The sequence below is a fragment of the Solanum dulcamara genome, chromosome 9, assembly GCF_947179165.1.
Source record: "Solanum dulcamara chromosome 9, daSolDulc1.2, whole genome shotgun sequence".
Lineage (NCBI taxonomy): Eukaryota > Viridiplantae > Streptophyta > Magnoliopsida > Solanales > Solanaceae > Solanum > Solanum dulcamara.
This window is the reverse complement of record NC_077245.1, coordinates 56976160-57120338: the sequence shown is the minus strand read 5'-3', so window position 1 is coordinate 57120338 and position 144179 is coordinate 56976160. Positions and strand designations below refer to the sequence as shown.

At 36.5% G+C, this 144179-nt stretch overlaps 1 protein-coding gene and 1 non-coding gene across 2 annotated transcripts; both read left to right on the top strand.

Moving 5' to 3' along the window:
- The first annotated feature begins 50460 nt into the window (after window positions 1–50460).
- Window positions 50461–50567, top strand: LOC129904832 (small nucleolar RNA R71). Its single transcript, XR_008770503.1, has one exon. It is a non-coding gene; the product is annotated as a small nucleolar RNA R71 (small nucleolar RNA).
- Window positions 50568–68199: 17632 nt separating this feature from the next.
- On the top strand, window positions 68200–117882 carry LOC129903248 (D-lactate dehydrogenase [cytochrome], mitochondrial). Its single transcript, XM_055978756.1, has 18 exons — window positions 68200–68561; window positions 69047–69146; window positions 69397–69497; window positions 70222–70270; window positions 77785–77877; window positions 78861–78975; window positions 79852–79912; window positions 90927–90963; window positions 91033–91094; window positions 96653–96749; window positions 103829–103903; window positions 107342–107450; window positions 109291–109400; window positions 111672–111734; window positions 113010–113089; window positions 113200–113330; window positions 116924–116967; window positions 117557–117882. Exons 1-18 carry the CDS (start codon window positions 68293–68295, stop codon window positions 117674–117676), a joined length of 1716 nt encoding a protein of 571 aa, XP_055834731.1. The 5' UTR covers window positions 68200–68292; the 3' UTR covers window positions 117677–117882.
- Window positions 117883–144179: the final 26297 nt, after the last annotated feature.

Sequence of the window (144179 nt, the reverse complement as noted above, 5' to 3'; positions counted from 1 at the left end):
GGAATTGCTGAAGGACTATGATGTCGACATTTTATACCACCCAGGGTAAGAAAATATGGTGGCGGATGCACTCAGCTATAATTCAATGGTAGCTTAGCAAAGGTACAACCAGAATGGAAGGAGATAATCCGTGAGATCTTCTAGCTCGCTAGCCTCTAAGTCTGCTTAGCTGGTTCAGACGATGGTGGGGTTTCTATTTGGGGAGTTGCTGAATCCTCGATTATGGAAGAAGTAAATCAATGCCAATGCAAAAGCCCTGTTCTGACACGGTATAGGGAAATATCTCTTTAGAAGGAAAAGTTTCCATTTGAAATCATGCCGGATAGGGTACTACGATATAAAGGTAGAGTCTGTGTATCAGAAGTTGCAGGGCTGCGGCAATAAGTGTTTGGGGAGGCACATCATGCTCGTTATTCTATTCATCCAGGGTCAACCAAGATGTATCACGACCTCAGATGTTTGTACTGGTGGGATGGTATAAAAAGGGATATAGTAGAGTTCGTAGCCCAATGCCCGAACTGCCAATAAGTTAAAGTTGAACATCAAAAACCGGGTGGGCTACTACAGGAGATGGAAATTCCAACTTGGAAATGGGAAGCGATTAACATGGAATTCATTACGGGTTTACCTCATACTCTCCGGAAGCAGGATTCCATATGGGTTATTGTGGATAGGCTAACAAAATTAGCCCACTTTCTTCCAGTTAGGACCACATACTCAGCTGAGGACTCTACAAAACTATACATCAAATAAATAGTACGACTTCACGGAGTTCCCACATCTATTATTTTAGATAGGGGATCTCAGTTCACATTCCACTTTTGGAAGTCATTCCAAGAAGGCTTGGGAACACAGGTAAGCCTTAGCACGGCATTTCATCCTCAAACTAATGGGCAGCCGAGTGTACTATTCAAACGCTAGAGGATATGTTTCAGGCCTGCATAATGGACTTCAAAGGTAACTACAATGATCATGTACCACTTATTGAGTTTGCTTATAATAACAGTTATCACTCATGCATCCAAATGGCATCGTATGAGGCTTTATACGGCAGGAAGTGCAGGTCACCCATTGGTTGGTTTGATTTTAGCAAAATGCAACTAATAGGCCCAGACATGGTCCAATAAGAATTAGAAAAGGTAAAGCTTATTCGGGAAAGATTATTAGCTGCCCAAAGTCGATAAAAGTCATATGCAGAAAACCAATGTCGGGCTTAGGAATTTCAAGTGAATGAGTGGATATTCTTGAAAGTGTCACCTATGAAAGGAGTGATGAGGTTCGGCAATAAAGGAAAACTGAGTCTGAGATATATTAGCCCTTAACAGATCCTTCACCAAATAGGAAAGGTTGCCTACAAGCTAGACTTACTAGCAGATCTGGAAGCATTACATCCAATCTTCCATGTATCAATGTTTCACAAGTGTATGGGTGACCCATCTCGAGTATATCCCATAGATGATATCCAGGTAATAAAGGAGTTAGCCTATGAAGAGCAACTGATCGCCATCCTGGATCGACAGATTAGAAGACTACGAACTAAGGACGTAGCTTCTGTCAAGGTGCTATGGCTGAATAGGAATCGTGAAGAAATGACCTGGGAAGCTGAAGAAGACATGAAACACAAGTATCTGTATCTGTTCCCAATATCTACAAGTAACCCCAACTCCTGAAACTTGTATATTAATTACTTGGATGAAAATATGTGTTATCGCAATAGAAAGGAGCCTCCCTACAATCTGTATAAAATCTTAATGGAAGTTTTATGTAACATTCGGGGATGAATGTTCTAAAGGGGGAAGGATGTTACACCCCACACTCTTAAACTTGGAATGTCTCTTAAATTCCATAGAAATTATCATGTGTACCGGATAAGCTACGACACTATCAAATGACTCTAAGAAAGGGAGAATATGATACCCCATAGTAGAGAAGGTTGGAACTAGAGTCATAAGAATCTGGAAGGAATTGGAGGCCAAGTAATGAGTTGTAGGACTCTATTTACCTACGTAAGCTACTAACTTAGAAGTCTTACATAACTAAGCTACTTGAGGATATACCGAGCTTACGTAGTACAGATTACATAGGCTCTTAAAATAAGATGAGATTACAAACCCGCGAGGAAGAGAAGAGAAGGACATGTAGAAGCAACTCAAGTAATAAGGTGACCCACCTACTAGGAGTCAAGTAGGTGACCCACCTTCTTGGGGGCTGGGGTGGACCCTACTGCCATGTGGCAGCCCCTCCTTGATTACATGATACGATGGCCCAATAGGGGATGGACATATGTCACCCTTAGGGGATAACATGTGTCACCTCCTAGGACCACCTATATATATGTAATAAGTGACTATTAACTTCTTTACATGTTCAAAAAAATCATCCAAGGCAAGAGAAGAACAAACCCTAACTTAAAGAGAAGAGTGACGGCTTAGGGAGAAAAAAAGGGTAAGTCCCAATTTCATTCCGTAAATTAATTATATAGCATAAATCATGATAATATGGAGTTATTATTAGTATAAAATCAATGCTTTGTGAAACACAAAACGGATAGCAAGCAGCCATGGTGTTTAAATCGCGCTAGAGAAGTTCCAAGGCTCAATTTTGGCGCGTTTTGGCCAATTTTGGGTAAGGTAAGGTATTACCTTCCAATTTAAAGTTTATAGTGTTGTTATAGTGTGTATTAAACACCTTTTATTCTGATGTAAGTGTTATAACGTCGTGGAAATGCTCAAAGTTTGAAATAAACTAAATTGGAATCGTTATAGTTAAATTGTAGTCGAAATAAAGCGTTGTGTGTGGGGGAGCTACTGCTGGTCGTGTGGTGGTTTGTTAAGGTGCTGGAACATTTTTGAAATGAGGTGTGGGTTCTTATGGTTGCAGCCACCTGACCCTCCGTCTCGTGTAATTAAAGGTTTTACAAAACTGAAACTAGAAACCCTCTTTTTGTATCGTAGTTTCGAGCGAGTCGTTTGGAGTTTATGTTGTAAATTGTTGATGTGAGTTGCTTAAAAATATGCTGCACATTATTATTGTTGGTTTTCTGTATGTATTATGAGTGTAATTGGAAATTCGGATAGGGCACATTATAGGGGAGCTGCTGCCCGATTTTTGTTAACATTTTAACTAGTTAAGGAACTAGTCAAGAAGGCGAATGACGGATTGAGTTCTATGAATTCTCATGTGTAGACTAGGGTGATGGAAAACCAAGGGTTTTTAATATTCATGTTTTTTTATGTTACCTAGGTTCATAGGACTGCGAGATGAATGAGATAAAGAGTAACCCGTAAGAGATATGTAAAGCCTATCTTTTCTCTTATGTTGGCATATTGTACATGTAAGTAAAAAATGATGCGATTGCTAAAGTGATTCCACTCTAAGTGTCTCATAGTTACTTTTGGAGGTTGAACTCCATAGTAGCTAAACTACTTTCCTTGAACCTCCTATACGTTAAGAAAGTATTGAATGTACAAACTCCTAGTCTTAAAGACTATAGGATGATAAGTGCTTCCGATTTCATAGGTGGCTAGTATTAGTTTAGTATATGCCTAGGACCCCCGAGATTCTATTTGATATAGCCCCTAATGGAACTTATAGGGCACTTGACAGGACTACATTACTAATCGGGTCCTCAGACAATAGCTTAATCTTCTTGTACGGTCGAGTCTCCGATAATGTTTTGAATTGCATATAGTTACTCACTACTCTACTCGTGTATACTATAACCCTTATTTCACCAAGTCCCGAGCCGGGTAAGTTATCATGCAAATTTCACTGCATTATCCACCGAGACCCTTACTAAAGGGTCGGGTACGCTATACGAGGATATGATAATGCAATGACATGAACAACTCACTGAGTCCCTCACTAGAGGGACGGGTATGTATGTATATGTATATGATGATGTGGTGTGATAAGGAGATGATGGAGCCGGACCTAAAATGATCCTACAGAGATGATTCACTGAGCCCCTAAAAGGGCTAGCTATATTGTATGATGTGAGCATGCATGCTTTTGTAATTCACAGAGTACAGGTACAATGGTTTTTTTATATGATATATTTATCCCCTGCTTTCCTGTTTCAGATATGCTTCCAGTTATACCATGTTATACTTTACATACTCAGTACATATGTCGTACTGACCCCCTTTTTGTTAGGGGGCTACGTTTCATACCCGCAGGTACAGGTACATAGTTTGGGGATCCGTCAGCGTAGGAGTCTCACTTAATAGTCCAGAAGTGCTCCTTTATGCTGGAGCCTAGATTTTGGTACTAAACCCTAATGTATATTTTTTTATTCACGGGTATGGTGGGGGCCTTATCCCACTTTATGTTACTATTGTTTTTACTCTTAGAGGTCTATGGATATGTATGTGGGATATATATAGGTTGTATATGAGATATATATGGGTTATATATGAGATGTATATGGGTGGTATATGAGATGCATATGGGTTGTATATAGGTTGCATATGTGTGTATGAAAAGCTGTGCTTACATGAACTATGTTTTAGGGTATTCCCTTGTCATGACAGCTTTGTCGGCTCATAGGTGTACCTATTATAGGACAACCCTATATGTTCTGATAACCTCATCGGCTTATATATCTTCTTACTGGTTATTACACTATGATTCAAGTAGGAGACAGATTTATTATGGTTGGTAGGGGTACACACAAGTGTCTAGTTTGGGCACCCATCACGGCCTACGAGGTTGGGTCATGACAAATCCTTCAACTCCCGATGAGTCTGTAGAGCATAGAATCTATTTAGAAGCTGACCGCCAATAAAAGTAGTACCATGTTGAGATGGTTGGCCTGTAGTAGTCTAAGCCTGAGTCTAGGATCAACTACCTCCACTTTTAGGCACACTCAAAGGACAATCTTTCACTTTGTATCCCTTTTTACCATAACTAAAAAGCACCCAAACCTGCCAAACATTCTCTAAGATGCTTCTTCCCTTACTTCTTACATAGGGAAATAGGTTGATCACTCAAAGCACCTCCTTGAGTATTAGGGTTGGACACCCTATCTTTTTTGAAATTTGGAGCTGGATTATTAGAAGAATTTTGGCAGAAGAACTTTGAGTGAAATTGAGAACAACCACCATTACCCGACCTACCATAAGAAAACTCACTCCCAATATTTTGAGCCCTTTTGGGATCTTTATCTCTCTCTTTCAACTTATTCTCCTCAATTTTCTTATCATGTGTCATAAGACTTAGATGTCCATCTCCTTGATTAGCATGGCGATTCTACATTTTTGACCATTAAGACTGGCATACTCAAGCTGAACTGGCTCATACGAGCTCTTGGATCAACAACCATGAAAGGAGCATATTTTTACATCATAGGGATCTTTAGGGAACATTCTCTCACACTCATGTTACCTTGCCTCAAATTGATGAATTCTTACAGCTTAGCTTCCTTCAACTCCAATGGAAAGAAGTGCTCAAGAAAAGCACTTTTGAACTCTTCCCAATCAACGTGACCCATATATCTCTCCCTTTCACTCTTTCATTGATCAAACCAAACTTTTGTAAGACCCCAGAAACTTAGAAAGTCCTAAACCAAGGATCAAAGGAGGAAATCTTAGAAATTTACAGAAACCAGCACCAAGGGTTGACCACAGAAGCTATCACGGGCCGTGGTGAGAACCATGGACTATAGTGAGGAACCGTGGTAGAGATTCATAGGTTCAGACTTGTAGAGTGAAGACCATAAAAAAGGACCATAGACCATGGTGAGAACCACGGGCCGTGAAGAACTCCGTTGTGACTTCTCCCCAAAACCCTCAAGAAATATCCCAAGGCAAGGGCCACGGGAGAACACCACGGATCCTAGAGCTTTTCACGGACCATGAAGAAGGTTCAAAGACTTCTCTACAACACTTTCCAAAATATTTTTCCAATTTGTTTACCACGGGACCCCACCATGGTCCGTAATGGGCATAACGGACCATGATTTTCCCCTGTGAAGTTAAGTTCCTGCCAATTTTAAAAAGGGGTATTATAGTCTTTCACTATGTTTTAAATCAAAATAGAGTAGTTTTGAGGGAGGAATTCTTCAATCTAAAGACCCTAAACCCTTCGAATGCCTTATTCTTCACACTTAGACTTAAGGCTATCAAATTATCTCTTCCTAAACTCTCTCAAGAACCTCAAGGCAAGGCAAGGGTTTCCAAATTTAAGGCATCCAAGTCTCTTTTTTATCTCAAGTGTTCTTAGGGATTTTGTTTCCCACAAGGTATGTGAATTTTCATCCATGGGTCCTTTCACCCATGGAGCATTCCAATTCAAACTGATGAAATCTTATGGGCTTTTACATGATGACTTTAAATGCATAGATTATGATATATTTGAAGTTTGTTTAGATATATTGATGGATATATACTCTTGAGTATTGAAGGCTATCACTTTGGTGAGTTCCCATGTTCCGGAAACGACACTTCTATCATATCTAGCTTATGTCATGTTTAGATATTTAAATTATGTTTGGTATTTTTGACTTAATCTTGAGGGCGAGCTAGAAATATGTCTTAGCCCCCGCCAAGTCTTAATGTAGAAGGTATTGTTGGACATAGTAAAGGATGTTATGTTGTCTTTGACTCTTATTAATGTGAAGCTCCTTAGTCCTTATATCCCTAACATTTCATCTTGTTTTTTATCATTATCAATAAAATGCTTAATGAATGCTAAGAGGCTTGGGTGAGGTACCTTTAGGTGTCTTATTTATCATATCACGTCTAGGACCTAGGCTTGGGTCGTGACAACTTGTGCCACTCCCTTAAGTTGATATGCCACAAAGTATTCCTTCTCCAACTAACTAAAGCCCATGATGTCTATAATCTTGCCAATACCCTCAACAAACTCTTATGGATCCTTATCAACCTTAGAACTATAAAACTTAGAATAGTTCATATGAGTAAATTCACAAACTCGGCTAGCTATTGTACCCACATCTGGGTTCAAAGGATCAATAACTTCCCTATTAGTTTTATTGGCCACAACTTTGGTAAGTACTTGGAATATGGACCAAAACTTCATATGCGAGACTTCCTCATCAAAGGGTCATTTGGAGTTTGTTCCTTCTCCTAAACATTTCTTCTTACGAGAGATCTTCGTGGAGGCATTATTCTATAATCGTAAAGAAAAGTACTAGAGGGAAAAGCCTTAGATTTTAACTCTATCGCATAGCATGAGAATGATGAAAGAAGTGAAGTTTCCTTAATGCCTAATAGCCTCCTATTCATAGATGTGACATGCTTCAGACTTATAAACTAGACTATACTTGAAGTAGCATGTTAGACTCCCTAGGACACCTCAAACCTTGTGTTTTAATACAAAGTTTTTCACCGTACAAGCTAGGCCTTAGGCGTGGCATGGCGATTAGAATCCCGAATGACTCTAACAAAGCCTCTTAGTAAACATCGCAGTTGTAATGACATCCATGGTTATTTCTGTGCTTTTGTATGTTTTTACCATTTTATCCCTTCATGTATCTTCTTTATAGCTCTTATGTAATATTGGAATTGATGGTAATCTTCTTGAGGTTCTTAGATGAGCTTCGTGCGAGTTTTCCCTTTTTAGAGGTTTAAAGTGAAAAAAGTTGACTTTACTGAATATTTCATCATTCAATCATTTTATGGAAATTTTGATAGTTTCATCTGCTTCAGAAGGTCCATTTTGTTATAGAAGGAAGGTTGGTTTGGGTTTTGGAGCCTTCATTTTGAGTTTGTGTGATTTTTTATTTTGACTTTAAAGTTTTGGCAAAGTTTGACTTCAGTCATCATTTTGAGTGAATGCGCTTAAATAAAAATTTTGTCCACACGGTTAGCTTTGGAATGCCAAGTTTGGTGTAGAATGACCTTTGGTTTTGTTCCTGAGGTGCTCGAAATGAGTTGTAGGATGTTTGTGCATTTTAAGTGTTTTCTTTGAAAAGTGTTGACTTTGGTAAACATTTCAATGAGAAGACCTCTGTTGGTCATTTTGTTGATTCCATTGGGTCTAGAATGCTATTTCTAGTTGGGTAGCATAGTCCGTTTGAATTTTGCAGAGTTCCTTCAAAGTTTAGCACTAGTTGAACTGCTGGTGCAGGTCCTCTTTTTCTTTGTGTTCACGAGCCAAGGACTATGATTGAGAAGAAGAGGCTCCTTGATGATCACAATCACAGGGATGAGTGTCGTTATCACAAAGGGCAATTTGATCATTATTCGCAATCTAGAACAGCAATTTTACCATTTCCAATGATCTTTAGGACCCATTTTTGGCCATTTCTTTCTCATTTTCAACTTATCAAAACTCAATTTTTGAGAGAAATTCTTAGCCATTTTCACTAATTCTTGTTTCATTATGTTAGAAACTCTTACAAGAACATCCCAAACCTTTTCTCATACTAAAAGCCTTGTAAGTCTTGCATATTTCATTGAATTATTTCATTTTGACTCTCTTAGGGATTAAAATTGGTGGGGTTGTTCTGAGCCCTATCGGTGCTGGAATGTGCTCATTTTTGGGGAATACATTCATTGAGATGTTTGGGACCTTGTGACCAAATTTTGATCCAGTTTTGATTCTATTTTATAATTATAGTGCTATGGGTATCATTGGCTTTATTTTGATGTTTGTTTTTGATAATTTGATAGAGTGGCATCGTTCAGAAGCGGCCCAAAAAGGAAAATCTATGGTTTGTGGTTCGTGTGTGATTTAGGCCTTAAGGTAGGTTATGGCTCCTTCTTGATAGACTTGGTTAAGCTATAATTGATATATTATGAGTAGTATTTTATGATTAGGTTGGTTTGAGGTATTATTATACTTTTTGAGTAAATTAGGAAGTGATGGCCATCATTGGTAGCTAGTTTGAATTTCAGTCGTTAAAGAATTAGATTAGGTTCTTTCGTGGCTTATCGCTTAGAATCTTTAAAACTTTCTTCTATGTGATTTGAACTTAAAATGCCGTTTGTTTGACTTGTTTGGTTCGGTTGCCCTTTTTGTCATGATTTTGGCTTATGCTTATGTCCTTTTTGCTTATGATATTTAAATGTTGGTTTGAGGTTGTGCTTTCGGTACCTGGATTTGAATGATATATAATTTTGACATGCTAATTACATTGATGTTCTTTGCCGATGTTTAACAATCATTATATGGAAAAATAAATGATGATACAATTATTTTAGTTAATGGATATGTATAAGGAATTGAAGAAAATACTAGTGATATCAGGATTATGGCATTTCCTAATTTTGATGAGCTTGAGGAATGATTCCAGGCGGTCCTTTTTTTGACTTTGGGTTACACTATTATATTCACCATTGATAAGCTCGAGGTGAGAATTTTGATTGGCCCGTTGATGTTTATTCTGGGTTATTACTTCGATATTGACGAGCTTGATGGTTATTCCGGGCACTTCATAATATTTTTGGGATTTCTACAAATTTGCTTTGTTGTTTATATATGTTCTTCCAGTCTCCTATGAGTTGAGAAAATTGTTGTGGTTACTTGTTGCAACTGGGATTATTTGTCTTTCTTTGTTCTTCCCATACCGTGATACACCAATAGTTGTAGGTTTTACTCTTGTGTAATTATCTATATCATCGTGCTTCATATATGTATATTTATTCTTTCTAAGCTTGATCGACCTATGATGCAACTGGGATTATTTATCTATTTTTGTTCTTCCCACCCCTAGCGCGAGCCTGATCATCCGTACTTGTACCAGATCAAAATTATGGTGAGTTCCTGACGTTCAGAAACTTACTATCTCCCTCTTTTGTACTGACTTATACTTGTACTTTTGGATAGTTAGTCTTTTTTGGTCACTTTCAGGCCTTTTTATATAGTTTGTATCATATTTACATCTTTGTAACTTGGTCCGACCTTTCCTTGTTATATTCTTCTTGCTTTCTTCTTCTTATATTATTTTTTATTTATTTAAATTTGAGGTTGACTTCCACTCAGTTGGGTTTGGCTTGCCTACTTAGGGGTTACAGTAGGCACAATTATGGGCTGGATTCGAGTCATGAAAACATACATAAGGTAAGTATAGACACTAATCAAATCACAATGCCGAAGATAAGTCTCAAAATATAATCACATAAAAAGGGAAAACAAGCTAAACTCTCAAATACGGGACAACATCCCATAGACTCTATGATAATCTAGCATGCCTCTATTATTACGGATGGGGATTAGGAAAAGTTCCTAGTTAACCAACAGAAGAAAAAAGTCATAGTATATATAGAGAAATCATAAATGTCTCATCCTCAAAACCTGAGGACTCACCAACTATAAGAAGTAGTAACTCAAGATTTAGCCATGAGAAGGATGTGCATGATGATCGTCGGACCCTATATTATGATACAATGTAGGTAAAATGTATGTATTAGTACATGCAATGTACTAAGTATGTGAGAAGCATACATGAACAATGATAATTGGACATTGCCAATATGAACATGTGATGCATTCCAATAACTTGAAAGCATGAGGTAAGCTTGAAAATACTTGAAACATTTAATAAGTTTAATGCATCATAAATCATCATAAGATCTTATAAACATAGCATATACATATATGGGATATTAACTGTAACTGACATGTAAGATCATATGATCTATAACATGGAATCTGATGTAACTCCCACACTGAGAAGAGAGAGGCTACTTACCAAGGTAGACTCTGTATCATAAACATAACATGAGATATATGTGGATCAACTAGATGAGACATAAAGGCACCTACTATGGCATGTAGTTTTGGAGCTAAGGGTTGCTACTAGAGTTCCCTCATGGATTCCCACCACAAAGTTTGCTCAGTGCTATTAATCCCAATGGAATACATAAAACATAGTCATTAGAAATCTAAATCAACAAATCCAACATCATAAAAATACATCATAAGAATAGCTCCTTGAAATCCATTATCATAACTTGAACTTGTGGATGCTTACCTTTCGAAGCATCCAAACTATGACCTCTTGTATATTGTGAGAAAACCTTTCACAATTCATGGTTTTATACTTGAATCATCATACATAAATTTTCTAAATCATACATGAGAATTCATAAAATTTATGATCATAATTCTATAGTTCATACTTGAATTTCATAGCATAATGCAAGAGCCTTTGTAAAATACATTGAAAACATGTAATTGAATTGAAATTATGCATGAATTGATCATTGAAATTCAATAAAATCATAATTGAAGTGAAACAATGCAAATGATTAAAACTCTAGAATTTAGGAGAAATTCATGAATAGGAGAAGTGAGAAAATTTAAGACCTAGGAATCTTAACTTTTAGCATCATATGATCCTTTATGAACCCCTTCATGGCCCATACTGCTTTTCACAAGTCATGGAGAGTGACTGTGAAAGACCACCAATTAAAGGGAAAAGCTATAGGAGGGACCACAGAAGGCCTCACGGCCTGTGGTGTAAACCACAAGTCATAGTGTGGTCTAGGAAGCCCAACTCCTTAAGCTCGTATTGAGGATACCTACCATGGATAGCACCATGGGTCATGGTGGATGCCACGCACCCTAGTGTCCTCCATAAAGGTCACCCATCAAAACCCCAACTTTTCAAAGTTCAAGTCCAACACCACGATCACCACCACGGGATGTGGTGAGGTACACAAACCATGGTGGGTCCCCCATCACAGTGCAGTTTTAGTTTAAGTTGAGTGTAGTTTGGTCATTCCCTTTATTTTTATTAGTGAATTTGGATGATTTTTGGTAGTTTATTCTAACCTATTAACTACCCTAAGCCCTCCTAACCCTCTCAATCTGACCCTAACACTCTAAATCAAAATATTCTCTCTAAAAATATTATCTCCAAGTCTCCTTCTTCGTCAAGACAATTCTGAGGATGTCTTCAAAGTCAAGTTCTAATTCTGTGAAATTTAGAGCTTCTAAAGGTGAAGGTATGTGTTAATATATCCTTGGTCCCTTTCTCCCATGGAATCTCAAAGTTTTCTCTCTAAATCTCTTAATATTTTCTTCTAAAATCCCTAATTCAATGATGTTGCATCGGGTCTTCTTATTCGTGATATATATTATGATTAATGATTAACTTACGCATAATTCACATTAAATTACATGATTTCAATATGAATTTCAAAATCATATGCTATATGCTAGTTTCAAGCATGAGTTATGAGTTATTAGCATGATTTTCAAGTTATTTTAGTGAAATTTTTATAAATGATGTTAAAAGATGCTTTAAGCAAAGAAGTTATGAATGATGTTTTAAAGATATGAATGATGTTTCGAAGATGCTTTAATCAAAATTTATAGTGTAATAAGGAAAATTCTTGCATAATCATGCTAAAAAGGTGATAAGGACAATTCTCACTAACTCATGGATTCTATGAATCAAGCAAGTTAATGAACTATTTTTATGATTTTACTATGTGGAGTTAATAGATGAGTTATTCTTATGTTATCATTATAAATATGGCTTAGTATCTATTATAACCTTTCCTAATGATGTTAATTACTATGTCTTCATGAAAGTTCTAGTAGAATAAAGACTTAGCACCAAGAGGACTTTAAGGTGGGGTTTGGTATGGTAGCCATTTTAGCTACCTAAGGAAATCCTAGTAGAAACCTTTAGTCCCAAACTACATTGACCACATAGGTTCAAAGATGCCAATATGGAGAAGCTAGTGGATCCATATATAGCAAAGTTAAAGAGAGTGACATGACAGAGTATATCTTGGCAAGGTAGCCTCCCATTTCTCTATGTGAGGATCATCGAATTCTATGTAATATCTCGCATGGTATTAAGTATCGGTTAAGGTCTTATCCCACACCAGTTAAAGAAAAAGGTATGAGTTCTCAATATGATGTTATTTTGAAACACGGACCAATAGTTATAATGTATTCAAAGTTTTCATAGTTTTATTCATGTTTTAACATACTGGTCTTTCATCACATGTTTCATATTGATTATGTCCTATGTTTATTGTTCATACATACTTTTCACATACTTAGAATATCCCATGTACTAACACATACTTTGTGCCTATATTGAATAATAATGTAAGGTCTGACAATTACGCTCATCCTCCTGTTCATGGATAGAGCTTATTACATTGTATTTTTGGTGAGTCCTCATATTTTGAGGATGTGAAACTTTAATTTATCATGATTTTATGATATTCTTTCATCAATTATATTGAGTGATCTAAAAGCTTGTCTTATGCCCCCATCTAGTTAGTAGAGGTATATTAAATATTTCAAGTCTATGCTGTCTTTCATTCTGTGTTTTGAGACTTATGCTTCCTATTGAGACTATGATTTTGCGTCTATGCTTTAGCTTATTTTCTTATTTACCTTATGTATGCTCATGACTGATATGCTAAGAGGCTTGATTGGGGTCCTCCAGAATTCTAATCGTCACGTTTCACCTAGGGCCGAACTTAGGTCGTGACAAACTTGTTATCAGAGCACAAGGTTCAAGTTTCTTAGGAGTATAAAATGTCATGTCAAGTAGAGTCTTGTTCATCAGTTTGAAGCACACCACATCTATGAATAGGAGGCTATGAGACATTTTAGAAAATAAATCATCTCTTTCATGATCTCATCATGCTATAGAGTTGAACTCTAAGGATTCCTCCTTTAACACTTTCTTTTTGCAATTACAGAAACATGCCTCTACAAAGATACCCTATCATAAGGAATGTTAAGGAGGATCAACAAACATCAAATGACCCCTTGAATAAACAAGTGCCTCATGTAGAGTTCTGAGCTATTTTCCAAGTTATTACTAAAACTATGGTGGCTCAAGTGAATCGTGAGTTAGTAGATCTCGTGAACCCAAATATGTGTACGATGGCTAGCAAATTTTATGATTTCACTCGAATAAACCCTCTCGAATTTCATGGTTCTAAGATGGATGAGGATTTATAAGATTTTATGGAGGCTATTGGCAAGATCATTGACATCATGGGTGTTAGTCCGGGGGAAAAAAGTGGACCTAGTGGCGTATCAACTCAAGAGGGTTGATCAAGTATGGTATGACCAATGGAACAGTGGGAGAGGTAGAGATGATGGTCCTGTTGAGTAGGAGGGAATTTAAGGATTCTTTTCTTGACCAATTCTTTCCACTAGAATTGAGGAAGGCTAAGGTGAAAGAGCTCATCACTTTGCGCCAGGGTACCAAGAGTGTGAGGGATTATGCCCTAAAGTTCACTAAATTCACCAAATATGCTACTTTCATGGTTGCGAATCTAAGGGCTTGTATGAGCAAATTTGTTTCGGCCATATCTGATTTAGTGGTCAAATAATGTAGAACTGCCATACTTATCAAGGAGATTAATATCTCAAAGCTATGACATTCTAAATAAATTGAGGAGGAAAAGTTGAAGAAAATGTCTAAGAGGGAGTCCAAGAGGGATTGAACCAATGATGGTAAATTCCCTCATGGAAAGTCTGGTAATGGTGGCCATCCTCAATTTCTCCAAAGGTATTCCTGACAAGCTTCATCTAACATTCCAACTCCAAAATTTGATAAGGATAAGGTTCCTAATACTAAGGCACAAGTAGGATCTCCGAGTGGTCAAGTTGTTCCCTCATGCAAGAAGTGTGGGTAAAAACATAAGGAAGAGTGCTTAGCGAGATTGGATGTATGCTACAAATGTGAAAAGTTGGGTCATTATGTAAAAGAGTGTAGGAGTGGTGCTAGACCCCAAACTCAAATTCAAACTATCGATCGTCCGGATTAGTGTGTTACTACTTTGGGTGGCGGTCAGCACCAAAATAGACGTTATACCCTTTAGACTCATTAGGAGTTAGATAATTGCCCCAATGTTATGACATGTATGTTGAAAGTCTTCGACTTTGGTTTTGGTGCATTGTTAGATCTGGGTGCTATCTATCATTTATTACTCCCTATCTTGCTATGATATTTATTATTAGTCTCAAGGTCTAGTTAGAGCATCTTTCGATCTATGCTCCTGTTAGTGATTTAGTTGTGGCTAAAAGACTCTATAGAAATTGTCCAATTTCAATTTTTCATAAAATTACCTTAGTCGATATTGTAGAACTTGATATAACCAATTTTGATGTTATTCTCAAGCTGGCTTGGCTTCATACATGTTATGCCTCTATATGTGGTAGAACCCATGTGGTTAGGTTTCAGTTTCCAAATGAGCAAGTACTAAAATTTAAAGGTAGGAATTTCGTGTTTAAGGGACAATTCATCTCATGCCTTAAATCTCAAAAAATGATTTTCAAAGGTTATATCTATAATCTAGTCTGGGTTAGAGATACTAACTACGAAGCTCATATTCTTGAGTCAGTTTTAGTTGTTAGTGATTTTCTAGAAGTTTTCCCTTATGACCTCCCAGGCATTCCTCCCGAAAGAAAAATAGACTATTTTATTGATCTTCTCACTAATATACTACCTATCTCTATTCCTCCTTATTAAATGGCCCTAACAAAGTTGACAGAGTTAAAGGATCAGTTGAATGATTTTTTGGATAAGAGTTTTATTAGACTGAGTATCTCTCCATGGGTTCTCTGGTTCTCTTTCTTACGAAGAAAGATAGTTCTCTTCATATGTGTATTGACTATCGATAATTGAAAAAGGTCACAATTAAGAATAAGTATCATATTTGAAGAATTGATGACTTGTTCGATCTGCTTTAAGGAGAAAGCTACTTTTTAAAGATTGATCTCAACTCCTAGTAAGGAAATGTGATATTCTGAAGATGGCTTTTACAACTCGGTATGGTCAATTTAAAATCTTGGTTATGTCTTTTGGACTAACAAATGCTCCTACATATTTTATGAATTTGATGAAGCGGGTATTGAAGCAATGCTTATATATGTTCGTGATTGTGTTGATTGATGATATTTTGATCTATTCTCAGAGTAAGAAAGAGCATGTCAATCATTAGAGGATTGTCTTATAAATTCTCAAGGACCGTCAATTATTTGCTAAGTTTATCAAGTTTCAATTTTGGTTGAGGTCAGGCTTTCCTTCTCCATATTGTCTCCAGTGAAGGTATTATGGTTGATCCTAAAAAAAACCAAAGAGGTTAAGAATTGGCTAGGTCATTTTCTCCTTCTGATATTCAAAGTATTTTTGGCTTAGCCAGTTATTATAGACAGTTTGTGGAAGGTTTATCTTCCATTCCATTGTCCTTTACTACTTTTACTCAAAAGAAGGTAAAGTTCCAATGGTCCAAGGCATTTGAGAAGAGTTTTCAAGAGTTGAAGGATAGGCTTACTTTCGCGCTGATGTTGACTTCGCCGGAAGGTTCTGATGGTTTTGTTCTCTATTATGATGCTTCATGAGTTGTTCTTGGTTATGTACTAATGCAGAATGGTAAAGTGATAGCCTATACTTCTAGGCAACTCAAGGTTCATAAAAAGAACTTCCCAACCTATGACTTAGAGTAAGTAGCTGTGGTATTTGCTTTGAAGTTGTAGAGATACTATTTGTATTGTATCCATGTATATGTATTCACCGATTAGAAGATTTTGCAATATGTGTTCACTCAAAAAGATTTGAATATTCGACAAAGAAGATGACTTGAATTATTGAAGGATTATGACATAAGTGTGTTATACCATCCAAAGTAGGTAAATATGGTTGACAACATTCTTAGTAGACCGTCCATGAATAGTGTTTTCCATGTTTAGGATCAGATGAAAGTGCTAGTTTGGGATATTCATAATTAGCCCGTTTGGTGTTCGATTGATTGATTCCATGAATGGTGGTGTTATTGTGCAAAATGGCTCTAAATCATCTCTTGTTGTGGATGTTAAGGAAAAACAAGAGAGTGATCCTACATTGGTTGAGCTGAGGAAGGTGGTTACCAAAAAATCAATTGAGGCTTTCTTGGGGGGAGATGGTGTTTTTAGATATCAAGTCTGATTATGTGTTTCTGATGTTGATGTCTTGAGGGAAATGATATTGTTCGAGGCTCATGGTTCACAGTATTCTATTTATCCTGGTTCCACCAAGATGTATCTTGATTTAAGGGATATTGCATAGTTTGTGGCTAAATGTCCAAATTGTCAACAAGTGCAAGTTGAGCATCAAAAACAGGATGTTTGGCTTGAGACATTTATATTCCTACTTGGAAATGGAAAGCCTTGAATAAGGACTTTATTATAGGTTGTCTCGTACTCATAGAAAACATGATTCAATTTGATTAATTATTGACTAAATGACTAAGTCAACTTATTTTCTTCATGTTAAGACTTCATATTCAGTTGAAGATTATATAAGATTGTATATTCGAGAGTTGGTTAAGATTCATGGTGTATGGTCTATCAAAACGCTTTCCATAATAGGTACATGAGAATTGTCTGGATTCTTCTGACTGAGGTATTCAATTTGCATCTCAGTTTTGGAGATCTTTCTAAAAGGATCTTGGTACTCAAGTGAAGCTTCATACAAATTTTCACCCACAAAAAAATGGTTAGGTCAAATAATGAAGTTATGATAATGATTAATTATTATCTAAGAAATTTATTATGGTATAATAAGTATAATTCTCACACAATCATGTTTATGATGGTGATAACGACAATTCTCACCGGAGTTATGAATTCCTACGAATCACTAAAGCTAATGAGCTACTCCTAATATATTTTATACAGATGGATTGATAGGTAGTTACTATCTTTCCCTATAATATTTATGATCATGTTTTAATGAGTTATGTTGGGATATTGACTAAGCACCGAGAGGACTTCTAGGTGGGGTTCGGTCTGGTAACGCAGTTAATTACCCAAGGGAATCCTAATAGCTACCTAAAGTCCCAAACTACATTTCCCACATAGGTTTTCTTCATGGCTTAGCTAGTGGATCAACATATAGCACAGTTGACTTAAGTTGAGTACCATGATAAAGTATGCCCTGGCAAGGTATCCTCCCCCTTCTCTATGTGGAGTTACATTGAATTCCATGTTATAGCTCGCATGGTCTTAAGATGCCGTTTAAAGGTCTTATCCCATACAATTTGAATATTAAATATATGAGATTTACTATGAACTTTTATGATGCACTGACCATAAGATTTCATACGTTTTCAATTGCTTTTAAGCTTTGTTCATGTTCATTATGTTGGTCATGCATTTTATGTCATATTGATCATATTCTATTACTTGGTAATGCATAACTCACACACTTAGCACCTTCTATGTACTAATAAATATTTTACCTACATTGTCTCATAATGTAGAAGAGGACGATGACCATCCTATTCATGGCTAGAGTGCTTAGTTTCTCCAAGAATTTGGTGAGTCCTTATATCATAGAGGACATGACTTTTCTTCATATTGCTATTTTGACTTTCTCCTTATGATTCAGGTGAGCTAGGATCTTTTCCTAATCCCCCATCAAATATAGGACTTAGAGGCATGTTTAGACGCTATGTGATGTATTCTGGTTGGACATCAATTGAGTTTCTTGTCCTTAGACTTACCCTTGTGAGTTGTTAGTTCCGCTTATTTTAATATTTTTCTTTATGTTATATATGCAATGTATGCTAATATGGTTTGGTTGGGATCCCTCTTAATCTCCGATCTCCATGTCACGTCTAGGCCCTAGGCTTGGGTCATGACAAAAAGTCCTATAGGCTCGTAAACTTCCTAGCTAATAGAAAATCCAATCTAAGATCGTACATTTTACCTAATCCTTTTCTGGATTATTTTATACCTCACCTTACTCAGATTTTCATCTGATACTGGACTGGCCTAAAAATTTCAAGCCACAACTCCAAAAGTTTTTCTTACTCAAAATCTTTCCCTGCGAGTTTATCAATAACGTTGAAGAGGTTGTTACAATATACACATGGACATCAAAATTCAAGTTCAGGTTTTAGTACATGTTAAAATTAATGCCACCATTAAAGTTGAAGCTCTCGTGGAGATAGTTGAAGATGAAGATGAAGAAAGTTGAACGCTCAAATAAAAATGTTGATGATGATTTTGACTTTAATGTTATAGATCGTGGATTGGACTTGAATGTGTTTTCATATGAAGGAGAAGAAGCATTTTAGGGTGAAGAACTACAAAAAATATTTTAGACAATGTTAAAAATATTTTTTATCAAATTTTGTTAAGATTAATTACTCATCATTACTGATTGATGCAAGGAATAGAACCTTTAAGGTGTGTTGGTTTTTAAAAAATTATAAATTTACTTTTTGTTAGTGTATTCAAAGGTCTTTGAACAAGTAATTTTAATAGATGTTTATTACAAGTGTATATTTTTCACTTTATATTTGATCAAGTATTTTCATGAGATATTTATAAAGCTGAAATTATTGCGATAAAAAATTAAAAATATTGTTATTATCGTAGTCATATTATTTAAAGTATAAATTAAAGATTTCTTTTCACATTCATCATTCACCAATATTCAATCAACATTCTCATACAAATATATGAATTCACAGCTAACTTACCATCATCATCGATAAACTAGAAATTAATTTTTCCCTAAATGATTGAGTACTTCATGTACCAATTTTATTTCAGTTGAGCAGGAAGCTTACCCTTCTTTTTTAATACAACTTTTTTGATATGAGAAATTTTATACTTATGAAAACCTCTTGTTCACATAATTTATACCACGCATGATTGCAATGTTCAAAAAATACGATTGGACATTACTGTCAAAAATCGTCATATGCCTTCACAACAACATTGGTAGCTCAATAAAAGATTTTGACTCTCCCTTATATTGTAAGGACTGAACAGCACTAAATAATCCAATATTATAATATTTAGATGTGGAAAATTCTTTACTATCTTGACTAATATATGTTCTTGCATTATCCTGCTGAATGAAAATTGGTTAACTTGAGTCTCTTCTTAGACATTTTTTTTAATGGAAGTACCAAATTTTTCAATTAAATATGACTTTATAAGATATCTATTTGTCAAAGTTGTTGGTTCTATCTCTGGTAAGGTTGCGACTCTATTGACACCCGCTGTTTTAGCTGGATCTTTTGTGACAAAAAAAATATTTTTTTAGAGAACTTCTGCATCAAACCTCGGTTGAGCTAAGACAACTAAAAGAATGACCTTTCCAATATAATTTTTCCTTTTGCAACTACGTAATGACTCTTCTTCATCCTGAAGCAAATGACCTTTCGGAAATTGGAAAGCCAAAGCAAGGAGAAAAGTTGCAGCAAACTGCTGGTGTAGGTTCTTATGAGTCAACCTAAGAACCGTACGATGTTTTGTGGGGCATAGGAAAAAATTCGTAGGAAGACTTAAAAACTTGAAAATTGAGTCTTCTGAGACGAGAAAATTTAATGGGCCATAGACACATTGACAAGCCATGAAAACGACCCGTAGATAGGGTTCTAAATAAGGGAAATTTAACTAAATGTAACCCAATCTACGAGGGATTCCTATGGATCGTATGACTTCCTATGACCCATAAGAAGGACTCGTAGGAGAGGTTCAAAGACTCGGGTTTTTCACATTTTGGAAAAGTTACTAGGACGAGCAGGGTTTACAATCTGTAGGCCCTTCGACCGACCATAGATGGGGTTGTAAGTTGGGTCTTGAAGCTTGGGAATTTGACTATGTGTTAGGGTGGTTGATGAGTTGCCTTGATGACTTGTAGGACCATTGACAATCCATAGACCTAGTTCGTAAGTACTAGGTGCAGATTCCAGTGGATAATATTTTGGGTATATGAGTTCTATGACTGGAGTTAACGACCCATCAACATACCTACCACCCATAGGTCCATTCCCATAGATCCCTCAGGACATAATTAATGAAGAGCATTTTGATCTTTTTCTATTATTTTATCAATGTACCTGGACATTTTTGGGGTATTATAAACCTATAACTACCTATATCCTTCAAATTCCTATCATTCACTCTTATTTTCTCAAAATCACTCTACGTCGTCAAGGAATTATCTTCCAAAAGGATCTTCTTCTTCATCAAGCTAGGGTTCTAAGGTTCAAGATTCTTCTTTAAGATTCTAGTTTGATCTTCATCAAGGTACGTGGAAATTCATCCATGAGTCCCAAAGTTCTCCTCTCTTTTCTATCAATTTCAATTCTCCATATTCTAGGATATGATCAAATTTCATGTGGGTCAGCTCTATTATAATTTATTTCAATTTCAATAGTCTATTCATGTATGATTTGAGTTACATTACATGTTTTCAATAAGCTTTTAAATGATCCATGTATTATGGTATGAATATTATGTTTCAATCTATGAATTTATGATCAAAGAATTATGAATGATTTATGTATGATTATGAAAGTTATATATTATGATTCAAGTACGATTTCTATTATAATAATGTGAATTGTGAAAGATTTTTTCACAATATGCAAGTTATGATGATTTGCATGCTTAGAAAGGTAAGCATCCATAAGTTCAAGTTATGATCATGATTTTCAAGGAGCTATTCTTATGTTATATTTTCATGATGTTGGATTGGTTGATTTACCTGTCCTAATAACTGTGTTTTATGTATTCCATTGGGATTAACTTAACACCGAGCAAACTTTATGGTGGGGATCCATGAGGGAACCCTATTAACAACCATTAGTTCCTAAACTACGTATCACCGTAGGTTTTCCTTTATGGCTTAGATGGTAGATCCACATTTAACTCATAATTATTTTATGTTTATGATACGGAGTCTACCTTGAAGTAGCCTTTCTCTTCTCGGTGTGGAAATTACATCAGATTTCATGTTATAGCTCACATGGTCTTACATGTCGGTTAAAGTTAATAGCCCACGTATGTATATGTTATGTTCTATAAACTTTTATGATAATTGTTTATGATACATTGACCGCATGTTTACGATCTTCAAATGTTTTCAAGTTTTATTTATATTTTTAACCTATTGGTCATGCATCCCATGCTCCTAACACATACTTTTGCCTACATTGTATCCTAATGTAGGGTTGGACGATCATCACGCACACTCTACTCATGGCTAGATTTTGAGCTTACTTCCTATTGTTGATGAGTCCTCATGATTCGAGGACAAGACATTTCTATTTTTACGTTGTTTCTTATGACATTATTTTTTAAGTCGGTGAGCTAGGAACATGGTCTATGCCCATCCATAATAGTAGTAGAAGCATGTTAGAGTGTTATGGAGTCTATATTGTCATAATTTCCTTTCGAGTTTGATTTTCATACATCGAGACATTTATGTTTAGACTTTATTTCCATTTTTATAATGATTCTTATTATGTCTTAAATACCTTATGTATGCTCATGATTGATATGCTAAGAGGCTTGGTTGGAGTCCCTCGGTATTCTAATCGTCGTGTCACACATAGGGTCTAGATTGACTCATGACAAAACGTGAATCATATAGTATGCTGCTAGCATCAATAATTGATAGGTAAAGTCGCAATTGAGATTTTTTGTTTTTTCTGATAAATGTGATTTTATTACATTTGAATATCTTTGTGTAAATTTGATCTTTAAAGGCCTATACAAAGTTGTCTTCTTCATATTTAATGCACAAGATAGAGATAAAAGAGTCGTTCATATCTTAAAAGAAACCTCACGACAACTAATACGATCTAACTCAATTCTCTTGGGACAACAATTTTTAGTCCTACGAGATACATCATCACACGTAAAACACATTCTGGTCATTTTTAAATGTGGTGCAATATTTTCCATGAAATTGAAAATTATGATATCACTTTTGCAATACTCCTTTTTAAAAATGCTCATCATCAATTTTTTATAGCAGCATTTCGTACACCGCTTTACGTGTAGAATTACTTAAAAAAATTTGTTGCCTTCATGATTGTGATACTGTATCATTTGCATTGTCATCATCAACGTTTACATTTGTCTTTAATTTAAAAAGGAAAAAAATAGAGACATGATAAGTTGTAATAAATAAAAATTTTAAATTAATGATTAGATAAATTCACTGACGGTTATCATTATTTGTGTTGATATTTTCTCTTCATGTGATGCATGTATTTCTTTTTCCAATATTTCTATATTGTCTTTGATAATTGACTCAATGTTTAAATTCAATAAAAAATATCATCAAAACTGTTTCAACGATTACATCCATTGAAACATCATTCAGATCATGAACAAAATTCATAACAATATTGAAATCAAGCAGTTGTTACATAATACCATTATCATTATCAGGTTCACGAGGACACATTTTAATTTATTGAAATAATAAATTTTGATGATTTTATTTTATATCCAATTTTCTTATAAGCTAGCCATGTATTCTTTTATAATAATAATTTTGGTGGAAAAATTCGAATTCTTATATAGGATGAAAGAATTTTTTTATTTTAAATAAATTTGAAAGTACAAAATTTTCATTCATAAAGAGATTGACAAAAAAATTTCATTGAGCAATGTAGAAAATTTTAGTTCTATTGAGAAGTTATTATATAGCAAAACTCATCAATCAATAATATTTAATGTGAATTTAATAGTTCATTGAAAAATATTTATGTAGATTAATAGATAAGCTCTTATAATTATTTTTTAAAAGTTGTGAAACTCCCTTGGTCGGAAAACAAGAAATTACACAAGGTGTCCCGCAAATGCAGTGGTCATAATTTTTTTGACCCCCATAAGAGAAGTCTTTAAAAAAAATGATCTTCCTTCCACTTTAAGTAGTGTAAAATTACATCGTTACCCCTCTATATCTCAAATATTTTAAAAACCTCTCCATGCTCAATTGTTGTAAGACTGCAGAATTTAGAAACTCGGAAAAAAGGATCAAAAGATGAAATTACTAAAAACCTACAATTTTGGCACAGGGGGATGACCACAAAGGCCATTACGTGCCGTTGTGAGCACCACACCTCGTGGTGAGCCACCGTTGTGGTGACCCTGAGGTTCATACCTACAAGATGAGGTCCGCAATAAGGCACCACAGACCGTGGTGATCACCTTAGGCCGTGAAGCCCTCAGTGTTGACCCCTCCCCTGAGGCCTCAAAACATGACACCAAGTCTAGGACCACGGTTGGCCACCACGGGCCGTATATCTCTTCACAGACCATGGTGGGTTCTGTGGTGGTCACTCCTACAGACCCACCTATAGGACCTGCACTACGCCAATGTTTTACGGGCTGTAATACACTCCACGGACCGTGAAGGGTTCCGTGGAGGAAGTTCTAAAACTCTTCCCTGCAACTCCCAAAATCCAAGTCCAATTCAATCATCACGGACACCACCACGGGCCGTAGTGAGAATCACGATCCGTGATGGGTCCTCCATGGTGAGTTCTAGTTCTAGCTTAATGAGGGGTAATTCGATCTTTTCCCTTCTCTTTCATTAATGTATGTGGATATTTTTGGGACTAGATTCATTACGAAAATACCCTAAATACCCCTAAACCTATTTTTTCCCACATTAATTCTCAATCAACTTTAAGACTGTCTCTCAATGTTCATTGAAGGTTTCATCTTTTTTATCAAGCTTTGCTAGTTTTTCTTTAAGAACAAGTCTCTTTTCTCAATTTTAAGGTCAAATTCAATCAAGGTATGTTGGGATTGATCCATGGGTTTCTTTCACCCATGGAGTCCCAAGGTTTGTACTCAAAATTTCATGAATTTCTATTGGGGTTACAACCATAATTTAATGAATTGAATTGAGTTATTTAAATTATGATTTAAATCATTATAGTTGATTATTATAAGTATGTTCTTACATAAATTATATGATTTTAAGTTGAATTATAATTTCCCATGCATGAAGCCTATTTTCAATGATGATATTATGGAGTATGATTATGAATCCAATGATTTCAAGGTATTATCATGACTTTCATTCAAATTGGTTATGTATATGAGATTTACTCTAAATTCAAAGTATGAATTATGATCATTATTTACAAGTATGTTCAAGATATAAATTTCATGCAAGTTATGAAGTAAGGTGACTTAGGGCCCTATGTGGTGACTTAGGACCTAATGACATAAATTATGCAAGTATGATTTGTAATGATGAAAGGACAATACTCACATTACAATTATGTTATGAAATGAGCTATTCTATGAATTATGAAGTTTATGAAAAAGTCATGATATATGCTAAGTGTGATTACTATATTATGTATTCCGTGGGATTTGACTTAACATCGAGTGGACTTGAGCTGGTGGCCCTACCAAAAGCCTTAGTACCATCCTCAAGTCTCTTAAACTATATGCCACTGTAGGTTGCCTTTGTTATGACCCAACTCTGTAGGCCGCAACTCGTGCCCAAATTGGACACCCATACGTACCCTTAGCCCAAATTAGCATATTAGCGAAATAAACAAATATGGAAGTCACATAAAGTCGCTAAGCAGATATAGCACACGGAAGCCAGTATGGCTATCACGAAACATAAAAGCCCAACGCATATACAGAACCCACAATATATATATGTGTGTGTCTACAGACCTCTACAGAATGATAGCATAATCTTGTAATGGGACAGGGCCCCATCGTACCCCTGAATAACATATACATGTACACAATAAAAAAGTTGGTACCAAGATATGGACTCCGGACAAAGGAGCACGGTCAAGCAGCAGAGTGGATATCCTAAGCAAGTAGGTCGGCAAATCGAGCGTTTGTACCTACGGGCATGTAACGCAGCCCTCGAAGAAAAGGAGTCAGTACAGAAAATGTACTGAATATATAAAGCATGAACTGTAATAAATAAAGCCATAACCCGAATAGCATGTGCAAAAACTGAGCGAAGTATCCAGAATATCAAAATATTTATCATAAATATAGATAATGCATGTAGAAGAACATATGTCATATTCGGCTTCATTATGGGACTAGGTGAACAAAACGTGGTCGCCATCCTATCACTAACGCCACCGCACAACATACTCTAGAGTAGGAAATATCTCCGTAACAGATCATATCATATCAGACAGCCATATCATATCATATCACCAGATATCAGCGTGTGTATACATAGAACGAATATACACCACAACCTATGTACTTGTCATACCTGCCCCCTCACATCGGGGCACGGCAAATAATGCAGGGAAGTATGTTTGAAAACATATCCTGGCTCGGACTCAGTGGAGGAAGAATTAAGGCATTCATGAGTGGAGTAATGAGAAACTAAATGCAATATGAAATATAAAACATTTATAGAGACTCGATAGCATAACTCTGGGGATAAATCATATAAGAGAAATTGAGCGATAATCTAGTGTATGTCTTTCAGATGTCATGATGGTGTATGTCAAAATAGTCTTTCTGAAATCGTTTCCATATTTCAAGATATATTATGGGGCTTAATGGAATAATTAAAATAATAGTCGTTTAATTTTTAGAAGAGTAGCAAAGAGTTTCTTTTGAATTCTACTCAACATAAGTCAAATGGATAATAAAGAAAAGTTCGAGAGTAGTGGGCCCACCTCAGGTCAAATGAGGTGGCGTACACAAATTACGTGTGTTAAACTTCATGAAATTACTTATAAGAGTTTTAAGGTAGTCGGGTCCTATTTGTGCAAGTTCTAGATGTTTAGACAATATTTTCAAACTATTCATAATTATTTAGTTCAATTCTACTGAATGAAAAAGGGGCAAATTTAGGCGTCGATTTCGAAGAGTAGAGTCATCTCCGAGGCTCGTATCCAAACCTATTACACCTAGGACATGCCAAGAGAAGGAGAGGCGAATCTTTACATACCTTATTGGCCTTTTGCGCTTGTCCAAATTCAAATCCTATTTCCTCCAAAATCTACAATTGGTCACATTTACCAAATATTAACTATAAGGCTTTAAGAATTCAATCCTAACCAATACTTGTCTACAGAAATTTAGACAGCATCTTCCATATACATACAACATCTATGAGATTTTAACTCGGCCAAAATGTCAACAACCATACCAACAACAATACCAATAACATCAACAATCGATTTAAAATGCACCCTAACATAGATTGTCTTCTTTTCTAAATAGTGCAACAACTTCCAATCCAACTTTGCACTTTTAAATCAATATCAATATTTTCATATTCATATATTAATTTAAGATCATTCAAACATAGTCCAAGAATATTCCAAGCAAACTATACAATATTCACCAATTCCATATTTCACCCGAAATCTCTATATATGCAATAAAACTATCACGATGCATTTTCTACTTTCAAATTCATAATCAATAACAACAATCCACACTTTAGCAACTTCATTTCTATAATATCATAAAATCATACTAAAATGACATCCAAAATTTTCATAAGCAACCTATGTATCAAACAAGACCAAAATATAGCATTATCCTTAACTTGTTATAATTATCCCAAATGTCCAAATGTATAAAATACGGGTATAACAGCCTTCATGGCTTAGCTAGTATATCAACATAAAGTGTATGTACATGACCCACCTAGAGGGGTAGAGTCTACCTTGGCAAGTAGATTCCCGTTTTTCCATTGTATGGGGAGACAATGGGATTTCATGTTATAGCTCGCATGGTCTTATTGTTTGTTTTGGTTCTATCCCACATATGAATGACCTCTTATGTACTTTCATGATTTCAACTATGTTCTTCAAATGATTTGATTATTGTGATTCTCTCATGTCTTTACTTATCTCATCTTACCATGTACTTTACTTGATCATTCTATCTTATGACTTATATTATATGTCATGTCCTCATACTTAGTACATTCAAAAATAGTAACGCATATTTTTTGCCTACATTGTTTCATAATATAGGGATTGAGGATCATATTCCCATGCATGGCTAGTTGAGCTTATTTTGGCAAAGTTTTAGTAAGTCCTTATCCATCGGGAACTAGTTATGAGTCATTTTTTTTAATTTCAAAGACTTTGTTATAAATTCATTTGAGGGTGAGCTAGGGACATGTCTTAGCCCATGCCATTGTCATGAAGTAGAGGCATTTGTTAGACCTATGTCATGGAGTCTTGTAGTTAAGTTAATCTTTTTTCTATTATTATGTTTACACTCTTCTTATGTTATATTCCGCACTTACTTTACCTTATGTATGCTTTATGATATGTCAAGAGACTTGGTTGGAGCCCCTTTAAGGTTTCGATCATCGTGTTACAACTAGGCCTTAGGTCTGGTCGTGATAAATATGGTATTGGAGCACAAGGTTTAAAATGTCCTAGGGTGTCAAATATGTCGCATTAAGTAGAATCTTATTCAGGTTTTTAAAATGCACTACAACTATGGATAAGAGGTTATGAGTCATTTTAGAAATTCTCACTTATTTCATGGTCTATGTCGTGCTATAGAGTTTACCTTAAGACTTCCTTTCCTTAATGATCTTCTTTTATGATTTTTAGAAAATGTCTCAAAGAAGACCACCTTTTCCAAGGGGGTTAAAATGCTAACAAAGCCCAAGCTCCTCCGGCTCCTCAAGACAATGGACCCCTACTCGACCAAGTTACTAATGCGTAGTTTCGGACCACTATCACATTGCTAGACCAAGTAGTGGACAACCAAGGGGTTGCATCTCCTCCCAATGTTCCCACTCCAGCTTCAAGAGTGAGGTATTTTGCAAGGATAAACCCTCTAGAGTTTCATGGCTTAAAAGTTAATGAGGATCCTCAAGAATTCATTTATGAGGTTGATAAGAGAGTAAGCATTATGGGGGTGTCATTGGAAGAGAAAGTGGAGTTAGCAGCTTACCAACTCAAGAGTGTGGCCTAAGTATGGTATACTCAATGGAAGATAGAAAGGGTGGATAAAGGACCTATTGAATGGGAAGCTTTCAAACATGCTTTCCTTAATCATTTTTTCCCTCTTGAGCTAAGGGAAGCCAAGGTGTTGTAGTTCATCAATCTTCAACAATGCTACATGAGGATGAGGTACTACGCCCTCAAGTTTACTAAGCTCTCCAAGTATGCTCCTTCATTGGTTGCTGATCCACGTGTCCGAATGAGTCAATTCATATTAGGGGTATCCAACTTGGTTGCTAAGGAATGTCTTATAATCATGATTATCAAGGAGATGGACATATCTAGTCTTTTGAATTTCACCAAACAAATTAAGGGAGATAAACTCAAAAAAATGAGAATAAGAGATTCTAAGAGATCTCGGTATGAAGGTAGGTTTTCAAATGCTAAGTTCAGTGGTGGTAGTGACCATTCTCAATAAAGCCAAAGTTTAGGAAAGAAGTTTGTAAATTATAGGGTGACATACCCTAAGGCTCAAGGAGGAGGAGTAAATGTCACTACTTCTTCATTTCCCCAATGTGCAAAATGTGGTAAGCATCATGGAGGGATATGTTTGATGGGAATGGGTTATTGCTTCGGATGTGGAAATATGGGACATAGGAAATACGAGTGCCCTTATATTACCAATAAGGGTAGAGAAGGTCATCCTCAAAGATAAGTTGGTCAAGGTGGCCAAGCTCCATAAGGTGCCTAAGCTCAACCTAAGGGTGGTCAACGCAATAATCGATTTTATGCTCTTCATGGTAGATAAGAGCTCAAGGATACTCCCAATATTGTTACTAGTATATTATGGGTCTTTTACTATGATGTTTATGCGTTGCTTGATCCGGGTAAAAATTTATCTTTTGTTACTCCTTATGTGACTATGAGGTTTGATGTATGTCCCAAAGTATTGCTAGAACCTTTTTCTATTTATACTCTAATAGGTGAGTTGGGTAGGGATAAAAGAGTCTATATAAATCATCCCATGTTGGTTTTGCATAAAGTTATCTCATGTGATCTTCTTGAACTTGACATGACCGATTTTGACATCACTCTTGGTATGGACTGGTTACATGCCTCTTATGCAACCATTGATTATCGAACCCGTAGAGTCATATTTCAGTTTCCTAATGAGCCTATTCTTGATTGGAAGGGTAGTGATTCAGTGCTTAAAGGTTGATTCATTTCATGTCTTAAGGTCTGGAAAATAATTTTCAAGGGTTGCATCTACTATCTAGTTCAGGTTAGAGATACTAACTCTAAGACTCCTACTCTTGAGTCAATTTCAGTTGTTAATGGGTTTTTGGAAGTTTCTCCCGAAGACCTCCCAGGTGTTCCTCAAAAAAGGTAAATAGACTTTGGTATTGATCTCCTAACCGATATGCATCCTATCTCTATTTCTCTATATCGTATGGTTTCAGTGGAACTTAAGAAGTTGAAAAAGCAATTGAAGGATTTATTGGATAAGGGTTTTATAAGGCCAAGCATTTCACCTTGGGGTGATCCTATGTTGTTCGTTAGAAATAAATATGAGTCACTTTAAATATGCATTGATTATGGCAATTAAACAATGTCACAATTAAGAGTAAGTATCCCATCCCAAGGATCGATTACTTATTCGCTCAACTTCAAGGGGCCAGTTACTTTTCAAAGATATAATGATCCACCAAGTCATTTTCCCCATTCTCTGATATTTTCAGCATTTAGAGCTTTCCTATAGCGACCCCACGTCATTTATAACTTATTGGCACTGGAAAAGTAAGCAAGTGATCAAAATTCTTGCCCGCAAGGTGTTTTACCAGGTAACACTAATCCAAACCCCAAGCAGGTAAATGTTATGAGCAGATGAAGTGGACGAGCACTAGTTAAGCTAGCTCCATAAAGCAAAGGTAGTGAAGGCAAAGGTAAAGCTTTGGAGGTTGATCCTGTATATAGAACTTTGCTTCATACATTAGCCTCTTCTTTTGTTGAAAGTTTGCTCCAGGGGAAATCTCTGTACATAGTGAGTGGAGTATTTGCCCCCAAAGCAAACTTCTAATAAAAAAAAAGGCTAATGTATGAAGCAAAGTTCTATATAAATCAACCTCCAACATGCCTTCTTGTTTTTGAACCTCAAGTCTAGAGTTTCCTCCATTCCACTCAGGATTTCTCTGAGATATGCGATTAAGCAATGTATAAAGCTCATCATATGTTTTTTCTAGTGCTTGTCCACTTGCTGCAGAGTCAACAAGAATTTTGGTGTTGGGTTCCAACCCTTCTATGTAGGTGTGGACCAACACCTCATTAGCTTGATGATGGTGAGGACAACTAATGAGTTAAAGATTTAAACATTTCCCGAGATTAGTACAAATTTTCTCTAGATTTTTATTTATAACTTAAAATTCTAGCCCCTCAACTTAGTTGTCTTTCCCGAAGGAAAGAACCTGATAAGAAACTTGTGAGACAAATCATTCTATGAAGTGATTGAGTTTGGTGGTTCCGACTTCAATCATCTCTTAGCTTCCCCCAACAAAAAAAAGGAAAACAATGTTAGCCTCATATAGTCAGGAGATACCCTATTAGGCGTATCAGTGTCGCTAATCTCCAAGAAGTTCTGGCTATGGACTTGGGGATCTTCATGATGCAAACCAATAAATTGCCCATTAGAGTGCAACTGCTGCACCATGTTCTGTTTCAGTCCAAATCTTCCTCAAGCTGGCAATTTTTTAATGCTGGAGGTGACATTCACTGTGAGTGGGACCGCCACATCATGTACTATCCTGTCTACCATCTCCACAAGGACCTCTACAGACACTTCGTTAGTATCACCCATATTTATCAGTGGTACGGAATATAGAGTAGCTGTTCTTCTTCTTTGCTGATGCAGAAATCTTTCAGGCTTAGCTAGCGGCTCTAAAATGTTCCCACCACTTTCTAGTGTGCCTTTGTGAATTCTCATGCTAGAAATAACAGCTAAGATCAAGTTTTTAACACGAACACAAATAATAAAGAAACTTCAAAAAGAAGACTATTGCCAAATTAAAAAAATTCCTCTACAATGGCGCCAAAAAAACTTGTTGCATCCAAACGTACATGCAAGTGTATGCGGTCTCAAAAATAATATAGTGACCCTCTTTAAGAGTTGGATGTCAAACCCACAGGAAAGTTTATTTAGGCTTTAGTTTGATTTTCAATGAATCAAATTATTCGTACGCCTTGCAAAGATTTGAATTTATTTATATCTACCACGATTATATTAAAAATAATATAAGGAAATGATTTAAAGATAATAGATAGATTTTATCAAATTAAGGAAGAGTTCCAGGGTTGTAGCACTTATAAATTTCAGGTCTAACATTCTTCACTTTGGTATCCAATGAGTCTTTTGATTACTGATTTACAGGGTTGATTTTATAATTATGATCTTCCGATCTCTAATTGCCTACTTTTGTTGACAGCCTAACTACATCATTGAACGGGGATAAGCATGAACCAACAAAAATGCATTAAACTGATCATCCTGTTTATTAACCAAACATGGTGTATAAGTATGTGTCACAGGCATCTCATACACAAATTATCCTAGGTAATTCTAGAACAAACAAGCTCCCTATATTCTAGTGTTCTATCTTATTTCCTTCTTTCAAATTTTGAGTAGACAACAAATTTGTTCTAATGGTGATCAACCATTACAATAATAAAAATAAGAATATAGGAGTAATCACATACAAAAATCCATTTTCAACCAAAGCAAATTAGATTTAAACCTACATCTTATGGCTACAACCCAATAACAAGAGGATTTAGTCATGCATAGTTTGTAACATAATTACATAAATCATTCATGGAATAAAAACTTAGATTCAATTGAAAGAGAAGAAGAAATATCTCTAAAAAGTTGTTCTTCCTTCATCTCCTTTTTTTCAAAATCCGACAATCTAATCTCCTTTTTAATAAATATGTAAAGGTGCTATTTATAGAACCAAAAATGCGGAGGTAAAGTAAGCGCACTGAAGTCTGCTAGGCGTACTTGGTTCAGTTTAGTATAATTTTGCATTATCTATATCGGTGAAAATTTGTTCTATCTAGAACAAAGTTCAAGATGCGGACCTGGCTCCCACCACCCTGTTAAATCACATAAATTCCAAGTGTTGGAATTAAATCATTGAAGCTCAGTGTACGAGGCGGACACACTTCAATATGGTGTATTTATTTTGTATTTTGTTCTCAACTTCTCCTTTGAGCGCCACTTTCAATCCGATCATGTTTTGAATGTCCATTCTTTCTCAATTAGCTCCGAAAGTGTCTAATCATGTTGGTTGGTTACAATGATACACAAATATGGGAAAATATGAACTAAACTCTAGGCATTTGCTCTTAACTTGACTATGAGTTATGGGTTTTATTTGCTATCGGGCACATAGATGTACCCAAGATCACCACCCCACACTTATAGCTTTGTTAGTCCTCGAAAAAGCTCCCAGTATTATTCCTAAAATACCAAACATAATATATATATATATATAAAGCAATTCTACCAAACCAAAGTGATTACACAAGTAGATTACATTACACACACATGTCTAATTTTGTTCACGCGACTGACTAACTCAACCCCACATAAACTTGAGAGTTGACTCTGTAATGAAACAAACTCTTATGGATTGTTCAATTAAATTTTATGCCGAATTACCATTTCTTCGTTAAACATATGCTCTCACTAAGAAAGAATTACCCATACTCTCGCAGTTACATTCCTCGTCAACAATAATGGTTATTTAAACAAAATTCTCTCACTTTCTCAAATGAAGTCATCAGTTGCTCAAGATGAACCATAGACTTTCCCTTAGTGTATTATGCAGTTCTATTAAGGCAGCTAAAACTTAAAGATCACTTAGGACTTTTTCAGGTCATAATGTGGGCTAGGGGACGGGTAGGTAGTAATGTGGATATGTATAGTGACTCAGTTCCCAAGAGTTTTCAATACACTACATTTAGTAATTCCATACAAGTACTTCATAACCTTATTCTCACCACTTTGTTCTTTCTCTAGCTTACGCTTTCTATTTATTTATCTGTGTAGGGGATTTCTTCTTATCTTTACTCTCTTCAACCATAATGTGGTTGGAGTTCTTTTCACTTTCCACATGCTTGTGTTCCCTAATATAATATTTTATTTCACTTATTTTCACCAATAGTTTTACTCTTAGTAACACAAGGTTGTAACCCCCCTACCCCCAATTTTTCCACTTATTCTCTCCCAAAGTGCTAGGTTTCTTGGATCAAAATTATGATCTGAGAAAAAAATGGGAATAGGCTTCAAACAAGGCTGCCAAAGAATTAAGTCAAAGGCTAAAAAGGGCTAATTATGGATTTACATTAAGGTGGGTACGACAAGTGGTTTTAAATTGAGGTTACCAAAGAATTGCCTAGATCCTTTCCCTAAATTCTAAACGTCTTTTGTTTTTACTTCTTATACACACGGGGAAAGTTCTAGCAATCAAGAGCAACAAGTATTATACAAGTAACCTTACTCATACTGCACATGTTTAATTTCAGAATGACAATTCTTCAGAAATTTCAACCATAATCACATGAATTTAACATTATTCAAAATCTAACAACAGAGTCTTAGGTGTCTCGATTTAGTTAGTTTTGATTTCACATTTTTCAACTATTTCATCTGTTACTTATGCAATCTGACAGTCTAGCAAAATACTTCATATACATTATAAATATCTAGCATAAACTCATTTTTATATGGTTTAAAGGGACTATCCACGGCCAAAGAACCAAAAACAAATGCCATGAAACCCAAAAATCAGTCAATAAAAACAATTTAAACAACATTACGCAGTCAAGGATAAACCCAAACATCAATACTGACAAAAATAAACAGATATAGTTCAAATTAAACATACATTCCTTTGTAGATTATGCCCTAGCATGGCGCTACAAGTGCGTCAAAAATATTTGTCCAATTTGTGCTCGCTTCTTCTCCCGTTCAGCTTGTACTCCTTTTCAATATTTTCTTCCAAGCACTAGCTTTTCTCCAAAATCCTGCATTTACTACACACACACCTTAGTACACGCTTATTCTTCATTCCATCTAAAATATGCAATTATGCTTTCAAAATATTCTCAAAACAACTACTAAATATAGGAAAAACAAGGCAAATGGGCACATAAATGTGCACAAAATCACCACCCCACACTTAGACTTTTGTTCGTCCTCAAATAAAGACCTACCTTATGCATAGAAACTGATACATCATGTATATAAGGCAATCAGACTTGGCTAAACAATTAGCATTTCACTGTTCATAGTTCTTACTCAAGCATGTCACATTTCATATATCCGCATCACTAATTCAACAACTCTTAACCTCAAGAATTGACTCTAGAATACAGAAGACTCATATACATCAGTCAGTTAGCAACCATGTAAATTATCAATCCTTTCAATTTAACATGTGTCGCTCACCACAAATGAATCACCCACAAGCACTCCAATAAGATCTTTAACATCAGTGGGTGTACAACAACAAAGTCACTCACTCTCTTAAATGATTTCATGTGCCACAAAAGATTTGTCTTAGGCTTTCCCTTAGTGTTTTGCTCCACTAATACAAGAATTTGATAGTTTAGGATCACTAGGGCTTCATAGGTTGTAATATAGCCTGAGGGACGGGTAGGAACTGTTATTTGATTATAAATAGTGAATAACTTTCTCAAGCGCTTTATCACATTATACTTATCATTTTCTCAACTTCAAACACCAATTTAAACTCACCTATTCTTTTTTCTTACTCCTTATCTTTAGGCTACTTACCTTTTTTATGATAGGGCCTCTCTTTCCTTCTTTCTTCCTTTGTTTATCAACTTTCTTGTCTTTTTGGTGATTTTTTTTCAGAATGTAAGTCTATTTCAAGCACCAAAACCCCACTTCATATAGCTTCATACTCTCTTATCCCTTTTTTCTATATTTCTGCAATTAGGATTTTGCATCAAATTAATGTGGTCCATGAAAACAAATGGGGTTAGGCTACATAATGAGGTTGCCAAAGAAAATTTCAAGGCTCAAAAGGTCTAACTAGGGATCAAGCATTTAGTTTAGGCATAAAACAAGGGAAAACAAAAACAAAGTTATCAAAGAAATGTCTACATCATTTCCCAAACTCTACAATCTTCATTTCATTTCGCATGCACACCAAGCAAGTTCTAGCTATCAATATGTACATACAAAATACAACAAATCCTCACACAGGGCACATGTACAACTGAAGAATGTCAACTAAAGATTACCAATTATACAATCATATGCATTTAATAATAAGTATGCATCACTTGAGTTGAATACAAGAGCTTAGATGTCTTAAACTAGTAATTTTATTTCATACCATGCTTTACATCATTCAGCTTGATTTTTATTCAATTACGCAACCTAGTCAGACACCTTATATATAAACAGACATAATAACAATAAATACCCCTAAGATGGTCATCATCCATCTATCAAAGAGCAACATCACTTATCTAAGACTAATTTAAATCTATGACACCTTTTTTTTGTACGGTTCAAAAGGGAACATCCTTGGCTAAAGAACTGAAAACAATACCAAGGAACCCAAAATAAAAATAAACCATAAAAAATCAATACAATAATATAATAAGAATTTCAACTCCCACCCCACACTTAAATAAAGCACTATCCCAGTGCACAATTTCAATTCATAGTGCAAGAGTAAAAGAAGGAACTCCTTGATCCGCTTAGTCGTCATCTCTTCCATCAGTGGTGGCAGTGTCATCCACCACCATAATAGTAGTGGTAGCATCATCAGTTGGCTCTTCATCTTCATTATCACCACACATCTCATCAATCGTGAGCTCATCATTATCCAAAGGCTCCTAAAAATATGTCCATCTAGTCATCTGTCATCGGACGACCACCAATTCACAGTTGCAACTCTGTTATACAAAACATATGGACTATTTTACTATCATCACACATTTTCCAGTCAGTGGTAGTTAATACAGGCTCGTGAGTTGTATCTTTGGACTTTTCTTGGTCACATCAACCAAATATTACACAATAAGTATGGAACCCTTAATGCTCACAAATCATGAACCTCCTCTTCAACCCCTTCAAACTGCAAAAGTCAGGTGATTACACTACCATAACAAAATGCCAGCTTTTGTAGTTCCAAAACTTCATCATGTTAATAGCACAGACCCAGCATTGTAACATTCCTCAAAATGCTCATAAGAGCCTTAAGAATGCCTTGGGATTAGGCCGCTCGTGTAACGCATTATCCTTATTCCTTTTGGCAAATTCGAGTTTGGAATGTCGATCAGCTGTCAAAATCTATGAGACAATGGTCTCGATGGATTTTTAAGACTCATGTACCGAAAGATGAATTTTGTCAAAAATTACACAAAACAGTGAGGTGCGCAGCATCTCCACATAGCCCACTTATTCTATTTCAATGTAATTTTTCCCCGAGCCAAACATCTGGCCAAAATCTTATTCACTAAAAATTGGTCTATCTGGGAGCAGCTCAGCATCACGAACCTAGGCAAGAAATTTTGTCCAAATTCAGTTTTTAAGTAAGGGCACTTTAGACTTTTCCCTAATTGTTAGTTAATGAACTTGGACGTTTTTAGGGTCTAATTCTACTATATAAACTACCATAAACCCTTAATTTCATTCATTCTTCTATAATTCACCTACTAAAATATTTCTCTCGCTACAAGAGCTCTCATGGAATCCATTGAAGACTTTAAAGAAATTCACTCAAGCTCACCATCAAAACTTTGAAATTCTTCCAAATTCCTTGGTCTTCTCACTCAAGGTATGTGGGTATTGATTTATGGATTCTTTTATCCATGAAGTCCAATCAATTTCTCAAGTTTTCTATTAAATTCAGGTATGGAATTTTATGGGTTTAATGATCTCTATTCCAATTTCATGAATTGTGATTAATATTATGATTATGAGTCTATTTTGATATAAAGTTATGGTTATTGCATTGAATTGAAGAGTTTTTTCATGAATTTTCTTATATTGATCTCTAGGGTTCAGAATGTGAATTGTGGGTATTTTTAATTATACTTTTAAATGATATTATCTTTATGAATTATGTATGGGCTGATAGAAAGTATATAATCATGCATGTTTTCAAGTCAATTTCATGATTTTCAATTCAATTGATCATACATTCATGTTTTACCCTAATTTTCAAGTATGAATTATGATTATATATTTCAACAATGATCATTAATTATAAGTATGTTTCAAATTGTGATTTTTATGCAAATTATGGAAAGGGTTACTTAGGAACTAATATGATGCCTTAAGGAATAATATGAATTATATATGTATGATTTGTAATGTGGAAGGACAATACCCGAATTGCACTTATGTTATGAAAATGAGCTACTCTATGATGTCAAACCTATGATCATGACTATGATATATGTTCACTATGATTTTTATGCTATGTATATATTCTATGGGATTTGACTTAGCACCGAATGTGAACTTGAAGTGGAGGCTCAAAATATGGGGTTCTTATATAAAGTATCTTTTCCCATAACTATGTACCACCGTAGAATTGCCCTTTTTGGCCTAGCTAGTGGATCCACATGTAGCATATGTTATGACCCACCCAGTAGGATAGAGTCCATCTTGGCAAGTAGATTCACCTTTTTCTTTGTTGTATGGGGAGACAACGGTATTTCATGTTATAGCTTGCATGGTCTCATTGTCGGTTATGATTCCTATCCCACATATGTATGGTCCTTTTTTATGTTTTAAATGACTAATTCTATCCTTTACATTATATGATACTCGTATAGTTTATTATGCATTGATCCTTCTTGTGACTACTTATAATTTTTACTACTTCTCCTATCATGCTACTTAAAATGGTCATTTGCTCAAATATGGTTTTCTATGCATTACATTGCCTATATACTTAGTGCATTCAAACATACTAACAAATACTTTTTACCTATATTATATCACAATAAAGAGTCGAATGCTCCATCCTTTTTCTGTGTCTAGTTGGTGAGCTAGGACCATGTCCTAGTCCCCGCCTAGGTTGTCAAGTAGAGGCATGTGGGCATATTATATAAAGAGTCTATGTTGTCTTGATTCTCTCTAGCTATGCTTTATTTTCTTGGACTTATATGAGTTTTCACTTATTGTTTACCTTATATATGCTTATAATATACTAAGAGGCTTGGTTGGGGTTTTTTTGAGAATCCTAATCATCGTGTCATATATAGGCCCGAGTTTGGGTCATGACAAACTTGGTATCAGAGTACAAGGTTTAAGAGTCCTAGGATGTTCAACATGCCATGTCAAGTAGAGTTTTATTCATAGGTGTGAAGCATGCCACATGTACGAATAGGAGCCTATGAGACATTTTAGGAATTCTCACTTCTTTCATGATCTATATCATGTGGTAGAATGTATTCCAAGACTTCCTTTTCCTAATGACTGTTCTTTGCAATTTTCAGAAAAATGGCTAAGACCACCGTTGGCAAGGGAAAATAATGCTACTGAAGCCCAAGCTCCCCCAGCTCCTCGAGACACTGGTCCTCTCCCAGACTAAATAACTAACATGGAGTTTGGACCACCATTACTATGCTAGCCCAAGTGGTGACCAACCAAGGGGTTGTAGCTCCTTCTAATGTTCCTATTTTGGCCTCAAGAGTAAGGGACTTTGCACGAATAAATCTTCCAGAGTTTCATGGCTCAAAGGTTGATAAGGATACTCAAGAATTCGTAAATGATTTCTATGAGATAGTGAGTATCATAGGGGTGATTTGGGAAGAGAAAGAGGAGTTGGCGGCTTACCAACTTAAAGGTGTTGTTCAAGTTTGGTATACTCAATGGAAGTTAGAGAGGGTGGATGAAGGTCCTACTAAATGGGAAGCTTTCAAACTTGATTTCCTTGATCGCTTTTTCCCTCTTGAGCTAAGGGAGGCTAAAGTATTGAAGTTCATAAATCTTTGACAAGGCACTATGGGAATAAGGGACTATGCACTCAAGTTTACTAAGCTATCCAAGTATGCTCCTTTATTGGTTATCGATCCACGTACACGAATGAGTTAATTCATATCGGGGGTATCTAACTTAGTTACTAAGGAATATCGTACCGCTATGCTTGTTAAGGATATGGACATATCTCGGCTCATAACTTTTTCTGAACAAATTGAAGGAAAAAAACTCAAGGAGATGAGCATAAGGGATTCTAAGAGGTCCCGGCATGAAGGTGGGTTCTCCAATACTGGGACAAGTGGTAGTAGTGGCCGCTCTCAACAAGGCCACTATTCAGGGAAGATTTTTTCTAAGGATAGGGTTTCATACCTTAAAGCTCAAGGAGGAAGAGGTGTGAATGCAAGTAGCCCTTCTTTTCCTAAGTATGCAAAATGTGAAAAGAATCATGAAGGGAAGTGCTTGATGGGGATGGGTTTTTGTTATGGATGTGGTTAGATGGATCATAAAGAATCTGAGTGACTTTATGTTGCCAATAAGGGTGAAGTAGGTAGTCCTCAAGGAGGCTAAGTTTAATAAAGAGCACAAGCTCAACCTAAGAGTGGTCAACGCAACAACCAATTCTATTCTTATTGTGCTAGGCAAGATGTGGATGAGACTCCCGATATGGTCACGGGTATGTTATAGGTCTTTAACTTTGATGTTTATGCATTGCTTGATTCGGGTGCCAACTTATTTTTTGTTCCTCCTCACCCTACTATGAGATTTGATATGTGCCCCAAAGTGTAATTAGAGACTTTTTTAGTTTATACTCTCATTGGTGATTCGATATTATCCAAGAGAGTCTATAGAAATTATCCCATGTCGGTCTTGCACAAAATTATTCCATGTGATCTGGTTTAACTTGATATAACTTATTTTGACATCATTCTTGGTATGAATTGGTTATATGCTGCCTATGCATCTATATGTTGTAGGACCCATGTAGTTAAATTTCACTTTCCTAATGAACCTATTCTTGAATGGAAGGGTAACAATTTCGTGGTCAAGGGTCGATTCATTTAATGTCTTAAGGCCTAGAAAATGATTTTCAAAAGGTGCATTTATCATATCATGCGAGTTAGGGATGTTGACTCCAAAAATCCTACTTTTGAGTCAGTCCCTATATTTAATAAGTTTTTCGATGTGTTTCCTAGTGACTTGCTCGATATTCCTCCCGAAAGGGAAATTGACTTTGGCATAGATCTCCTTTTCGATACCCAACCTATTTCTATTCCCCCTTATCGAATGGCTTCGGTGGAACTTAAGGAGTTAAAAGAGAAATTGATGGATTTTTTGGATAGGGGTTTCATAAGGCCAAATATTTTACCATGGGTTCTCCTGTGTTGTTGTTAGGAAGAAAGATGAGTCATTTTAAAAAGGTCTTGGTATTATAGTCAAGCTAAGTACCGTCTTTCATCCTTCAACTGATGGACAAACTGAAAGAATGATTCAAACTTTGGAGGATATGTTAAAGGTATGTGTGATTGATCTTAAATAAAGTTGGGATATGCATTTGCCATTAATTGAGTTTGCCTACAATAATAGTTATCTCTCTAGCTTCCAAATGGCTCCTTTTGAAGCCTTGTATAGGAGAATATGTAGGTCTCGAGTGGGATGGTTTGAAGTGGGTGATATGGAATTGATCTTTCCATATTTGATAGTTAATACAATGGATAAAGTAGGCTTATAATATAGAGATTAAAGATGGCTCAAAGTTGTCAAAAGTCCTATTCAGACACTAGAAGAAGAGAACTTGAATTTGATGTGGATGATTAGGTGTATTTGAAGGTATCACCTATGAAAAGTGTGATGAGATTTGGTAAGAAAGTAAAGTTTAGTCCTAGATATGTAGGACCCTATAGGATATTGAAGCTATTGGCAAAGTGGCATGCCATTAAAGTTAGCTATAGTTCATCTGGTATTTCATGTGTCAATGTTGAGGAAATTTGTAGGTGATCCAAATGCCATTTTGCCATTGGAAATTGTGAACGTTGAAGAGAATTTGACTTATGAGGAAGTCCCGGTGGAAATTTTAGACTGGCAAGTGAAGAGGTTAAGAAATAAAGGTGTTGCATCCGTTAAAGCGTTATAAAGGAATCAAAAAATAAAGAGTGTTGCGTGGGAAGCAGAAGCGGACATGATACAATGTTATCCGTATCTCTTTCCTTCCACTCAAGCTTAAAGGTACTAAGTTTTTCATGATCAAATCGATTAAACTCCTACGTTTCAGTTCCATTTGTCATTCATATGCATACATGTTTCATAAAAATGATTGTTTCAAAAAAAAGTCATGTTTTATGTGAAGTATGAAGTTTACATGTTCTATGCATTTTCAAATTATTCTCATATATATGTTGAGTTGCTAGTCCTCTTTCCATGTCCTTTCTACATTAACTGAATCTCATTCGAGGACGAATGTTCCCAAAGGGGAGATATTGTAACATTCCTCAAAATGCTCATAAGTGCCTTAATAATGCCTTGGGAATAAGTTGCTCGTTTAACGCATTATCCTTATTCATTTCAGCAAGTTCATGTCCAGAATATCGATTAGGGGGTCAAAACCTACAGAAAAATAGTCTCGACGAATTTTTAAAACTCATGTACCGAAAGATGAATTTTGTCAAAAATTGCACCAAACAGTGAGGTGCGCGACAACTCCGCATCGCCAACTTATTGCCATTCAGTATAATTTTTTCCTGAGTCAAAAATCTGGCCAAAATCTGATTTACTAAAAATTAGCCTATCTGGGAGAATACCGCGTCGAGGACCTTGGCAAGAAATTTTGTCCGAATTCAGCTTTTACGTAAAGGTACTTTAAACTTTTTTCTAGTTGTTAATTAATGAACCTTGACGTTTTTAGGGCCTAATTCTACTCTATAAACTATCCTAAACCCTTAATTCCATTCATTCTTCTACAATTCACCTACTCAAATATTTCTCTCTCTCTACAAGAGCTCTCAAAGAATCCATTGAAGACTTCAAAGAAATTCACCAAGCTCTCCATCAAAACTCTCAAATTCTTCCAAATTCCTTGGTCTTCCCACTCAATGTATGTGGGTATTGATTAACGGATTCTTTCATCCATAAAGCCCAATCAATTTATCAAATTTTCTATTAAATTTAAGTATGGGATTTTATAGGTTTTATAATCTCTATTCCAATTGCATGAATTAAGATTAAAATTATGATTATGAGTATATTTTGATATAAATTGATGATTATTGCATTGAATTGAAAAGTTTTTCTATGAATCCTCCTACATTGATCTCTAGGATTCATAATGTGAATTATGAGTATTTTTAATTATACTTCCAAATGATATTATTTTTATGAATTATGTATGGGCTGATAGAAAGAATATAAGCATGTATGTTTTTAAGTCAATTTCATGATTTCCAAGTCAATTGGTCATGCATTCATGTTTTACCCTAATTTTCAAGTATAAATTATGATTATGTATTTCAGCTATGATCATGAATTATAAGTATGCTTAAAATCATGATTTTCATACAAATTATGGAAAGGATTACTTAGGGCCCAATGTGGTGCCTTAAGGAATGATATGAATTATGTATGTATGATTTGTAATGTGGAAGGACAATACCTTGCACTTATGTTATGAACATGAGCTAATCTATGATTTCAAACCTATGATCACAACTATGATATATATTCATTATAATTTTTATGCTATGTATGTATTCTGTGGGATTTGACTTAGAACTGAATGTAGACTTGAGGTGGGGGTTCAAAATATAGGGTCCATATATAAAGTCTCTTGTTTTATAACTACATACCACCATAGGATTTCCCATTTTGGCCTATTAGTGGATCCACATATAGCGTACGTTATGACTCGCCTAGTGGAGTAGAGTCTACCTTTGCAAGTAGTTTGCCTTTTTCTTCATTGTATGGGGAGACAACGGGATTCCATGTTATAGCTCGCATGGTCTTATAGTCGGTTATAGTTCCTATCCCACATATGTATGGTCCTAATATGTTTTAAATGACTAATCATATCATTTATTTTATATGATACTCATATGGTTTATTATGCATTGATTCATCTTGTAACTACTTATAAATTTTACTACTTCTCCTATCATGCTACTTAAAATGGTCATTTTCTCATGGTTTTTCTATGCATTGCATTTCCTACATATTTAGTACATTCAAACATACTAACGCATACTTTTTGCCAATATTATATCACAATATAGAGTCAGACGCTCCATCCTCTTCCCATTTCTAATTTGTGTTCCATTGAAGATTAATGTAGTGAGTCCTCATACTTCGAGGGAAATCTGAGTCATTCTTTTGTTTATTGTTGTTTTAGACTAGGGTGATTTTTAAAGACTATTCTATATTATGTCATTACTTTCTTTCAGGGTGATCTAGGAATATGTCCTAGTCCCCGCCCAAGTTGTCATGTAGAGGCATGTAGGCATATTGTGTAAGGATTCTATGTTGTCTTGATTCTCTCTATCTATGCTTTGTATCCTTGGACTTTTATGAGTTTCTGCTTATTATTTACCTTAGATATGCTTATGATATGCTAAGAGGCTTGGTTGGGGTTTCTTTGGGAATCCTAATCGTCGTGTCACATCTAGGCCCTAGTTTGGGTCGTGACAAGCATTCACCTGCAAACCTTTTATCAAGAGATATACCAAAAGAACCATGTCCCACTTAACATCATTCATATGCTTAACAGGCAGGTATACACTACAAACTATTTTCAACCACACCTGAGCCTCACTATTGAGATATGCATATTACTGTGTAGAGTGCCTCCCAGTGTCCTTTGCCCTATCCTAATGTGCAATAGAATTAACACCGCATAAGGTATGATGAATGTCTCTATACGAGGGTTGTTCTTTCATGTCCAAATACTTAAAACAGTCACAATAGGTAGTCCCTAAGAATTCATTCAAAGCTCGAGTGGTAAAACGTATAGTCTTACCCCTAACTTCCACCCTAATTTACTAGGCTGCTCAGTATTCCAATTTCCATAAAATTCTCGTACAAGAGTTAGATTGCACTCATCTTGGTCCTCAAAGATGTACTAAAGACCCAAATTATACACCATCTTATGAATTTAGGGGAATTCTGTCGGCAACCTGCCCTCATTGACATAATCATCTCCCATGTATTTCACCTTCTTTTGACTCAAACCAATCCAAACCATACTGTTCTACCACCTGCTTGCCGAGACAAAGCGATGGTAGTCATGAACTTTTTGATTCCGCAGATGAAGAATCCCCACTTTTTAAAGACCTTTTATTACCCACTCCTCATTCTACTTGTTTACCCTTAGGTTTAATTATTGAAAAGGAAAGAAGAGTTTAAAAAGAGAGAAAAATGGATTTAGGGATAATAGTGGTGATTTGAGAATGATGAATGACTAGAAAAGGGAGACAAAGTGGTGCTTTGAAGTTTTAAGGATTGTGCGTAACAATTAATGTGGTGGGGAAAGGTTTTTATAGGAGAAATTAGAGCGGGGAAGATGAAGGGGAAGATTGTCGGAGATATAAAATCGGGTAGTGGGAGGGTTGTGGGTTGAGGTAATGGGATAGTAGAAGGGTTTTTGTTTCTTTTAAACTGAATTTTATGGTTTAAGCCCAAACCCATCTTTAGCGTGTTGGTGGCACAGCGTGCTAGTATCACGCCCCACCTGGAGAATCCTAAGTTAGGGCTTGGCTTGGCGCACCTGCAGAGCGCCCAACCAGGACCTCTATAGTTTGGGTCCTGGCAGTTGTGCAATCAGTGAGCCAGCCTGCTAGGTCTCTAATTTCTCATTTATTTGCCAAGCGCGTTTGATCCCTCTTGCTCTGAATTGGCTCCTGTCACTCTGCGCATCAACCATACAATATTAGGAAAAAAAACACAGTGGGTTGCCTCCCACCCAGTGCCTCTTTTTTTTAGAACTTTTCCTACTCATAAAATTCCGAGAAAAACAACTTAAAATCAAATTCTAGCTTAAAAACTAGTATTATAAAATTTAAGTCCTACGTGGTAATACAAATAGCAGGTTCCCTCCTGCGTAGCATCTGATTTACCACCGCAGCATGACCTAGCTACTTCTTCACTCATCTTCAAGTTCTATAGCTTCCTCCTCATGGTCAACATATTACCAAAATAGTGATTGACTCTCTGCCATTAACCAAAAATGTGGATGTCTTCGTAGATTCCATAGTTCCACAGCTCCATGCGGTGTCATATGCACTACTTCAAAAGGGACACTCCACTTGGATCATAACTTTCTTGGAAAGAGTTTGAGTTTAGAGTTAAAGAGGAGTACCTTTTGCCTCGGTTCGAAGTTGCGGGTTACAATATGCTTGTCATGCAGTCGCTTTGTTTTCTCTTTGTAAACCTTAGCATTTTCATAGGCGTGTAGTCTAAACTCTTCTAACTCATGCAATTGATCCAAAAGCTTCTGTCCTGCTAACTATGGGTCGAGATTCAACTTCTCAATTGCCCAATAGGCTTGATGCTCTAATCCACTGGTAAGTGACACGCTTTATCGAATACTATATGATATGGGGATGTCCCAATAGGTGTTTTGTAAGTAGTTTTGTATGCCCATAGTGCCTCATCCAACTTTACTAACCAATCATTCCTTTGTGCATTCATAGTCTTTTGCAGTATCTGATTCAGCTCCCTGTTGAAGACCTCAACTTACCCACTAGTTTGCAGATGATAAGTCGTAGCCACCTTGTGCCTCACCCCATACTTAGCAAAGATATTCTTTACTGTTTGATTTATGAAGTATGATCCTCCATCACTAATAATTGCTCTGGAAGTACCAAATCAAGTGAAAATGTGCTTCTTTAGGAAGTTCCTCATTTTGAATCATTTGTGGAAGGTCCACGGCTTCAACCCACTTGGACACATAATCCGTTGCTACTAATATATATTAATTCCCATAGGATGATAGAAACGGTCCCATAAATTCCATGCCCCATACATCAAAGATTTTAATCTCTAGAATATGGTTCAAAGGCATTTCGTGTCTCCTTGATATTGTGCCCATTCGTTGACACGAATCATAGTTGTTCACATACCCTGCATCATCTTTAAACAATGTAGGCCTAAAGAAACCCAATTGTAATAACTTATAGGTAGTGCACTCTTCTCCATGATGTCCATCATATGGTGATGAATGGCAGCTAACCAATACTTGGCGTACCTCAATTTTTGGTACATACCTCCTTACCATTTGGTCGACACCCTGGTTTAATAAGTAAGGCTCATCCCATACATAGAATTGGGCCTCATGCATTAAATTTTTCCTCTATTGTGAGGTTGCACCTGGTAGGAACACTCCACTAACCAAATAGTTGACTATATCAGCGTACCAAGGCAATTCAGTCACCTCAAGAGCTAACAACTGCTCATTTGGAAATTCCTCTTTGATTTGCATTTGTTCCCCAACATGTGTCGAACTCTCTAACCTAGAAAAGTGATCAGCAACTTGATTCTCACAGCCCTTGCAATCATTGATTTCGATATCAAAATCTTGCAACAACAGGATCCATATTATGAGATGTGGTTTCGCATCTTTCTTATTGAATAGGTACCTAAGAGCTGCATGGTCAGGGTAAAAATCACTTTAGTACCTACCAGATAGGATCTGAACTCGTCGAATGCATAAACAAATGCTAGCATCTCCTTATCTATGACTGTGTGGTTAGCCTGAGTTGAATCAAGAGTTTTTCTTGCATAATAAATAGAGTGAAAGATCTTTTGTTTTCTCTACCCCAAGACTGCCCCTACTGTTACTTCTCTAGCGTCTCACAAAAGCTCAAAAGGTAGCTCCCAATTGGGAGCAATCAAGATTGGAGCTTCTTCTTCAACAACTCAAAGGCCCATACAAACTTCTAATTGAATGTGAATTTTACTTACTTCTCCAATAGACTGCACATGGGCCTGGCTATTATTGAAAAATCCTGAATGAACCTTCTATAGAACCTAGCATGGCCCAGGAAGCTGCGTACTCATTTTACTGAAATTGGGGGAGGTAACTTCTCTATCACATCAATCTTATCTCTACTTCCATCCCTTGCTTTGACACTTTATGACCCAAGAAAATCCTCTCCTTTAATAGAAAATGGCACTTTTCCCAGTTTAGGATAAGATTTGTTTCTTTGCACCTTGCTAACATGCTATCCAGATTTCTCAAGCATAAATCAAAGGATTCCCCAAAGACCAAGAAATCATCCATAAAAATCTCCACAAAATCCTCTACCATATCCTAGAAGATTGCCATCAAACACCTTTGACAAGTTACAGGTGCATTGCACAATCCGAATGGCATACGCTTGAAGGAATATATTCCACAAGGACAAGTGAATGTAGTCTTTTCTTGATCCTCAGGTGTAATTAAGATTTTATTATACACTAAATAACCATCCAAAAAATAATAGTACTCCTTCCCAACCAACCTGTCTAGCATTTGATCAATGAAAATTGTTAATGATCCTTCCTTGTCGCCTCATTATGTCTATGGTAGTCCATTCAAATTCTCCATCCAGTGACTTTTCTAGTAGGAATTAGCTAATTCTTATCATTTGTAATCACAGTCATCCCCCCTTTTTAGGTACACACTGGACTAGACTCACCAATTTACTATCTGATAAGGGGTAGATAATTCCTGAATCTAACCACTTAATCACCTACTTTCTCACCACATCTTTCATCATCATATTTAGTCTACGCTAAGGTTATGCGACTTGCTCGTATCCTTCCTTCATGATGATCCTATACATGCACAAGGCTGGACTAATCCCATGTAGATCATCCATTTGCCAGAACATGGCTTTCTTTCTTTGTCTAAGCACCTCCAACGCTGCTGCAACCTTCATTTAAGACAAATCAGATGAAAGGATTATTGGTAAAGTATCATTTGGACCAAGGAATGCATGCCTGAGATGACATGAAGTGATTTCAATTTGAGTTTAGGAGCTTCCTCAGTTGTGGGTTTGGGTGAAGGGCCCAATACTCTATTCAATGGTTCCACCTATTTTTTCCATATGTTCACATTGTGAGCATCTAAAACACTAACAACTTCTTGTGCTAGCACATCGCCCTCTATGTCTTGACCTATTAATACTTTTTCCATAAGATCTGTTGATTCCATGCATTTCTCTATCACTGCTTCATCAATCACTGTTATCTCAGATAACTCTTCATATACAGCAAGAAATTTCAATGTGTTATACACATTAAATATTTCCACCTTGTCATGAGCTCTCATTATGAGCCGCCTAGCTTCTACATCTATCAATGCCTTTCCTGTTGCCAAGAATGGGCGTTCGAAAATGAAAAGAACCTCTAGATCTAGCTCAAAGTCTAGGATTACAAAGTCCATAGGGAAAATGAGCGATCCCACTTGGACTAAGACATCTTCAATGATTCCATCCGGTCTGGCTATTGAGCAGTTTGCCTATTACAACAAAATAGTGGTAGGCTTCAGATTCCCCAAGAACAATTTCTTGAACATAGAGGTGGTCAACAAGTTGATACTTGCACCCAAATAACATAGACCTCTTACATTCACACACCTACCAATAGTAATCTATACCATAAAACTCCCTGAATCTTTCTAATTTGTTGGGAGCTTAACTTTGTTTAAAAATTCTTGAATTGCACTCCTTAGTGAGTGCCACTTTTTATATTTAGCCAACTTCCTCCTTTTGACACAATGTCCTTGAACTTGGCATATTTAGGGATACCCTGTAAAACATCAATCAAAGGTAAGTTAATTTATACCTATTTCAGCAAGTCGATGAATTTCTCAAAGCACTCCCCTCCTTCTTCTTCTTGAACTTTTATGGGAATGGAGGAGGAGGTTTTGTTTTTGACTCTTCATCCACCTTTGGCCCACTAGAGCCACCTTCTTCCCCAACTTTTCCTTTACTTTTCACCCCAGCCGTTTTGGTTTGGGAAGTCAATTCAATTAGTGGATGACCACTACAAGTGCTTACTGCATTCACCTATTTGGAGTTTGGGTCAATGTTACCTGGAAAACAACCTTGTTGGCGAGAGTTTTGTGCACTTGCCAATTGCCCAAGCTGTTTCTCTAGATTTTGAGTAGCTAACTGATTTTGATGAACATTTACAGCTAACATATCTTGGTCGGTCATGATCTATTTCAACATGTCCTCTACACTCATGTTTCCTAATTTCCCCAAGTTCTGGTTACCCTGACTTCGATTATTGTACTATTTCCCACCACCTTGTAATCAGAATTGCATCTGCCCTTGATGCTGATTTTGTTGATTTCCACCCTATGAAAAATTATGGTAGTTTCTCCAATTTGGGTTGTAAGTATTTCCATAGTACGGGTTACCCCCACCCCTTTGTGCATTACTCACAAAGTTTATAGATTCCGAGTTCGCTCTATAATAATCTATTGTATGTTCACTACTTCCACAAACCTCACACCACATTGGTTGCAGTTGAACCATATTTACTGACGTCTGTTGTTGTCCCAATGCCAAACTATTAAAATGTATGGACATAATATTCTGCATTGAAGCAATCTATGAAGTCAAGGATGTCAAAATATTGACTTAGATCACTCCTGCTTGTTTCTGCACCACGGGCCTGAAACTCCCTCCATTCCACTCAGGATTTCTCTGAGATATGCGATTCAGCAGTGTATATCTCATCATAGGTTTTCTCAAGTGCCTGTCCACCTACAGCAGAGTCAAGAAGAATTTTGGTGTTGGGTTCCAATTCCTCAAGAAGGTATGGACCAACACCTCATTAGCTTGATGATGGTGAGGACAATTGATAAGCGGAGATTTGAACCTATCCCAAGCTTGATATAAATTCTCTCCAGATTTTTGTTTAAAGCTTAGGATTTTGCTTCTCAACTTAGTTATCTTTCTCGAAGAAAAAAACCTAATTAGAAATTTAAGATCCAAGTCATTCCAAGTAGTAATGGAATTTGGTGGTTTCGACTTCAACTACCTCTTTGCTTCTCCTAACAATGAAAAAGGAAACTAGATTAGCCTCACATAATCAGGAGATACCCCAGTTGGCTGTAAGTATCATGGATTTCCAGAAAGTTCTAGATGTGTACGTAGGGATCTTCGTGAGGAAACCAATAAACTACCCATTCATGTGCAATAATTGCACCATATTCTATTTTAGCTCAAATCTATCTTTAGCCGTGGTTTCTGAATGCTGGAAGTAACAATTAATATGAGTGGGACTGCCACATCACGCACTGTCCTTGCTGCCATCTCTACAAGTACCACTTTTGGAAAATCGTGATTATTCTCCGGATTGAATTTCTATATTGGATATTGGGAACCTGCCCTTTGCCTTCATCAATGGAAGAATCGTTCAGGCTCAGATAATGGCTCTACAAGCTCTCCCTTTCTCTACTGAGTGTAATGCCTAAGTTACCTGCAGAAATTCAGAGCTAAGATCAAGTTGTCAATACTATCACAATCAATATAGAAACTTTGAACAGAATAAATTTCCTAAATTAAAATCCTCAGCAACAGAGCCAAAAACTTGTTATGTCCAAATACAACGCAAGTACACGTGGTCTCACAAGTAATTTAGTAGCTCTTTCAAGCTGGATATCGAACCCATAGGAACTTTATGAAGACCACTCGTTCCTTTTTCATATACTACACCAATTATGTGTGTTGTAAGAAATTGAGATAATTCTACCACTAATTTTTTACTATAAGAAAAATTTCTACAATTAAAAATAATGCACTAGTTACGTAAGAAAATCAAATTACGAAAAAGATCAAGGTTGTAGCATAAAATGAAGTCAAGCATAATATTCTCTGTTTTTACTCTCTGATGGGTTATTTAACTACTGATTTATAGGGTTGCTAATACAATCATGGTCTTCCGACCTCTAATTGTCTATCTTTATCAATAGCCTAACTACATCGTAGAGCGGGGATAGGCATGAATCAATAAAAATGCATCAAGCTATCTTTCTATTTCTTAACCAAATGCGATACACAGTTATGTGTCATTGGCATCCTGTACACGGATCACCCTAAGTTACCCTAGCATGAACACGTCTTTGTTCTATCCCCTTTTCATCATATGAATTCAAGGTAGACAACACATGTATTCTAATGCTAGCCAAACACTAAAATAATTAAAATGAAAATGCAGGAGTAATTAGAATTAACAACCCATCATCGACCAAACAACAGAATACATTATGCCATAACTTCATAGCGACAGCCCCAGAATAAAAGCGTTTAGCTACTCATGTTCCATCAAAATAAAAAGTACATAGTTTCATACACTTTAATCTTCAAAAGAAAGGAGAATAAAAAGGAAACCTAAAGGGCGTGTGTACTCGTCTCTATGCTCTTTCAAAAATTGTGTGAACAACTTCTAAAAATCCTAGGGGTTCTATTTACAGGGTTTTTAAAATAACCCTCTTTTTCTAGTTGGACCCGAACTTGGAATAAAACATCAAAAACTTTGAGGCTTCAGTGGCACGGTGCGCCAAGGTCGCGTCAGCATTTGCCTTTAGAAGTTTCACTCCAGGCGCAGCACACCAGCAGTGCGCCAGGAATGACCTTCACTTGTTTACCCTCTAGCGCAGCGAGTCAGCAATGCATCAGGAATGCTCCTCTATAGTTTATGCCCTGGCGCGGTGCACCAGTAGCGCATCAAAAATGCTTGTCCAATTTTTGCTCACTTCTTCTTTCAGCTTATACTCATTTTCATAGTTTTCTTCCGAGCACTAGCTTATCTCCAAAATCCTACATTTACTACACACACCTTAGTGCATGTTTATTCTTTATTCCATCTAAAATATGCAATTATGCTTCAAAAATATTCTCAAAATAACTACTAAATATGGGCAAAACAAGGCACATTGGCACACAAATATGCCTAAGATCATTTTTTAGCTTAATTTTGGAATTTAATGCATGTCCTTATTCTGGTATTTCGAGCCCTAAATTGTGTTCAATTTTGGAACACAAGTTTGAGGAGGTGAACATGACCTTTTCACGGAGTCAATTATGGAATTACCAATGTAGGTCCCATATTTCTAGTTTTGTCTTCGGAATTGGTCTATATCTAGTTTTAGTAAATTTAGCATCAAAATAACTGTATTGATGTTGTGTACCTATTTTTTATAGCATGGAAGAATTCAGAGGCTATTTGGAAGGGAAAGGCTCTAGTTCTGTGATTTTGAAGTGCGCATGATTGACCTACAGGTAGGCTACAGCTTTCCATTCCTTAGATTGAACTTGATTATGTGAATTCCTATTGAATAGTTGGAATTCGTGGTGGTTAGCCATTGAACCATGTTTAGGTGTTTAGAAATCATATCTTAGTTTTATTTTGGGAAATTTTAGGAACTTGGGAGAATGTTTTTATTTTCAAATTGTTCATCCATACCTTGTAGTTGTGATAATTATTGTTTTTTATTGAATATGAGCATGTTGGACTTAGTCTAGGCTTAGACTAGTGTTTGTCATATACTTGCATTAGTTAGAGCTGTTAGTCCTTGCTTTCACTCCGATGTCGATACGGACCTTTTAGTTACCTGTGGGTCTGGTAGTTTGAGTCTTAGATTTGACATTCCTAAGCCTAATGACCTTCTACCCTTTCTCCCTTTTCTTCAGCTTGTTGTGGATGTTTTGAGCTCTTGGGCCTCATTTTGTGATTTAAGAGTCGGGTTGGGTCAAGTTTGGAGTGCTGGATTGACCTACTATGGGTGGACGGTGTTCCACGGTGACTTATGACCATAGCTTGATGTGGACACTCTCAGCAGCTACGGGCACCAAGATTTAAAGTTTGGCCTCAACCACATTGATACTTCCACGGGTATCCAAATTCAAGGTCTGGCCTCGATCATAATAATATCTCCGAAGAGAACCCAGATTCAAGTTTTGGCCTTGATCACATATATACTCTTGAAAAGCATCCAATTTAAGGTTCGGCCTTTGTACTCTTGGATTCTATTGGTTTGAGTTAAGGTTCTGGTACTGCATTCCCTAGTCTTGGATTTTCAAATACTTAGTTGGTTCTGTTCTCAGTAGTTTTAGCTATTTTGTGTACTCGTCGGGCTTATGGGAGTTCGCTCGGGTTTTTATTTAAACTTGTGCACGAGTGTACCTTCTGGGTTTATAGGACCCCGGGTAGGTGTAGTTAGCTTGTAAATTACCTTAGTTAGTTCTTTTACACTCATATGCATTACTTTACTTTAGACTTCCATTCTTGATCTTCGTACTATTCTGTTCCTTAATTTCATATTTTCTTTACTTTTCAAGCTTAGTCGGCCTATGATGCCTATTGGTTACCTATTGCTTTGGCACTCATATAACACTCTGCATCTATTTTTGTAATATAGGTACGAGCACCAATTACCAATGTTGATTTAGGCCAGTTGTAGTCTTCACTGAAAAAAAGGATGAGCATTTGACATTTTGGGATCTTCCTGTCTCTATCTGTACATATTTGACTAGTTTTTTTCTTTCTGAGACAGTCTTTATTTATGTGGTCCACTTTTGGGACTTGTGTCTGTACTTGTACTAGCTTTATACTTATGACTTTCAGGTTTTGAGAGATTTCTAATATCTTGATATTATATATATATATATATATATATATACTGTTCAATATGCTTCGGCTTATTCTTATTATTCCTGCATTTATTTAATATTGTTTAATTTCTACCTCAATCCCATTACTCGCAGTTCCGAAATACAGGTTGTCTTACCTACTGGTAGGTTATAGTAGTATCATGATCCGACCTGGGTCCTAGTCGTAACACGGTGATTAGAATCCCGAAGAACCTCAACCAAGCCTCTTAGCTTAACATTCAAGAGCATACATAAGGTAAATGAAATAAGTAAGCAAGGATCAAAGATATGGAAGCATAGTCTCAATAAAGAACATAAGTCTCAAAATGCGGAATAAGAGAAAACATAGACTCCATGAACATCTAACATTCCTCTACTAGACTAAATATATCACCCAATATAATAGGTAAAAGAAGTCAAAAATTCATAATAAATAACATGTCTTGTCCTCAAAACATGAGGACTCACCAACAGTACAATAGTGCTAACTCTAGCCACGAGTGGGAGAAGGATGAATATGATCATCGGTACCTACATTATTATACAATAAAGGCAAAAAGTATGCGTTAGTACATGGAATGCACTAAGTATGTGAGAAGATGCATGAACAATAAACATAAGATATAATTAATATGAATCATGGAATGCAAGACTAATATCTTTAAAACATGAATAAAGTTATGAAAACATTAAACATTTAGCCCATTGGTCAATGCATCAAAATCTCATAATCATCATAAGAACTCATAACTCAACTGAAACTGTTGTGGGATAGGACCTTTAACAGACATATAAGACCATAAGATCTAATACATGGAATCCGATAACTCCTGCATCGAGATAGGGGAGGCTACCTTGTCAGGGCATACTCCAATAGTAACTCATTTAACTAGGTTATGTGGATCCACTAGTTTTGCCAAATTGGCATATGTAAACCTAAGCGGAAAAAATGTAGTTTGAGACTAAAGGTTGCTACTAGGATTCCCTTGGGTAACTAATTGTGTTACCAGACTGAACCCCACCAAAAAGTCCTCTCGGTGCTTAGTCATTATCCCAATGAAACTCATAAAACTTGATCATAAACATCATAGGGAAATATAATAATAGATATCAAGCCATCTTTATAAAATAACATAAGAATAGCTTATCTAACATCTTCATTGTAAAATCATAGGATTAGCTCATCTATCATATAGCTCATACAATGTGGGTGTATGTCTTTCATCATTACATATCTTTTGATCATAAAACATCTTTAGGGACTTAACTTTCCCTATCATTAACTTGTTTGAAACATCATAGACTCATCATTCATAAACTTCTTTGCATAAATCATCTTTAAACTCATTCATATATCTTTCACAAAAATAACTTGAAAATTATGATCATATCTCATAAATCATAATTAAAACTAGCATATATCATGGGTCATTGAAATTCAACTTGAAATCATGCTATATGGTGTGAATTATGCATAATTAGGCTAATAGAATTGAAATATATCATAATTGAGAAGACCTAGTGAAAATTATGCAATTAGGGCTTTTACTTGAAGAGATTGTAAGAGAATTGAGAAGAATCTTTGGGATTCCATGGGTGAAAGGAGCCCATGGATGAAGAATCACATACCTTGACCTTAATGAGCCCTAAATTCAAGAGAATGAAAGCTTGACATTGAACAAATCCCTTAGATTGGTTGAGAGAGAAGAAGACCACAGAGAAAAAACTTGGGAGAAAACATTTTATGATTGTGGAAATTATGGAGAGAATGAGAGGGTTGGAAGACTTTTGTATAGTTAATAGGTAGGAAACTAGTCCCAAAAACAGTCCACATTCCTTAATGAAATATAGGGAAAAGACTAGAATAACCCTAATTAAAACTATAAATTGGGGCTGCATGGAGGACCCACCACAGTCCATGAACTTCACTAAGGCCCGAGGTGGTACCCGTGGTTAATGCCATAAGTCTTTGGGAAAATAAGAAATCCTCATGACCTCCTTTATGGAGACCATGATGGTTTGTGAAGATCACCACATCACATGGTGAGGATCGTGGTAAGTATCCTGATAGGAGGGTTTGCACTGGTGACCACCATAGAACCCACCATGGTCCATGAAGGGAAATACGGCCCGTGGTTGGGACGTGGTCCCTACCTTGGAATGGTTTCTAAGGGTCTCAGGGGAGGGGTCACCATGGAGGGCACCACGACTCATGGTTCTCACCACAGCCCATGGCCCCTGTCGTGAAATCTTCCTATAAGGTCTAAAGTTCTGAAACTCCACTATGATGGCACACGATGGACCGTGGTGATGAATACGACCCGTAATTTCCTTCGTGGTCATCACTTGGTGACAAAAGCTGCATTTTTCTGGAAATTCATCTTTAGATCCTCATTTTAGAACTTTCCAACTTCCAAGGTCTTACAATATCTCCCCCTTGGGAACATTCGTCCTCGAATGGGACTCAATCTAGCATGAATGGTATAGGAAAGGAACATAGCAGACCAACATGAATGCAAAACATCTTGTAATGCATAAAACATGAAATCTTTTATCTCAAGCTAAAACATGACTTTAAAACTCATTTTATGAACATGAATAAGTATGAAACCATGAGAACAACTGAAAATATGATTTGGGATATTTGGGTCATAAAGGAACTAAATACCTTGACTAGGTACGAAATTAAAGAGATGAGGATATTGGGACATCATATCAGCTTCGTCTTCCCAAGTAGCTCCGTCAACCTCTTGGTTCTTTCATAACACTTTAACTGAGGATACTTCTTTATTTCTCAACTTTATGACTTCTCGGTACAAGATCTCAACAAAAACCTCTTCATATGAAAGACTCTCTTTAATCTCAATGTTGTCCAATGGAATAATGGAGCTAGGATCACCAACAAACTTCCTCAATAGGGACATATGGAACCTGGATGCACTGATGCCAAATCAAAAGGCAAATCCAATTCATAAGCCACCTTACCAATTAGGCTCAAAATCTGATATGGCCAAACATAGCGGGGACATAGATTTCCTTTCTTACAAAAATACATCACACCCTTCATGGGTGAGATTTTCAAGTAAACTCAATCATTAACCTCAAATTTAAGTTCCCTTCTCCTTACATCTGAATAGGACTTTTGTCGGATTTGGGCCATTTTTAATCTTTCTCTAATGAGTCTAACCTTCTCCATGGCCTCAAATACCAAATTAGGTCCAATCAAAGCATATTCTCTAAACTCAAACCAAGCCATAGGAGATCTACACCTCCTACCATACAAGGCCTCGAATGGAGCCATCTCAATGCTAGAGTGATAACTATTATTATAGGAAAACTATATCAATGGAAATATTTATCCAAAATTTCTTAAAATATCAATAACGCATGCTCTCAACATATCCTTTAATGAATGAATAGTATACTCGGCGCGACCATCATTTTGTGGGTGAAACATTGTGCTAAGTTTCACTTGAGTACCAAGGCCCTTTTGGAAGGAACTCCAAAACTGAGATGTAAACTGAGTACCTCGATCTAAGATAATAGACAATGGAACACCATGAAGCTTAACTATCTCTCGAATATATAATCTGGCATAATCCTCAATTGTATATGAAGTCTTAATAGGAAGAAAATGAGATGACTTAGTCATTCGGTCAACAATCACCCAAATAGAATCATGTTCCCTGTGAGTACGAGGAAACCTATAATGAAGTCCATATTCAAGGCTTCCCACTTCCAAGTAGGAATCTCAAAGTCTTGAGCCAAACCTCTTGATTTTTTATGCTCAAGTTTCACTTGTTGATAGTTAGGATACTTAGCCACGAATTCTGCAATATCCATTTTCATACCATTCCACCAATACACTTCCCTCAAATCATGATATATCTTTGTAGAACCTGGATGTATAGAATACCTCAAACTATGAGTTTGAACAATACCATATCTTTCTAGCCATCAACATTCGGAACACATAATCGGCCTTGATATCTCAACACACCATCTTCCCCTTGGGAGAAAGCCTTAATGGCTTTTTCGGCAACCACTTTCTACAATTCAACCAAAGCAGGATCACTATTTTGTTTTGCCTTTACATACACCACAAGAGATGATTCAGAATCATTTTGCACATTAACACCACCATCCTCGAATCAACCAATCGAACACCCAAATGGGATAATCTATGCAAATCCCAAACTAGCTCTTTCTTTTCATCCTCAATAGGAGAAACACTGTTCATGGACAATCTACTAAGAGCATCGATGACCATATTTGCCTTACCCATATGGTATAGCACACTCATGTCATAATCCTTCAACAACTTAAGTCATCTCCTTTGTCAAAGGTTCAAGTTCTTTTGAGTGAACACATATTTCAAACTCTTGTAATCAGTGAAAACATCCACATGGACCCCATAGAGGTAGTGTCTCCATAACTTCAAAGCAAATACCACCCCGCCAATTCCAAGTCATGAGTTGTATAATTCTTCTTAGGTGACTTGAGTTGCCTTAAATCAAAAGCAATCACTTTATTATTTTTTATTAGCACACAACCAAGACCAACTCGTGAAGCATCATAAATAACAACGAACCCATATGAACTTTCCCGTAAAGTCAACACCGAAGCGGAGGTAAGCCTATCCTTCAACTTTTGAAAGATTTTCTCACATGCATCGGACCATTGGAACTTTATGTTCTTTTGAGTCAAGGTAGTCAAGGGTGATGCATGGAAGAGAAACCCTCCACAAACAATCTATAATAACTAGCTAAGCCTAAGAAACTCCAAATATTGGAAGGAGTCAATGGTCTAGGGCAATTCTTAATCTCCTTAGTCTTCTTTGGATCAACCATAGATCCTTCACCGGAGACGATGTGACCAAGGAATGCAACTAACCTCAGACAAAATTCATATTTACTAAACTTTGCTTACAACTGACGATCCTTGAGAATTTGCAACACAATCCTCAAATGAATGACATGCTCTTCCTCACTCCGAGAGTAGATCAAAATATCATCAATGAAGATAATCACAAATATATCAAAGTATTGCTTGAACACCATGTTCATCAAATCCATAAAAGCTACGGGGCACTCTTTTGTCTAGAAGACATAACCAAATATTCAAAGTGACCATACTGAGTTCTAAAAGCCATCTTTGGAATGTCATATTCCATTACTCGAAGTTGATGATAACCCGATCCAAGATCAATCTTTGAAAAATAGCTCACTATTTGAAGTTCGTCGAACAACTCATCAATCCTTGGAATGGGATACTTATTCTTAATTGTGACCTTGTTCAATTGCTTATAATCAATACACAAATGGAGAGAACCATCCTTCTTTCTGACAAAGAGAACAAGAGAACCCCATGAAGAGATACTCGGTCTAATCAAGCTCTTATCTAGCAAATCCTTCAACTGATCATTTAACTCTTTCAACTCTGTCGGGTCCATTCAGTAAGGTGGAATAGAGATAGGCTGAGTACCAGAGAAGAGATCGATACCGAAGTCTATTTCTCTTTCGAGAGGAATACCTGGGAGTTCATCACGGAAAACTTCCAGAAACTCTTTAACAATTGAAACTGACTCAAGAGTTGGAGTTTTAGAATTAGTATCTTTAACCCGAACTAGATGATAGATGCAACCTTTGGAAATCATTTTTGAGCTTTAGGGCAAGAGATGAATTGACCGTTAAATACAAAATTACTACTTTTCTATTCTAGGACTGCACATTAGGAAACTGAAACTTAACCACACAGGTTTTACAATATATAGAGGCATAACATGCATGAAGCCAATCCATATCGAGAATAACATCAAAATCGGTCATATCAAATTCTGCTAGATCAACGGAGGTGACTTTATAAAAAATCAAAACTGGACAATTTCTATAAACCCTTTTAGCCATAACTAAATCACCAACCAGAGTATAGACCGAAAAAGGCTCTAACAAGATCTCGAGACTAACAATAAATCATATAGCAAGATAAGGAGTAACGAATGATAAAGTAGTACCTGAATCTAATAATGCATAATGATCAAAGTCAAATACCTTCAACATACCAGTCACAACATCGGGGGAATCCTCTAACTCCTAACTAGTCTGAAGGGCATAAAATTTGTTTTGGCGCTGACCGCTACCCGAAGTAGTAGTACGCTGATCTGGAAGATCGGTAGCCTAAGTCTACACCTGGGGTCTAGCCCCACTCCTACACTCCCTTGAATGATGAATGGGCTTTCCATACTTGAAACAAACATCCAATCCTACTAAACACTCACCCCTATGGTTTTTCTCATACTTCTTACATGGAGGGATGACTTGACCACTGGGAGCTCCACTTTGTGCCTTAGGATTTGGCACCTTGTCCTTTTCAAATTTCAGAGTCGGAGTGTTTGAAGAATGTTGGCCTTGAAACTTTTAACCTTGTTGGTGATGACCATTTCCACCACCGGATTTGTTGTGAGAAAACCCACCTTCATACCGACCCTCTTGTTGTCCCTAGCACTCTCGTTAAGCTTTTCCTCTTCAATTTGTTGAGCATGAGTCATCAAATAAGATCTATTCATCTCCTTGATCAACATCGAGGTTCTACACTCTTTCATCACTGTCTCAGAAACACCGAAGACAAACTTACTCATGTATGCCCTAGAGTCGGCCACTACAGCCGGAGCATATTTGAAAGTTGGGTGAACTTAAAAGAGTGCTCCTTCATAGACATGTTACCTTGATTCAAATTGATGAACTATTGGACCTTAGCTTTCCTCAACTCAAGTGGAAAGAACCTGTATACAAAAACACCTTCGAACTTCTCCCAATCAATAGGGTTTGCATCATTAACCCTTTCAAACTTCCATTTTTGTACTATATCTGATCCATTCTCTTAAAATAATAAGCGGATGAATCAGTGCTCTCAACCGGTGTGGAACCTATAATCTAAGTAATCTTCTTGATACCCTCACTAAATTCTTATGGATCCTCATCTAACTTTAAACCATGAAACTCTGGAGAGTTCATTCAAATGAAGTCCCAGACTCTAGTAGAAGCCGAATTAGCATTGGGGTTTACCGGGGCCACAACCTCTCATTTGGCCTATGCAGTCATAGATCAAGCTAACACCTGAAATATAGCCCTAAACTCAGTATGAGGCACTTGTTTGGAAAAAGGGACTGCGAGGACCAGAGGTGCTTGTTTCTCTTCATCTTTGTTCCTTCTAACATAAGCTCTTCTTGAAGGCATGATGTTTTTCGGGAAAAGGGTCAAAATGGCTCTAAAATCCGATTCCGAAAATGGGGTTTAAATCTGGGAATTTTTGGATGAAAATGATCCTCAAAGCATTAAGAATTCATTAGAGAAAACCAATTCAAAACTAGAGTTCAAAATAGCCCACAATCCTCATTTTAAGAAAATTGAAGTTCTTGAAGAAATTCTCAAAATTTGGAATCCAAAATACTCAATTCAAAGTTAAAATCATGATATAATGAACGGATAATGTAGATTTGAGGTAACTAACACTTACTAAATCAAAAAAACTCAAAAATCCCTTCACATATCACCCACACAAGTTCCCAAGGTCTAGAAATGGAGAAATGGCCTAAAACCCCAACCAAAACCCCTAAGGTGTCGCTTAAGCGACACAGAGATCTCTTTTGCAAACCCCGCTTAAGTGGCCTTGTTCGCTAAAGCAGCAGCCCTCTCACAAAATCAAAAGTTCGCTTCCACAGCACTCCCTTCGCTAAGGCGTAGGCTTCACCAGGTAGCAGCAAAAGACCCAAAATGCACAAGTCTCAAAGTTCGCGAATTGATCCTTGGGATTCGTTCAGAATTTCGTGCACACAAACCTTATATGCTACCTTAATAAGGGCCTCCTATCAACACTAATCGTTGCGAGACTTCCCACACTAGGAGCCTTTCTACTCAAAGCATCGTCCACTACATTAGCCTTCTCCAGATGATACAAGATAGTCATGTCATAGTCCTTTAGTAGCTCAATTTACTTGCATTGTTTCAATTCCAAATCTCTCTGATTAAAGATGTATTGAAGACTTCAATGATCGGTAAATACCTAAAAATACACACTATACAAATAATGATGTCATAGCTTCAACACAAATACCACTACCGCTAACTCCAAGTCATGGGTAGCGTAGTTCTTCTCATGAGCCTTCAACTGTCTAGAAGCATAGGCAACCACCTACCCTTTTTGTATTAAAATTCCACCTAAACTAACTCTAGAAGCTCCACAATGCACGGTGAAGTCCACATCCTCCTCGGGTAAGGTCAAAATAGGAGTTGTAGTCAGTAAAGTCTTAAGCTTTTGTAAACTCGCCTCACACTCATCGGACCAATGGAAGTCTATTACCTTCTGAGCCAGTCTAGTCAATTGAGCCACAATAATAGAGAATACCTTCATGAAGCATCTGAAATAACCAGCCAAAACCACAAAAATCCAAATCTCAGTTAGGGAATTAGGCTTGGTCCAGCCTCTAACTCCTCAGTTTTGGCCAGATCCACCCTAATACCCTACTTGGACACCACGTGTCTTAGAAATGTCACATAATCCAGCCAAAACTTATATTTGGAAAACTTTGCATATAACTTCTGCTCTCTCAACTTTTGAAGCACTAATTTTAAACGACAAACATGATCCTTCTCTGTCTTAGAATATGCCAAGATATCATCAATGAAAACAATCACAAAAGAGCCTAGATATGGACGAAACACCCCGTTCATCAACTCTATGAACGTTGTTGGGGTGTTAGTCAACCCAAAAGACATACTCAGAAACTCATAATGGCCATAGCGGGTCCAAAAAGCTGTCTTGAAAATATTAGATGGCCTAATCCTCAACTGATGGTAGCCAGATCTCAAGTCAATCTTAGAGAACAAAGTCGCTCCCTAAAGCTAATCAAACAAATCATCAATACGAGGAAAAGGATACTTGTTCCTGACAACCACCTTGTTCAACTATCTATAAGCAATGCACATCCTCATAGACCCATCCTTCTTCTTCAAGAATAGAACTGGTACACCCCAAGGTGACACACTAGGAAGAATGAACCCTTTACTCAAAAAGTCTTGCAATTGATCCTTTAAGTCTTTTAACTCAGCTGAAGCCATGCAATATGGAGGAATAAATATGGGCTTAGTTCTCAGCTCTAAGTCAATAGCAAAGTCAATATCCCTATCCGGAGGGACTCTTGGAAGATCGGTAGGGAACACAATGGAAAACTCTTTAACCACGGGAATAGATTCCATATGAGGTGACTCATTGCTGGTATCCCAAATAAAATCCAAATAGGAATAGACCCCTTATCAATCAACCTCTGAGCACACATATATGAGATGACCTTACTAGGATAAGAACCACTAGTACCCTTCCACTCAATCCACGGGACACTAGCTATCGCTAAGGTCACAATCTTAGCATAAAAATCAAAAATAGCTCGATAAGGAGAAAGACAATACATACCCAATATCACATCAAAATCTACCATCCCAGAATGGTCATTTCTATCCAAGTATCATATCCGTCTAAAAAAATAAGACATGATCGATACATTCGATCTACCACTAAGGGTTTACCTACGAGTGTAGAAATATGAACAGGCACAAGCATGCCATCATAAGTCAAATCAAATCCAGATGAAAAATAGATAGACATATAGGAGAATGTAGATCTAGGATCAAATAACATAGATGCAGGTCAATGAAAAACTTGGGAAATACTTGTAATAACTGCATCAGAAGTCTCAATATCGAGTTTCCTCAAAAAAGCATAGCACTGAGCTCCTCTACCATCACTAGCTTGAATCGTACCTCTACCCTGCAGAATCACAACACCACTACTAGAGGCTCTACCACCTCTACCTATCTGATCTCTACCCCGACCTCTAGCCGGAGGCGCCTAATCCCTCTTTAGAGCCATTATAAGTACTTTGGGGCCCGGAATGAGCTTGTAGAAGGCACTGTCGCATCAGATGACTCAGATCCCCACAACTATAACAAGATCTCGAGTAGAAGGACTGCTGCAAAAAACCTGATGGAATACCATACCCACCTCAGCCTGAACTCTGAGATCTTCGGACTACCTATCCACTGATCTCGACCACTGGCATAGAAGCATGAATGGGTCTCTAGCACTGAAAAAAAATATCGCCTCTGTACGAATCAAAATTGACCACTAGAATAGTCCGTCTAGGGGTCCCTAAACTCCTTTCTGACCATTAATTTCGCCTCCTTGGCGGTTCTCACAATGGACTGGAAGGAAGTTCCCTTACGGGCCGATCTAAACACATATGATCGAATAGAGAAAGTCAATCCTCTTACAAACCTGTGGACTCTCTCCGCCTCATCTAGGATCAATGCCGTGGGATGCCTCGACAACTGATAGAAATGTGCCTCATACTCGGCAACGGATATACCACCCTGGGTCAAACTCTTGAATCTCAATCTACTCTCCTCATATACACTCCATGGAATAAAGTGATCCTCAAAGGCACTAGCAAAAGCACCCCACTCTACTGGAGGAGATCCCATTGGTCTAAACCTCATAAACATCCTTCACCACTCTCTGGATGAATCACAGAGCTAGAGCGACGAAACGAACACCCCGGGCATAACCATGCTCACTAACTCTAATATCTCATGGCACAACGTCAAGAACTCGTGAGCATCCTCGCTCCTACCACCCTAAAACTATAGTGGTTTAATCTTTTGAAACCACTCATAACACTGCTGATCGACTACTATCAGCAATAGCTGGTGCGAGAATCAATGGTGGCTGACCCACCTGATCCTGAACCAGTAGAAACTGATGCTGCTCTGGAGTCTATGTGCCGACTCTAGTATAGAAGCCCTGTGGCATACTTGCAGCACCCTAAGTAAAACACTCGAATGTATCCAACATCCTTAATAAGGTATCCTGAAACAAATGTGCCTTCTAGTCCTAGAGGAACTTGGTCCTCACTAACCTCAACATATGGCTCTGGGGAAGCCTCTCTAGCACGTCCTCGGGCTGGTGTCGCTCCTCTAGCACGACCTTTACCTCAGACTCTACCCCTACCCTTAGCTGGGGTCTCAATAACTACCTCGGGGATTACCCTTTCTCTACCTATGCTGAAGCTCTGGTCCTCGGTATCTGCCAAAATAATACGTGACACTCAACACTAGTGATAACAACTATGTATGATAAGAAATAATGAATAAAGGAAGTTTGCTAAACAGTCTTCATAGCCTCTCGAAGATAAGTACAAATGTCTTTGTATCGATCCTAGAGACTCTACTTAGACTTGATTTGTACACAAAAGACCTATGAACCTGAGGCTCTAATACCATTTTGTCACGACCCAAATTCGGATGTGAGGGCACTTATCCTTTCCCACAGGATAAGTCAGCCTAAAACCCAACATTTACAAAAATTAAAAGCTGAAACGGTTTAAATAGACATATAAATAAACAAAAGCGGAAGTTTTAATCAACTAAAACACCTCCAAAGGACTAGTTGTCATATGTGCAAGTCTCTAATTATACAGAAATTAAAATAAATACAAGTCTCAATATCTTTTTCACTCGAACAGAATAAGGTATAAAATAAAGGAACCAAGGAGGTTGCCAGCAACGATCAACTACCTCTCAGTCTCATCCAATAGACCTCGGATGAAAGAAATGAAAGTAAGTCACTGTCCGCACTCAGGACCTACACATGTGTAGATAGCAAAGAGTGAGTAACAAACAACACAATACCTAGTAAGCCAACTAAGAAAACCAGATAAATCTAGCAGATACTAATACTACTTTCCTCCTAACCAAACCTCCTCAACTACAACCTACAAATAAATTAGCCAAATCTACTTTACACAGTTCATATAACATATAGATCAATAATAGCTCATCAGTATCACCGAATAAGTCATATCAGTTTCAAATAAATTAATCTCAGAACACAAGGGGGCATATACATAATTTCACAATGAAAAATAAGATGTAATGCAATGCAATGTGATGTCACGTAGGATGATGCATGTTTATCTTGATGATACACATTCGATGTATAACAGACCAAAAATCATGGGGGCCTCATAAGGACCATGTACCCGCCATGGACGTGTGGCCCGATCCCTATTTTACATTTAGTACTAATCCATCGAAATCATTTCTCATCGGCAAAAATATCAATCGAGTCTCATCACAGTGTTCTTGAACCAATGCACATGTTCACACAAATAATGAGAAAATGATAGTGTTCACATTCACAATGCAATTCACGTCACACTATCAATAATATAATAACATCAATAAGTACATTATTTATATCATATAAGTCATCATGTCTCCATTTCATTACCTCTTTTATCATATTTAACTTCAATCGGTGATCAAGTATGTCCAAGTCAATCTCATAATCAACGATGATAAAATGACAAATTCATCAATTTCAAATCACATTTAGGCTACCATAGCATTTCATCTAGTTCTTAACAAGTCAAAGTCAATGAATTCATATTTCCAATCAAATCATCATACACATAGTCCATTTTTATTACCCAAACCTTTCATTTGTCTTAAATCATATGTCTGTCATCCCAATCAATATTCCCATTTCACCCCAACACGTATTCGAAAGCAAGTTCAAGTAATCTACAAGATTTATGGGGTTTTAGAAGTTCACTTGCCTTAATCAATATTAGGTCAATCAAATTTGAGCCTTTCCCTTCCAATTTGACTCTAAAACACCACAATCGATCCAAATAGTGATTTACAATCAAATTACGAAACTAACAACACCAAAATCATGAAATTTAGGCAAAAGGGTCAAAATGAGTCAAAAATTCAATTTCGAAAATGGGGTTTAAATACGAGAATTTTTGAATGAAAATGATCCTCAAAGAATTAGGAATTCATTAGAGAAAATCATTTCAAAAACGGAATTCAAAACAGTCCACAATCCTCATTTTAAGAAGTTTGAAGTTCTTGAAGAAATTCTCAAAATTTGGGGTTCAAATTTCTCCATTCGAAGTTAAAATCATGATATAATGAATGAGTAATATAGAGCCTTAAAAAATCCCTTCAGAAATTGCCCACATGAGTTTCCAAGGTCTAAAAATGGAGAAATGGCCTAAAACTCCTGGCCAAAATCTTTCAGGTGTCGCTAAGTGACACATGGTTCACTTTCGCAGAGGTTGTGAAGTGGCCCTGTTCGCTAAAGCGACAACCCTTTGGCTAAAGCGGGAGTTCACTTCCATGACACTCCCTTCGCTAAAGCGAAGGCTGCACCAGGTATCGACAAAATACCCAAAATGCACAAGTCTCAAAGTTCTTGAATTGACTCTCGGGATTCGTTCGGAATCCCGTGCGCACAAACTTTATATGCTACCTTACTAATTTCGACGTTCCGGACTCAATGAAACCATCATAATTCGAATTCGAGGTCTACTTGACCTGGAACTTGATAGGTCGCAACTAAACTAACTCTAATTTACAATTCGCTACTAACATTTAGTGTTAATTACGGTTCGAGTTTGTATAATTCGCACGTTTGTATCATTCGAAATTTGTATAATAAAATTTGTATAACTTTTGCATAATGTAATTTTGTATAATATAATTTTTATAATTGTTTAAAGTTTAGATATTTGTATTTGTATAAATTCGTTATTTTGAGTTTATATAAAAATAGCTCAATTATACAAACTCACCCAAGAGTTATACAAACCCGCAAATTATACAAATAAGACAACTTAAACTATAACTACAACATATAAATATGCAAACAGTAACTAATGAACATAATTAATATAGTTATAATAGCTATTTGTGAAATTTCATCGATAAAAAATCAAAACTAGTATCACTTCCCGTACAATACGCAGCTGGTTCTATACTCACTTATCCCTAAAGTCAAAGTAGTCCATGATAAAGTAGTCCATGAAGCATCTATTTTTTCCTTTGAAGAAATTGAACATTTTTTTTCCCAATAGAGTCCAAGAAAACAGAATTGTTGTGTGCAATAACTTTTGGCTATGACTTTCTCTTCATTGTTTTCCCGTTTACGTTCTTGCTCAAAACCCATTTGCAGTAACCTACGAACTTCAATTTTTCAGAGGCCCCATATTCCATCTAGCCTTACAGAGCCGGTAATTTACTCAAGAAAGGGGCAGGGGAAAATCCCATCATGGATTGCTTCTTTATTCCCTTTTGCCCTTGCTGTCTCTGCTGGTTCTCTTGCTCTGCAGTCACAGAGCTACCCTTCACTCTGTCTGAATGACGCTCCACCTTCTGACCCAAAAAGGTAGTCTTTTTTGTTGTTGATAAATTCCTAATGTCAGAAATACCTTTTTGAATTAGAATTATTACCTGAGAGTTCTACCCAATGAGACACTTGTTTTTTATGGTTTGACAATTCTGAAATTTGATTATTCTAAAGCTTATGTATGAATAATCCTTGTGGATCAGTAGCTTTATTAAAATTTTGTTGGTTATTGAAAAGGAGGACACTTGCTTTTGTTTCTATTCAAAATGAGTGTGTATGGAAAAGTCATGTTAGAAAATAAGAAAGTTACATGCTTTGTGCTATGTCGTAGAGTGTAAGAGGTTTGTTGGAATGAAATGAACCTGAATGGAGCAAAATGGCTATAGGTGATGCATATAGTAGACCTCAATTGATTAGTGATTGAGTCATTGTTGACTGATTCATTAGTGAAATGCATGCATGAAGATATAAATCTTATCCTTTAGATATGTAGACTTATTGATTTTCTCTTATGTGTTTGGAAGTTTGAAAACTGGTGGCAAAGGTAGCACAGATTATGCCGTGAAAGGTTCTCTTAGGAAAGTTCCACCAGAGCTTATAGCAGAATTGAAGGGAATTTGCCAGGTATTATATTTTAATTTTTTCCTTTGCTAAACTTATTTAATACTACATCTTAAGACTTTGGTCCTTAATTTGCTTCCTGAATATAAGGATATACCATGCTTTCTAATTCTTTAACTAATTTAATTATCTTCAATTATCTTCACTGCTAACCAAGCCTGTAGCAGCATATCAGATAATCTTTAGCTAAATAAAGGATTTTTTAATGTAGTTTTGTAATTGGTTTAAGGTATGTTGAAACAATATGATGTAGGATAACCTGACAATGGATGAAGATGAGAGATATGTTCACGGAAAGCCACAGAACAGCTTTCATAAAGCAGTAAACATTCCTGATGTTGTAGTTTATCCAAGGTCAGATTCATTCTTTGAACCAAAGTTGCTATTCTAATTTCTTTGCTTCTGATGTGGAATGTACTTTCAACTCCTTGTTGGCCACTGAGCCGCCAAAGCAATTTGGTTCATGTTTTATTAGGCCACAAGTTCTATGTACATAGGTATTGTAGGGCATGTTGACATGTATTCTATGTCAAGTGTTCCCTCTCCACAGATCATACAAAAAAAACGAAGAAGAAAAATGATTTGTCTTGAGAGTTAGGAGGGTTTGTCTTGTGAATTCCCCTAGTCTCAAGGTGAACACCGTTGTTTTTATTTGTCGTATATTCTAAGATATTGTTTAGTTTTTTAATTTGACAGTACTTTTGCTTATTGTTATCTTCTTGGCTACCATATTAAATAGTAACATGGATGTCCTTCCACCTTTGCATCTCCAAGTAAATGAAAAATTAGATTTTTTCACACTCCTATACATTTTAAACGTGATATTTTGCAATTTGAACTCACTTAGAAGGATGTGGTAAGTCAAACTATCACACGGTACGGACAAGTAATCAGTGTGCTTTGTATAATACTTTTAATCTTAATGCGAACAAATTCCATATAAAACAATTAGCTTTTTAAGCAAGGTGGAGCTACAGTGAGTTGTTTTATTTTTACCGTGATATTATTGTTCATGATGAAGCTGTTATCTATTTGGAAACATAATGATAAATCATCCTACCTGTTCTTGCTAATGCAGGTCTGAGGAGGAGGTGTCTAAGATAGTTAAGTCTTGTAACATGCATAAGGTCTGAATTCTCTGTTCGGACTCTTTAATTTGTATTTGTTGCATTGAATTTCTGACTGAAGGCAATGAAAAAGCATTTGAGTATTCTCAAGCAATTTATTGGTAGATGGAAATGTCTATTTTTCATGTCCTATACCTGCTGAAGAGTAACTTGAATTTCTTTCATTTAAATTGCATGTATGCTATGTGGTAAGTGCAATGAAATAAATTCTACATTAACAGTTGGATGTCTGGTTGCAATTTTTGGATTTTGTGTTGATAATGCCTGCATTAGTTATGTTGTATTATTTGTGCCGAATTCCATGTGAATAAAACTAAACATGTTAACAATACTTACACAACAGTACGTAAATGCAGAAGATGTCCTCTATATTAATGTTTGTTTAGTTAACCATTCCTTTACATAAATGACCAGATGCCCTTTATATTATTGCTCGTTTAGTTTGCCATTTATTGTTATCTTTCATTTGTTTAAAACATTTTATGTGAATGTAATATTTATTTTCCCAACGATTTCATATTTTCATATACTATTTCATATTTTTTCCTAGAAATGTTCTTTATTTGATACTACAAAAATTTATAATGGTAACATTTACTCTAATTCTTTTTTATACTGCACTAATCATAATAGTCTAAATATCATTGGATAAAATAAGACAGTATGACCTCATTTCTTGTATTAAGATTAAGACATATTAATCTTAATACACATTTGACTATTAAGATCTACATTAAGTTTTAATGTTTGAATCTGAATATTAAGATGTTGTATTAAAATATGAATACTAAATAATTAATATTGTTTGTTTTCTCAATACTTGAATGTATAAAATATGTTTTTATTAAGAAATTAGTAAATATAAAATTCAATATTCAATAAAATCTTAAGTTAATCTAATATTATATGCTGACAAAATATCTTTTAAAAAATATAAGATGATCAATTTGGATTCATGCCAGGGCGATTGATAATGGAAGCCATTCACCTTTTAAGGAGATTGTTTGAGCAGTATAAGGAGAGGAAAAGAGACTTACATATGGAAGTGAGGTTGATGTGGAAGTGAGGCTTGATACCTAGGCCATCCAAAAGAGAGGAAGTTACAAGTATCTTGATTATACAAGGTAATGGGGAAATTGACGGTGATGTCACACATTGTATTGGCGTAGGATGGATGAAATGGAGGCTCGCATCGGATTTCTTGTATGACAAGAAGGTGCCACCAAAACCTAAAGGCAAGTTCTATAGAGTGGTGATTAGACCAATTATATTATAAGGAGCGGCGTGTTGACCAGTCAAGAACTTTCACGTGTAGAAGATGAAAGTTACAGAAATGAGGATGCTGAAATGGATGTGTGGACATGCTAGGAAAGATAAGATTAGAAATGAAGATATCTAGGACAAGATGAGAGTGGCCTCGTTGGAGGACAAGATATAGGAGGCGAGTCTGAGATGGTTTGGGCATGAGAAGAAGGTAGAACATATGTCTTATTTTTCATTTTTCCTTGAATAAGATTGTGCAACCATCTTTGAAATGACCAGTTTTACCACAGTGTGTGCACAACCTTTTAGAAGGAATTTCTACATACTTAAGATCCAATTTAGGCAGAGGTTTCCTGAATTTAGTTCTCGTTTTATTCATTTTCTGATTTTTGTTTAGCTAGTTTAGAGCCACTGAGGACCTGTTCCAGTTAATAATTCTGGTAAGTTCATATTTAGCTTTGTTCAGATTCTTTGGAAGCATTTGATTCTTCCCACTTTCAGCATACAATTTATCTTCTGTTGTTTTCAAATCCTTTCCAAGAATAATCTGAACCTCACTAATTGTTTGCTTTCCTTTAGCTTATACTTCCTTTGAATTTTGACTTCGAAGCTTGAGTGCTGCACTTTCAGTTTCAAAGACATGAACGTGTTCCTTAAGATCTTTAATTTCTTTTTCAAGTTCAGCTTTGTTTTGTTCAAGAAATTGACACTCAAATTTATTACTTGAAACATCATTTATTAATTGATCTTTATCAGCACTCAAGCTATCAACCTCATTCATTAAGGAAAGCTCTCAAGTCATCAGTCTTTCTTAGAGAGAACATGAAGATTTTCTTTAAGTTCAGAAATAGTGACCTCATTGGATTTGGTTTCTGAGACACTCATTGCCATCATAGCAAGGACTCCATCATCACTTTTCAATCAAGGTTTTGAGCCTATCAAAGCAATCAGTGATACAGGGACTCTGGTAGCTTCATTATCGTCTTCTTTATCAGAACCGTCTTCCCAAGTTGCAAAGAAAACTTGCCTCATGGCTTCATTTGCTGACTTCCTTTGGGATTTTTCATAGGCAGGAACCTCTTCCTTCTGTTGTTCCTTCCTTCCTTTCTTTTTGAGCTCTTTTCTTTTCCCATTCAACCTTCCATATTGAGCAGTCCTTGATCCTGTGATTCAGCTTTTGACATTTGTAGCATCTGTTGAATGTTTACTTTTCAGGAACCTTGGCTTTGGTGGAGCTTTCTTTCCTGAAGATTTCCTTAGGTTTCCGTGAACCTTTTGAATTTCTTGGCCGTAATGACAATATCCTGCTCATCAATATCAGAACCATAACTTTCAGTTGCTTCGAGGATCATGCCTTTATCTCTGTTTGGTTCTTCCCTTTTCAGTTCCAAATTTCTCATCTCATGAGTTCTCATATTTTCAATAAGTTCATCCTAGGTGATTTATCTAACTCCTTTGCTTCTTGGATGACGGTGACCTTATTTTTCCATGGAGGAGTAGGAATCCCCATTATCTTACTTATCAGTTCTTCAGACCTAAATTCTTTACCAAGTGATTTCAGTTCATTAGTGATCATTGTAAACCTTGTGACGATGTCCTGAATGGGCTCATTATCTTTCACAGGGAATAGTAGCTTATAGTTCCATAGTTCTGCATGAGTAACCCCATTATCGACTTCTTCACTTGATTGGTTCCCTCATGGGCTGTTTGAAGAGCATTCCAGATCCGCGTAGCATTGGTGCAATGCAGATAGCTTACTGTATTCATCAGGACCAAGTCACAAATAAGTATCTTCTTAGCCTTTGCATTCTTCTCCAATTTTTGATGATCAACAAGTATTCATTTTTCAGTTTAGGAACACCTTGTTGTTGAGCACCTTTCTTCATAGGAATTATAGGGCCATCAATTACAATGTTCCAAAGCGCATACTCTTTGGCAATCAGGAAGTCTTCCATCCTTGACTCCCTCATGTATCCCAGGTGGTGCACTCATCTTCTAGATGTCTCAAAGGTGTTAGTCTAGAATTTGTTTGGATGTTGTTACGTATCGTTTCATAATGTATCGTATTATATTGTACTGTATTATTTTAATGAACTCAGAGTTTGAAAAAGTTGTATAGTTTTCCGTCATTACATAGTTCTACACATCAACAATTTGAAGGATAAACCTATTATATTATAAAGAAAAGTAGGATATAGGGTAGAGTTATTATAAAAAAGTAGGATAACTGATAAAATAAGATTATTAAATAATAAATAAAGGCAAAATGAGGAAAAAGGTAACAACACAGCCACACCAAATTGGTCGTTACATAAAATGGGATCTTTCATCGTTACATAAAGATGAATTTAACGATACGATACAATAAAATTTAAGTTGTTATCAAAACAAACATTGTATTTAAAGTAACAATACAATACAGTAGGTAACAACCATCCACACAAGATGTTAGATAACCACTTCCCAATTATTAGTTTGGTACACCACTTAGACACTAAAGAGAGGGGGTGGGGTTGACTAGTCTTAATAGTTCGACCTATTAAAATTTTGCATACAAAAACGCCCACAGGTTGAACTTTAAGTAAGAGAACTTGGTGCTTAGAACTGTCCAACCAATTCCTTCGACAACCTACAATCAACACTGTTAGAATAGAAATAGGTTTACACAATCCTACCTAGAATAGGAATAGAAATATGAATAGTTTATAGTATTCTTCTTGGAAAATGATTGTTTTATAGTATCTATAAATAGGGTCTTTGTGTAATATTGTTCTTATACAATTCAATAATATTTCTCCTATATTTCTCACATGGTATCAGAGCCTCTACGATCTTGGTAAAGAATTAAAGAGATTTTGCTGCTGGCGGGTGGCTATTACTTATACATGCCGCCCGTCTGGCCAATGATTATGTTAGCAAAAGTCTGGGTCATCGTATATCTTTTCGGTGATTATTTTCTCATATCTAATTTGCGTAAAACCTTGCATCTTTTTCAGTGACTACTTTTTCATATTTAATTTGCGTAGTACCGTGCATTTTTTTGAACTACTCTCTCATATCTATTTGTGTAGCACCGTGCATCATTCTGGTGACTACTTTCTCATATTCTATTTGTGTAGCACCGTGCCATCTTTCCGGTGACTATTTTTTCATATCGGATTTGCGTAGCACCGTGCCATTTTTTCGATGACTACTTTCTTATTTGTGTAGGGTCATGCCATCATTCCGACCCTACCTATATAATTTCTATTTTCCAGTATGGTCGTGCCATCATTCTGATCCTACCAAATCATTCTCTTTCTCAGTAGGGTCATGCCGTCATTCTGACCCTACTCATATAGTTTTATTTCTTAGATTATGACCATTTTCATCCATCAAATCTAAAATCTAGGGCATGAGCATGTTCCATCTAGTTTACGGTGACTTTCTTATTTAAGATCTACTCATCTCTTGATTTCCAGACGTTCCATATATTTTATACCAGATTTCGAGCATTTTTCAGTGGCCATTCCATTGTTTTTGAGAGATCTGAGTTTTCTTGCAGTGTTTTCTTTCTGTTTCAGATTTACTTTCGCCAAAAAAGAAGAAGAAGGCATACTTAGATATTTGGACTAAGTTACAATGATATTTTCTCTCTCGTGGCTAAAATAGCATATGTCCGCCTTTTTCTATCTATAGTTGTCGTTCTCCATTGGCCTTTTAATCAGTTGGCCATTAAGAATGTTTTTCTCCACGGTGATCTCTAGAAAGAAGACTATATGGAGCAACCACTTGATTTTGTTGCTCAGGGAGAGTCTGGTGGCCTTTGTATGTCGATTGTGTAAGTCACTCTATGGTCTAAAACAGTCTTCTCAAGTCAATCTATGGTCCGAAACAGTCTTCTCAAACTTGGTTTGGGAAGTTCAATATTGCAATTCAAGAATTTATCAGTCTGTGTTTTATCGACATATCGTATCAAATACTGTGTTTCATGAGAGGACTAAACACATTGAGATTGATTGTCACTTTGTCAGAGAAAAGATACTCTCAGGAGATATTGTTACAAAGTTTGTGAAGCCAAGTGATCAACTTGTAGATCTCTTCACCAAATCCCTCACCGGTCCTCGTATTAATTATATTTGTAACAAGCTAGGTACATATGATTTGTATGCACCACGTTGAGGGGGAGTGTTAGAATAAGAATAGGTGTACACAATCCTACTTAGAATAGGAATAGAAATATGAATAGTTTATATTATTCTTCTTGGAAAAAGATTGTTTTATACTGTCTATAAATAGGGTTTTTGTGTAATATTATTCTTACACAATTCAATAATATTTCTCCTATATTTCTTACAAACACGACTGTAGCTACTACTTCCAAGCTAATCTCATAGCCTAAAAGTACAATGATCTCTGAGGAAAAACCTCACAGTGATGCTTCTTGAATAAGCAAATAAGGTTGCAAATCAAACACCTACTACAAGATCTAGACAAACTAATGAACTGAAGGTAGCTTAAATTGTTTGAACTTGGTTCTTCAGTTTGATATCTCTCTTATCTTGCTCACATGAATTGCTTCTTTGCTTTGTATTCTTTAAATACTATCAACGTAAGTGTGTATTATGCAAGACGACAATCACAAACAATATATAGCACATAGTTAGCAACATGAGTTAAGGATACACTTGAATGGAAATAATATCTCCTAAATCTGTTGGTTTTTTAAAAGACGGGGCAGCAAAAAAAGGTTAAAATGACTCTCTTTGGATTGAAATGTCTTTCAATTGTTTTCAATTATTTTATTAAGCATTGAGGGGCTTTAAATAGCCAACATATAACACATAATCTGTATAATTTGAAATTTAAAACAACCTAAAATATCTCAACAACTCAAACAACCTAACGAAAATTTAAAATTCAAATTCATTTAAACTCAACAACTTATTTTGCTAAAAAATACTGCAGTAACTAAACACAAATTTCAACACTCCTCCTTTGCTTTAGTTACTGCAATTAAAAAAACTGCTGCTCCTCAATTTTTGCTCTAGCAGTTGATGTTGAATTTTTTTGGTTATTTTTGAACTTGCACATTTTTTGGATATTGATCTTTCTCTTTTTCTTTCTTTTTCTTTTGATTTTGTGCTTCAAAAACACCTTCTATGATATTTTCTTGTGTGGAAGTTCTTTTGAAAGTGCTTTTATTTGGACAATTGTAGGATTTGTAGAATGTTGTTGTAAGTATTTTCTTCCATTACGACAACACTTATGACATATGTTATAAAATATGATTGCATTTTCGCTAACCAAATCTGATAGTTTTTATCCGGGAAACTTTTTTGGCATTCAAAAAGAGATTGTTGCTTGACATCGATATTTGTTGAAAATAGCCCTATGCTTTGAAAATAAGCACGGGTTGAAAATGGTAGCCTTGACGGGTTAAAATGGATAGCCTTGACGGGTTAAAAGGATAGCCCTTACGGGTTAAAAGGGTAGCACTTAGAGGTTAAAAAGGTATGGTAGTTCTTTGAAAGAACTCACATATCCTGTATGATCAATTAAGTTATGATACCATTGTTGTTTTTTTTAAAAGATGGGCAACAAAAAAGGGTTAAAATGACTCTCTTTGGATTGAAATGTCTTTCAAATGCTTTCAATAATTTTATTAAGCATTGAGGGGCTTTAAATAACCAACATAAAACACATAATCTGCATAATTTAAAATTTAAAACAGCCTAAAATATCTCAACAACTCAAACAACCTAATGAAATTTCAAAATTCAAATTCATTTAAACTCAACAACTTATTTTGCTAAAAATTACTGTAGTAACTAAAAACAAATTTCAACAAAATCTAGATAATAAACAAAAAAGGAAATATGTCGCACACTTTTCATTAATTGAACTCCAATTATGACTCTACTTACTTACTAACCTGTACTCATTAATAAACAGCTTCTAGGTCAGGTTCTACAAAACTGTGAAATATCTTGCGCGAAACTGAGTCCTATTCCTGCAGGAAAAAGTGCCAGGCACTATGCAAGAACTGACTAACCGGACCTTGTCTTTTAGCTTTTAGCGACCAACTAACTGAGTTGCCATATTCATTAATTTTCAAAACAATAATTCAACAGAATCTATGTATAACTTGTCCATAACTATATGTTCCCTAAGTGTATTTGTCAGAAACCTTGACTACCCAGTTTATATGACTTTATGCTTGTTTGGTTCATCTACATCATCCAATTCGATTGAGAAAATTGTTGTTGCAGGTCCCTATTGTTCCCTATGGTGGAGCTACCTCTATTGAGGGACACACTTTATCTCCCTATGGTGGTGTTTGCATTGATATGACATTGATGAATGTAAGGGCTTATATATGAAATTTAATTTATATACCATTCTATTTTAATTTGATTTTGGTCACATAATTATATTACTTCAGATGGATGGATCCTAAGCATAATAGTCCACATTTTGGCCTTGATATAATATGGTTCTTGATGGTATCACATCGACCATTTTCACATTATAACCAAACAAGTAAGATTATTTATTTAAAATTGTGTTTTCAGAGAGCAGATTGTACTGAAGATTAAGGGCTTGGCCCTTGCTTCTGCCTTTTGGTGTTTTTTCTGCAAATGACTATTGTATTTAATTGAAGATTCCATCTGGCTGTCCACCTAGGCTTGATATTCCTAAATGTTTCGAAAGTTATAGTTGGTTTATTTTTCGATAATGATTGTTAGGGTCCATCAGTAAACAGTCAATGATCGGTAAGAGGCTCTTCAAAAACTTGATTGATGCTTTACAGAGTGAAATACCAATTAATTATTGAATTGCTGCAGGAACTGCCCATTTTAATGTAATATAAAAAGAATTGCGGAAATTTCTCTTTTTTTAGTCCACGCCTCCACGGGTTGTATAACAGCAGGGTTAAGTGGATTTACCAAGGTCAGCTTTTGCTGGATACTTTCAGTGGGATTTAGTGATCATTTCTTTTAGGCTTTTCTGAGGAGCTTTGGCCCTTCACGGAGTCTTCTTTGTGCCACCCTGGTTCTTATGTTTTTCCCCTATTTTTTACAATTTTTTCGTCTCTTTCGCTTGGAAATTAACCTATTATATGAGCATGCAAGAGGAAAATAATTTCACTTGTAAGTTGTGAATATATTAATTTGGTAATTCCAGTCCACTGTGTCCAATGTGATGATGCAAAGTCGGTTAAACATGATGACTGTCTTGGGTGTTGCAGTCGTGAAAAAAATGATTTTGCTATGATATTCTTGCATTATTCCCTGGTCCTTGTCCATAGTCCTTATTATTCTTTTTGAATCTACTTAAAATGTAGCGTGTCAAAGCTTTGCATGTTGAAGACGTGGATGTGGTAGTTGAACCAGGCATTGGATGGATGGAGCTCAATGAATACTTGGAGTCCTATGATCTCTTTTTTCCCCTTGATCCTGGTCAGTCCTGTTATATTTCTTTGGTTAAAAGTGTGTGTAGTTTTCTGTCACACTTTCTCTCTCTCTTTGAATAAATTCCTTTCTTGGAATTTAATTGTGCACAAGCTCAAACTTGATGTTTTCCATGCACATGATTTAGGTATTACAAAGTTCATTATCATTATGTTTAGCTAAGTAGGAAATGATAAAAGAACTTTGATAATAAAAAGTGGAAAATTAGGCAATATATATTTTCCCAGACACATCCTTTCATATTAGCTTATCAGTTGCCACATAACAATGACTATAAGTGCTCAAAATTGTATCAGTAAAGTTGGATCAGACTATGATCTTCATACAAAAAAAAAAGTTGGATTCCAACTATAATCTAGTAAATTATTCTGAATCTGGTTGTAATTGCTTTAAATAACTGGAAAACCACTTCCTGTACTGGTGTTACCAGAAGCTTTCCTTGTTAATGTTCAAGAAAAATGTCAAAGGTGTTTCGGTATTATTCTTGAGAAAAAAAAAGGGACCAAGGACATGCATTTTATTTTTTTTCAACTGTAAGAGAAATGTAGAACAAAAGACAAACAATTTTGGAAGTAAAAAGCACTTTCTGATGTTATTTATCATTAAAAAAAAAGAATCTTTCTGAAGTGTTTTATTTAATTCGTTTTGAAGGATTCTTGTTTTGAGTTGGTCCAAATAAAAAACAAACATGGGCTAAGACAATAGCGCTGAGCAGAAATTATATCTGTTTCCTTTTTTTTTGTCCTCCCTCCATTGTTAATTTAAAATTTTGTTCACTCTTATGTACGGAGTCTCTGCTCATCTCAGGTGATATGTCATTAGTGTACTGATATTCTGAGAAGTGTGAACATGTCATTGTTTCAGGACCTGGGGCAACCATTGGAGGAATGTGTGCTACACGTTGCTCTGGTTCTTTAGCAGTGAGGTAATTGCTCTGAGACTCTTTCCGCGGTGTTAATCTGATCACTGCATTTGCTGCTGGAAAATGTTCTCTAGTTATATTCCATGTGCCTTCAGAATTGAACTCTTCTTTCTCTCTCTTTTCCTATTAAGTGTTATGGCAAATCTTAAAGCTATACTTCGATTAACTAATACATCATGTGGCACCCAAGGGTGTGACATAGTGGTCAATGAAGTGGGTTGAGAACATGAGAACATGAGGTCTCAGGTTCAAATTCCAATAGAGACAAAATACTAGGTGATTCTTCCCATCTGTCCTAGCCTTGGTGGACAAAGTTATCTATTGCTGGTGGGAGGTAAAACGGATTTCGTGAAAATTAATCAAAGTGTGCGAAAGCTGGCCCAGACACCATGGTTATTAAAAAAAACACAACATGTGACTTTTGTTTCTTAGGGCCAGTTTGACCATGTAAGATGAAATCATATGAGATGAAGTTGAAATTTTGTTTGGACATGCAATTTTGATTTTTAAGTTGTATTTTTTTGTTCATAAGCATAATAAAACCCCATAAGTTGGGAAAACTATCAAAATTGCACTAATTCTTTATATAATCTTACTTAATAAGCAAAAGTTTGTTATGCATAATACACTATCACAAAGCTATTCTAAAAAAACATTTATTGATCGAACTTTAGTTCAATAAAAAATTTAAATTGAACATGAGTTGTAGTGTAGTACCCTTTATTATAATTCTCCCACATAGTACGGATAATCTTGTCACGTTGAACATACATTTCTCGATCAGATGACTGAGAAGATGAACCCACACTAATGGCCATGCGATATGAATAGGGTCAAAAACACTAATAAATTTGGTTGGTAATAATAAATAAAGTAGGCATTTGTTGAAGCAATAAATAATTTGGTTTTTGAAGCAATAATAAATTTGGTTGGTGAGAATAATGGTTATATCTGATATAAATGGTTTATAAGGTTGGTAAGAGTATTAATTGTCAAATAGCACACGCAAGTTTACGTGGTCAACCAAGTAATACAGTGACTCTTTCGAGCCGGATTATCGAACCAAAGGACCTTAATTTGACAATTAATCACTTTCAAATGCAATTAAGTTAAATGTGCTGGTGTAAGAGAGTTGAAAAATTGGGTTTTAAAACTAATGATTTAAAAATAATGAAAATTAACTAATTACTAACAGATGATTCAATTTTAATGGAGAATATTCAGATTAAGAAAGATCTCAGGATTGCAGCGTAAGATAAGTTCAGGTATAAGATTTCTCACTTTGGTTTTCGATAGGTAAAACTATTCATCTTTCGAGTTCAAGGTGGACAATATATATATCCTAATGTTGGCTAAACATTAAAATAGTAAAACTAGAATGCAAGAGTAATCATGAACAATAACCCATCTTCAACCAAAGCTATTATACCATCACCTGTAGCTACAACCCTAGAATAGGGGAGATTAGCTACTCATTGTTCGAGTCATAGCACCAAAGCGTTTAATGAACATTCAAAGAGTAGTAAAATTGAAGAGAGTAAGAAAAGTAACCCTAGGAGTCGTTTTCCTAATAAAAGACTGAATGCCTTATAAAAATTACAAGTGCTCTATTTATATTCTCGAAATTCGCGAGAAATCACGATCTGGCATAATAGTCTGCGATGCGGACTTGTTTCATCCCTCCACAATTTTGCGTCCTTCAACTTGTCGGTGAAGATATACCAACCATCAACCAAGTCCGTGTCGCGGACTTGGCACGAACTCTCCTGGATAAGCAAATTGTTCCATTTAATTAATTCCTTTACTCCTGGGGCATCTCTGCGACGCGGAGATGGTGTAAGCCAATTCATTTTCTGCACTTGTGCTTCGCACCTTCACTCTTTAGCTCTTGTTTTCTGTCTTATGTCTTGATGAAGCCTTTCTGAGGTCCATTCTTCCATTTTTAGCCCTGAAAGGACCTAATCATGTTGGTTAGCTCAGAAACACCCAAACGATTCTAAAATGCAATAAACTTACGGAATTCGTTCTCAAACTTGGTTACAAATATGGATTAAGTTGGCTATTAGGTGCATAAATACACCTAAGATCACCACCCCACACTTATAGTTTTGTTCGTCCTCGAACAAATTCCCATACTCATGCATGTGACACTCAAACGCGAACTTTATATAAGGTAATCAAACTTGGCTACACCGATTTGCATAGTAGGCTCTACATCACACAAGCATATTATCAAATTTCCAACACAAGAATGACTAGTCCAACACCTCCTAACCTCAAGAATTGACTCTATAACGCAACAAGCTCATGTATATTATTCAATCAAGAATCAAACAAGTTACCAATCCTTCATTGAACATGTGCCCTCACCACAAAGAACTTACCCATACTCAACGAGATATAATATCATCAACAGTGGGTAAAAAAAGCAGATACTGCTCACTCTCAAGAAAGACTTCTCATGCTACCCAAGATGAACTATAGGCTTGCCCCTTGGTGTAATGTGCCATTAATTCAAGAATGTGGAAGTTCAAGATCAATTAGGACTCTATGAGTTGTAATGTAGGCTATGGGATGAGTAGGTATTGTTTTTGGCTATGAATAGTGACTACATTCTCAAGTGCTTTAATACACCACATCTAACATTTTCACACATTTTCTTAACAACCTTATTCTTGCCCCTCTTTACTTCACTTTCCCCTTTCTCTTTAAGCCACTTAATCACCTTTTGTAGGGAGCCTTGGAGTAATTGGTAAAGTTGCTGCTATGTGACCAGGAGGTCACAGGTTCAAGCCTTGAAAACAGCCTCTGGCAGAAATGCAAGGTAAGGCTGCGTACAATAGACCCTTGTGGTCGGGCCCTTCCCCAAACCCTGCGCATAGCGGGAGTTTTAGTGCACCGGGCTGCCCTTTATTCTTATTATATATATATATATATATATATATCTTTGGTTTTCTTCATGCACTCCCTAACAACAAAACTTGAGCTTTTTCAAGCACCCATGATTATAACTTTGGGGCCACACGCTTATTGTTTCGCTTTCCTTCACTTTCGTTCACCTAAAGCGCTTAGGAGCTTTGGTTCAAGTTTAAGGTCTAAGGAAGGAATGGGAATAGGAATAGGCTTGTATGAGGCTACCAAAGAACAAGTCAAAGGGGTTAACTATGGATATGCAGTCAAGGTGGGTACAAACAAAAAGGATATAAGAACAAGGCTATCAAAGAAATGCCTATATCATTTCCTAAACTTCACATTCTTTATTTCGCTTAACAAACACACTGGGCAAATTCTAGCCATCAAGAAGTAAACATGGAATATAATCAAAACCTAACACACATGGCACATATCCAACTCAAGAATGACAACTAAAGACTCCCAACCAAACAAACACTTGAATTTAACATTAAGCATGAGTCAAATAAAAGAGCCTAGTGTCTCAAAACTAGTAACTCAATAACATATCATGCTTTTTACAATTCAAACTCACCCTATATAGAGCTCGTATGGATGGGCTTTAAGTTGGTCAAACCAACTTATAAGCCCCTTTTTAGCTTTTGGACGTGTTTACCTAATGCTTTAAGTCATAAAGTTCTTAAAGTCAGTAAAAAATGAAAAGTTAGGATTTTTAACTTTTTTTTTAAGTGCTTAAAGGCATTTTGTTTGACCATGGAAATTACTTTTATATCCCTTATATTTTAACTAAATTCCCATACTACCCTTTTTATTCTTTTAATCCTAAAATTCAAACACTTATTTTCAACATAAGCACTTTTATCCAAACACTCAACTGCTTATTTATAAAAATAACTTTCAGCACTTCAAAGTTATAAAAGCACTTCATACATAAAAGTTACTTTTTTTAAGTCCATCCAAACGGGCTCATAATCTTGTAGCCAACAAGACACCATATATATAGACAAACACACTGACGACGTATACCCTTAGGACGGTCATCATCCATCCATCATAGGGTAACATCACCCAACTATGACTAACTTAATCCAACGACACTACTCTTTTTTTTACGGTTCAATGGGACTATCCTTGGCCAAAGAACCAAAAACAAATGCCAAGGAACCTAAAATAGAACAAAAGCAACTAAAAAACAACATAAAACTACAAGATAATGTATTTACAAATATACAAGCATGTCATCACACCCCACCCCACACTTAAAAGCTGCAGCACTGTCCCAGTGCGACAAAATAGCAAAATAAAGTACAAGGTGAGGTAAGGGAACTTCCCTGCTCACTCATCCATCTCCGCAGCACTGTCGGCTTCCTCAAGTGCCAAAGGAATCAATATCGGACTTGGTCCGCAATTTATCCTCGTTAGTGGGGACATCATCATATGTTGGCTCGAAGAATGTGGGCCCGATTCCGAGAACAACGTTGGCATGGTCATTTAGAGGATATCTATTCTCCACATCTCTTAGTTCTTGCTGGTTGGATAGTCGGCACCCGGTCCTATGACGGAGCATCTCTAGCCCTTACATATGGGCCATAATTAGTTAATCCTACTTTGCCCGCTCCACAGAAGTGAGGGTGGGCCCATAAGAGGTGTTCGACCCTTTGGTTTTGGTGACGTCGAACCATTCCATGGTGAGAGGTGCCATGTAATCTAAGGGCTCCTCAGGCACCCCTGCTCTCCTGCACAAAGAAGTAATTAAACCACCAAAGGCATACCTTGGAGGACTTCAATACAACCCTAATATTAATCTCTACACCCTTTATCAAGGTGTATATAAGGCAAACTCGGTCTCTGGTAACCTATGTGAAGTGCGGCCTGGGAATGAGGCAATGCATCACGATCTTAACCCAAACTTGCGCCTCCTTATTCATGTGGGCATAGGGGTAAGAAAGGTGGTAGCCTAAATGCTCGTGTCTTACCCATTTTGCTGTAGACTAGGGACCTCACAGAGTGTGATATCCTGATATAGAGGGCGAATGTTCAGCCCTGTGAATGTAGCTGGGGGAAACTCAACGGTCCCCAAAATCTTATTAATTACCAAGGGGGTTAAATGGAACCTCTACTCCTCGCACTATGACATGGTGCGTTCGGGTGTCCGGTTGGAAGTTTGCGTAAAACTCCTAAACCATGTGTAAATTGCAATCCATTGGGTCCATAAAGATGAACCTCATGTTAAGCTCCATGATTCGTTGCGTAATTTGTGGGAACTCCCTAGCCAAGCTCTCATCATCGATCGGCAAGTCAGGAAAGTATTTAACCTCAGTGTGTTTCTTGTACCAGTTCTTCCCAGCTTTGGTTTACTGCTCTTAATCCATAGCGGCGTGATTGCCCTTGTGGGACTGCAGTTGCGGGCGGCACTGTGGGCACACCCCTATCTCTTTTGCGGCTGCTAGTGGCCGTCTCTTTCCTTGGTTTGCTACTTGAAGACATGATTACTTGCACAAGACCATCAAACAAATAAGTTCCTCCAATTTTTGACTTTAAGCAAGAGGAATAAACAACCAATCGACCACCCACACTTGAACATTATCATAGAATACATAACACTTTAAGGTACTCAGACTTCTCGTTTACAACATGGTTTGACAGCATACATTCTCAAATGCCAATTTACATCACACTTTATAAGTAAATTAGGGCCTCTATCCAAGAATTCAAGGCAACACCACTATAATTCATGAGCAATCCCACAAAGGTACTCATGCTTCCCTTTTTCCGCACTTAACATATGACTTAGCATGTATCCTATTGTCTCTACTCAAGAATTCAAGACAATCACATTTACAACTCATCAACATTTCCGCATTAAACATGTATGCTACTCAAGACTTCACATAACCTTATCATTTGAGCACAATTTCTCCAATTCCCCATGATTACCCAAGTTAGGGTTTCAATTCAAAAAGGTTCAACAAGCATGGGCACTCAATAATAGATTCAAGGAGTTAATTCCATCCTATATGACAAGTTTGAACAATTTTCCAATCAGAAATCAAGAGCAAAGGCAATATTTCGTACCACCTCATGCTACCACCATGAAAATCAGCCAAAGGGAGAAGAAAAAATAAGGAGAAACATACCTTGAGTGCTTGAGAAGATGAAATCACAAAGAGACTTGTTGTAACCCAAGTAAGAGATGTGGATTAGGAGTGGGGAATTTGGTTAGGGTTAGGGATTGGAGATGAAACTTTGAGATTGTAGAAGGGGAATGGGGGTTTTGGACGGATTGGGGAAATAAAAGAGCTTGGGTCGGGTAAAATTTAATTAAAATGGGTTAAACCCATGTCGTTTGATGAAAACCAGAAATTTGGCCCCAATTTCGCGACGCGGAGACGTTGTGGACTCTACTATTTAGTGACTTAAAAAATTAAAGAAAAATGACGCCTAAAAATTGTAAAAATGACCTCCGTGTCGCGGACTCTACTTGGTACCTGAAAACTAAAAAATTCTCAATTACTTACTTGAGCCCGTTAATGTGGTGACGGAACAAGTCCGCGATGCGCTCATGTCGCAAACTCCACTGTTTCTGCGCCAAAAATTTCTTCTTCTTTTTTCTTTTTTTTTCAACTAAAAATTAAACCGAGCCTAAATTTACAAGAAAAAAAATCAAAATGCAACTCTAATCTAAAAACGCAACTACAACAATATAAATCCTAAGTAATACACTAAATCACGGGTTGCCTCCCGTGTAGTGCTTGATTTAACGTCATGGCACGACTCAACTCCTTTATCATTCATTGTTGAGTTCCAAAGCTTCCTCCTCTCAATCGACATCAATTCCTAAGTAGTGCTTTACTCTCAGCCCATTCACTAAAAACGTGGACTGTTTCGTCGCATTCCACAACTCTACCGCTCCATGTGGTGTCATTCGCACCACTTCAAAAGGGCCGCTCCACTTGGACCTCAACTTTCTTGGGAAAAGTCTAAGTCTAGAATTAAAAAGTAGTACCTTTTGGCCCGATTCAAAGATGCGAGTAATAATGTGCTTTTCATGCCATCTTTTTGTTTTCTTTGTATAACTTGGCATTTTCATAAGCAGGGAGCCTAAACTCTTCAAGCTCGTGTAGTTGCCCCATCCTTTTCCTTCCTGCTAACTCTGGATTAACATTTAACTTCTTAATGGCCCATTAGGCTTGATGCTCTAACTCCATCGGAAGGTGACATGCTTTGCCGAAGATCATGTGGTATGGGGATGTCCCAATAGGTGTTTTGCAGGCTGTTCTATACGCCCACAGTGTATCATCCAACTTTATAGACCAATCCTTTCTCTGTGCATCCATTGTCTTTTATAGGATCTGCTTTACCTCTCTGTTGGACAGTTCAACCAGACCACTGATTTGACGGTGGTATGCCGTAGCCACCTTATACCGAACTCCATACTTGGCAGAAGATTCTTCACTATTTGGTTGATGAAGTGTTTTCCTCCATTACTAATAATAGCTTTGGGAGTGCCAAATCGAGTAAATGTATTCTTCTTCCAGAACTTGCTCACCACCTTTGAATCATTTATGGGGAGAGCTACTACCTCAACCTACTTAGACACATAGTCCACCACCACTAGAATGTACTAGTTCTCATGTCTCCTTGATTTGGTCCCCATCCTCTGGCATTGATTGCAACTCTTCACATAACCTTCAACATCTTTAAACAGAATAGGCCAAAAGAACCCAAATTGAAGTACCTTATGAGCAATGAGCTCACCCCCATGATGGCCACCATATAGTGAAGAGTGGAAACTATCCCGCACTTGATGCACCTCAGCTTTGGGCACACATCTCCTTATCATCCTGTTAGGACCCTGCATGAGCAACTAGGGCTTATCCATAAGTAGGACTCTGCTTTGTTCATAACTTAGCCCCAGGTGAGATAAATTAGACCCTCATGCTCTCAAATGTGTGTTTCTTAGTTACTCTCGATTTCAAAAAGGGTATCGTTGCTATTCACCCAGTGTTGTGAAATGCGATTGGCGAGAGGCGAGGCGAGGCGACCCTTCATCGCCTATTAGCTTTGTGGCAAGGTGATCTTCAAAAGGCGATGCCATGGCGACGCCATGGCGACGAAGGCAAGAGCAACAAAGGCAAGAAAGGCGTCACCTTTTGTATTTTCTTAAAAAAAGGCGATCAATTTAGGGTTTTAAAGTTAAAAGTTAGTTTAGGGTTTTCTTTCCAAATTTGCACAGTTTCACTTAGACTGCTACTCCAACCAGTCAACTCAACTAGACTTCTCTGCTGACCAGCTAGATTTTTTCGGCGACTCCAAAGTCCCACAAATACGTATTTCTTCTTTTCTTCTTCCTTTGTTTCTTTTTCCTTCTTCTTCTTCAGACTTCAGAGTTACTTCTACCTCTACTTTTTTCTAACTGTTGACTTTTGTTCTGTTTTTTTCTCATTCAAGTTCTAGACTTTTAGTATGTACTATCTATTTTCAGTTTTAGAATTGAAATATTTGCTAATATACTATTGCTATTGAGATTTTGATTATTTATATATGCAATTAAATATTTTAATTTTTCAATATTAGTTGGTGCCGCACTTCAAAAAGGCAAGCGCCTCGCCGCTCGCCTTGCCTTGTGGTGAGGCAGACCCTTGTAGCCTTTTGTCGCATTTCGCCATCCAAAACACTCTATTCACTCGATCTTCATCCATACCTTATGTCAACCAATATCACTTTCTTTGAATCTCAATCTTACTATACATCTTCTAATCATCCTGATATCTTTGAGGTCTTACCCATTTCTCAGGTCTTACCTATACAAACTTTGAGGAATCTACAATTACTTCTACACCTCCAGCTGCCACCAATCCTGAATTATCATCTCGTCCACGTCCAACATTATGCCTAGATGATTCATGTCATGCGCCGAAGCCTGCTCCTATTGCAAACTTGCCTTCTACCCAACCAGTTACACTTCAAAAAAGTGTACAATCCACTCGTAATACTAACCCCCATTATACTTTCTTGAGTTATCACTGTCTATAATCACCCCATTATGCCTTTGTATCATCTCTGTCCTCTATTTCCTCCCCAAGACTACTGGTGAAATGCTTTCTCATCTAGGATGGAGGCAGGCTATGATTGGCGAGTTGTCCACTTTAGATACGAGTAGTACTTGGGAGCTTATTTCCTTTCCAGTAGATAAATCTATTGTTGGTTGTTGTTGGGTTTATGCAATCAAAGTTGGTCTAGACGGTTAGGTTGATCCGCTTAAGGCTCACCTTGTTGCCAAAGGTTATACTCAGATATTTGGGCTGGATTACAGTTGTCATTCTCTCTCGTAGATAAAATAACATCTTCCCGTCTTTTTTATCTATGGTTGTCGTTCGCCATTGACCTCTTCATTAGTTGGACATTAGGAATATTTTTTGCACGATGATCTTGAGAAAGAAGTCTATATGGAGCAATCACCTGGTTTTGTTGCTTAGGGGGAGTCTAGTAGCCTTGTATGTTGACTGCGCAAGTCACTCTATGGTTTGAAAACACTCTCCTCGAGCCTGATTTAGGAAGTTTGGTATAGTAATTTAGGAGTTAAGCATGACTCGTAGTGGAGCAGATCACTCTGTGTTTTATCAACATTTTGCACCAAATCTTTGTAATTATTTGGTGGTTTATGTTAACAATATCGTTATCACTGGCAATGATCTAGTTGTTATCACTAATTTGAAACATCTCTTTCAACATTTTTAGTCTAATGACCTCTGAAAACTAAGGTATATTCTAAATATTTAGGTTGCTCAGTCCAGATTAGGTATTGTTATTTCTCAAAGCAAATATGCATTAGACATTCTTGAGGAAACAAGAACGATGAGATGTAGACCTATTGGCACTCCTATGGATTCAAATGCTAAACTCCTGCCAAGACATGGGGAGCCACTCAGTGATCTCAGAAGGTATAGGCGGTTGGTTAGAAAGTTGAATTATCTCATGGTGACCTGATATTTCTTTTCCTGAGTGTTGTAAGTCAATTTATGGCTTCCCTTTGTGATAGTCATTGGGATGTAATTGTACGTGTTCTGTGGTATGTAAAGTCAGCTCAAAGTAAAGGACTACTCTTTGAGGATCGAGGCCATGAATATATCATTGGATATTTAGATGTTGATTCGGCAGGATCAACCTCTGATAGACGTTCTACATCCGGATATTGTGTTTTAGTAAAAGGTATTTTGGTGTCCTGGAAGAGTAAGAAATGTTGTAGTTGCTCGATCTTCTGCAGAAGCACAAAATTGAGCAATGGCTGTAACAACTTGAGAGTTAGTTTGGATCAAACAATTGCTGAGAGAACTAAAATTTGGAGAAATCGGTCAGATGGAACGTGTGTGTGATAATCAAGCGACACTTCATGTCGCATCAAATTCAGTATTTCATGAGAGGACTAAGCACATTGAGATTGACTATCACTTTGTCAGAGAAGAGATACTCTCAAGAGATATTGTTATAAAATTCGTGAAGGTGAGTGATCAATTGACATATATCTTTACCTAGTCTCTTACTGGTCCTCGTGTCAATTACATCTATAATAAGCTCGGTACTTAAGACTTGTATGCACCTGCTTGAGGGGAAGTGTTAGCATAGGAATAGGAACAGGAACATGAATGTTATATAGAATCCTACTTGGAAAAGGATTCTAATATATTGTCTATAAATAGAGTCTCACTGTAACAATAAATACACAATTCAATAATATTTTTCTTTTATATTCTCACAAACACAAATGGGCCAAATGTGTCATGGTGGTGGCATTTAGCCCAACTATTAACGAAGGCATTGATAGATCATTTTTGATAGTTCGATGGTATATTTGAGTTTTTTCCCTTTGATTATAGTTATTAATGTTTCATCTTTAGTGGCCCGGCCCCGACAAAAAATTGGAAGAGGAGGAAGCTGGCTATGCTTGTTGATAGTGTTTGAAAAATTATATCTCAATTTGGAGCAAAAAAGTTCTGAGTGTGATCTTGTCAATATTTGATAACAATTATCTTGATCCTGTCAATCGTAGATTTACTACTCTCTGGCTTGTTTCCAACTAAGAGTTCTTTCTCTTAGCGTGTAGGTATGGTACAATGCGTGATAATGTCATCAGTCTCAAGGTTTGTAATGTTGACTTGAAAACTTGTATAATTGGGACATCCAGATTTTAAATTTAGTTTCTCTTGCAGGTTGTTCTAGCTGATGGAGAAGTTGTGAAGACTGCATCCCGTGCCAGGAAAACTGCTGCTGGGTGCGTTTGCTTATATCAGTCTTGAATTTTCATAACTTGATCTCCTTTTTCTTTTCATTCTGACAACTTAATCTTATTTTTAGTATCCTAAATGAAGAATGAAAATAAGCAATTTGGTTTTCAGTAAGTATGACAACTGGAAGCACAGGCATCTTCTCTGTAATGATAATGCTGTTTGTTTTCATTGTTTGCCATTTTTTCTCTTGGTAGTTTTTCAAATAAGAATTCCACTAATTTTGAGGAGGAAAGTAGGTTCAAGGAGTTAGCCTCCAGTCAATTCAGATAGAGATGGAATTTGAACTCCAAAAAGCCGTAGATTATGATTTTTGAAAGTAGATTCATCGAGATTCTGCATGTAGGGAAGCGAGCTGTGCGTAAGAGAGGAGGTATTTGAGGGCATTGAAAGCAAGTAACATGGGAGATAAATGTTGGAGTTCTTCATCAGTTGTGATGGGGTGGATGAAGGGAGGGGAGAAATTGAATATATTTTCATGAAGTTTTAAGATAATTTCATGAAATGCTAGGAGAACATTTTAAATACAAGATATAATGAAATCCCAATATAAATCCCATTTTAAAGAAATTAATCCCAATATAAAATCTTGCATAAGATAAATACCCATTTTAAGTTATGCGGATAGTTATTTTTTTATTTTATATGGGATAAAATGTGGAATTAGGAAACGTGCACTAGCAATGAGGGGATAAAAATATTTAAAGACAAAAATGCCCTTCTAAAGTAAGTTGTTCATTTATAACAATCCTTTCATTATTGATCACCACATAACAATTCCGTCATTATTTATCACTGCATAAATAATCATTGCATTATAATCCCGCATAGCTAGTAAGTGAATCAATGGCCCCATCTGTTTTGTATTAATGGATAGAAGGGTCTACTATATTACGAGTGTTAAAATGTTTTGATATGATATTTGAATAAGTCGTCTGGTATGTGTATGTTCAAAAAAGGACAAACTTCAAGAGAAAAATGATAGTGAGCATGAAAACAATTCAATGGCTTTGTTAGATACTACACAAAGCTTTTAAGAGACATGGCAACATTTCAAGAAAATGGAGACTCAAGTAATATTTACTTAGTATATTAGAAAATTATTGGGAGGAATACAAGTGGTCTAGAGGCCCTTTGTGGGGCATATAATTTTAGATATTATCAGACAATGGGCTAACAATAAAGCATCCGAACCTGGTGGATATACTATATGGTTCTTTCAATCATGCTCGTATATTATTAATGAAGAATTAAATAAAAATGTACTCTCTTTCAAAGCTTAACCTCATAGGTGAGTTGATCACACATTTCAGTATGGTGTCAGAGTCAAGCCCATCAAATTGCGTTTCTCCATGTTGGGTCCCCATGTTATGTTATTGACACTCCAGTTGACTTGTGCTCAGTTTTGGGCATGTGGAAGGGGGATGTTAAGTTCCACACTGATTAGGGAATAGGTTGGGGTCTTCAGTTTTGGTCTTGGGTGATACTCCCTATGAGCTGGCTTTTGAGGTTGAGTTAGGCCTAAACCAAATATTCATTTCTTCACAATTATCAAGAATGATATCATGAAAACAATGGATCTATGTTACATGCGAGAGATTTGAAAAAGAAGTTTCAATTCCATGCATTAATTCCCAAGAAGCTAGAAGTAGAGATGACATGGGATTTTAGCCCTATTAGCCTTATGGAAGCATTTACAAGATCATATCTAAAGGTTTTGATTGAAAGTGTTGAAATTTACTTTAGTTACTGCATTAATTTTTAGCATAATAAGATGTCTAGGTTTAGGATGAATTTGAAATTTGAATTTTATTAGATTGTTTTAGTTTGGTGAGATCAGTGAGGAGGTGTGAGTGGTTGGATGTAGGGGGTACGCGGCAAGGTAGGGGTAGGCCGAAAAAGTATTGGGGCGAGCGGATTCGTCATGAAATGGCCCAACTTTATATTATTGAGGACATGACTCTAGATAGGAAGAAGTGGAGGTCGTTTATTGATAGAAGGCTAGTAGGGATAGAGTGTTATCTTGCCATGTAGAGGTATAGTGCAGGTAATAGGACTAGCCGCGACCTTATAGATCTTTCCATATGTTTTTTATTGCATTTCGTTTATCATATTATTTGTCGTTGTTGTTGTTGTTTTCTCTCCTATGCTTCTGTCATTGTTTTCTTCTCTTTACTGGGTCTGATACACTTGAGTCGAGGGTCTTTCGGAAACATCCTCTCTACCTCTATGAGGTAGTGGTAAAGTCTGCGTACACTCTACCCTCCGCAGACCCCACTTTGTGGGATTTCACTGGGTATATTATTGTTGTAAGTTTTGAATTGCAGATTTTCTATAGATTATGTCCGCAAATTGGCTATTTAAAGCCCTCTTATGCTTAATAAAATTATTGAGAGACATTTTCAAGTCTGTTTTGCTCCATCTCTTAAAAAAACCGATAGTGGTATCAAGAGCCTCATTTATCTTAGGGGATCTGTGAGTTCTTTTTAAGAACTATTTTCAACCCATTTTTAACCCTCCAGGGTTATTTTTAACTTGTGCTTATTTTCAACACGTAGAGCTATTTTCATCCAATTTTCAATCATGGCAAGCAACAATTTCTCTTTTAATGCCCCACAAATTTTCATCGACGAAAACTATCAAATTTGGTTGATGAGAATGAAACCATATTTTGAAACCTATGTTTTACGAGATGTTATGATGGAAGAAAAGTCCTTGCAAATCCTATCATTGTCTAGAAAAAACACTTTCAAATGAGCTTCCAAACAAGACAAGATTATTAAGGGTGTTTTTTTAAGCACAAACCAAAAGGAAAAAAAGATGAAAAATTTTGCAAGTTAAAAAACAATGAAAAGAATTCAGCACCAACCGTCCAAGCAGAAATTGAGGAGGAGCATATTTAAATTGCAGTAACTAAAGCAAAGAAGGAGTGCTGAAATTTAGTTTAGTTACTGCAGTAATTTTTAGCATAATAAGTTGTCTAGGTTTAGGATGAATTTGAATTTTTATTAGGTTGTTTTAGTTGGTGAGATTATTTAGCTTTTTAAAATTTTGAATTGCAGATTTTCTGCATATTATGTGCTCAAATTGGCTATTGAAAGCGCTCTTATGCTTAATAAAATTATTGAGAGACATTTTCAATCCTTTTTTTCTGCAACATCTTTTTAAAAAACCAACAGAAAGGTTCGAGATGGTGGTGAACATGCTAGTTGATAATTCCCAGATCACCTCATTAGATATAGGCAAATGATGGATGTTGTGCTCATTGTTATTGAATGTGTGGATACTAGAGAAAAGGAAATCTAGCCTAGGATTGTTGCAAATCGGACATATAGAAGACACATGATCATGTCATATCAAATTCCTTCTTGATGTTCTAAAAGAAATGAGGTTTGAAGGAAATGGATCAAATAGATCTCTTTCTATATCAGCAAAATCACATATTTTATTTTGGTAAGTGGTTCGCCAGTGGTCCTTTCTGATTCTCTAAGGGGTTCGAGGCTTTGAGCTATAAGGAGATTCAATTGTTTCCGTTGTTATTCATTATTGTGATGGAAGTGTTTAGTAAAATATTTTAGATAGCCAAGTAAAATGTACATCTGGGGCTTCACGGTGGCAAACAGTGGATTGGAAGTATCTCATCCTTTATATGATTATAATACGTTTTAATGTTTGATGCCACTGTGGAACAGTTGAGGCATTGAAGATTGATCCTCATTGTACTTGAGTATGCGCCAAGGCTACATGGTAATTGGAGAAAGAGTTATTTTTCCAAATAATTGAGTCACAAATCTTGAAGTTCTGGCTTAAATTTTGGGCGGAGAAGTAGGAACTTTGCATAGTATATATTTGGAATTGCCTTTCGGAGCAAATAACAAAGCCTTAAAAATCTGGCATGAGGTTTTAGAAAAGATGTGAAAAGATGTTGGCTAGGTCAAAAATGCTTCTCATTGGTTAGATTAGTGTTGATAACAGTGTCTTTGATTCACTCCCTACATATGTGATGTCTTTATTTCCTCTATTAGTTAAAGCTGAGAAAATGTTGGATAAATTAAGGAGGGATTTGCTAAGGAAGGAAAATAGAGATGAGGACATTCCACTTAGTTAAGTGATGCACTCCAGCAAAAGTGAATGGGTCTAGGCACTATAAACTGGAGGCAACACAAATAATGTGGTTTAATCATGAAATAGCTGTGTTAGTTCACTTCAGAAGAACATGCAATTTGAGAAAAAGTTATCAGTGAAAGGTATGGGTTGAAGGTTTTTGGACTATTAGAGCAGTGATTGTTCCTCATGGGATGGGGTTTTGGTGGATTAGTAGAGCTCTATGGTAGAACTATATGAGCGATATTGGTTTTGATGTGGAAGATGGGAGGAAGATTGCTTTTTGGAATGATAACTGGATTGGGCATGCTCCACTAAAGTAACTGTTTCCGAATTTATATGAACTCACTTGTTGTTGGAATCTACCTTGGCTACCAATAGAGGACAAGATAGATGGAATTTCAATTTCAAAAGGCATTTGAATGATTGGGAAATGGATAAATTGCTGAAATTTTCATTTTTGGTAGTCATAGAACCATTCCAAGGGTTGTTGCATAGTCAAGATAAGTTAATCTGGAAAGTTCACAGCAAGGGTTGCTTCACAGTGAACTGTTTTATTCATTATTGAAGTGGGTTGGCCAGCTAGGAAATTTTTGGCCTTGGGGGCAAATCCAGAGAACAGATGCTCCTTGTAAGGTTTCATGCTTCACTCAGTTGGTAGTTCAAAAGGCTCGCTTAACACATGAAAACTTCAACAAAGAAGATTTTAGTTATGCTCCAAGTGTTGTGTGGCGAACCTTCTTTATTAAAAAGTTAAGTTTTATGTTGTTTCTCAACATGTTGGGAATCAAATGACTATGCCAAGTGATACTTGAAAGTTATTGAAGTGCTTGAACATCAGAGGCAAGAATACCAGACAAAAGAAATTGTCTGTTCTCGTGTGTATATGATGACAGTTCAGAGGGAGAGAGGTGCTAGATGCTTTAAAGAGAAAAGGCAACATTTTCCAGAATGTCAAAATGAACTGTTTAGGTTCGCTTTATTTTTTGTTGTAAAGAGAACTTGGCAATGATGCCAAAGCAGTGATACATCTTATTGAATCCCTTTAAAAATAAGAAAGGATGCACTTTTGGTTTTGATATGTAAAATTTATGAAAGTACCTCCTTGGTGATATATTAATGATGACTTATCATTTCTTATAAAACAGATCATTCTGCAACGTCTAATGTAAACTACAATAGGTTTTTGTATTCTCACACTTCTATTATTTGTTCCAATATTCTCTGTTCTTCATTCTGAAGAAATGTGATGACTTATCAGTATGATTAAACATTTCTGGAATGATCATTTGAACGTTTCTTGCGTTAAAAATTTGCAGTTATTTGCTTTCTCAGTTACAAAACAATTCTTTATTTTAGTTTTGATAGCAGTTTCCAATGTTGTACATTAAGAAACTGTCCACGTAGCATTCTTTATATGTGGTGAAACTGCCTATCGCAGATACGACTTGACACGGCTGATGATTGGAAGTGAAGGCACTTTGGGTGTTATAACTGAAATTACCTTGCGCTTGCAGAAACTTCCACAATCGTCAGTGGTATTTTTCTGTATTTCCTTTTACTTGACAGGCATGCTTAAGTGTAACTTCAACTCTGTAATTTATTTCACGTACTTGGGGAATATCTTCTTACATTCTAACCTTCTACTGTCGAAAACTCATAAGCAATTTACATGGAAAAAGAAATGTTGTTCTCTGGTTTTCGGAACATATGGTCAATGTCAAACACGAAATCTTCTCATTCATGATAATTATATTGTCACGTCCCAAATTACCACCTAGACGTGGTTGGCACCCAGCATAAAACACCGGCCGGGCAAACAAATATTTCCATACCTTCACCATTAATTCACAATATTTAAGATATTAAATAAGTATTTCAAATAATATGCTAATTAATTATGAACAATTGGTATCTCAAATTATTAAGCTAAAACTCTTGCCTAAATTCCACACTAGACCATGGAGCATCTAAGAGAATTACAAAAGACTGGTATATAAATCCCAAAAGAAATTATATCAGTGAATAAATAATAAAGACTCTTTGGAAAGCCTCCAAAATTCCACCGGGATCTCGTCTGGCCCGGTCTCCCTCCCCTTTTTATCTTATGAATAACCTCCTTAACCCCTTCAAACTGTATAACGCTGCAATACCCAAAAGAATGATTGCTTGCTCATGAAATGGCTATGGAGATTCAATGGAAATAAACAGGCTCTATGGAAGGAGGTAATCTTTTATAAGTATGGGCAGACAGAGCAATGGTTTACCAATTCAGTATCTACCACGTATGGAACATCAGTATGGAGATCTATCAGGAATTTTTGGCCTAGACTAGCGAAGAATACTTGTTATGAGGTGGGTGCCAGTAATAAAATACTATTCTGGAAGGAGTTATGGATTGGACAGGAAGTTTTAATGCAAGCTTTCCCTGATCTGGCCAATCTATGCACTAACCTTGAGGTTACAATGACTGGTAGTTGGTCTCCTTAGGGATGGACAATCTTTTTTAGGAGGCATCTTAATGACTGGGAAATAGGTAGGCCTGTGGAACTATTGCAGATGATTGATGGATTCAAAGGCACCACTACAGAGGATGACACCATTAGATGGAAACATGATAAGGATGGCAAGTTCTTTGCAGGTAGAATTTACAGGAAAGAGGTCTTAGAGAAAGCTTGCCTCACTCATGAGATTCTACAGAAAAAGGGATTGCCAATTGTGTCTAGGTGCATGCTGTGCAGTGAGGCTAGAGAGACAATTAATCATCTGTTTCTCCATTGCCAAGTCACATCTCAGCTTTGGACTCTGTTTCTCAGTTTAACAGAGACCAAATAGTCAATTCCAGATCACACAACAGACTTGTTAAGTTGCTGGATTAGGAGAGGGGGAAGCAAGACACAATAGAAGTGGTGGAGAATAATCCCACACTGTATCTGGTGGATTATCTGGAGGGAGAGGAATGGAAGAAGCTTTGAATATAGATTCAACAGCATTTAGAATATCAAGGGGAGTTGGATTGCAATTTTCTAGTTTTGGTGTAAAGAACATTGTATAGAAGATGCTGCACAGTTAGTAGATCTTTTAGGATTACTGTAATTACTTTCTTGTTTTAGGTTGTTACTACCTTTTTGGAGGTCTCCAACATACCTTAATGCTGAGGAACACAACATTACAATTTATTTTTTTTTAAAAAATAATTGAATACATACGGGAAGAAGAAAACAGAGGAACAACTTTCCAAGCCCTAAATATTTAGCCTGAGATGTAATACTAAGAGAAAGAACGGAATGCTGCTGAACCTGGATGTGCTGAATACTGGTCGAAGAATAGAAGATGCAAGATACAACCTGGGTCGGAATCTGTTTGCTGGACTGCCGCCGCCTGAGTTGCTGGTCTATGTCGGTGTTATAAAGTCAATGTTCCCTGTTGCCGCTGTATAACTGACACTGATACCTGCAAAGGTCGTGATTTCCAGAACCAAAAAAGTCACCCAGATCCATCGGCTCCTGTAGCCCTAAGAGAGAGAAAGAGCTGATGAGGAGAGAGTGAAGAGGGAGCATCGAAAAGATGCTGACAAGATTCCGGCAAGATCGATAGTCAGAGAGAGAGAGAGAGAGAGAGAGAGAGAGAGAGAGATTTTCAATTTTGCTGAACACTGGATTGGGAAAAATGATGTAACGGGTCAGGCAACTTTTAGATCTGGATTATATCTGATCCATCCTTTTTGTGTAATTTTGTTAAAATACAATTTCTGTGATGTTTAATCCTAGTTTGAGAGGCTTGAGACAGGAAGACTCATCTTCTTCTATGCTGTCCATTTTAGTCATGGAGGTGTGGAGTAGGATGATGGATAAAGTTGTGACGGGTGAATACTTGAGGGGCTCCACTGTAGTTGGGTAACAATCAGCATCCATGTAGTTCTACTAAATCTGATTTATGTCATGTTTAATCCTAGTTCAGGAGGCTTGATTCGGGGAGATCCATTATCTTCTATGCTGTTCATTTTAGTAATAGAGGTGCTGAGTAGAATGATGGATAAAGTTTTTGACGGGTGAATAATTGAGGGACTTCAATGTGGTTTGGGGACATGGCAATGTAAGAGTTTCACATTTATTGTATGCTGATGATAATTTGGTATTTTGTGATGCAGATAGGACTCAATTGATATACTTGGACATATATTAGCATGGTTCCAAGTGGTGTCAGACCTTAAGATCATCTTCAAAAAGTGTGAGATCATACTAGTTGGAAATGTGGTGGATATTGAGATTCACGCACAAGTATGAATTACAAGGTTAGGGCTCTTCCATCACCTACCTCAGATTACCATTACGTGCTTCAAATAAGGACCAAGCAACATGAAAGTCGGTTCTTCAGGATATGCTTGGATGACTGAAAAGAGTTTTATCTAAATGAGAAAATGAAGTGTTATTAAGTGCACATTATCTAGCATCTCCATATATTTTATATCTTGTGTTTCATGTATTGGTTAGTCTTACAGAAGAATTGGAGAGACTTCAAAGAAATTTCCACTGGGATTCGACAGACAATGCAAAGAAGTTCATTGGGAAACTGTTCCAACTCCCAAGTGTTTTGGTGGGCTTGGAACCAAAGATTTGAAGGTTGCCCTGTTAGGAACATTGTTATGGAGGTTTAGGATAGAAGAACATGCTTTTAGGAGAGAAATGATTGGGGAAACATGCAGGGATTTGGAATGGGCTTGGAGGACTAAAAATGTAACCATGCTTGCGGGTAGTAGAGGAGCATTTTGAGGCGATGGAAATAGTTTAGTAGTTTTCTGTTTTACAGGTGGGGGGTGGGAGGAGGGTGAATTTTGGGGGAACAGGTGATGCAATATTTTGAGATTTACATTTTCAAACATTTACAAAATTTCATGCCATAAAGATATGACAGTTCGATAAGTCTAAGAGGATACAAGATGGAGAAGTCTACTGGGATTTGAGGTTTAGGAAGAATTTTCATAATTAGGAAGTGTCAGAATTCCAAAATGTAATCGGTTTTCTTTACAAACAAGGAACGCCACATAATAACCATGATGTAGGGAGGTGGGGAACATTGAAGTGTTTTTTGTTAAGTCATACTATGAGAAGCTACTGGATAGGGAGGAGCTTGCATCGACATAGATGAATTTGGATCTCTAAGATACCTAGAAAAGTGTGCTTCTTCACCTGGTTAGCAACAATGGCGATTTTGACTATTGAGAATCTGAGGAATAGGAAGGTTACATACATTAATTGGTGTTATATGTGTAAGAGTTTGGGTAAGGCCTATTTATATAATCCAAAAAAATAGTGAAAGGTGTAAGTTGTTCGCCAACTAAATTTTTTTTTTCATCTCAATTAAATCAAATAAGAATTCCAATTTAGGACAGGCGACTTCTCAAAATAGTTTTAAAAAAAATAGCTTCCGAGACATTCATGTATTACGATAATTTATGCTTCATTCAAATATTCCAACTCCAAAGGGAAAATTTAGTGCTTCATAAAACTTAGAAATGTACATACCCCAAAATTTACAAAACAAACAACCATCCTTAAGTTACAACCCTCAGAAATACGTACATAAATACAAATATACAAGCAACCCATAAATCATATACACGTCCCAAAATACTGTAAAATATAGATGCCTATATGCAAATGTGATCTTCATTTAAGCTCCCAAAACTTCATCTCCAATGGCCAACCTCAAGCCTCTTCTCAGACATTTCCTATGATAGAAACAACTATCGCTAAGCACAAAGCTTAGTGGTGCAAAACTACAAGTTTGAAGCCTTTGGGTTTCCACCATAGTCTTTTCAAGTCATGAGCCGCACCAATGTACAATAATAATTAAAACAAGGCAACAACTATATCACGAGTATCAAGTTCTAAATGTAAAAGCTTAAGTGTAAATAATTCATAGAAGTACATTTACAAGATTTAGCACCAAGTTTCGCCCAATATGTACGTCATGCCGTCACACCAACATGATTAAGTATCAAGAAGGACCGGAGCCCTGTATCAAGAAGGGTAAAGACCCAATAATCAAGAGAACCAAGAACCATATTAAAAATGGCTTCCTAATTCGTACTTAAAATGGACAACTTCCATACTTAAGACGAGCTAAAAATCCATAATCAAGATGGCAAAGGGTCCGAAACAAGAGACATGCCAATAGTGACAAAGTCACAGCCACAAGAAGGACAAGGTCCACAAGAATGTCAAGTGATCGAGCAATCCGTACAAGTGGGCGAGTTAAGCAAGTGTCTTGCAAATTTCCCAAGATACCAATATGACAAGACATATTTCAAGACAATAGCAACCATACCAAGATAGGCTTTCAATATATTAGTAGGTAACAAGAGTTTATACACAAACCTCAGCCTTTTAGCATACAACAATCCAACACGACTTCAAAAGTTCAAACCGTAGGCCATCAAATGTCTCAAGTTCCTCAACTTGCACACGATATAAGCAACCTTGAAAATACCATTAAATGACTTATTTAACTTTCCATAATATCCATAATATTGACATAAAACAAGATTTATTATTGCAAATAAGCCTAGAATATTTCGACCCGAATTATGTTACTAAAACAGTAAATTCAGAAAGTCAAGTACCACAGCTTGAATCTAAATTTCGAAACTCAAAACAGCAAAACTGGACTTTATCCCCTTCATGAAACTTTTAGATATACTTCTTAAGTTTGCAACCCAAAAGAAATCAACTAAAAATTCATTTTGTACAAAACGATATCATCCAAATACTAACAGCTACTTAAAAACGAGAATCTGGACAGCCACACTTATCCGATTGTATCTAAGTTTGCAACCTGAAAACAGCAAAACTGAACTTTATTCCCTTCACAAAACATTTAGATCTATGTCTTAAGTTTCCAATCAAAAAGAAATCAACACAAAACTCATTTTGTACAAAAAGATATCATCAACGCACTAACAGCAGTACCATCTCAAAAACGGGTTTGCAAACAAAGTTTAGTCCCCCAATTTCGACAACAACAACTTATCAACAACATCAACAACATTATCAACAATCATTCTACATCATAACTTAACTAATTTCACCCATTTAATCCAACCAAAACAGCCCCAAATCCATAAGTCTCAACAAAGCAAACAACAAGTTTACAACGCTTACTTCCTCCGTTTTAAACCGTTAAATCTCTAAACAAGCTTGTTAACAAGAAAAAGAACATCAATCTTACCTTAGGTGTGCAGCAAATACGACAACACACTCCTTACTAGCTGATTTTTAGCTCAAAGTGAAGACAACGTAACGTGCAACACCTTTTTCTTCACGAGTTTCGGCATTCGGGACTCGGATTTGGGTCAAAAATTGCTTCTTAGCCTAGAAGATCTCTTTTTCTCTCTTTCTCTATGATGTTCTAGAAACTTATGGTCTAAAAATGGAAGAGATCAGCTGAACTTATCCTTTAAAAGTCAAAGAAAATGGGCCTGACCCGACTTGAATTCGGGTTGGGCCCAAAATCATCACCCTGCTTGACCCTTCTGCGTTAAAACGTCCATAACTTTTTATTCTGATGTCGCCTATAAGCCCACGACCTATGGTTGGAAAGGTATTTCAATTATCTACAACTTTCATTTTATGAGTTTTCCCAAATTTCCAAATTCTAATGGGTTTATGGCCTTCCTAAGTCTGATCACCCGAAAATGTAGCTAAACAAAAACATTTTTTTTTTCCGTAACAAAATTCGAGTCAGTAGCAGTTGATCATATCATCAAGAAATAACCACTTTAATGCAAAAATTAGCTTAAATAATTAGGGGCGTTACACATAATCCAGTCTAGCATCACCCAACAAAGCATGTTGAAATTGATCGACACTTTATCAAAGAAAAAATTACAAGTGGTGTCTTGAGTTTGTTCCATGTGTCATCAGAAAAGAAGCTAGTTGATGTGTTTACCAAAGGCCTCAATAAACGGACTTCCCATGGTCCATAGTCTAGTTTGCATATTGGGAATGTGTGACATCTTTGCACCAACCTAAGGGGGAGTGTTGATTGATATTGATTTCCTAGCATAACTATAGGAGTAAATTGATAGAGATTGATTCTATATTGATATAGTATTAATTGAAAATGATTATGCATTATTTTCTTTTCTTATGTAGTCATAGGACTTATTGTGTAAGTACCCATTCTCATGGGATGTAAAATCATCCAGAAATACAAAGAAGACTCTGTTCTCCTTGAAATCTTCAATTACATACGCCCCGATGCTGTTGAGACATAAAAGAACTTGATAAGATCCATACTACCCTGTTCCTATGGAGCCTTGAAAGAACTTGAGGTTCTTGTGGCGTCAGGCTTGTCAGAGAAACTAGGCCTCATTTATGTGATCTCTTCAATGATAAATTTTGAAGGTGCTGCTTTTGATCTATGTAATGCCCTTCAGAAATTAATGCAATAAATTTGTTCCATATGCATTAAGTTAGAACTTACTCATATTTTTCATGTTTGTCTTACTATTAGGGAGGTCTATGTACCCCCATTGTAGAGAGAGTTCTGCCTTCTTATATTGTACTGTAAAAAGCTTTTGGTTGAACTCTTCTTTTACATGATATTGGCACAGGTTGCTATGTGCAACTTTCCTACAATTAAAGATGCAGCGGATGTTGCTATAGCCACAATGCATTCTGGTATACAGGTTAGAACTCTACAGCTAATATATGTTAGAATAATGATCATTAAATTTTATGAAGTTTGTTGGACCAGTCTCCTAATGTATATTCATGATAATGTTTTCTGTATGGCTCCATTAAGTGCATTGACATCTTTGTTTGTTGCATGTAAATCTAATTATGCCTGCTTAAATTTATATGGGTTAATAGAAAAGCGAACTAGATTTGTACGGAATTGTCCTGTAAAATTTCTAGAGAAAAGAGAGAGATAGTTGTGCAAAGCTGGGCAATGTTTGTCGATTGTCGACTAGTACAAATCATACGCAAGGTAGATTAATGTGCTACTAATTCTGTACTGAATGCTATGCCTACCTGCATGATGTCATTATTTCCAATACCTGTAAATGTATTGGAGTGAATAGATGCTCTATAAAAGAATTCTTGTGGGAAGGAAACTGTGACAAGAAAAATATCCATTTGGTTAAATTGAATTCCCTTACAACTAGTAAGGAGGAGGGGGGACTGGGAATCAAGAAGTTGAGTACTCATAATCAAAGTTCAATGATGAAGTGGTTATAGAGATTTGGTGCAGAAGAACAATCATTATGGAGATAGGTGATTAGGGAGAAGTGTGGCATGGAAGGAAAATGGACAACCAAAACTGTGAATGGTCCTTATGGAGTTGGTCGTTGGAAGTCAATCAGGAATTTGTGGCCTTAGTTCATGAATAGGTCAAATTTCAGAGTAGGAAATAGCATGAAATATCCTTTTGGGAGGATAATTGGCTTAGCCAAGGACCTCCAAAATGAAATTTTCTAGACATTCACAATCTGACTCAGCTACAAGAAGCAACAATAGGAGAGGTATGGAATAATCAATGATGGAACCTTACCTTGAGAAGATTATTAAATGATTGGGAGATTGACCTAACAGAGTTTTAACAATTTAAGAGGGCTTCAACTTTTGTACACTGTACGACTTGGCAAGGGAATAAGCAAGGAAAGTTTTTTGTTAAATCAACATATAAGGAATTCAACCTTTCAAACTTAACCAGATTGCATGTTGGCTTTGAAGTTGATTTGGAAAGTTAAAATTCCTTATAAAATTTCCTGCTTTACATGGATATTGGATAAAGAGGCAGTTTTGACACAAGATAATCTTAACTTAAAGAGGGTAACAACTATTCTAGATGCTACTTGTATGGAGAAGAGGCAGAGACAAACAATTAATCATCTCTCGTTGCACTGTAAATTGACTCTGCAGTTATTGAAGGTCTTCATCAACTTAAGGGATATTATGTGGACTATGCCAAGAAGAATACCTGAAGTTCTAGCATGTTGGAATAGAGACGGTAATTTAATTAGAGAGATGGAGGATTGTCCCAGGTTGCATTTGGTAGACAGTTTTGGAAGAGAAAAATCAAAGATGTCTTGAAGATAAATCCTGTCATATCCAGAAGAGGAAAATGAAGTGGTAGTACTTTCCTATATTGGTGCAAAGAAAAGTATTACACGATCATGAATTTATTTTGATGCTTTAGAATCCTTTTCAGAGAACAAAGGATTAAGTGTTTCTTCTGCATTCCTCTATAATTATGGGTGACTCCACAGATTTTGTGTAGTCTATATATTAATATACAAATATGTTACCTTTTTAAACAAAAAAAACCCGGTATGTTTTCTCTGAGTCATCTATGATCTAGGTTATACCACTAGGGCCTAACGATACTAGTAGATATAGACTAGGTTCATGCATAAGAGCCTTTATTTGGTCATGTTTAGTTGTGAAGTATAGATGCATGTATATAAACTGATTAGCATAACTATTGTTGAGACATTTTGTTCCAAATAGATAGACCTTCAAAGGCAAAGGTAAGGTGCAATATCTTTTTTTCTTAAGGAGTATGATGCTTAAGGGACATATTTCTTCTGCCTGGTAATTGGGTGTCATGACCCAATCCCTTGAGTCATGATGACACCTATTATAACCCACCAGTAGGTAAGCCAACCCATATCCCGAAACTACAAGTAATGGGATTAAGGGTAGAAACTAAACAAGAATAAACAATTTATAGAATGAATAGAAGATTCAAGGCAGAAGCAAACCAAAACATATATACAATAAAAGATCCCTCCCAAAACCTTGAAGTCACATGTACAGAGCTATTACAAAACGAGTACAAGTCCCAAAAGTGGACCACAAATAAAGACTTGTCTCAAAATGCAAAAGGCTAGTCAAATATATACAGAAGGATACAAGTATGATGGCCTCCGAATATGACAGTTGTTGGCTCGATCTCAACGCTGTTAGCGGGTGCTCGGACCTGCATCACGAAAATAGATGCAGAGTGTAGTATGAGTACCAAAACAACACGTACTCAGTAGGCATCATAGGCCGACTGAGCAAGAATTATAAAAGTAATATGAAATGCTAGAATTTAAACACAACAGAGGTCGAAGAAACAGAAAACTAACAGGAATGCACACAAGTGTACTAGGGAAAAAAAAAGGGAAGAATATGCAGCTACTAAACCCAACTTGGTCCTCATAAGCCCATAGGTTAAGTAAAACCTGAGTGGACTCCCTTAAGCCCAGCAGGTGCTAAGAAATAAGGCATGATGTAACTTTGCAATGTAAAAATAGGTGACTGTTGGTTTCCTCATCTTCATTGCAAAGAAAACATCTAGAAGCAATCTGGAAGCCTCTCCTTTATAACTTTTCATATGTGAGATATGCTCTTCTGGCCACCAATTAGGTGAAACACTTTACCTTGGTTGGGATTTTGTACTTCCAGATCTGTTTCCGTGGACCTGATATACACCCTGGTTGTTCTGCCTGGTAAGTGGGTATTTCATTGTGTTCTTTCATTACTAGGTTCTTGGTCAGTATTTAGATTTTGAAAACCTTCATCGCTAGGTTTTTAGTCACCACCTTCAGAATTTCCTTTGGGTCATTAAATTTTATGGGACTCTTTTTCATTAATGATTTTAGTAAGGTTCTTTATCTATAAATAAGTTTTTATAGCTTAGTGTTGCTTTCTCAAAGTATTTTGTGTATACTGGTTATGCATGCATCCTTTAATTCCTGCTATATAGTACATTGTTCTTTCATTACATGAACAGATGGAGCCAGTGCTTAATAGTGTAAAATGTCCCTAATTATCGTCTGTGTAAGAACTCTGTTCATTCACATCTCAGTCCCTAATTATCGTCTGTGTGTAAGAACAACTGCTCATTCACATCTCAAGAGGATACCAAATAAGTTAATGATGTTTGAATCTTTATTTTCTTTCATGCATCTATGTGCTTGAACTGATAATTTGACTTGGTGAGCTTGTGTACGAGCTCATTTTTTATTGCTTAAGTCAGCAATGGGGAAAATGAGGGGCTCTCAATTTACTTGTTGGAAATTCAAAGCAGAAACCATAATTTTCCAGCTTAATTATTTTGTTCATATGCACATTAGGTGTCAAGAGTGGAGCTCTTGGATGAAGTTCAAATTAGAGCAATCAATCTTGCAAATGAAAAAAATTTGCCAGAGATTCCAACTTTGATGTTTGAATTCGTAGGCACAGGTAAAGATATTTTGCAGTTTGAATCAATGCAATTAATTTTCTTCTTTTGTGACATTATGGTCATTGTATCTTTACGTTGAACCTTTAATTTAAGTTGTACAGAATGACATGTTAAGTTGCTTTAAAATGGCTCAGAATGTGCTCTATGTGATGCCTCAATTGGTGAAAAATTCATTACAATTCAATCAAGTTTCTTCCCAAATGAAACTTTACAAGTTGTTTCATAATTGCTGGTATGAACTAAATTGGACCAAATATGCCGTTATAGCATGCATAAAGGGCAACCCGGTGCACTAAAGCTCCCGCTATGCGTAGGGTCCGGAGAAGGGCCCCACCACAAGGGTCTTTTGTACGCAGTCTTACCTTGCATTTCTGTCAGAGACTGTTTCCAAGGCTTGAACCCGTTATAGCATGCATGTAGGTCCAAATATGCTCTTGATTAAATTCTGTGTGAATAAGGGCATTTTTGGCCCAATAAAGTAGTGACGGGCATAATTGGGCCAAACTATTAACTGAGGGAAAATATGGTGAATTTCACATACTTTAAGGGCAAATATTTACCTTTATTCTTTTTTCTTTTTATTCTTCATAAATGAGAATTTGCTTGCATCTATAGTTCTATTGATTATTTTTATAATGAAATACGAATGGGTACCATTTTTGAAGGAAGGATTTGGCCATCTGGGTTACACATCCTTAAGTCCAAATTACTCCTACTTGTTTGGCTAGGCAACCGAATCATTGAATTTCTATTTCAAATCCAAGTCCAAATGATGATGGTCATGCATTTAGCACATCTATAATGATGCACCAGGAGGTGTCATTTAATAGCCCTTTTGTTCAGTCTCCTTTTGGCCATGATGATGGAAGCTCCCTTGTCAAACCACTTATATCCTCTCTCTCTCTCTCTCTCTCTCTCTCTCTCTCTCTCTCTCTCTCTCTCTCTCTCTCTCTCTCTCTCTCCAACATGGTCCTTGAGATATCTCTTTCTCTCCTATTCTCTCTTTCATTTCCATTCCGGGCTCTCCTCCACTGCTCATCTGCTCCTCCTCCTCCTCCTCCTCTCTCTCTCTCTCTCTCGCGCTTGCGCTTTTAGAATAACACTTGCCTTTCTGCCTATTATACTATCTTGAGTTTCCTAAAGCCAGATTTATGTACTAATGAGACTAATAGTTGATACAAAAAGCTTTAACGACATGTGTGCTTTTTGGTTTCTCTTATCATGTGTTTTTTGAAAATATATTTATTACTGTTTGGAGATCTTATTTTGATGGAATCAGATTTGTATAATTATTTCTAGGTACTCACTAATTATACTTGATAATTCAAACAAGTGATTTGCAATTCAATTATGAACAATTTGAAGTTTGTTGATTTATAAATCCAGTCGAACAAGTTCTTTGTACAGTTTCTGATAATGTGACAGAAAGGTTTCAATAGATGACCATTACAGGTGAAAAATCAAGCCCCTTTCCTAGAATAGTAAGTCAGAAGAACAATTCAGATAACTTTGAATATAGGAGTGCATATGGATTAACCATAGTTTTGAAAAAAAGTTCCTATCCGTAGATTGGGATGGTTGACTTATTTTATTTTTGTCTTGAGATGGGACAGGGATTATAACTCAGCCACAGAGTGTTGAGCTTCCAGCTGGTCCTTTTCATGTGTGCTTCATAAGCTTACTAAGATATGCGCTCTGAGAACTCATGATTGAACCTAAATGATGTTTTTCTTGGGTGGCGTGGTGTTTATTTAGGGAAGGAATAAAATCAACATTAAATATACTGAGGCTCTATTGTTTAACTGGCTATATCCTCACTTCTGTGCCGTTATCTATCAGAGGCATATGCGCGTGAGCAAACACAAATTGTTCGGAAGATAGCTTCTGAGCACAATGGTTCTGATTTTGTTTTCGCTGAAGAACCTGAAGAGAAAAAGGAACTCTGGAAGGTACTCTATTATCTAAGTTCTGTTTGTTCAATATTATCTTTTCTTGGTTATGTTTCTATTCAATATTTCTTCATAAGACTGCCTTTTCTTCAGGCTTTAGTTCTGTCTAACTGGATCTTATAAAATGAGGGGGTAGTAACTTTTTAGTGTTTGCATTAACATCAATGTATTTTATGATACATCAAGTACATTGTAGCTAACAATTGTAACTTCTATAAAAACTCTAATCCTCCTCGAGTGCCAAAAAATGAGAAAAGAATAGGGAAACCTTTTCAGATTTCTAGTCTCATGCTGTGTTGTATAAAAGAAAATATACTAGCACAAGGAGAGCTTGTTTACTACTTTAGTAACTAAGCAATGATTTTAGCATAATTTTCTCATTATAGGAAATAGGGAAAAGGGGAAAATATACTTATCAACTTTGCGATTTAGAGCAAATATACCCCTCGTAAAATAGTGGTGCATATATACCCCCGTTATCTAACAAATGATGCATTTTTACCCTTTGCATTAACAAACCTATATTTACTGAATCAAATAAAATTAATCCTAAAACAGGTTTTTAATTCCAAAAATAACGTGTGCTTCAAAAAATTACATCACCCATTTTTTTAACCCCTCCAAACCCGACCCAAATAATGGAAAGAATCCCATCCTCCTTCTACTCAATCATAAAATGGGTTTGAGTCGGGTCTGAATAAGAGAGATTGAGTTTGTTTTTTAGTTGGGTTGGGTCTGGATTGAGTCTAGAGGGGAAAAGAAAATGAGTGAGATAATCTTTTAAAGTTGCATGACATTTTTGAAATTAAAAAATCAGTTTTAGATTTTTTTTAGAATTCAGTCTGTAAAGGGTAAATATGATCCATTTGTTAGATGGCGAAGGTATATATACACCATTTTTTTTAACGAGGGGTGTATCCGCTCTAAATCACAATGTTGAGGGGTATATTTTCCCCTTTTCGCTCGGAACAAAAAGTTTTTCCAACTTTTAGCTGGTAAGATGGGAACCTTTAAACAATGACGAGGCTTCTCGTAGATGGAGCATGCAAAATTTGCAGCAAAATACCAAAGTGATTGCATACCTCTCAGTAATTGCAGTTCGTAATTTTATTCCTATATGTTTTTCAGCACCAACTTATATTTGACAAAAATAGAACCATGAAATGAGGAGAAATACTTACTACTCAATACAACTGTACTACTGTAATTTTCTATTTCAATTAATTGAAAATGAGAAAAAAAGAAATAGGAAATAGGGAAGATAGTATTGACAAAAAGAGATAAGGGAATGTGAAATAGGAAAATAGAATGCCTTAATTGATTTCGTTTACAATTGAAATGTCTTATTTCGCAGTGAAATACCTAAAAAAAAAAAGAAAAAATCGTGGTCGGGAAGGTTAGAGTAGCCAATGGCGAAAGGTGAATAACTATTTCCCTTATACTCAGTACTGCTCATATATGTCTTTATGAATTATGAGTTCCCCATAATAGCTTCATGCAACATGGTAATATCACCCCTTTGGTAATTTGAATAAGGAGGAGCAATATTTTTGATTGATCACCCTTTTTCCAGAATCTAAAAAAGATGCACTTTGAGTAGTAGTTATATGTCCTTCTCTGTGCAAGAAATTTCCATGTAAGTTTCTGCAAAGGAAGATGTTCAATCTTTTTAGTAGGAGTCGTGGAGAACTGTAGTTAGAATAATTGCTTAATTTGACTTGATACATTTTTACTGCAGCTAAGTCTTCAAAATAAGGTATGCCTGGTGCCTTCCAAATTCCATCAATTGTTGATAGATAAAATTGTGATCATATCTGTCGAAAATTTTTAGGAAGTACCTTTGTTAAGCTCGGTCTTACTCTTGAAAGCCTTCCTTCCTTTGGCTGCCATCAGCATGATCAAGACTTCAATTCCTACGTAAACACCTCGTGACAGGGAACTCTGAAACAACTGAACCAAAATTAATTTTTGAAATATATGTTCCAATATAAAAAGTATCCTATTGCTTAATGTGATTTCACATCTTACTCATTAGATATTTATCTCTAAAGGTGAGGAGAAACTTCTTAAAAATGCAACCATCATCTTGTCTATGTTGAGAAATTTCTCTTCAAATCCCGTTTGACTTGATTTTTATGTTATGGAGCCTCATAGAAACTAAGTGACTTCCGTGAAAATGTGATTCCATGTGGTAAGGAAGCCAACTTTTGAATAGTTAGTAACTGGTCCTTCTACAATGTTTGCTAATCGATTGGTTTCTTTTTTGTGTAGATAAGAAAGGAGGCACTTTGGGCTTGTTTTGCAATGAAACCTAATTTTGAGGCAATGATAACGGTTTGTTTCTACTGCGACATTAGACTAAAATGAGTTGGCATTGTTGGAAACTCATGAGTTACTATTTTTCTTGGTATAAAAGACTACGTTTGGAAATTTTCATTTAGATATCAGGTTCATTTTATATGTTCCATCTACATTACTTATGTGTTTAAGTTTCCTTTCTTGCTTCCATTTATTAAAGCTTATCTCTAATTCATATGTATATATTTACATTAAAATTATTAGTCCCCCCCCCCCCCCCCCCCAATCTTTCCATCTCTGCCCAAAATTGAGGGAAAACAGACGAGTATTGCTGAATATAGGACAATTATAAGCTTGGTGCTATTGCTACCTCTAGATTCGTAATTGATACTCACCCTTTAGTCATAAATTGAGCTAATTTTAGATGACATTTTATAATTAAATGTTTGTGGAAGCCCCGAGAGCTTTGGTCTAGTAGTAAGAGCACATCGCTAACTCAGGTGCAACAAAAGCTTGGTATTTAAGTGGAGAAAGGTATTGGTTGTGGCCGGGGTGGGAGGTGGGGGGTGTATTACCACCTAGTTTTGCACTGTGTACTTGCCTCAGATTTCTCGGTAATCAAAAAAGAAAAGAAATAGATGTTCCTGGACTTGGGAAAATTCCCTAGCAGAACTAGGGTGGCACCGTGGAGCCCATAAATATTTGGAAAAGCATTCTGCCCATAGTATCTCAGAGCGTGGTTAGATATATAGCTTCATTTTCAAGGATTTCTATCATTCTGTAGCAGAGCACCAAAGCTTCTATTCTCTTGGAACCTAATTGTCCATTGGTCATTCTGCATCCATGTTTCTCGCTTTTAAATTCTTTATTGCTTTGAGTGCTGGGTCGATAATTAAACGCAGGATTGGAGTGATGGAGGTTGGCTCATGTACATTGATCATTTGGACTGAAAATGAGTTCCTTGAACCATGCTAGGATGCTGCTAATGGATATTGATTTAAGCAATAAATAATTGAGAGTCTAGCATTCTGTTGTGTTGTTTCATTCACTTAAACCCCAACCCAGAAACACTTAAAATAGAAGACGATATATTATTTTCTCATTTCTGCAAAGATTCTTATTTTTATTTCAGTTAAATTCCCAACTCATAAGCACTTTTAATAAGGTGGTTCCAATAGGAGATGATATATTGGCTATTTTGTCATTTATGCGAAGATTTTAATTTCTATATGCTTCTTAACCTGTTAACATTTTCTCTTTTTTGTTTTATTTCATTTTAATTATCTTAATACACACTTGGTTTTGTTGCAGGACGTGTGTGTACCCTTATCACACCTTGCTGAACTAATTTCAAGATCAAAACAGGAGCTGGATTCTTCTCCTTTAACGTGGTATGTATTGTATGCATACAATTATTGGACTCAATGCATTGGGCATTATGAACCTTAAGAATACGAGTTTGTACAATAGATAATGCTCATTGCCTCTCTTTTTTTAACAGCACCGTCATTGCTCATGCTGGTGATGGAAATTTCCACGTAGTAGTTCTATTTGATCCTACCAAAGAGGAACAACGACGAGAAGCTGAGAGGTTAAACCACTTCATGGTCCATATCGCTTTATCAATGGAAGGTACAAGATGCATTTTTCTGGGACTTAGTGATCCTCTTTTTTCCTCTACAATTTCCATTCAACACCTTGTCAAAGAAAAAGGAAATATAAAAAGGAAGGATTTAGTCTAGCTTCATTTAGGCTGTGATGTTTCAACGGGAAAGAGTCGGATATACCCCTCTTCTATTTTCTATTATTTAAACCAGTTACCCATTACACTATTTGGCTATATGAGCCCTTACTGTCAACCAAAGATTCATATCTAACCCTAACTTGACGGACTGGACACGTGGAGGCTCGAAGATGGAAGGCCCAACCCAAATTAAAATACACCTGTTCGACCATGGATAACCTGCGAGGCTGCGACCCATTAATTTAACCCACTTCCAATTAGAATCCCTAAAACCTAATAAACAAAAATTGTCTCATTACACTTCTCCCTCCAATTTCAGCAAATGAGAAAGCGGTATACATCATTGCTCGATTTCGAACTCCCTCCCATTTCACTGAGAAAAAACGTGATTGAAGGATTATAAAAATGTCATTAAAAGACGTCATGTTTGATGGCTGCGTTGAAGTGTTTTTTTCAAGAGTAAGGGCTAAAAATATTTGTTGTTTGTTAGAGAGGGGAGTCCCACATTGGTTGGGGAATGAACTGGTAGTTTACTAATATGAACTTGGACAATCCTCCCCTCATGAGCTAGCTTTTGGGGTTTAGTTAGGTCCAGGTATCATATCTTCATATGGTATCTAAGTTGAGTCTATCCTCGTTTGGGCTCCCAGTCCATGCTCCAATTGGGCTTGGGGAAATTAGAGTGGGTTAGAGTTTCACATTGGTAGGGGGAATGGACAAGTGGTTTGCTTATACGGACTTGGACATCCTCCCCTCATGATCTAGCTTTTCAGGTAGAGTTAGGTTCAGGTGCCCTATCTTCACGCTGTTTATTGGTGATTAAATTCAGTTGTTATTGTGTGTTTGTGGAGCTGAAAATTACAAAGATCTGGAATAGAAATTTTGAAGAACAACATTACCTGGGTTCGTTTTGTTTAAAAATAGATTTTTTTTTAAAAAATAATTGGAGTTGTTTCTTGTTGGGGATTGAATTTAGCACCTTCAGTTATAAAATTGTGATTAGCTACTCAAAGGCAGACCCATGATTTCAAGATAATGGGTGCCTCGGCTACATGTTACACGAGACATGCATGGAGTATGATCAGAGTGTGTATTTGATACACATTAATTCAACTTGATCTATTATTAGTTAATTCTATTCAATTTGATAGGTTTTTGATATGTTCTATAGAGAAATTACTTTCTTTCAATTTTATAGGTTTTTGATATGTTCTATATAGAAATTACTTTCTTTTATCGACAAGGATAAAGCAAAAAAACATTTCCAATGAGGTAATTGCACTGTTTTGTTAATTAAAAATACTTCACTTAGTAAAACAACACTTTTAATCAGAGATGTCAGATTGAGTTGGAGTCCTACATTGGTTGGGGAATGGACTGGTGGTCTGCTTATATGGACTTGAGTAATCCTCCACTCGCGAGCTTGCTTTTGGGGTTGAGTTAGGCCTAGGTACCCTATCTTTACATGGTATCAGAGCCAAGTCCATCCCGTTTGGACTTCTGGTCCACACTCTAGTTGGGTTTGGGTGTTAGAGTTGGTTAGAGTCCCTTATTGGTTGGGGAATGGGCTAGTGGTTTGCTTATATGGACTTGGGCAATCCCCCCTCATGATTCATGAGCTTGCTTTAGGGGTTGAGTTTTTCAACAAAAAAATCACACCATTCAAGCATCGATATAATTTTCAATAGGAAAATCATGCCCACTAGTAATACAAGCGAAGATAATCTTTTAAAAAGAAGAATTATTTATATTTTAAGTAATGTAAATGGCAAGTTTAAGCTACATGCCTTGGATAAATTAATTGAAAAGTGACATAATGAGAACAATGCATTTCATATATCTGAATCTTAGATGTTATCTAGCAATTACTTGTAATTCTCAAGAACATAACATGCTTGTTTCAAATAAAATGAAAAATAGACAAAGAAAAGTTAAAAAGAACAACTAGAGTAGAACAACAAGGGAACAAATAAAAAATAAAAGAGGATAAGGTGCAGTCTTTGGATAGAGTAACCAGGGAAAAGAGAAGAAAAATAACAGGTGAAGAAAAAGTGGGTTTAATTTATTTTTTAAAAAACGTGGTGGAGGGGAAGGAAGGGGGGATTGGGCTGAAACTAAATGAAAAAAGAGGGGGGGGGGGGACGGAAAAGTGGTAGAAAATACAATCAACTAAAATTGGAAAACAACAAGGACATGTTTGCTGGTATTAGGACTCAAACTCGTACAATAGTCAAAGAGCAAAGCAAAGCGGCAGCTACACCAGTGCCCCCAATGAAGCCTTGTGTATGTGGGTGCCTAGTTATATATCTACCTTTTAAGGTATACACATATATATACACAAAAAGTACCAATCTCAATGGGTGCACGTGACACCCCTTCCTTCCATGTGGGTTCGCCTCTGTAGCTACTAGGGATATCTTGGAACTGAAAAGGGAGCTAAAGACTCCATTGGAAGTTCTTCGAAGTTTCAATTTGGTGGTTTTGATCTTCAAATGGAGACCAAATATTGCTTAATTCTGTCGGAAAATTGATGTTTAGATCTTGAAACACGAGTATCAAACGATTTTGAGGCAGTACTTGAAGAAGAAAGTTAGAACCACATTGAAGGTTACTGGAAGGTTTGAGTCCAATCTCAGTGGAGGTCCGACTGGGTTATGGATTATCCAAATGAACTGGGTTATTTACCTTGTGGGTTGGGTCTTTTGATTAGAGGATGCCATGTGTCACTCCTATTAAAATAGGGGCATATTTAGAAATTTGAGCTTTGATGGACAGTAGGGGTATATGTGAACGGAAAGTATAATGGGGGACTGGTTCAAATAATAGAAAATAGTAGAGGGATCAGCGGTATATCGACCCTTTCCCGAAGTTTCAATCCATGTGAAAGCACGAGCAGAAGGATACATATAGCTAATACAGGAGGTGCATAGTCTGATGCGTGATTTTTGATCTTACTTGTTCTGCTTGCTAGTAATCTGCATCTCCAAGAAAAGTTGTTTGACTGACGTGATCCAATGGGGTGAGAAAGCTTAGCTACCACACTTCTTTGTTTCCTTCTTTTCAATATTAAGGATCTTCTGCCTCTATGTCATCTGACTTTGATTCCTGGATTTGTCTCCACCTCTCGATTTTCTTCTCTTTATACCAGCCTTGAACCCTTGACCTAGCAGCTAGAAAAGACAACCTTAGCCACTAGGACAATGAGCAGCTGGTGGATTTGTCTCAACCTCTGATATGTTTTCCTGGATCTGTCCCAAAACCTTTCAATACAATTGTCATATTCAAGTTATTTGTATGCGAACATTGAACATGTGTGCTTTTTTTAGCAACTTTTGTAGTTCTGGCCATTCATAATTCGCCTGAAAGTCTTTCTGTTGCTGTTCATGTGGTTCTATATCTAGACTCTTTTCACGAATTAAAGTACTATTTCATCAAAGTCATGTGGCTGGTCTTTTACCATTTTCATTCTTTTGCTGAACAGGCACCTGTACTGGAGAACATGGTGTTGGTACTGGGAAAATGAAGGTAAAATGTTCAAACACTTTTTGTCTTTTTGATGTGTTACAAATGGGATGATGTAATTGTTCGCATAAACATGATTAGTGATGAATGTCGGTTAACCTTACACTGTCCACAAGGTACACCAGAAAAACACAGCATGAGTTTATGATACAGAAGCAAATTCTGTTGATATTTGATGATCACGACATTATTAGACCTCAAAAAGGGGAAGAAAAGGGAGAAAGGCCACTGAACTCAGGAATATCAGGGCTAAATTGGATCGATTTTTTAATTCAATGCAATAAGAGGGAACTTTTTCTCAAACAAGAAGAATCAATTTTATTTTCCGACATTCACTAGAAAATAGTATTTTCCAGTGAAATTTATAACAATTTATAATTTCCCGGTTATAAAAATTTTTTAAATAAAAAATAAAAACAAGAAAATGAAAGGTTTTGTTCTTGAATATATTAAGTTTGTCTGACTTCATCTTTGATTAAGTTGGTGTTGGATTCAATTTGTATGTCTTGTTTCTTGTATACTCAAACTAATTTCTGGTGTCCTAGTTTACTAAAAGTGTTATTAACTGACTTTTATTGCACTGTATTTTCAGTATCTTGAAAAAGAACTCGGGATTGAGAACTTGAGGACGATGAAAAGGATAAAGGATGCTTTAGATCCCAACAATATCATGAACCCCGGCAAGCTTATTCCCCCTCACGTTTGCTTTTGAGATAACTGTGTGAAATGGTTTCCTTTGTTCTCTTTTTCCCAAATGTCTGTTGTGACATTGTATTCTATGTTAGATCGAGTTTTGGGTATACTAGCAGTGACGTTTCTAATGCAGAATGATAACAATTTAAGATCTGCAGATTGAATAAGTTTGTAAGCCGTGTAATTGCAAGATATATTGCATCAATTCATTTGTTCTCTTTCTCATGACAGCCTTTTGAGTTTTTATGCTCTTCCACGCACCGGTAAATTTTTACCCACATAGCAACCAATTTAGCTTAGAAGTTATAACTAAAGTGAGAATACCAAGCAATTTGTCTTAGGAGTCACCTTGTTGATGCATGGAGAAGAAACCGCAGGGAATTGGGTTAATCTAGGATAAAAGCTCTTGAGGAAGATGGTAACTTAATCAGGGGAATTTGAGATTTTAGTTGAGAGAAATTGTACGAAAGAGAAAAGATCTTTGTATTTCCATTCGTGAATCCCAACTGTAGCATTACAAATCTATTTATATCTCATCCTTACAATCACTGGAGTGATTAACTGATTGGAGCTGAACAGTAAATTCCTAAATATTTAATTGCCTACTGTGAACAATATTAACTAACAAGTTGAACAGTAATAACCACATTTTAAATTCTGCTTCCTCTCGATTGATTACATCTCCTCCTCAACATTGTAACAATACCCCCTTAACAAAACCACCCTTGTCCTCACGGGTGAAAGTTGGGAACCTATGCAGGAACTTAGACAAATACTCCCAAGTAGCTTGAGCAGCTACAAGATGAGGCCATTTGATCTAGCTTTGACACACAACCTTATTACCTCTTTTGACCATTCTTATCTCAAGAATTGATTCAGGCACATGACAGTATGGACTAGATAGATGGAGCATTGGAGGGTGATTAATAACACTGGGAACCACATAACATTTCTAAAGTTGAGACACATGGAACACATGATGATTAAGTACATCAGTAGGAAGGAGCAACATGTAGGCTACTGCTCCAATCCTAGAAACCACCAAGTAGGGACCAAAGTACCTTGCAGCCAACTTGTTGAATGGCCTAGAAGCTACTGAGATCTGTCTGTATGGTTTCAACTTCAAATATACCCAATCACCCTCATTGAATTGCCTATCAGACTTATCTTTAGTAGCCATGTCTCTCATCCTGAGCTCTGGAAAAATGGAAACTGGGTAAAGCAATAATGGCTTCTCTTGCCTCAAGAGATCTATCAACCATGTCAAGAGAAGTTCTCACGGTTCGAGGACGAACCCGTCATGTCTTTCATTACTTACAGACTTTCATACTTTGTTATGGTTTGGGTTAGCTAGGGCTTGTTCTATGCCCCCGTCTATATTAGTAGTAGAGGCATTGTCAGACTAAAAGATTATGTTTCATTCATTTCGAATAGTATTTTTGATTTCTCTTTTATCGAGACTTCTATGTTTGAGACTATCTTCTGCATTTAAGGTTTTCTTTAATTTTCATGCTATGTATGTCATGCTATGTATGCTAAGAGGCTTGGTTGGAGTCCCTCGAAATTCTAATCGCCATGTCATATCTAGGGTCTAGCTTGGGTTGTGACAAAGGTGGAGGTAGTCGTCCTCAGACTCAGACTACTACTTTCGGTCATCCGGCTCAGCATGGTACTACATCGGGTTCTGGAGGTGGTTAGCGCTAGAGCAGATTCTATTCCCTTCAAACTTGTCAGGATTTGGAGGATTCTCCTGATGTGGAGACTGATATATTACGAGTCTCTCTATTTGATGTTTATGCTTTGTTAGATCTGGGGGCGACTCTATCTTTTGTTACTTCTTATCTTGTAATGAAATTTCATATGAGTCACAAAATTTTGTTAGTGTCTTTTTCAGTCCATACTCCGGTTGATGATTCAGTTTTGGTAAATGAGTCTATAGAGATTGTCCGGTCTTAGTTTTTCATAAAGGCACCTCAGTTGATCTAGTAGAATTTGATATGACGAATTTTGATGTTATTCTTGGTATGGATTGACTTCATGCGCATTACATCTCTATTGATTATATAACATTAGTGGTTAAGTTTCAATTTTCTAATAAGCTAGTCCTAAAATGGAAGGGTAGCAGTTCCATGTTTAAGGGTTAATTCATCTCTTGCCTCAAAACTCGAAAAATTATTTTTAAATGTTGTATCTATCATTTAGTACGAGTTAGGGGTACGAATTCTGAAGCCCCTATCCTTGAGTCAATTTCGGTTGTTAACGAGTTTTTGAAAATTTTTCCTGATGATCTTTCGGGTATCCCTCTCGAAAGGGAGATAGACTTTGGTATTGATCTTCTTTGTGATACCCTGCCTATTTATGTCCCTCCTTGCAGAATGGCTCATGCGGAACTTAAAGAGTTAAAGGATTTGTTGGATAAGGGTTCATAAGAACGAGTATCTCTCCATGGGTGCTCTGGTTCTCTTTGTTCGAAAGAAGGATGGTTCCCTTCGTATGTGGATTGATTATCGAAAATTGAGCATGGTCACAATCAATAATAAGCATCCCATTTCAATGATTAATGACTTTTTCAATCAACTTCAAGGAGTTAGTTGTTTCTCAAAGATCGATCTTAGATCAGGTTTTCATCAACTTCGAGTGAGAGAATGTGACATTCCGAAGACAACTTTTAGAACTCGGTATGGTCACTTTGAATTTTTAGTTGTCTTTTGGACTAACAAATGCTCCTACAACTTTTATAGATTTGATGAACAGGTGTTCACACAATGCTTGGATATATTTTTCATTGTATTGATTGATGATATATTTGATTATTCTCAGAGTGAGGATGAGCATGCTGATCATTTGAGGATTATCTTGAAAGTTCTCAAGGATCGTCAGTTGTTTGCTAAGTTTAGGAAATGCGAGTTTTGGTTGAGGTCGGTAGCGTTCCTTGTCCATATTGTTTCTGGTGATGGTATTCAAGTTGATGCGGTGAAGAATTGGCCTAAACCTCTTTCTCCTTCAAATATTTGGAGTTTCTTAGGCCTTTTCGGTTATTATAGACAGTTTATGGAAGAGTTTTCCTCTATTGCTTTGTCTTTGACTACTTTGAGTCAAAAGAAGATGAAACTACAATGGTTCAAAGCATGTAAAAAGAGCTTTCAAGAGTTGAAAGACCGACTTACTTCAACCCAGTGTTGAATTTACCAGAAGGACCCGATGGTTTTGTTGTGTATTGTGATGCTTCGAGAACTGTCTTGGTTGTGTCTTAATGTAAAATGGTAAGGTGATAGACTATGCTTCTAGGCAACTTAAAATGCATGAAAAGAACTATTTGACTCATGATTTCGAGTTAGCGGCGGTTGTGTTTTCTTTGAAGATATAGAGACACTATCTTTATGGTGTTCATGTTGATGTGTTCACATATCATAATAGTTTGCAATATGTGGTCAAGAAAAAGGATGAACATTCAACAAAGGAGATGGCTTGAGTTGTTGAAAGATTATGACATGTGTGTTGTACCATCCGAAAAAGGCAAATGTGGTTGTCGATGCTCTTAGTAGCCTGCCTATGAGTAGTGTTGCCCACATTGAGGATGAAAAGAAAGAGTTAGTTCATGATGTGCATAGACTAGCTCGTTTGGATGTTCACTTGGTTGATTTCGAGGATGATGGTGTGGTTGTTCAAAATGGTTCGCTTGTGGCGTATGTCAAGACAAAGCAAGATAATGATCCGATTTTGGTTGAGTTGAAGAAAATGATTTTCGAAAAAGTCCTTGAGGGTTTCTTCCAAGGGAGAGATGGTGTGCTTCGTTATCATGGTCGTTTATGTATTCCCAATGTTGATGGTTTGAGGGAAATGATATTGTCCGAGGCTCATAGTTTCCGATATTATATTTGGTCGAGATTCACCAAAATGTATCATGATTTGAGGGAAGTGTATTGGTGGAATGACACAACGAAGGACATTGCGAAATTTGTGGCTAAGTGTCCTAATAGTTAACAAGTGAAGGTTGAGCATAAAAAATCAGGAGGTTTAGCTCAAGACATTGAGATTCCTACTTGAAAGTGGGAAGACTTGAATATGGAATTCATTACGGGTTTGGTTTGTACTCGTAGGCAATATGATTCTATTTGGTTTATTGTGGACTGAATGACTAAGTCAATGCATTTTCTTCCCGTTAAGACTTCTTATTCAACCGAGGATTATGCTAGATTTTACATTCGGGAGTTGGTGAAGTTGCATGGTGTTTCGTTGTCTATTATTTTGGACTGAGGTACTCAGTTTACTTCTTAGTTTTGGAGATCGTTTCCAAGGGGTCTTGGTACTCTTGTTAAGCTTAGCACAACTTTTCACCCTCATACCGATAGTCAAGCCGAGCAGACTATTCAGGCCTTGGAGGATATGTTGAGAGCTTGTGTAATTGACTTCAAAGGAAATTGGGATGACCATTTTCCATTGATTGAGTTTGTCTATAACAACAATTATCATTCGAGTATCCAAATGGCTACATTTGAGGCCTTGTATGGTAGGAGGTGTAGATCTCCTATTAGATAGTTCGAGGTTGGTGAGATCGCTTTGATAGGGCCTGAGTTGGTTTGTGAATTTATGGAAAAGGTTTGACTTATTACGGAGAGGTTGAAGACTGCCCAAAGCCGACAAAAAGTCTTATTCAGATGTAAGGAGAAGAGAGCTTGAGTTTGATATCGATGATTGGATTTACTTGAAAGTCTCACCAATGAACGACGTGATACGTTTTGGTAAGAAAGGGAAGCTTAGTCCCCGTTATGTTGGCCCATATTAGATTTTGAGGAGCTATAACAAGGTAACTTATGAGTTGGATTTGCCTTTAGAGTTGGCATCGGTGGATTTGGTGTTTCATGTATCTTTCTTGAAGATGTGCCATTGGACAGTGTTGATGTGAAAGAGAGCTTATCTTATGAGGAGGTTCCATTTGAGATTTTAGATCGTCAAGTCCGAAAGTTGAGAAAGAAAGAAGTTGCATCCATGAAAGTTCTTTAAAGGAGCCAACTAGTTGAGGGTGCTACATGGGAGGCCGAAACCGATATGATGTCTCGTTATCCTCATTTCTTTCCCTCTGTTTCAGCTTGAGGTATTATGTTTCCTTATTTTCACTCTTTTGAATCCATGCGTTTCAATCATTCTCATATTTTAGTATGCATGCATGTTCATGAAATGAGTTTTAAAATCATTTTTTAGTTTGGGGTTAATTACTCCTTGGTTTATACATTTTTTATGTGTTGTTGCATTCATGTTGGGTTGGTAGATCTCTTTTTCTACTTTACTTATGCTAGCTTGAGTCACATTCGAGGATAAATGTTCTCCCTGCAAGACCCCAGAAGTTGGAAAGTCGAATCGGAGGGAAAAGTTGCATAAATAGTATTTGGTGCCAGTTTCCACGAGATGGCCTATGGGTTGTAGAAAGTCCTAAGTACCATAGGAAGGTCTCGTAGTAAGGGTATTAAATCTTGGAAAATTTTACCAAGTTGTGAGTTCATGTTACGGATGGCTTCTACGGACCGTACAAGGTCCTACTGTCTGTAGAAGGGGGTCGTAGGAAGGTCCTGAGAGTTTGGGAAATTCACCAAGTATGAGGTCACTTGACGAAAGGGTCCTATGGACAGTAGAAAGTTCTACGTTCCATAGGGATGATCCTTAGGGAAATTTTAGAAACTTGGGATTTATGTCGGATTCTACGATCGACTTGACGACCCGTAAAGATGTTTACAATTCGTAGACCAAGATCGTAAGGACAATGTGCAATTTTCAGTAGCTACTATTTTGGCGCACAACTTCTACGGATGGGTCCTACGACCTGTAGGATGGTGATCGTAGGACTTAAGAGTGATTTCAGTATTGGGGGCATAGGTTCTACAAAGGGCATTTGACGAGTCTAGGAGGACCTACAGACCGTAGGCCCCATCCGTAGGTCACTCCGATAGTTTTAAGTCAGGGATATTTTGGACTTTTTTTCTTCGTTTAACTCCTAAACAATGTAATTTTGGATATTCTATAACTACCCTAACCCTTCAAACTAACCCCATTCCCTCTCATTCACCTAAAATTTCATCCAAGGCACTCAAATTCTCTCCCAAGGTTTCTTCTCCAAGTTATGGCTAGGGTTTCAAGCCAAGATCAAGTCTCTATTGTGGGAATTCAAAAATGAATTCCATTCATTTATTGGGTCCCAAAAGAATCTCACCTTTCATGTTTAATTTCATCCAACTCAATGAGGGTTTCATGTCAATTCTTCGTGGGTCTTTTCTATTTCAATTCAATTGATATTATTCTATCTTATTATGTATGAATTTACTATGATACATGATTTTCAATTGATTTCACATGGACCCAAGCATTATGCTTATGATTTAAATTTATGAACTATGAACGATGATCATGAACTTATGAAATATTTACAAATGTTCTATGAAAGTGACGAATTACATTTCGAAAATGTTTTCAAGCACGTATTAATGAATTGTGAAAGGGTTTCTCACAATATGAATGAAGTCATGATTTAGATGCTTATAATGTTAAGTGTGTATATAAATGATGTTATGAATCATGATTTTAAGGAGCTACTCTTATATGATTTTATGATGTGGATTGGTGTATGATTAATTCCTTTCCTAATGATATGATTGATAATTAATTTTATCTATTTCATTGGGATTTGACTAAGCACCGAGAGGGCTTGAAGCAGAGGCTTGGTAAAGTCTCTAGTAGCAACCTCTAGTCCCAAAGTACGTGCCCCGTATGTATTCTTAAATGTCTTAGCTAGTGGATCCACAAATAGCTCACGATAAATGATACAGAGTCTACCTTGGCAAGCAGCCTCTACTTTTTTCAGTGTAGGAGTTACATCGGACATGTTATAGCTCACTTGTTCTTAGCATCGGTTACGGTCGATATCCCACAAAATGACCATGTTTTCTTACAAGGTATTAAATGATGTCTTTTACGATTTATGATTTATTTCACATATTCAGTGATTTTGGTCATGCATCTCATGTTCATACTTATCATGCTTATTATGTCCTTTTATTCACGTTGTATATGTTTCTCATATAATTAGTACATAATATGTACTAACGCTTACTTTTGCCTATATTATTTTATAATATAGGTCCCGACGCTCCTATCCATTCTCATGGCTAGTTCAAGATTCTACTAAGAGCTTGAAATTAATTTGTAAGTCCTCATGGATTGAGGGAGAACCCATCATATCTTTCATTACTTACAGACTTTTGTACTTTCTTATCATTTGGGTGAGCTAGGGCTGGTTCTCGCCTCCGTCTATATTAGTATTAGAGGCATTGCCATACTACAACAGTATGTTTCACTCATTTCGAATGATATGTTTTGATTTCTCTGATATCGAGTTTTCTATGTTTGAGACTATCTTCTGCATTTAAGATTTTCTTTTTTAATTTTCATGCTTTGTATATCATGCTATGTATGCTAAGAGGCTTGGTTGGAATCCCTTGAGATTCTAATCATCGTGTCACATTTAGGGTCTAGCTTAGGTCGTGACGCCATAACTCTAGATATCCTAGGATGGGAAAGGTTAGAGTGGGAAGGGTACCAAGATCATATTCTTCATCCGAGTAGGAAGCTAGTGGGTAAGGGTTGTTTGGCCTACTTGGCTCATATTCGGGATGTTGATACAGAGTCCCCCTCCAATGAGTCTATTCCTGTAATTTCAAAATTTAAGGATGTGTTTCCTACTAATTGCCTAGTATGCCTTTGGATAGGGATATAGATTTCTGTATTGATTTGGAGTCGGGTACTCTCCTTATCTCTATTCCTCCTTATTCGCATGGCTCCGATAAAGTTATGGGAACTTAAGACTTAGATCTAGGAGCTCCTTGACAAAGGTTTTTATTCATCCTAGTGTTTTACCTTGGGGTTCTTTGATTTTATTTGTGAAGAAAAAGGATGGTAGCAATAGAATGTGTATAGATTATCAGTAGTTAAATAGGGTCACTATCCAGAATAAGTATCTTATGCCTCATTTAGATGATTTATTACTAACCAGTTGCAGGGTACTTCAGTCTACTTGAAAATTGATCTAAGGTCGATCTACCATCAGCTAAAGATTAGACCTGAGGATGTACCTAAAACGACATTCACAACACTATATGGGCATTATGAGTTCTTAATAATGTTGTTTGGATTGATTAATGCACATGCAATCTACATGGAATTGATGAATAGGGTGTTCAAACCATTTCTGGACTCCTTTGTGATTGTGTTTATTGATGATATCCTGATTTATTCGAAGAGTAGGGAACAATATTGTCACAACCCAAGCTAGATCCTAGGTTCGACATGGAGATTAGATTCCTGAGGGACTCCAACTAAGCCTCTTAGCATATCATACATGAGCATACATAAGGTATTTAAAGCAATACCGCTAAGACATAGATGCGGAAATAAATTCTCAACAAGCATAGTCTCAATAAAGAGAAAACAACATCAAAGAATGCGACAACATATAATCCATGACATCCAACATGCCTCTACTAATCTAGAGGGGGGAATAAGACAATCTCCTAGATCACACACTAGAATAGATGATGAAATCATAAGGAACAATGAACTATAAAGTATTTTCCTCGAATCATGAGGACTCATCACAATGTGAATAATATTAAGCTCTAGCCACGAACGGGAGGATGAGCGTGATAGTCGAATCCTGCATAATGATACAATTTAGGAAAAAATATGTGTTAGTACATGAAATGCACTAGGTATGTGAGAAGTATGCATGAACAATGAAAATATGAATAATAATTATGAACATAAGATGCATGACCAATATCTTAAAACATGAGTAAAACCTTGAAAATATTTGAACATCATAATAATATGGACAATACATCAAAACATCATGATGAGAACTTGTACCTTTGTCATATACCTTGGTGTGGGATAGGACCATTAACCAACATATAAGACCATGCGAGTTATAATGTGGAATCTTATGTAACTCCCACATCGAGAAGGGAGAGGCTACTTTGCCAAGGTAGACTCTGTGAGAATATCATAAAATCATGAGCTATACGTGGATCCAATAACTAGTCCATATTGGAATCATAAACCTATACGGGCTACGTAATTAGGGACTAAGGGTTGCTACTAGGATTTCCTTGGGTAGCTACTTTGGATAACAGACCGAATCCCACCTTAAAGTACTCTTGGTGCTTAGTTATTATCCCAACGGAAAGTCATAAATCATGGTCATTAATCATAATTAGGAAACCAATAAAAGATATCAATCCTTATCATAAAGTAATCATAAGAGTAGCTCATTAACATGATTGTGTGAGAATTAGCTTTCACACTATAAATACTTGCTTGAAACATCATTCATTACTTTTCATGAGTCATTCATAAGCCTTGATAATCATTCATAAATCATTTATTGAAATCCTTTGTAAATCATGATCATAAAACCTTGAAAGCATACTTGAAGTAGAAAATATCATGGGTCAATAAAAGTCAACTTGAAATCATGCAATGTGATGCGAATTATGTATAATTTGATCAATTATCTTAAGATAAATCATAATTAAGAAGAACCAATGCAAATTCATGAAAACTAGGACTTGGAAGAAGAATTCACAAAAGACAATTTGAGAAAACCTTGGGACTCCATGGATGGAAGGATCCATGGATGAATTCCCACATACCTTAAACCTTAGCAGTCCTAAATTGCAATGAAATTGTAGTCTTGACATTGATTTCTCTTTGAATTTGCTTGAATAAGAAGAAGACCCTTGAAAGAGAACTTTAGAGTGAAGATTTTACGACTTTGGGTGTTAGGGTGAGAATGAGAGAGTTAGGAGGGCTTAGGGTAGTTAATAGGATAAAATAAATCCCCTAAAACCATCCACATACATTAATGAGACAATAGGGAAAAGACCAAACCACCCCTAACTTAATTGAATCAGGGCACCTGTACGGTAGGGCAACCACAACCTGTGAAGCTCACCACGGGTCGTGGTGATAATCGTGATCTTGAGAGATGGACTGGGTCAAGAAGGATGTCTTCCATGAAGGACACCACGGCTCATGGTGCTCATGATGGGTCGTGTTTCCTATCGTGGTCCTCACCCTAACTCAAGAGTCTTAAGGGTCAAGTTCACAGACGGCTTCACAATCCATGATAGTCACCACATGTCGTATAGCCCCCCGTAGACCCTTCCACTTTACTCCCTTAATCCTTGGCACCAACACGGACCCTTTCCATGAGTGGTGAAGCTGAGTACGGCCTATGAAGGGTCTCGTAGTCCTCATCTGGTGCAAATTTTTTGTGAAACTTCCTTTAAACCTCATTTTTCAAATTTCCAACTTTTGGGGTCTTAAAATATGTCCCCCTTTGGGAACATTCGTCCTCGAATGGGAATCAACTAGCATAAATAGAATAGGATCGAGATATAGCAAGCCAACATGAATGCAAAAATACATAGAAACATGAAATACTCGATCTCAAGCTAAAACATGACTTTAAAACTCATTTCATAAACATGAATGCATATGAAAACATGAGAATGACTGAAACATGTAGATTCGATGGAGTGGATCATGAAGGAATTCAATACCTCAACCAGGAATGGAAGGAAAGAGATGAGGATATCGTGACATCATATCAGCTTCGGCTTCCCACATAGCATCTTCAACCTCTTGATTCCTCCATAACACCTTAACTGAAGTAATTTCCTTGTTCCTCAATCTTTTAACTTGCTGGTCTAGAATCTCAACTAGAAACTCCTCATATGATAGACTGTCTTTTACACCGATGCTGTCAAAAGGCACAATAGTACTAGGATCACCAAAAAACTTTTTCCACAAAAACACATAAAACACCAGATACACTGATGCCAACTGAGAAGGAAAATCCAACTCATATGCCACCTTGCCAATCTGCCTCAAAATCTGATATGGACCCACATAGTGGGGACTAAGCTTCCCTTTCTTGCCAAAATGCATCATAACCTTCATGGGTGAAATTTTTAAGTAAACCCAATTGCCAACCTTAAATTCAAATTCCTTTGTCCTCACATCCGAGTAGGACTTTTGTCGATTGTGTGCAATCTTCAATCTTTCTCTAATCAATCTAACCTTTTCCATAGCCTCATGTACCAACTCGGGTATTATGAAGGAAACTTCTCCAACTTCAAACAAACCAATAGGAGACCTACACCTCCTACCATATAAGGCCTCAAATGGAGCAATCTGAATGCTGGAATAGCAACTATTAGTATAAGAAAACTCTATCAATGGCAAATGAATATCCCAATTTCCCTTGAAATTGATGACATAGTCCCTCAACATTTCCTCTAAGGTTTGAATGGTACGCTCGGCTTGACCATCCGTCTGAGGGTGAAAAATTGTACTAAGCTTAACTAGAGTACCAATACCTTTTTAGAAAGATGTCCGAAATTGAGATGTAAACTGAATACCTTACTCTGAAATAATAGACAATGGAACACCATGAAGCTTAACCAACTCTCAGATATAGAATCTAGCATAGTCCTCAGCTGAATAGGAAGTCTTAATGGAAAGAATATGAATCGACTTGGTCATTCAGTCAACAATCACCTAAATAAAATCGTGTTGCCTATGGGTATGATGCAAGACTGTAATGAAGTCAACCTTCACTTGTTGACAATTAGTACATTTAGCCACAAACTCAGCAATATCTCTCTTCATGTCATTCTACCAATACACTTTCCTCAAATTATGATACATCTTTATAGAACCCGGATGAATAGAATATCATAAACTATGAGCTTCAAAAAATATCATTTCCCTTAAGGCGTCAATAACAGAAACACACAATCGGTCTTGATATCTCAATACACCATATCCTCTTTGGGATAAATCCTCAATAGCTTTTTCGGCAACCATTTTCCTCAACTCAATCAAATTAGGATCATTATCTTGCTTGGACTTAACATCTTCCATAAGAGACAATTCAAAACCATTTTGAATAACAACACCACCATCCACAAAATCAATCAATCGTACACCCAAACGAGCTAACCTATGAACATCATGAACTAACTCCTTCTTTGCATCCTCAACATGGGAAACACTACTCATGAAAAATCTACTAAGAGCATTGGCAACCACATTTTCTTTACCCAGATGGTACAACACACTCATATCATAGCCCTTCAACAATTCAAGCCATTTCCTTTTCCAAAAATTCAAATCCTTTTGGCTGAAAACATCTTGAAAACTCTTATGATTGGTGAATACATCAACATGGACACCATATAAATATTGCTCCCAAATATTCAAAGAAAACACCATCGCCGCTAACTCCAGGTCATTAGTTGGATAGTTCTTTTCGTGCACCTTGAGTTTCCTAGAAGCATAGGCTATCACATTACCATTTTGCATCAAAATGCAACCAAGGCTAACTCTTGAAGCATTACAATAAACAAAAATCCAATCGGATCCTCCCGACAAAGTTAACACCAGAGAAGATGTAAGCCTATCTTTCAATTTTTGGAAGCTTTTCTCACATGCCTTGGACCATTGAAATTTCACTTTTTTTAAGTCAAAGTAGTCAAGGGAGATGCAATGGAAGATAAATCTTCCACAAGCCATCTATAATAACTATCTAAGCCCAAAAACCTCCGAATATCAGAAGGAGACAAAGTTCTAGGCCAATTCTTTACCATTTCATTCTTTAAGCATCAACCATAATTCCTTCAACGGATACAATATGGCCAAGGAAAGAAACAGACCTCACCCAAAAATCACATTTGCTAAACATAGCAAACAACTTACGGTCCTTGAGGACTTGCAACACAATTCTCAAATGATCGGCATGTTGCTCTTCACTTAGAGAGTAAACCAAAATATCACCAATGAACATAATAACTAAGATATCTAGATATTGCTTGAACACCCTGTTCATCAAATCCATAAAAGTTGCAAGTGCATTCTTTAGTCGAAAAGACATAACCAAGAATTCAAAGCGACTATACCGAGTTCTGAAAGCTGTCTTTGAAATTTCACATTCCCTTACTCGGAGTTGATGATAACCCGATTGAAGATCAATCTTTGCGAAGTATCTTGCTCCTTGAAGTTGATCGAACAAGTAATTAATCCTTGGAATTGAATACTTATTCTTAATCATGACCTTGTTCATTTGTCGGTAATCAATACTTATTTCAAGGGAATCCTTCTTTCTTACAAAGAGAACTGGAGCACCCCATTGAGAGATACTCGGTCTTATGAAACCCTTATATCCTTCAACTAGTCCTTTAACTCTTTTAATTTTTTTGAGGTCATTCAATAAGGAGGAATAGAGATAGGTTGGGTATCGAATAGAAGATCAATATCAAAGTCTATCTCCCTTTCGAGAGAGATACTTGGGAGATCATTAGGAAAAACTTCTAAAAAGTCGTCAATAATCGAAACTAACTCAAGAGTGAGAGCTTCAGAATTTGTATCCCTAACCCAGACTAGCTGATAAATTCAACCCTTGGAAATCATTTTTTGAGCTTTAAGGTATGAGATAAATTATTCTTTACATGAAATTACTACCTTTCCATTCTAGGACAGACTCATTACGTAACTAAAACTTGACCACACGGGTCCTGTAAGCTATAGAAGCATAACATGCATGAAGCCAATTTATACCGAGAATAACATCAAAATCGTTCATATCAAGCTCTACAAGATAATATGGGGTGATTTTGTGGAAAAATGAAACTAGGCAATTTCTATAGACTCTCTTAGCCACAACTGAATCACCAACATGAGTATAGAGTGAAAAAGGCTCATAAAAGATCTCGGGACTAGCAATGAATTTCATAGCAAGGTAAGGAGTAACAAATGATAGAGTACCACTCAGATCTAACAGTACATAAACATAATAGTCAAAGATTTCAACATACCAGTCACCACGTCGGGCGAATCCTAACTTCTGATGAGTCTGAAGGGCATCGAATCTATTTTGGCATTGACTGCCACCCAATGTATTTCCACGTTGATTCGAACGGCCTATAGCCTGGGGTCTAGCATCACTTCTACAATTCTTCGCTTGATGACCCTACTTTCCACACCTATAGGGGAGGTATGACAGGTACTCGATGTTATATTTGATCGAGTTAGCCACTGAAACATACTAGCTAACTAGACTGTGGGCCCAAAAGACTAGGCAACACAACATTTGAAATACTAAGCCTAGACCGTTAAGGTCATGACCTGAATAATAATAATAATAAGTCTTATAAACAAGGTAGACAAGCCAAAATATCAAAGTCCTAGCTAGCCGATGAATCTACAACTAAAGATATACATGCATACACACATATATATATACATGCCAAGCCTATGGGCTAAAGACTGAAAGCTACAAAAACAAACCTAGAATATTATGTTCACAATAGCCTCTGAGAATGTCATATGCATTGTCAAGACAAGGCCCCGATTATACCTAAATTGTACAACAAAACAAAGATATTATGAGAGCTCCAGGAATAGGTGGATTTTGCCAACTCATAGCTGAGCCCCAAAATCCTAGAGAAGGGGTTGATCATAATCCCTACCTAGACCTGCACACATGAAACAAAATACAACATCCCCAGGCAACGGGACGTCAATATGAATAAAAATCTATGGGTATGTAAGGCAGAAAGTAGAATAATAAATAGTTGTTGTAAAAAGGGTAATAGAGATACCACCTAAAACTAAAAAATTGGTAGCATCCACGGCCGACATTCGACATCATAGTAATAAAATTTGCATGATATGCTCGTGTGATCGTATATTGTGTATATATATGTCACGACCCAAGACTAGGGCTAGATATGACACCGCAAATGAGGGGTCCAGAGGTACTTCACCCAAGCCTTTTAGCATTCATATAGATTTTCATAGGTAAAGACATTTAACAATAATCGGAAATAAAAAGGGAAATGGGACTAAGGGAGAACATCATAGAATAAGGGTCGTTTTCAACCTCAAACCATCATACATCTATGTCCAACAATACCTTCTACATCATAGACTTGGCAGGGGCTAAGACATGTCCCTAGTTCACCCTCAAGAAAATAGAAATAAGTACCGAGAAATAAAATCAAGAGACTTCATATTAAAGCTAGACAAGAAAGGAATATCATTCCCAAAACATGGGAACTCACCAAATAGGTAGCCATCAGCAAATCAACTAGCCATGTACGCCGGTCCCTACATAGTGATATCATGTAGGCAAAAGAGTATGCGTTAGTACTTTGAATGTTTTAAGTATGTAGGCATGCAATTCAATGATACATTAAAGCATTATGCAATAAAGTACGTAAGTAGATGCGTGCATAATCAATATTTAAGACCATGCGAGCTATTACATGGAACCCAACATAACCCCCTACGTTGGCACAGAGAGTCTACTTGCCGGGTAGAACTTCGTCAACTTCATTTATTCTTTAACTTTAACTTTAAGGGCTTCTGTAGATCCACTAGCGTAAGCCTACAAGGCCTTCTATATTGGTACATAGTTAATAAGACAAGGGTTTCTACTAGGATTCTCTTACCGAATCCCACCTCAATGCCTCATTCGGTGCTAAGTCAAATCCCACAGAATAGTTCGATTACATAAGAACATAAGCATTTATATGCCTTTAAATCATCAAAGCTTCATTAGGTAAAATAGCTAATTAAAATACTTTTTTGATCCACATATGTGAGAGTTTGCCTTTCACAAGTGGAATGCATCATTTCATCATCATTTTATTGCATAAGACTCCCTTTGATCATAGACATGTGCTTTCATAAACATTCATTAAGGAGTCAAAACTTTCAATTCAAGCTTCATTGAAACATAGTGAAAACTAGGTGGATTCTATTCAATCAACCTTCAAATCATTTAAAACAATGCTAGCATGCATGAGAGTAATGGAATGCATAAATTGAGACATGTTTAAAAAAAACCACCGATACAATTTAAAACTCCTTTCATACTTTTATACAAGAACCTTTAATAAACTAACCATCTCATGAAATCTAGAGTCGATATAAACTAAGATAGATAAATAAACTTCAAGTACTCAATAATATATATATATATTTAAAATCAACATATGAAAACCCATAAAATTCATCACTTGAATTTGAACAATTGAGTTTAGGAAAACACTTGGGCTCCATGGGTGGAAGAACGCATGAATCAAACCCACATACCTTGGGGAACAAAGCCCTAATCCAACTTTGAAAATGGAGACCTAAAGGTCTTGAAGTGGAATCCTAGACTTGAAGATGAAACCCTAGGGAGACTTGAGAGGAGAGAATTTTGTTTTTGAGTTTAAGTGTGAGAATAAGGAGTTTGGGATAGTTTAGGACTTTAGATAGGGTAATTTCATACCCAAAATGACCATACTTTGATGATAAAACTTGGGAGAAGACTAAAATGCCCCTTTTTAAAAATTGACCAGATTGACCCTATGAGTCATCCCTACGAATAGTAAGCGGGTCAACGAGTCATAGGAACGACTCGTCCTGAAGGGTATGAGAAAGACCTTGAGAACTGACTCTCAAGACTTCTTCTACGACTCGTGTACGAGTTATAGAATGGGCTCGTCCTACGGGGTCTGAGGAAGACCCAAAGGACTGACCCTCAAAAGTTTCTCAAAGACTCATTTCTATGAGTCGTAACTTGATGACGAGTCGTTGACTCGAGTCATCCTATAGGGTTTGGAAAACCTATAGTTTAGAGTCTCTAAAGTTTCTTGACAAGTTGTTTCTACAACTCATCTAAACTTCTATGAGTCATTATAGTCAAATTTTCAGGCCTCATAGTGAGTCCTATGAGTCAGCCATACGACTCATAGGATCTTATATGACTCGTATAGTGAGTCGTAGAATTGATTTCAGTCCATATTTCAAAATTGTTCCTTCGTTTCAATTCAACTTACGGGTTCTTACAATATATATATCGTGCAAATGGATGACATGCCAAACCAAATGCTGACAATGGCGGTCTTTTTCGGCAGCTAACCAATATCATATTACCAACCTGTGGCCATTTGTACAATATATATAGTCTTCTGGTCAAATAAGCCTCATTCCCTATGATTATAGCTTGGAGTCCATGCATAACATGGCATATATGATCTGAAATTTTAATGCACATAGTAGGCCATAACAAATATTTAGACAATCTTTGCTCATTGGTACTCTTATTTTCATATTCTCATAATCACTTCCGTATAACATGAAAATACCTCGTGGAACCTCATATGTTTTCTGAATAAGCTTGAGAACTTAACTCGACTTTTGGAAGGATAACTTAACCCTAAAGATCTTCATAAAAATCTTAATGTGCTTCACTTAGTTCCTATACCCAATTCCTTGATAATTTGTAACAATAATGTATTTCAAAAATAAAGTGTTTTAGTAGTTTAAACATATGAATTATATTTTGAGATTTTTGGGAATCGACGTGTTACTTTGAAGTATTTCAAAATACACTTTAGCAAGGAATGAGGAATGATTATAAATACCAATTATTTTTCATAATTTTTTTAAGTTACACCACCCAAAGAAGAATAAGAATTCATACAGATGAACATATAGTCAAGAAAATCGATAAAATGACATATTGATGTCGAATACTCTATTTAACCAAACGAGTGTAATATCAACATAATATCATCATGAAAACAATTCATCTATGATCCCAATGCTTTTCACAGAAGGCCTTTCTAGCAATAGAATAGTAAAATATCTCATTTGACATTTTAGGAATTTCCCAAGATTTGTGCTGAAAGGAAGGACGAAGCTTAACCTTAACATACCTTTCAAAAACACATCTGAATGTCTGTAGTTCCTTCACAGAAGTTGTTCCTTACATCCTAACCTTCACAAACACTATATATACACAACTTATACACAGCTATGAACAATTTATAATTGAGCTTAAATTGGCAGATTTTCCATAGGATCCTAACTTGAAAAAATATCTGTAGAACTTGGTAAAAACGTTCATAAAAGAGTCACGAGATAATTATCTTAGGAAACCACGTGTAAATCTTGAAGAAATTCCACAAAATACAACGTCCTATCCTCCAAAAATAGCTTCAAATGCAGCTAATAGAAAGGGAAAACGATTGTCAGGTATAGAGATTGTGTTTCTAGGCATGGGGGAAAACTTTAATGATAGAATTCGTTAAAAATGCACCGTACTCACTCAAGAACACCATGGAACCTTTTCTTTAGCTTTCTCACAATTTATGAGCTAAAATGAAATGTTTTTATGGCTTAAAACATTGAAATGCTGACTTAACCAAATTTTTTACCCGACTTGGTTCTCGACTCGGTTTCAGATCAAATAGTCCGCATTAAAATTGTCATAACTTTTTACTCTAATATTGGTTTGACGTGTGATTTTTTATTTGCAAACTAGACTTATGGACCTTTGATTTGGTAGGTCGTGGACCTCATAAATCTTTATATACTAGGAAAAATGATATGAGACATTTGACTCTATGTTTAGAATAATTATTAGAGAAACTTAAGATAACTTTTGCCAACCTTTATTTTGCAACTTGCTTGACTTCAAAACTTAACATAAGACCATTTTAATCTTATAATACCTCATAGATCATTATTCTTTGACTGATAGACACTCTTAGTCTTATCTTGAAGGTTCAAGTTAATTTATTCCTTCTAGATGGACGGGGTGCTACCCGAACCATATCTTTAACCACGAACCATTGTTTAAGAAATTCCTTTGACCTAAAACTATAGTTTAGTTTCTTCATATTATCAAAAATTTGCAGTATTATTCTCTTGATGTAATGTACCAAGTCATTTACACCTTATATAACCATGTCATGCTACATGTATTATGCGAGAAAAACATATGGAGTTTCACATTATCCCTCCAGCTCTTAAGAACATTCTTCCACGAATAGATTGAGGCAATTCCTTGGTTGAATATTTTTCCCGTTAGTACATTATTGGCGAGGCTATATTTGTTACATTTGCAAAGCCTAAATCAAATTCTATAAATTCCAACTTCTAGGTTTCGTATAGCTATCTTGCAATAAGACATATAAATTGCACTTTCAATTAATTTTAAATCCAATTAAGTTGTTGTAAAGAAATAAGTGCACACTATTGAAATTCAACTCACCTTAAGTCGTAAATAGATGGGGGTATTTCTCCATCATTTCCTACTTAATTTCCCAAGTCATTTACTAGATGTTGTTATTTCTCCATAATCCTTTCATGAAAGACACTTGTTTTGTTCGAAGCCTTCTTACCTGTCGATTTAAAATAGTTACTTGTACCTCCGCATAAGACAAGTCTTCAGCTATGCAAATATCCTTAACGGTCATAATATGCGAATGATCTCCAAATATACTTCCATAAAATAGATACATGAAACACAGGATAGAGTGTTTCTAATTCTGAAGGAAAATCAAGCTCGTACACCACCTTTCCAAACATTCGAATGATCTTGTATAGTCCAACATACTTGGGACTGAGCTTCACTTTCTTTCCAATCGCATGACACCCTTCATAAGCGATAATTTCAAGAAAATTCGATCTTCTACATTAAACTCTAAGTCTCATCGAACATATGTATAAGTCTATTACCGGCTCTGTGTTGTATGAAGCCGGTCTCTAATAAGCTTTACTTTTTCAATTGCTTGTTGGACTAGATTAGTACCTAGAAACTCTACTTACCCGGCCTTGAACCAACTGAGTGGTGACCTACACTTCTGCCCCTATAGTACTTTGTAAGGGGATATCTGAATACTCAACTTGGAAATTGTTATTATAAGCAAATTCAATAAGGTAGATGATCATCCCCACTCTCTTTAAAATCCAACACGCAGGCATGTAACATATCCTCAACGGTCTGAATAGTACGCTCTACCTGTCCATCTGCTTGTCGATTAAACTAGTGCTAAGATTTAGTTAAGTGCCTAGACCCTTCTTAAAAGATCTCAAAATATGTTGTAAATTGAGCCCTTCAATCAGAGATAATAGATAATAGAACTTTGTGAAGGCGCATAATCACTCGAATATAGATTTTGGCTTAATCATCGATTGAATATGTTGTCCTGAATGGCAAGAAATGAGTAGATTTTTTCAGCCTATCAACAATTACCCAAATAGAATCATATCTTCATAGTGTACAAGGCAAACCAGTGATGAATTCCATATTTATCATGTCCCATTTCCATAATGTAAGCTCAATATACTGAGTTAGGCCCCCAGGCCTCTGATGTTCTTCTTTAACTTACTGGTAGTTTGGAACATTAGGCTACCATCTACGCGATATCTTTTTCATTCCATTCCACCAATAGATCTATCAAAGGTCCTGGTACATCTTCGTCCCTCCAGGGTGAGCTGCATATCTAGAATAATGGGCCTCTGACAGAATCTTGGCACAAAGCTCTCTGAGTCAGTACACATAATCGACCCTGGTATCTACGAACTCTATCTCCTGTTAGCTCAAATAAAGGTTGTCATTGCTGTGAAATACTTTCCATCAGTTTCATAATCTAAGGATCCTTATGTTGTCACTCTTTCATTTTTAGTAACAACGGAGGATTCTGCTATATTCTGAACGATAATACCTCTAAGATCTACATCTACCAATCGCATAGATCTTTGGTCATTTTGACCTTATCAACTTCTACATAGCTTAGAATACCCATGGAATTCCAGCTAAGTACATCAGCAATAACATTATCTTTGCCGGGATGATATAAAATATCAATATCATATTCCTTTAGTAATACTAGCCACCTTCTTTGTCATAGGTTCTCCCTCTGCTTAAATAAATACTGAAGACTCTGGTTGTCAATACAAACATCAATACGCAACTTATATATATAATGCTGCCAAATCATTAGGGCAAAGACAACTGCAGTTAACTCAAGATCATGCATAGGATAGCTCTGTTCATCTTTCCGCAATTATCTGGAGGCGTATGCGATAACCTTACCATATTGCACAAGAAAACAACCTAGGACGATTCTCGAGGCACCACAATATACATCATAACCCTTGATTCCATCCGAAAGATTCAAAATAGGTGCCATGGTAAGCCTTTTCTTTAGCTCTTAAAAACTCTATTTACATGCCTCAGTCCATTGAAACTTAACTGTCTTATGTGTCAGTTTCCTCAGTGGTGCAGTGATAGAGGAGAATCTCTCTACAAACCTTCGGTAATACCCTGCTAAGCCTAAAAAGCTATGAACATCTATCGGATTCAAGGGCCTCAACCAAGTTGCCACAGCTTCAATGTTTTGGCCATCAACCTTAACACCATCGCCAATAATTACATGGCCAAGAAAAACTACAAAAGTTAGCAAAAATTCATATTTAGAGAATTTTGTATATAACTTGTAGTCCTGGAGAGTCTACAATACAACTCGCAAGTAGGCCGCATGCTCGGCTTGCAATCATGAATATATCAGGATGTCGTCAATAAGCACAATCACAAATTCATCCAAGAATGGTTTGAATACCCGATTCATAAGATCCATAAAGGCCGAAAGGGCATTTGTAAGTCTGAAATACATAAAAGGAGTTCAAAATGGTCATACCTCATTCTAAATGTTGTTTTGGGGATATCAATATCCCTGACCCGCAGCTGATGATAACAAAATTGCAAGTTGATCTTTGAAAAACATTTGGCACCATGTAACTAGTCAAACAAATCATCAATCCATGGAAGAGGATATTTATTTTAATAGTGACTATATTTAGTTTCCTGTAGTCAATAAGATACAATGATTAAGAATGTACATAATAAAGAAGATTTGTAAAGTCATGAGGATAACATGATGATCAAAGCATTTTAAAGACTTAGTTAAAAATCATAAAATAACATAATAAGCATATACATATGTGGAATAGGAACCATAACCGACAATAAGACCATGCGAGTTATAACATAGAATCCCATTGTCTTCCCATACAACGAAGGAAAATGGGAATCTACTTGCCAAGGTAGACTCTACCCCACTAGGAGGGTCATGTACATACGCTATATGTCAATCCACTAGCGAAGCCATGAAGGCACCCTACTGTGGCACGTAGTTTAAGAGACTTGAGGCTGCTATAGGTCTTTTGGTAGGGCCCTCACCTCAAGTCCACTCGGTGCTAAGTCAAATCCCATGGAATATATTCATAGCATAAAAATCATAATGAACATATATCTAGTCATGATCATGGGTTTGAAATCCATAGAGTAGATCATTCATAACATAATTGCAATGTGAAAATTGGCCTTTCATCATTACAAATCATACTTGCATAATTTTTATCATGAATTTTCTAGGTCACCACATAGGGACCTAAGTTACCTATCTTCCATATCTTGCATGAAATCCATAATATTTTCATAATTGAAATCCGTTATCATAATTCATACTTGAATTTAGGGTAAAAGTTGAATACATAATCAATTTGATTGAAAACCTTATAATACTTTTGAAATCATTGAACTTCATACTCATACTTCACGTAATTCATTATAGAAAATATCTTTATACATGGGCATTCATAATTCAACATGAAATCATATAATTTATGTAGAAACATACTTATAATTATCATTAGTAATGCTTAAAATGTAATTGAAATAGCCCAACACAATTTATTAAAATTGAAGTTTAAAAGTAATGAGACTTCATGAGATTTTTGAAGTAAACCTTGGACTCCATAAGTGGAAGAAACTCATGAATCAATCCAAACATACCTTGATTGAAATTGAGCTTAAATTTGAGGAAGAAGGCTTGATCTTGAAGAAACCCTAACCAAAGCTTGATAAACTCTTGAGGAACCTTGGGAGAGAAGTATAGAATTTGTTTGGGGAAATAATGAGGGAATAAAAGGGCTTAGGAGTATTTTAGACATAATACTTAATGAATCTAGTCCTTAAAAATATCCACATACATTATTAGAATGTAGAAAAAATACCAAACTACCCCTTATTAAATTCCAAGTCGGGAAACTCTACGACCGTGTTCTACGAATCATAGAAGCAGTAACAAGTTGTAGAAACGAATCGTCCTGTAGGCCTTGAGAAAGACTTGAAAAACTAGTCTCTGAACTTTCTATATGAGTCATAGATATGACTCATTTTTACTTCTACGAGTGACTCGTCTTGCAGGTCTGATGGAACACAAAAATAAGGGCCTCTAATCTTTTGTTACGACTCATGGTTACAACTAGTAGTATTCCTTACAAGTCGTAAGAACCAATCATCTTGCAGGCCTGAGAAACCTGCAAGTTCAAGGTATCTGAAGTTTCACCACGACTCATTATTATGAGTCATCTTCGTTCCTACGAGTCGTCAACCCACTTTGCCTTAGTAAATTTTCCAGCCCTAGACTAGTGTCTATGACTCATCTCCATGACCCGTAAAAGTTCCTATGAGGCATAGACCAACTCATAGACTTAGGGTCAATAGACTTCTCTCGAAATTTCCTTTTTATTCTAACTTTCTGGCTTTCATGGTCTTACAATATCTCCTCCTTGGGAACATTCATCATCAAATAAAGGTCAACTAGCGTAGGTAAGACATGGAAAGAGGACTAGCAACCCAACATGAATGTGAGGACACCTTAAAATGCATAGAATAGGAAAACTTCAGACTTACATAAAACATGGCTTTGAAAATTAACTCTCATGAACAAGTACTCATATGAATGACGTATGGAACTGAATATGTAGGAGTTTAATCGATTCGATCATGAAAAACTTAGTACCTTAGGCTTGAGTGGAAGGAAAAAGATATGGATAACGTTTTATCATGTCCGCTTCCGCTTCCCATGTAGCACTCTCTACTTGTTGATTTCTCCACAATACCTTGACAAATATAACATCTTTGTTCCTTAGACTCTTCACTTTTCAGTCTAAGATTTCCATCAGAACCTCCTCATAAGTTGAATTCTCTTTAACATTCACACTTTCCAATAGCACAATAGAGTTTGGATCACCCATAGATTTTCTAAACATCGATACATGAAATACCGAATGAACCATAGCCAACATAAAAATGGCAATTCTAACTCATATGACACTTTACCAATACGCTTCATTATTCTATAAGGTTCTACATATCTATAATTCAATTTTCCCTTCTTGCCAAAATGCATTACACCCATAATAGGTGACACCTTCAAATATACCCAATCATCCATATTAAATTCAAGCTCTCTTCTTCTAATGTCCGAATAGGACTTTTGATGACTTTGAGCCGTCTTCAATCTCTCTATTATGAGCCTTACTTTCTCCATTGCATCAACTACCAAATCAGGACCAATCAACGCCATCTCACCCACTTCAAACCATCCCATCGAGGATTTACATCATCTTCCATACAAGTCTTCTAAAGGAGCCATTAGGATGCTAGAGTTATAATTATTATTATAGGCAAACTCAATCAATGGCAAATGCTCATCCTAACTTCCTTTAAGATCAATCACACACGCTCTTAATATATCCTACAATGTTTGGATTGTTCTTTCGGCTTGTCTATTGGTTTGAGGATGAAAAACGGTACTTAGCTTAACTCTAGTACGAAGACCTTTTTGAAACGACTTCCAAAAATGTGAAGAAAATTGGATACCTCTATCCGATATAATAGACAAAGAAACACCATAAAGTTTCACAAGTTCACAAATGTACAACATACCATAATGTTCAGCACCATAGAAAGTCTTAACCTGTAGGAAGTGTGCCGACTTTGTGATTTAGTTTACAACAACCCAAATAGAATCATGTTATTTTCTAGTACGAGGCAAACCCATTACAAAGTCCACATTCACATCTTCCTACTTCCAAGTAGGAATTTCAATATCTTGAGCTAAACCTCTCGATTTTTAATGCTCAACTTTCACTTGTTGACAATTAGGATATAGCCACGAACTCTTCTATGTCCTTATTCATCCCATTCCACCTATACACTTCCCTCAAATCACGATACATCACGGTGGATCCCGGATGAATTGAATACCAAGAACTATGGGCCTCATTCAATATCAATTCCTTAAACCAATCAACATTAGGAACACACAAGAGACCTTGTAACATAGTACCCCATATCCCCTTTGGGAAAGAGCCTTAACGTCTTTTTCGGCAACCAACTTCTTTAAGTCAACCAACACCGGATCATTGTCATGTTTGGCCTTAACATCCGCCACAAGAGACGATTCTGAGCCATTATGTACAAGAACACCTCCATCATTGGAGTCAACCAATCACACACCTAAACATGCCAATCTATGGACATCTTTGACCAACTCCCTCTTACCTTCATCAACATATGCAACACTATCCATGGACAACCGACTAAGGGCATCAACTACCATATTTTCCTTACTCGGATGGTACAATACACTCATGTCATAATCCTTTAGAGGTTCAAGCCATCTCATTTTCCTAAGGTTCAAGTCCTTTTGGCTAAACACATATTGCAAGCTTTTATGGTAAGTAAACACATCAACATGCACCCCATAAAGATAATGACGCCATATTTTCAAAGCAAACACAACCGCCGTAAGTTCAGATCATGGGTTGGGTAATTTCTTTCATGCACTTTAAGTTGCCTAGAAGCATAAGCTATAGACTTACCATATTGCATCAAAGCACAACCCAAATAAACATGTGAGGCATCATAATAAACAACAAACCATCTGAATCTTTGGGCAATGTCAAAATAGGGGCCGAAGTAAGATGATCCTTCAATATTTGAAAACTCTTCTCACATTTTTTCAACCATTTAAATTTCACCTTCTTTTGAGTCAACTTAGTAAAGGTGAAGCAATAGACAAAAACCCTTCAACACACCTCCTATAGTATCCAGACAAGCCAAAAAAGCTTCTAATGTTTGCAGGGGATAATGGTCTAGGCCAATTTTTTACTGCCTCTATTTTCTTTGGATCAACCTTAATCCCATCACTTGACACCACATGACCAAGAAATGCAACTTCCCTTAGCTAAAACTCACATTTACTAAACTTAGCAAATAGTTGCTTATTCCTCAATGTTGGCAACATAATTCTCAAGTAACCCATATGGTCCTCCTTATTTCAAGAATAAATCAAAATGTCATCAATAAACACCACCACAAACATGTCCAAATGTGGCTTGACAATATGATTAATCAAATCCATGAAGATAGCGAGAGCATTAGTCAAACCAAATGACATTACTGCAAATTCAAAATGATCATACCTTGTTTGAAATGTCATCTTGGGAATATCACACTCCCTTACCCTTAATTGGTGATAATCGGAATTGGGATCAATCTTCAAGAAGTAACTTGCCCCTTGCAATTGGTCAAACACGTCATCTATCCTTGGAATTGGATACTTGTTCTTTACAATAACCTTATTCAATTATCGATAATCTATACACATTCAAAGTGACCCATTCTTCTTCCTAACAAACAACACGGGTGTACCCCATGGTGAAACTCTTGGCCTTATAAAACCCTTATCCAACAAATCCTTCAATTATTCTTT

What these genes read in the sequence shown, in the direction of transcription:
- LOC129903248 (XM_055978756.1), top strand. Translation starts at nt 68,293, where the DNA reads ATGACTTTCTCTTCATTGTTTTCCCGTTTACGTTCTTGCTCAAAACCC. An exon ending in TCTGGTTCTTTAGCAGTGAG is followed by an intron (nt 79,913 to 90,926) that starts GTAATTGCTCTG and finishes CTTAGCGTGTAG; the next exon opens with GTATGGTACAATGCGTGATA. An exon ending in GATTCTTCTCCTTTAACGTG is followed by an intron (nt 113,090 to 113,199) that starts GTATGTATTGTA and finishes TTTTTTTAACAG; the next exon opens with CACCGTCATTGCTCATGCTG.